The sequence below is a fragment of the Narcine bancroftii genome, chromosome 5 (assembly GCF_036971445.1).
Source record: "Narcine bancroftii isolate sNarBan1 chromosome 5, sNarBan1.hap1, whole genome shotgun sequence".
In the NCBI taxonomy this organism is placed as follows: domain Eukaryota; kingdom Metazoa; phylum Chordata; class Chondrichthyes; order Torpediniformes; family Narcinidae; genus Narcine; species Narcine bancroftii.
This window is the reverse complement of record NC_091473.1, coordinates 2,762,323-2,897,258: the sequence shown is the minus strand read 5'-3', so window position 1 is coordinate 2,897,258 and position 134,936 is coordinate 2,762,323. Positions and strand designations below refer to the sequence as shown.

The window sequence follows — 134,936 nt, the reverse complement described above, 5'->3', positions numbered from 1 at the left end:
CAAAAAGAAGAGAATTGGAGGACAAAAAAATAAAATACAAAACATTACAAATGTATAAGGTGGAGAAGAACATAATGAAAATAAAGCAAAACTATTACGAGCTAGGAGAAAAAAAAATGCACAAAATATTAACCTGGCAACTTACAACAGAACAAGCTAAAAGAACTGTATTGGCATCACGAAAAAGGACAAACAAATTGCATATAACCCAACAGAGATTAATGAAAACTTTAAGGACTTTTATGAACAATTATACCAAACTGAGAACGAGGGGAAAGAAGACAAAATAGATGAGTTTTTAGCTAAAATTGAACTGCTGAAATTGCAACAAGAGGAGCAAACAAGTTGATAAAACCATTTGAAATAGTGGAAATACAGGATATATTAAAAAAGCTGCCGAACAATAAAACACCTGGAGAGGATGGACTCCCAATAGAATTCTATAAAACATTTAAAGAGTTATTAATTCCTCCTTTCTTGGAAGTAATGAACCAAATAGAAGAAAGACAAAACTTGCCAGATTCATAAAACAGCAATAATTACAGTAATATCAAAGACGGGGAAGGATCCACTAACACCAGCATCAAATAGACCAATACCTCTACTTAATTCAGATTATAAGATAATAGCAAAACTATAAGCAAACGGATTGGCTGACTGTGTACCAAAAATAGTAAACAAGATCAAACTGGATTCAAAAGATGGATAATGTCTGTAAGTTCATTAATTTAATCCATGCAGTTCAAGGAAATAAGATACCAACAGTGGCTGTTGCTTTAGATGCAGAAGAAGCCTTTGACAGGGTAGAATGGAATTATTTATTCAAAGTAGGTTCAACCTACCAGAAAAATATATTAATTGGATTAAAGCATTATATAATGGACCATTGGCGAAGGTGACAGTAAATGGATATGATTCGAACCAATTTAAATTAAGTAGGTCAACTAGGAAGGGATGTCCACTATCTCCCTCACTGTTCACTTTAGCAATAGAACCATTGGCAGAACTGATAAGAACAGAAAATAAAATAAAAGGGATAAAAATAAAGGAGAAGGAGTATAAAATCAGTTTATTTGCAGATGACATCACAGTATACTTAACAGAACCAGAAATATCAATAAAAGAACTACATAAGAAATTGAAGGAATATGGAGAAATATTAGGAAACAAGATCAACACAAATAAAAGTGTAGCGATGCCAATGAATAATGCAGATCACACCGAATTTAAAAAAGAATCACCATTTAAATGGCAAACACCAGCAATCCGATACCTAGGTATTAGATTAGATAATAATTTAGGCCACCTATACAAATTAAATTATCAGCCATTAATGAAGAAATTACAGGATGACTTAGAACATTGAAAGAATTGCCACTAACATTGATAGGGAAGGTAAATTGCATTAAAATGAATGTCTTGCCAAGAATACAATACCTATTTCAATCGCTACCAATTCCCTTAACAGAGAAATTCTTCAATGAACTAAAGAGAATAATAAGGAAATTATTATGGAAAGGGGGGAAATTAGCAGAATGGTACAAACAAGGTGGTTTGCAGTTACCAAACTTTAAAAATTATTATAGAGCAGCACAATTAAGGTATTTATCAGATTTTTATCAGACAAGGGAAAAACCAGATTGGAGTAAGACAGAGCGAGATAAAATAGGGGAGAAGGTTCTGGAACATATACTTTATAAGTGGGATTAAAAACTGGTGCAATATAAAAGTTCACCAGAACTGGATCATTTACTCAACTTATGGAAGAAGATTCACGTAGAAAGGAAAAAAACAAATTACCAACTACCAAAATTATTATTGATGCAAAATCAACTAATCCCCTTCACTAATCCCTTTCCTTTAGAGAATGGGAGAGAAAAGGAATTTTAAAAATAGAAAATTGATTTTTGGGAAATAATTTATTAACATTTGAACAAATTAAGTACAAATATGGAATAACTCATGGTACAATGTTTGCATACCATCAACTGAAAACCTACTTAAAGGACAAATTGGGAAGCAGACTGAGATTACCAGAGGGAAGCAGCTTTGAATATGTGATTACAGAAACAACAATAATAAAAATATTTATAACAAACATGTACATCAAGCTGCAAGAGAAGGAAAAGGATGAAATAAACTATAAACCCAAACAAAAGTGGGAAAAAAGATTTAAACATGAGGATAAAAAATGAAATATGGGAAAAGTTATGTTCTGGAACTATGAAGAATACAATAAACACGAGGTTACGCAAGATACAATATAATTGGTTATACAGGCTATATATCACACCCGAAAAGTTAAATAAATGGGATCCATCGTTATCAGATAGATGTTTTCACTGTAAGAAGGAAATGGGAACAACAGTGCATGCAATTTGGGCAAGTGAGACAGTGAAAAAATTTTGGGAAGATCTAAATCAGGTATAAAATAAAATCACAAAAAGCAACATACCAAAAAATCCAGAGATCTTCCTTCTAAGTAATATAAGAAGTAAGGAATTTGACCTCAAACTGGACGAAGCGCAAAAAAGATTTATTATGATAGCCTAAGCTGTAGCAAAAAAAAGTATCATGTCATCTTGGAAATCAGAAGAGAGCCTGAGAGTACAGCAATGGTACATAGAAATGAATAAATGTATTCCATTGGAAAAAATAACATAATTTAAAAAATAAATTCACATTATTTGAACAAATTTGGGAACTGTACATGGAACACAACAGAGATGGCCTACTGCGAACCTCCACCCCTTAAAATGATAAAATGACAAAATGACTTGATCCAGTGTGCATACGTAGATGACACAATTTTCTTGTTTATTTTCATTGTGTGATGACATTGTTTAATGGTTTTATTGTATTGTATATGTTGAACGTTAAAAGGGGGGTGGTAAGGGGAGAAGGAAGGTGGGGGAAAGGGGAGAAAATGCCACTGTGTATATTTAAGAGGGAAATGTTTGTATGTATTTTGATTGATATGGTTCACAGTGAGAAAAATTTTAAAAAAAGATCCAAGCATTTCTCAGCATGCTGCTGGCTCAAGTCCAAGGGCATGTATGAGGGAGGAGACTAGGGCTCTCTGCCTTTATTAGGGGTCTTAAGGGTGGGGCTACCAGTTCAGGAAGTCATCCATGCCTTCACATTGGGAGTTATGGCAATGGTCGATCAAGGTCAAGATGAGCGGGCTTTAGTTAGTCAATCGTAAATGTCTCTGGATGCCCCTCAATGTCCAGTACACAACTTATATGATTATTTCATAGCATTCTGAAGGGGCCCACATACAGCCTCTGTAAAGGTGGCCCATGTGCACTCACAGTCCCTGAATTCCTTTGCAATGAAGGGTGTCATTGTTCAATGCCTTGACGTGGGAACTGGGGCCAATTTTCCAAGCTGTTCGCACAATCTACCCAAGACTTCAGTCTGTGGCACCTCCTGTCCATGTGCTGCGGGCATAAACTCCCCAAGTACAATGAGCTTGGCTCCATAAACCAACTCAGCTGATAAGGAGTTGAGATCCTCCTTAGGTGCCATTCTTATTCCCAGGAGCATCCAGGGCAGCTCATTTGCCAAATCAGGTCGCTGGAGGCAGGCCATCAGTGCAGCCTTCATGTGTCTATGGAACTGCTCCACCAGGCCATTCAACAGCGGGTGGTAGGCTGTCATGTGGTGGAGCTGCCTTCCAAGAAATAGAGGAAGTGACTGACTGCTAGGTACAGAGCCAGGAGTTCCCTATCAAATGTGCTGTATTTCCTTTCCGGAGGGCAGAGGTGTCTACTAAAAAACGCAAGAGGTTTCCATTGTCCATTGGTGTACTGTTCCAAGATCCCGCCTACTGCCATGTCGGACGTGTCTATCATCAAAGCAGTTGATCCATCCAGTTGTGAATGGACCAAGAATGTTGCCTTCTCTGGGGTGTCTTTTGTGTGCTGGAATTCTACCGTCGTCTCCTTTGGCATTGCTGATCATGAGGTCGTAGAGGGGTTTCATAATTTGAGCTGCAGAGGTTAGAAAGCAACAATAGAAATTGACCATTCTCATAAATTCCTGGAGTCCTTTGATGGTATCGCACCTTACTAATTTGAGGATAGCTTCCACCTTGCTAGACAATGGAATGACACCCCAGCTACTAATCTGACCTCCCAAGAACTCAAAAGAGTACTGCTGAATTTGCACTTAGGAGGATTCACAGTTAGCCCAAACTCCTGTCGGCAGTGGCAGAGTAAACGCAGATGCTGCAGGTGCTCTTTGCGGGAGTGGCTGGCGACAAGCATGTCATCCAAGTATACGAAAAGGAAGTCCATGCCACATCCCATTGCATCCATCAGTTGCTGGAATTTTTTGTAGTAATTTTGAGCCCAAAAGGCTTTCTCAAAAATTCGAAGAGGTCGAATGGTGTTATAATGGCAGTCTTGAGCACACCTTAGTTTACAGGTATTTGGTGGTACATTTGAACCAAGTCAATTTTAGAAAACATCCTGGCCCCATGAAAATTAGCTTTAAAGACCTGTATATGGGGCACAGGGTAATGATCTACAGTGGTAGTGTTGTTAAGACCCCTGTAATCCCTGCAAGGTCTCAAGCCTCCTGTGGCTTTGGGCACCATATATAGCGTGGAAACCCATGGGCTATCAGACCTGCATATGATTCCAAGTTCCTCCATTTTGTGGAACTCTTGTTCTGCAAGCTGCAACTTGTTGGGCAGCAGATGTTAGGCTTAGGTATGCAGAGGAGGTCCTTGGTGAGGATGTGGTGTGCAACGCCATGTTTGTGTGTGGCAGTGGAGAACTGGGGAGTGACAATGTCCAGAAACTCCGCAAGAAGTTTGACAAATTCGTTGTTCAAGTACTCCATGTCGTTGAGGTGCAGGCGGGTAGTTTGGCTTTTCCAAGGCGGAAAGTCTGGAAGGTTGTGGTGTTCACCAACCAGCATCCTATTAAGTCCACCATCAGTGAGTAGGCTCTGAGGAAGTCAGCATCCAGCAATGACCAGGACACAGCAGCAAGAATGAACTTCCACGTGAACTTAATGTCGCTGAATTTCATGGGTATGGTCGTATTCCATATGTAAGATTCGAGCTATTATTCACCACAGTGAGCGTTGGACCCGCGCTCCTGGTACAGGTGTCAAAGCCCGAAGGAGGAAGGATACTAACTTCTACACTCGTGTTAACTAGAAATTTGTGCTGGGAGAGTTTGTCCCAGATGTAGAGTAGGCTGTTACGGTGGCCATACGCCATAGCCATTGTCACAGAGTCATGTTTGTCCGGGGGAATGTGCACCCTCATCACTGGTACTCGTAGAGTCTGGACCTTTGGGTGTGACGCAGCACTAATTTCTGTGGGCCTTGCACCTTGCTGTTTCACGCACCAGAGAATGTCTGTACAGGTGGCCACTGATCAAGGGCTATCAAAATCCTCGTCAGCTAACATGAGGCAGATGTCTTCTGGCATAGGCTCTAAAAGCAAATACTTGAAGAGCAAGCGAGGGCTATGGCTGCATTGGGAAGGGTTATGGCTGTCATGTGACAGCACTGCCCCCTACCTAGTTGGAGGGCATACCAGCAGCCAATCAATGTTGTGTGCCCCACCCATAAGTGCACACCTCACTGTTGGTTCAATGTAAATTACCTGGACTGGACTCTCCAGCCTGTATTTGGCCTTGGGCCATTGCTGTTATAATTGGATTAACCCTCCTGGCACCGAGCCATTGGTCTCCTGTAAATGATCTGGGCTGGAACCTCCAGCACTATAAAAGTACCATGTGTTCTTTGTTCTCTCTCTTTGCCATCTTGGGACCACCCTGCTTCACTCTAGGCCTAGAAATGTGGAAGGGTGTTGGAGAAACTGTTGGTAAGATGTGCACTGTTAAAAGGGCTGGGAGCGTTTAATTAGTGTCTCTTGTAGCATAAAGCTGTGCCCGCACTGAGTCAAGGGGTGTACCAGTTGTGTGTGTGTGTGTGTGTGTGTGTGTGTGTGTGTGTGTGTGTGTGTGTGTGTGTGTGTGTGTGTGTGTGTGTGTGTGTGTGTGTGTGTTATATCAGCTACTATTTTCTGCACTTGCCTTCTGTAAATAAAATACTTCCCCATCAAAACTATGCTCAGAGTCCTTGCCTTTGAGACCAACCAAACCTACTTCCTCACTAACAACAATGGCCATTTGCCAGTCCCAACATGTTGTTCATTAACTCCAAAGAGGTGCAGCCCCCAGGCCATTGATATGGAGGAGACATGCAGCTCGCTCACGTCATGAGAGACTGTAAATCCAAAGAAGGAGGGCTTTTAGGACTTGATACTTGCCGAGAGCTAGTGGGTCCCAAAGGAAATCCACTACTCGACCAGCAGTGTCCTGGTCAAGGGCACTTACCACATGATAGTACATAGTGGCATCCACTTCTATCTTGTGAATGAGAACTGTGCCTCAGTCTGCCCGAACCAAACTTCAGGTTGAGTAGTTCAAAAGAAAGGCAGTTTGAGCTAAACCGCTGTGTTGTCCATGTTGGGTCCAAAATCTGTTTGGGTCTGTCGGGGTCACCAATGTAGCAACTATGTCGCATTGTGAAAAAAGAATGAGAAAATGATCAGATGTAGTTGAGTCGAAGTTCAGTAAAAGTCGTTTGCTCAAACAGTCACACGCAGCTTTTTAAAACCCCGCCCATTCCAAATGACGTTATCACCAACACAGCCTTTGGTCATCTGAGGAGAAAAATGAAGGAAGATCAAGAGCTCAACCCCAGGGCAAATCTCATGATGTACCAGGCAGCTTTGAATCTTTCACCCTGAATGCTTCTGAAATTTGGACTCTGGACACAGTGTCAAAATGGTATTACCAGGACTGTCTGAAAAATCCTCCAAATTTACTAGAAAGAGAAGCAAACTTCTCCCATGCCAATCTCTAGGCCCCATTTGCATTCAACTGGCATTTGTCAAATGCCAGACACCATAGAACATCAGAGTACAGAGCAGGCCATTCGGCCATCGATATTGTGGTGACCTATATATTTCTACCAAAAAATATACTAAATCCTTCCAACCTCGTAACCCTCTATTTTACTTTCATCCATGTCCCTACCTAAGAGTATCTTAAATACTGTTTCAGAATCAGAATTTATTGAAATGAACATATCAAAAAAAATCAACATTTATATAAGCTACCTTACAAAATAAATTTTAAAAGCACAAGAAGAAGTCAAAGTAAGGCAGTGACTTTGGTTCATTGTTCATTCAGGGATCTGATGGCAGTGGGAAGAAGCTGTCCTTGTACCACTGAGTGCTCATCTTCAGGCTCCTATACCTTTTCCCGATGGTAGCAAAGTGAAGAGGGCATGGCCTGGGTTGTGGTGGGTGGTCCTTGAAGATAGAGGCTGATTTCTTAAGACACCATCTCATGTGAATGTACTCGATGGGGTGAAGTAAGGTGCTCATGATGTCGCAGGCTGAGTTTTTTCCTGTCTTGAGCATTGGCACCTCCACACCAGACAGTGATGGACCCAGCCAGAATGCTCTCCACTGTACACTTGTAAACATTTACGAGAGTATTCGGTAACATACCAAATCTCCTCAGACACCTCAAAGTGAGCTTTCTTCGGAGTCACGTGATGGAGTAATGGACGGTCGGGAAAACCAGCCCTCTCCAGAAAAATAGGAAAAAAGTGAGGAAAAGACAAAGTACAACAAAAACAAAATTAAAGAAATAGAAAATAAAGTTACAGAGAAGAGAAAGAAGATGGCAACCAAGGAGGAGAAAGTAAAAACAACTGAAAAAGAGTTGAAAAGTTGCCGGAGAAGAAAGAAGAAGGCCTTGCCTGCATGAAGGAACAGGGAGCTGTGGTGGAGAGGTGCGCCCAATCCCCGAGGTTAGTACCTGCCCTGCGGAGTCGTGTCCTCACAATCGGTGGACTTCAAAAATGGCTCTCGGAGCCAAGCAAAAGTGCACAACTGTGCAATCAAAGGAAAAAGAGGTCTCCGATGGGAGGGGGGCTCAGCAGAGGACCGGGCAGCCACAGTACAAACAGCTGAGAGACGCCCGACACCAGGGCACTCAGCTGGAGGATGAGAAAGGCAGCAAAGGAGGGAGCGAGGAAATAGATGAGGGAGAAAGATGGAGGGGTGACCAACAAGATGATCAACGACAGGAGGCCCGACAGACGAGCAGCCCAGGAGGGGAAGACCAACAGCAAGAGGCCCAGGAAGAGGAGGCCCGACAAAGAGCTACAAGCAGCTTAACAGGAAAAACAGAAAAGACACAGATACAAAGAAGAAAACAAGACACAAACACAGATACAGACATAGAAGAAGAGGAATAAGAAGACCAAGATCTGCACAGAGAAATAGAAGGTAAAACTGATGGACAGAATATAGATAAAGCATTTTTTGAAGAACAAATGAGAGCATTAAAAGAATGGTTGTCATTAGAATTTAGTACAATTAAAAGGAAAATGAAAAGAGCAGAAGATAAAATGCAGTTTAGAGCTAGTCATTACAGAAATAGGGAAAGGAGTAGAGAATGTGGAAGAGTGGAAAACGGCTGTAGAAATGTAGAAAAATTGGAAGAAAGTGACAAAAAAATTAAAGAGACACAAGAGTTGTTATCACAGAAAATTGATATGTTGGAAAATTATAGTAGGCGAAACAACATAAAAATAGTGGGCCTGAAGGAGAGTGAAGAAGGCACAGCCATGAAGGAATTTATAAAAGAATGAATCCTGAAGGTCCTGGGAATGACAGAAATGCAGGAAGAAATGGAAATAGAAAGGGCACACAGAACACTAGCTCTGAAACCACAGACACATCAAAAACCAAGATCCATCTTGATAAAATTTTTGAGATGTACAACAAGAGAAAATATACTGGAGCGGGCAAGGAATAAAGTTTGAGAAGATAATAAGCCACTGGAATACAAGGGTCAAAAAATATTTTTTTTACCCAGACATTAATTTTGAACTCTTAAAGAGGAGGAAGAAGTTTAATACAGCAAAAACGATTTCATGGAAAAAGGTTATAAATTCATGTTAAGACATCCAGCCGTGCTTAAAATATTTATACCCAGGGAGCAAAACAGACTGTTCTTGGATCCAGAGGAAGCACAAGAATTCGTAGAACGTTTGCAGGACAGAAGAAGAGATAAAGAGATGTAACAAGAATGAAGAAAGGCAATAAAGTAAATATAAAGATGTAAAAAAATTGCATTTGTAAAGAACTAAAGAGGGAAAAGAGAAGGGAAGGAAGGAAGGGGGGGAAAAAAGAGAGCTTTGTTATATGAGTATAACCTGGGGAGGGCTGGAAAATCAGTTGACGCTTGCGAGCAAGATTGCAATCCAAAGCAAAGGGGAGTTGTGGTTGCCTGGCAAGGGATAAGTGGCAACTCAGAGAAGGGGGGGAGCATTTGGGGTTATGGTATTATTGGGTATGGGAACTGTTGGAGTATTTTATGTTTTAAATGTGTTGTAGTACATTGAGTTTAATAAGGGAAAACAAAAAGATGAAAATGGGAAAAAGGGGGTTGGAGGTGGCAAGGTGGAAAAGAGGTGTAAGCAAGATATAAGATGGCCACATTGAACTATATGACTATAAACATTAATGGAATACATCACCAAATTAAAAGGAAGAGGCTACTAAATTTATTGAAGAAGGAAAAAATAGATATAACATTAGCGCAGAAAACGCATCTAACTGAAGTGGAACATAACAAATTAAAGAGAGACTGGGTAGGACACATAACGGCAGCATCCTATAATTCAAAAGCCAGAGGTGTAGCCATATTAGTTGACAAAAATGTACCAATCAAAATAGAGCAGGAAATAATAGATCCAGCAGGGAGGTATGTATTGATAAAGTGTCAGATATACTCAGAATTTTGTAATTTGCTCAAAATATATGCGCCTAACAAGGAGGATCAAAAGTTTATGCAGGAAATTTTTTTGAAGATTGCAGACACACAAGGAAATATATTGATAGGAGGGGATTTTAACCTTAATTTGGATCCAATGTTGAATAAAACTGGACAAAAGACAAGCAAAAAGAATAAAGTGGCCAAATTTATGGTTAAATCAAAGCAGGAAATGAAACATATGGATATATAGAGGAGGCAACACCCAAGAGAGAAGGAATATTCATATTATTCAAGTAGGCACAAAACATACTCAAGGATTTATATGTTTATGTTGTCGGCCTATATTCAAGGGAGAGTTAGGAAAACTGAGTATAAAGCTAGATTATTATTAGATTATTGGCAATAGAACTGGAGGACATTCCACCAAGAACATATAGATGGAGGTTAAACTCCATGCTACTTAAAAAGCAGGAATTTAGAGAGTTTATTGAATGCCAAATTAAAACATATTTTGAAATAAACACAGAATCAGTGAAAGACAAATTTATATTATGGGATGCAATGAAAGCCTCATTAGGGGACAAATAATAAGCTATTTAGCTAAGATGTAAAAGGATTACAATCGGGAAATAGGGCAGTTGGAAAGGGAGATAGTAAGTACAGAAAAGGAACTAGTAAAAAGGGATGATATAACGAAAAGGAGAGAGATGGCAGACAAAAAAATAAAATACAAAACATTATAAACGTACAAGGTGGAGAAAAACATATTGAAAACAAGCAAAAGTATTACGAACTGGGAGAAACAACACATAAAATATTCACCTGGCAACTTAAAACAGAACAAGCTAAAAGAACTGTATTGGCATCAAGGAAAAAGGACAACCAAATTATATATAACCCAACAGAGATCAATGAAAACTTTAAGGAATTTTATGAACAATTGTATCAAACTGAGAATGAGGGGAAAGATGATAAAACAGAGGAATTTTTAGCTAAAATTGAACTGCCAAAATTGCAAGAAGAGGAACAAAACAAAATAATAAAACCATTTGAAATAATGGAAATACAGGATATATTAAAAAAGCTGCCGAACAATAAAACATCAGGAGAGGATGGATTCCAATAGAATTTTATAAAACATTTAAAGAGTTATTAATTCCTCCTTTCCTGGAAGTAATGAACCAGATAGAAGAAACACAAAACTTGCCAGATTTATGTAAGACAGCAATAATTACAGTAATACCAAAGACTTGGAAGGATCCATTAACATCAGCATCATATAGACCAATATCTCAACCTAATTCAGATTATAAGATAATAGCAAAATTATTAGCATACAGATTGGCCGATTGTGTACCAAAAATAGTAAAACAAGATCAAACTGGATTTATTAAGAAAAGACAAACAGCGGATAATGTCTGTAAACTTATTAATCTAATTCATGCAGTTCAAGGAAATAAGAAGCCAACAGTGGCTGTTGCTTTAGACACAGAAAAAGCCTTTGACAGAGTAGAGTGGAACTACTTATTTAAAGTATTACAGAAGTTCAATCTACCAGAAAAATATATAAATTGGATTAAAGCATTGTATAATGGACCATTGGTGAAGGTAGCAGTAAATGGATATGTATCGAACCAATTTAAATTAAGTAGGTCAACTAGACAGGGATGTCCATTATTCCCCTCATTGTTCGCATTAGCAATAGAACCTTTGGCAGAACTGATAAGAATAGAAAATAAAATAAAAGGGATAAAAATAAAGGAGAAGGTGTATAAAATCAGCTTATTTGCAGATGACATCAGAGTATACCTAACAGAACCAGAGATATCAATAAAAGAATTACGTAAGAAATTGGAGTATGGAGAAATATCGGGGTAAAAAACATAGGAACATAGGAAGTAGGAACAGGAGTAGGCCAAAAATGGCCCATGAGCCTGCTCCGCCATTCAATACGGTCATGGCTGATCTAATTTATGACCTAACTCCACCTACCTGCCTTCTCCCCATATCCCCTAATTCCTCTATCATGTAAAAATTTATCTAACTGAATTTTAAATATGTTTAATGAGGCAGCCTCAACCACTTCCCTGGTTAGAGAATTCCAAACATTCACTACTTTCTGGGAAAAAATATTTTTCCTCATCTCTGTCCTAAATCTACTTCCCCGAATCTTGAGACTGTGTCCTCTTGTTTTAGTTTCCCCGGCCAGCTCAAAAAACCTTCCTACATCTATCCTATCCATACCCTTCATAATCCTATATGTTTCTATAAGATCTCCTCTCATTCTTCTGAACTTGAGCGAATACAATCTTAGACGATTTAATCTTTCATCATAAGTCAACCCCTTCATCCCAGGGATCAACCTAGTAAACCTCCTCTGGACCATCTCCAAAGCCAGTATATCCTTCCTCAAATATGGAGACCAGAACTGGACACAGTACTCCAGGTGAGGTCTCACCAGTACCTTATACAGTTTGGTTTCTCTTTGATATTTTCACACTTGTGCTTTGCCATCATCATCAAAAGGCTACATCTTCATGGCCTATGGATTACTCCCATCTTTGTTTTCCTTCTCATACTATTTGATTATCCACAAACCAATTACACATCACAGGTAGATAGGTTGGAGATGAGAGATAGAAAAATAAAGTGGCTGGCAAATAGTACCTAATCTGTGTTTTGATTCTTCAGCAGAAAGATCATATCCAGAGTTCCAAATGCAATATACTCTATGATCTAATCTGCTGGCATGCCTAGTCTCATATTTTGCAATTCTTAAGTGACATAAGAACTGCCCCCATTCCAAGGCTTTCATTCATTTTTTTCTCTTGCTGTCTGTACTAACCTCTTAACCAGATGACCTCTCAATTTATCCCTAGTGTTATGTCTCGAGTTAATTGGGAGGCTTAGATATGCAAGATTTAAGTAACAGAAAAGACTTTACTTACTCATGCCTTCCACCATCTAAGGAAAAATTGTTCACATACACACATATACATACGCTGCCACACAGTGGTGCATTAGTTACTACAGTGAGAAGGGTGTATTCTTGCCCGGTTACAAAATAGTTCACATTATTCTGACTATATAACATACCTCCTTCTCAAGATAAAGAAAAATTTAGTGTTCTTTATCACTTTCTTGCCAGTGCAACTTAAGTAACTGAACTTGTACTCTAATTTATTTACAAAACTATTTTTAAATAGTTATCATCGATATTGCACTGGTGGCAGTATGTTGCTTTACCAATGTGCTATGTTGCTGGAATGTGTAGGTGATGTAGCTTGTTGTGCTTCACCTGACAACTGCTGTGTTGATGTTTCAGTATTAGTGGTTTTGGTCTCTTCACTTGCTATTGGTGTTGCAGGCTTTGCTGGTATTAAAGCTTTCTGTTTCATCACATCTTGTGTCGGCCAGACGTGAATTCTGTTCCTCCTCGGTTGATTGCCAGAGTCTGTCTTGACAATGTACGATCTTGGTGTCTCAGCTTCTCTGATGACCTTTGCTGGGGTCCACATTTTCAATATCAGCTCTTGAATATGCACATGCTGCCCTCTGAAGAGTTCTGACAATGTTTGTACATGTTTGTTATAATGCTGGCATTCTTGTTCTTGCGTGTCAGTCAGTCTTCTTCTGGTTTCCTCCTGGTCTTCTGGAGGGTGTATTTTGCTTGGCAGAGTTGTTTTATATCTCCTGCCATTTAGAAGTTCTGCCGGGGACTTCATGTCAGCTCTTAAAGGTATTGCTCGTAATGATAGAAGAGATAAGTGTGGGTCTTCTTTTGTTTCGTGGGACTTAACTAGAGTGCGTTTCACAGTTTGCACTTGTCTTTTAATGAACCCATGACCTTTGGGGTAATATGGGGATGATGTAGTGATAACAAATCCATACTCTGCAGCCAGCTTTCTGAATTCTTGTGGCATGAACTGTGTTCCATTGTCACATATTACTTCCTCAGGTTTTTCTTGTTCATTTCTGAGGTGATAGTTGATGCTCTCAGGTCTTCATCTTTTGACAAATAGAAACTTAGAGTAGTAACAGGGTACTGTTACAAACAGGGTACTGTTACAAACCCCAAAACCCAGCAGCAATAGATATTCACCAAGACAAATGTTATTTAAACAAAAGTTTTTAATTACCTTTAAACATGAAAACAGAATTACTCTTTAACTTATCACTACTGACTTAAATAACCTAATTTAACCCCCTTCTAATTCTAAGAGCACGTGTTTGTAATGTGTGTGTAAGTTCAGAAAAGTGCTTTGATTCACAGTCCAATCTCACTTCTCATTCCTCCAAGTTCACTGGTTGCAGGCAATTCTTATAATGTGCAAATAATTTAACATTTATGAAGTTCACCAGGCTTTGGTGCTTGAAAGGCAAATGGTTACTGCTCAGGAAAGTTCTTGTTAGTTTTCAGAGAGATTCGTGGTACGTTGACACCCAAAACTGATTCCTTCTTTAAATCAGCCACTTCAATGTCTTGCTGAAGAAACTTTCCCCCTCAGGGTTCTCCAGATGATAACCTCTTTCTTTCAGGTCACCACAGAGTTCCTTCTTTTGTCTCTAATTTCAAGTGAAACATTAGACAGCCAGTCCTCTCTTCTTGCATGAACCACAAGGGCTTTGACCAGGCTGAACCAAGCACTTACAACCAGTCTTCCAAACAGGGTTTTCCACAAGCTTGACAGCTTGTCCTGTTCCAGTCCCAGTTGCTGCTGACTGTAAAACTGTAGAACTGATCTGTGTGTGTGTGTGTCTCTCTCTCTCAGAGAGAAAGTCTGTTTTACTCTCTCTGTTTGCAAAACCACATGACTCTTACAACAGCATGTTCTCCTACAGACAATCTGCGGCTCCGACAAACTCTTTCATCTGTTGCCTTTTTGTAAACAACAATCTATTAGTGGTCTCTTGGGCTTTTGCAAAGCTTTTGCAAAGACTGTTGGCCCCAACATGTCTAACATGAGCAGAGCTCCAGTATTTTAAATAAGAACTGTTTTAAATAGTTTGTATGTGACTTTCACTAACAAACCTGCCCCACTTTAACTCCCAAAAACACATCTATTTTCTGTAACACTACTATTAAATACCACTCTTGATTCTCGGTGAACAAGTCTGCTCCCACTGTGTGCCATGCCCTGGGAGGTACTTCTGTGGAAATCATTTCCTTTTTGTTGCGTGTTTCTGTTGGTCCTTTTGGATATCTTCTTTGACTGGATCTCATAATTGATAGAGCTCAACTGCAACTCCTGACTGCTATCTAGACTTAGGTCTGTCTGCACCTACCATATCAAATGTACAGAGGATGTTCTTTCCTTTATGATAGCCATTGATCTTAGCTCTTCCTAGCTGCTTGATCACGAGTCCACCATAGGACGTTAATGTGATATTTGGTGTTCTCTGGGAACATCTGGTGGTAGAGTATGAGTGGAAAGATGTTGCTTTGTGATCCAGAATCCAGCTTCGCCTTTAGATTAAATATTGTAGGCTTGTTCTGGATTGTCCTCTGTATTTGGATCCTCGTTTGCAACTCTTTTCCTTCTTTCATCTCACCCGACATCTCGCGAAGGTGTATAGATTCTATGTCCGGTATCTGGGTGTTGAAATCTTCATTGTTGTTTCCTTTTATATGGGGATTCTCTTCTTGTCTTCTTTTTTCACTGGTATTACTATTTTCTTCATACCAGACTTGCACATGCTTTACCACAGGCTCTACATTCAGAACTGTATGCAGGGCATTTGATTCGATCATCGAAAGAGTGTTGTCTGTCACACCTCCTGCAGGTTTTGGGGGATCTACACTTTTCTGATTGTGTTCTTTATAGCATCAACCTTTCCTTCTCTTTTCTGTGGGTGGGTCTGCATAGATAAGGATTTCAATTACGTCCTCATGGCTTTCAAGGCTCTCGCTCTGTCCATAGCATCAGCCAGCTTCAAGCGATTGAAGACCCTTTAAGAGTCTTTTGCACTTTGGGATGGGCACTCCCCTATTAGTTGATCAACTAATCTTTCCTCTATATCCTTAAATCTGCATTTTGCAGCAACATCATTTAGTCGAGTGAGGAAGTTATCAACAATTCATTATCCTCTTGCATTAAGCCTTGAAATTCATAGCGTTTAATTCTATGATTAGACCTGGGTTCTTTGAGGTCAACAAAGGTGATGTAGAGTCCTTTGTTTTGTTCTCTGCACTTTTCTTGGAGCTGTCTGAGGGCAAAGACCATGTCAGTGGTTCCTCTGTTTGCGCGAAAGCCGCACTGTGATTCTGGGAGAATATTCTCGGCGACACTAGGTATTATTCTATTTAGTAGAATCCTAGCGAAGATTTTGCCTGCAATGGAGAGCAACGTGATTCCCCTGTAGTTTGAGCAGTCTGATTTCTCGCCTTTGTTTTTGTACAGGGTGATGATGGTGGCATCACGAAGATCCTGAGGCAGTTTACCTTGGTCCCAACAAAGCTTGAAAAACTCATGCAGTTTGGCATGCAGAGTTTTGCCGCCAGCCTTCCAGACTTCTGGGGGGATTCCATCCATACCTGCTGCTTTGCCACTTTTCAGTTGTTCGATTGCCTTATATGTCTCATCCAGGGTGGGAACCTCATCCAGCTCTAGCCTTAGGGGCTGTTGAGGGAGCTGGAGCAGGGCGGAATCTTGGACTGAGCGGTTGGTACTGAAAAGAGATTGGAAGTGTTCTGACCATCGGTTGAGGATGGAGATCTTGTCGCTGAGGAGGACTTTGCCGTCTGAGCTGCGCAGCGGGCTTTGGACTTGGGGTGAGGGGCCGTACACAGCCTTTAGAGCCTCGTAGAAACCCCTGAAGTCGCCAATGTCCGCGCTGAGCTGTGTTCGTTTGGCGAGGCTAGTCCACCACTCATTTTGGATCTCCCGGAGTTTGCGCTGAAGATGGCTGCATGCGCGACGGAAGACTTGTTTCTTCTCTGGACAGGACAGCTTTGTAAGGTGAGCCTGGTGGGCAGCTCGCTTCTTTGCCAGCAGCTCCTGGATTTCCTGGCTGTTTTCGTCAAACCAGTCCTTGTTTTTCCTGGAGGAGAAGCCCAGTACCTCTTCAGTGGATTGCAGTATGGTAGCCTTCAACTGATCCCAGAGGGTTTCAGGGGACGGGTCCGTGAGGCGGGTTGCAACGTCGAGCTTTGCTTTGAGGTTTGCCTGGAAGTTTCCTCTCGCTTCGTCTGACTGCAGTTTTCCAACATTGAACCTCTTTCTGGGGGCTTTATTGTTCCTGGGCTTTGGCTTGAAGTGAAGGTTGAGCTTGCAGCGAACCAGCCGGTGGTCAGTGTGGCATTCCGCGCTAGGCATGACCCTGGTGTGGAGCACATCTTGTTTGTCACTTTCTCGCACCAGGATGTAGTCCAGGAGGTGCCAGTGTTTGGATCGGGGATGCATCCAGGTGGTCTTAAGGCTGTCCCTCTGCTGAAAAAGGGTGTTTGTAATGACAAGCCGCTGTTCTGCGCAGAGCTCCAACAGGAGGCGCCCATTGTCGTTGCACTTGCCGACGCCATGCTTGCCCAGGATTCCTGGCCAGGTTTCTGAGTCTTTGCCGACACGAGCGTTGAAGTCGCCCAGGATGACAACCTTGTCGGCTGTAGGGGTACGTTGGATGAGGTTGCGCAGGTCGGTGTAGAACTTGTTCTTTTCTGCTGGTTCCGCCTGGAGGGTTGGAGCATAGACACTGATGAGGGTGATGTGACGCTTGTTTTGAAGTGGGAGTCGCATGGACATGATTCGGTCCGAGAGGCCTGTCGGAAGGTTTTCGAGTTTGGAGGCAATGAAGCTCTTGACCATGAAGCCTACACCAGATAGGCGTCGTTCATCCGAAGGCTTGCCAGACCAGTAGAGTGTGTAGCCCGCGCCGCGTTCTTGGAGGCTGCCTACATCTGCCAGGCGGACTTCACTGAGAGCGGCTATGTCGATGTCAAGTCTGAGGAGTTCATGTGCAATGAGGGCAGACCGACGTTCAGGTCGGTGGCTGTCAGTCTTGTCTAGCATGGTTCTGATGTTCCAGCATGCTAGCTTGAGTTTGTGAGCATCTTTTGAGGGGGAGGACGTGGAGGGGGAGGACGTGGAGGGGGAGGACGTGGAGGGGGAGGACGTGGAGGGGGAGGACGTGGACCTGTCCTCGGGCCTGCGCAAAGGAGCTTTTAGGTGGAGTGCAGTGCGCGCAGTACTGGCCCCACCCTTTACACCCATCACCTCTACATCACCTTTGTTGACCTCACCAAAGCCTTCGACACCGTGAGCAGGAAAGGGCTTTGGCAAATACTAGAGCGCATCGGATGTCCCCCAAAGTTCCTCAACATGATTATCCAACTGCACGAAAACCAACAAGGTCGGGTCAGATACAGCAATGAGCTCTCTGAACCCTTCTCCATTAACAATGGCGTGAAGCAAGGCTGTGTTCTCGCACCAACCCTCTTTTCAATCTTCTTCAGCATGATGCTGAACCAAGCCATGAAAGACCCCAACAATGAAGACGCTGTTTACATCCGGTACCGCACGGATGGCAGTCTCTTCAATCTGAGGCGCCTGCAAGCTCACACCAAGACACAAGAGAAACTTGTCCGTGAACTACTCTTTGCAGATGATGCCGCTTTAGTTGCCCATTCAGAGCCAGCTCTTCAGCGCTTGACGTCCTGCTTTGCGGAAACTGCCAAAATGTTTGGCCTGGAAGTCAGCCTGAAGAAAACTGAGGTCCTCCATCAGCCAGCTCCCCACCATGACTACCAGCCCCCCCACATCTCCATCGGGCACACAAAACTCAAAACGGTCAACCAGTTTACCTATCTCGGCTGCACCATTTCATCAGATGCAAGGATCGACAATGAGATAGACAACAGACTCGCCAAGGCAAATAGCGCCTTTGGAAGACTACACAAAAGAGTCTGGAAAAACAACCAACTGAAAAACCTCACAAAGATAAGCGTATACAGAGCCGTTGTCATACCCACACTCCTGTTCGGCTCCGAATCATGGGTCCTCTACCGGCACCACCTACGGCTCCTAGAACGCTTCCACCAGCGTTGTCTCCGCTCCATCCTCAACATCCATTGGAGCGCTCACACCCCTAACGTCGAGGTACTCGAGATGGCAGAGGTCGACAGCATCGAGTCCACGCTGCTGAAGATCCAGCTGCGCTGGATGGGTCACGTCTCCAGAATGGAGGACCATCGCCTTCCCAAGATCGTATTATATGGCGAGCTCTCCACTGGCCACCGTGACAGAGGTGCACCAAAGAAAAGGTACAAGGACTGCCTAAAGAAATCTCTTGGTGCCTGCCACATTGACCACCGCCAGTGGGCTGATAACGCCTCAAACCGTGCATCTTGGCGCCTCACAGTTTGGCGGGCAGCAGCCTCCTTTGAAGAAGACCGCAGAGCCCACCTCACTGACAAAAGGCAAAGGAGGAAAAACCCAACACCCAACCCCAACCAACCAATTTTCCCTTGCAACCGCTGCAATCGTGTCTGCCTGTCCCGCATCGGACTGGTCAGCCACAAACGAGCCTGCAGCTGACGTGGACTTTTTACCCCCTCCATAAATCTTCGTCCGCGAAGCCAAGCCAAAGAAGAAAAGAAGAGACCTGGGTTCAAGGTGAGAAGCAAATTTTGCTCTGGATCATTTTTCTCCACCTCTGTAAGCTCCCAGCTATTAAATAAATCAAGGTCTCACTCCCCCATCCATATATAACTGACTGCTGTTGTATTTTTAAAATAGCTTTTGAATGCTAAATTGGACTTCTGCTGAAACTTGTTAAACCATTCAACAATGTCTTCAGCCTCCCAGTCCATCACTGGGTGAACTGCTGTTGCAACAGACATTTTTTTTCAGTATTTTTTTCTCACTTCTTCTCCTTTATATTTCAGTGACTTACAATCAATTGCATGGCTTTATTCTTATTCTCTTAAACAACTGGCACCTTGATATATCTCTTGAGTTACTTGAAGGCTTCTTAAGTAACTTAGAGATGCGGTATTTAATTAACAGAAAATACTTTACTTACTCATGCCTTCCACCATCTAAGAAAAACTGTTCACACACATATATATATATATATATATTTCTTTGGCTTGGCTTCGCGGACGAAGATTTATGGAGGGGGTAAAAAGTCCACGTCAGCTGCAGGCTCGTTTGTGGCTGACCAGTCCGATGCGGGACAGGCAGACACGATTGCAGTGGTTGCAGGGGAAAATTGGTTGGTTGGGGTTGGGTGTTGGGTTTTTCCTCCTTTGCCTTTTGTCAGTGAGGTGGGCTCTGCGGTCTTCTTCAAAGGAGGTTGCTGCCCGCCAAACTGTGAGGTGCCAAGATGCACGGTTTGAGGCGTTATCAGCCCACTGGCGGTGGTCAATGTGGCAGGCACCAAGAGATTTCTTTAGGCAGTCCTTGTACCTTTTCTTTGGTGCACCTCTGTCACGGTGGCCAGTGGAGAACTCGCCATATAACACGATCTTGGGAAGGCGATGGTCCTCCATTCTGGAGACGTGACCCATCCAGCGCAGCTGGATCTTCAGCAGCGTGGACTCGATGCTGTCGACCTCTGCCATCTCGAGTACTTCGACGTTAGGGATGTAAGCGCTCCAATGGATGTTGAGGATGGAGCGGAGACAACGCTGGTGGAAGCGTTCTAGGAGCCGTAGAACGCATATATATATATATATATATATATATATTATATATACACACACACCACACAGTGGTGCACTAGTGAAAAGGGTGTATTCTTTCAGAGTACAAAATAGTTCACATTATCCTGACTATATAACTCCCAGGATAATCCCAACCCTTGAACATCAAATATACCTTTGTGAGGGATACTGGAATGTTAGGAGTCCAGAGATACTGGAAGCAAGTGCCAATTAAGAATAAAGTATTATGGGTTAACTTAAGGTGAAGGGATACCGGAATGTGAGGAGTCAAGCAAGTGCTCATTAGAGATGAAGTATTATGGGTTAAATCAGGGTGAAGGGATGCTGGAATGAGAGGAAGGGTTGTAAAAGTGTAATAATCTAAGGATCTGCAAAACAGGATAACAAGTAGATAGCTTTAGCAAGTCTTAGGGATTGATTAATGAGTGAAGAACAAAGACATGATACTTCTCTGGCTAACAAGTTTGCAGGAAGGCACATAAACTGATAAGAAGTTAGAATCCACGTGGGCAGAATTACCTAATGCTAAACCAATCCAGGAGGCAGAAGAATGTTGGGGGGGAAGGTATCTCTGTACTGAAATGAAATGTATAAAAGTTGGGTCAGCCCCAGTATCTGTGTGTATTCCCAGGGTAAGGGGAAGCACCCAATTTTGCATTGTTGTATAATAAATGTTCTTTGTTCTCAATTTTTGTCTTGAGCAATTTCTGTGAAGGTACTTCTGTTTCTCACACCTTGGAGTGCAGAAGAATGAGGGGAGATTTGATAGAGGTAGTTAAAATTATGAAGGGTATAGGGTTAATGGAAGTAAGCTTTTTCCACGGAGGAGGGAAAACATACAAACCAGAGGACATGTGTTGGGGTGAAATGGGAAAGATTTAGAGGGAACATTAGGGGGGGAACTTCTTCCCAGAGAGTAGGGGAGTGTGAAACAGGCTGCAAACTGAAGTAGTTAATGCAGGCTCAATTTTAACATTTAAGTAGGATGTGGAAAGATACATGGATGGGAGAGGTATGGAGGGCGAGGGATTAGGTGTAGGTCATTGGGACTAGGCAGGAAAAGGGATCAGCACCGACTAGAAGGGCCCCTTGTGTGCTGTAATGTTCTATGGCTCTAAATGCCTAGTTTGCAGAGTATTTTCAGTTCTTTTTGATTTTCCTTCCCTAACTTTACCACTGAAGCAAATGTATAGGAAGGGTAATGAAAAGTCCTTCTCTCTGAGTTCAATTACTCAATGCTCCACTGAAGCCAAGGTGAAGGAGGTTATGAAAGAACTTCCCGTTTCAGCTCCTCATCCTCCCCAAAATCTGTATTAAAGTGAAAAAATATAGACCTTTCCCAACATGACTTCCCTCTTCAACCACATCGAAACCATTGGGCAAGCCTTGCAGGGCTCAGCATGCCACGTGATCACCTTCCTCTGAAGTGGCCCCGTTCTGTCACGTGCCACGATCCTTCTGCCGGGTGGAAGCCAGCCTCCCCCTGACACGTGCCACTGTCGTCCAGCCGCGTTGAAGCCAGCGGGGCGGACCTCCACGCTCCCGGCCTGTCACGTGATGTTCACCTTCTGAAGCCAAACGGGCGGATCGTCTCTTTCCCGGCGTACAACGCGGCGGCTTCGGTTCGGGGAAAGACGACCGGCGCCATTTTGTTGGTGTTGGCTGCGACGGGAAGTCGAGCCGAAGCACGAAGAGTTCATCGGCGATATCGGATATATCCTGGCCGTTGGGATACCACATCGACGGCACGACGCCAAGGGGGTATTTTGGTGAAAAATGTAAGTTTTTGCGAGATGAATTTGGCGGCTGTGATGTTATCGGCCGCCGAAGGCAGAACGTCACAGGCTCCGGCAGAGCGGCCAGGCCCAGCCTTTAAATGCGCACCAGTTACTTCAAAGCCAAGAGGTTCCGGTGGTTAAATACAACGTCTACTTTAACGAAGGAATATATTATTTTCCTATTTAAGTTTTCTTTGCATGGTGGAAAAGTTCCAAGCAAATGTTATAGTGCTGCTATTCACATTTTGTTTCAAGTGTTACAAACAGTAAATAACTGTTCACGTTTCATGTTTAAAAATCAGTAGTAAATTGAGAATATTTGGACCGTGACGGAGCAACCGGCCCATTTGACCCCACGGGTTTGTAATCCTCCACGACCCTCCCTCCAGATCTCCACACATTTGACCGGTTGAATCTAGATCTCTTGCCACTTTAACCTGTCAGTAGAATCGGTCCTTCCCCCGCAAAATACTTTCCTCCTGTTATACATCTGTTTCTCTTTCCTGATTCACCCATTCTTTCCAAACCCCGACCAGCGCCTGTCACCTCGTTTCTTTCTCCTCAACCCCACCTCTCTGGTTTCATCTCCACCTATTGGGACCCATGTTGTATCTGCCCACCATCTTCCTTATGATGCCATTTGTATGTCATCATCTGCAGCCTTTGTCTCTACTTACAATAGAAATAGAATGTTGGCCCACGGTACGGGCCCATTGGCCCATGAAGTTGTGCACCTTCCAAAAAAACCTAAACCCTCTGGCCTGGTCAGTACTTGGAGGAGACTGCCCAGGAACACCAGGTTTCCGTGAGGGGCGCTGGACAAAGTGGCACCTCTGTCTGCCTTGTGGTAGACCAATGTTAAAGAATTTTATGTATGTTGTATTATCTCTCTCTTTGGCTTGGCTTCGCTTCGCGGACGAAGATTTATGGAGGGGGTAAATGTCCACGTCAGCTGCAGGCTCGTTTGTGGCTGACGAGTCCGATGCGGGACAGACAGACACGGTTGCAGGGGAAAATTGGTGGGTTGGGGTTGGGGGTTGGGTTTTTCCTCCTTTGCCTTTTGTCAGTGAGGTGGGCTCTGCGATCTTCTTCAAAGGACGTTGCTGCCCGCCGAACTGTGAGGCGCCAAGATGCACGGTTTGAGGCGAGATCAGCCCACTGGTGGGGGTCAATGCGGCAGGTACCAAGAGATTTCTTTAGGCAGTCCTTGTACCTTTTCTTTGGTGCACCTCTGTCACGGTGGCCAGTGGAGAGCTCGCCATATAACACGATCTTGGGAAGGCGATGGTCCTCCATTCTGGAGACGTGACCCACCCAGCGCAACTGGATCTTCAGCGGCGTGGTCTCGAGTACTTCGACGTTAGGGATGAAGGCGCTCCAATGAATGTTGAGGATGGAGCGGAGACAACGCTGGTGGAAGCGTTCTAGGAGCCGTAGGTGATGCCGGTAGAGGACCCGTGATTCGGAGTTGGACCGTTGCCTCCTAATTCTCTATTTTTCTTTCATGTGCCTAAGAGTTTCTTTAAAGCCCTTATTGTTCTAGCCTCTCCACCACACTTGGCGAGGAGGGAGGGAAGAAGAGGTGTCGATTTTTAGGATCAAAACTGTTCATCAAGTCCCGCTTACTGTGTTGTAAATAAAATACAAAAAAATTGCTTGCTCTGCAAAGGCTTGGACAGCTTGCTGTTCCTCCAACAATTTGGATTTTACTCCAGATTCCCAGATCACTGCTTCTTGTGTGTCAGCCTTGTTTTAATCTTCTGATTGTCTATTATCACCAAATCTATCATATTTTCAAGATTTAATTTTTATTTTCCAGAAAGAGATAGCAAACTGCTTTATTTCACTGATTTCATCCTGCAAATTAGAATTAAAATGTTTTTAATCAGAAATAGACATTTAGTGTCTACTTCCCATGCACTGTCAGTAGTTTAACCAAGGTTATCTGGAATTCAAGCAACTGGCAAAAAAAAGTGGAAATAAATAGGTTAAAAAATGTGAAAGTTTAAAATTGGTACACTTCGCTGATAGCTTGTCAATTACGTAGCATACCATTTCAAACAACCAGTAATTTCACTTGTGTGGAAGTTACCAATCCCCATAGGTGCCAGATACCAGGGGATTTACAGTATATTGACGAGTAAACATTGGTTACCCTTTGTTTCTAACAGATACTGCATGATCTGAGTTTCTCCAGCACTTTTATGCATTGCACTCCAAAGCAGCATCTGCAGGCTTTCATGTCTAACAAGATATCCAATATTGTCTTTCTGCCTTTTTCTTATGTCTCTAGAAATGCATTCTTAGTCTCTGCCTCAAATATTTTACTACTTTCATGGACAGTCTTTCCTATTCCTTCTATTGAAATGAGAAACCTCATTATTAAGTTTGTAATTTATTCATCAAGCCTTAAAGATTGTTTATCTTCATATTTTGCTATCTTACTAAAATCACTTAATTTGAGACAGCAGTTGTGTTCGTCTCATTGTTACTACTTGAGTGCTAAAACTTGAGATTTCCTAATAGTGAAGGAGTACGACACTTTCAAAAGTGCCATCTTTCAAACAAGATATTAAAACACTGCTATCCAGTGAAAAACATCTTTATTATTTAAATCACAGAAAAGAGTTGCCTCTGAATACTGATCTTGATAGATGTGTAGAACATCTGAAATGTAAATGTGTTGTTTTTGAAGAGATGAACCAACTTGGTTGCAAACTTATCAAAAAATATATTGAAAGTTCATTATTTCTTGAATAAAAATGCCTGCTTTATGCATTCTTGTACTCGCCAGTAATTTTGATTTTTATATTTTGTGACACCATTATACATCGAATGGGGGTCCAAGGTGCTGCAGAAAATTTCTGCAGAAAATACAAAACCAGTGGAGATTAATTAGTTTATTCATTTTTTAAAAATTGTTTAGGACTCTAATCAAATTAATCCACTGAAAATTTCAGCAAGATTTTATTGGATTAATCTACAGATGAGGAATTTGGATTGGAAATTGCATGTCCGTTTTGGCATATTTCATCCATGCCTGGACACTTATAGTTGAGGCATTAAGATTTTGTGTCTGGAGGTTTGGAAATTTTAAAATAACGAACCATAGCTCTTGACGATATTGTGAGTGGTTTGGAAGAAAATGGTTAGAGCTAAAACAAATTTCTTTCCCTATTTGTTAATGTCACCCCTCACATTCAGAATATTTTCCTTTTTCATTGCAGATTGTTGCTCCAAACAGTTTGGAAAAACTGACTACACAATAACCAATAAGAATGGGCTACGATAAATATGATAAACGGTAAAAATTTAATTTTTAGATATCCAAAATACAGCTGGAAATATGAAATAAAGGCAGAACATTCTGGAAGTACTCCAATGGTCAGGCAGCATCTGGAAAGAGAAGCAGAGTTAACATTTTAAGTGCATGACTCTTATTCAGAGCAGGCAAAATGTTGTGATTTATGGGCATTTAACTGGTACATTAGCTTTATTTCTTTCACTGTGGATAGTTCTCAAGTATTTCCAGCATTTTATGTTTGTTTAAACAAATAATTATTTCCTACTTCCATTATTGCACTGTCATCGTCTTATTACCTGATCTGTCGTAAAACGAGCTGTTTTGAGACTGGTTCATTGACTTGGAGAGAGCATAAGTTTGTCAAATGTGTCTGCAGTTTCTCTTAAAATACTATTTTGTAATCCTTAAAGCATCTTTTGAAAGAGGTCTTCAGTTAGCATTTATGGCAGTATCATTGATAATTTTCTTATTGTTTACTGAATAGTTTGACAAAAAAATTTCCTTTCTGACATTTTGTATAATTGTTCAGTTTTGCATTGATGTTTAATTAGCCTTTTCTAGTTGCTTTAGAATTTAATATTTTCTTGCCAATATTTAATGAGCATTCTCCAAATTAAAAATATCATGTTTGGCAATTTTGGTAGTTATAGTTTTGCAGCTTCCTTTTAGATTATATCTGTGAACCAATGTGTGCATTGAATATCAATTTTCTACATTAGCTAAAGTAACACATCGGGAAATTAATGTTTTTGTGAACCCATTGTTGTGATAGCTTGGCATTCTTTAAAGTATATAAAGTTTTCATACAACCTTTAAGATTATTAAGCTTTAAATGCAATTACATAGCTGATATGCTTGAATTTGAAGCAATTAAAGAACAAATTGTTGCCAAAAAACTGGTATCTGTGGATCTAGAACATTTTTATAGTGCTGGGAGACGTTGAGTTAATTTCTGTGATAGTGGTGATTAGCATAATGTAAAATGCACAATTTTATCATTTTAATTTTTTATCATTTTAGTGAAACCAGTCGAAGTGAGCGGAGTGGACGTTATGGTTCTGAATGGAACAGAGATGAGCATAGAGAGTCCCGAGGTAGACGAGACTATGACTATAAAGATGTTGATTACCGTGCTCCTCCAAATCACAGCAGAGACTATGACCGTGATCGACGCCGCAGTGATTATCGGAATAATGACCGCCATCAAGATTACAGGAACTATGATCATTCTGAGGTATGCGCCTCTTCATCACAATATTTGATGTCACTCCCATTCTCTTATGCATGGCCTATTTTGGGTTTTTGTTTAGTCGTGGAGAATGGTAATAATGCTCCTTCCATTCTTATCAATAGAAGATCAAGTTGATGGAAGAATTCAAGGTAAGATGCAAGTGCTGTTCTCTTATTCAGGATGGTCCTTATCTGACATTTGTATGTTTAGTTTATTTTCTATGTCTGTTATAGATTGCTATTAGAATTTTATTGTGGGTTTAGTTTTAAGGTGTTGGAAGTAAATACCCAGTAGTGGGTGCATGGAATGCACTGCTGGCAAATGTGGAGGAGGTAGCTGCAATAAGACCACATCCTGAGCAAACATCCCCGCCCCCTTACAAGGGGGCGTGGTAGTGGCAGTGCTGAGCAGGGTGGGGCAGCTAATGGCAGTGCTGAGAGGTGGGGGGGGAGTGTAGTGATGGCAGCAGAAAGGAGCAGGGAGGTAGTGACACCAATACAACGTGGCGGCTACCGAGACCAGCTCTTGCGAGAACGATTTATTGCCGTTTATTTTGCTCACTGCTGCCATCCTGAGTCTGGCCAGAAAATTACTGCACTGGCTTCTTCATTAAACTTTGCAGCAGAGTGAATAATCACAAGATCCCCTGCAACCGTGTCTGCCTGTCCCGCATCGGACTTGTCAGCCACAAACGAGCCTGCAGCTGACGTGGACTTTTTACCCCTTCCATAAATCTTCGTCCGCGAAGCCAAGCCAAAGAAGAAGAAGAAGAAGGTTTGACCGCCTCCTTGGATCTTTCCACTGCCCACGGGGGGGGGGCGGCAGTGCCCACTTTGGGAATTACTATTTTAGATCCTATTACATGGAACTGAGAAAAATGGAGGATTATGCAATCAGAAAATTCTAGGCAGCTGTTAGAGTAGGTTATTAGATTGGCACAACACTAGGGCGAAGGTGGCCTGTACTGTCCTGTAGATTTCTATGTTCTAAGCACAGAAATTGTCAAATGTATCTGAGAGGAAGATGGTTGGTTCAGATGTTTCATGGAGGAATTTTTGGAGCAATATTGAGATTAACTCCCAATCTATCTTTTTTTGGTCCCATAATCAGTCACTGGATGGTTTCCTATTTTATATTGTTGATATCACCTTTGCTCTGGTTAGGGTTAAAAACTCAAAATTTTGATGCCAGATCGATCAGCAGACATTCTGAACTATTAGACATTACCTCTATTAATATACCAGTATATTTAAGTTCATTTATTTTGTTACATTGTAGTACAGGTACACAATCCTTTATCTAGATATCTAAAATCCAGAAAGCTGCAAAAACTGGTATTTTTTTCCTGGTGGTGGTACAGCGGAGGGAGAGAGAAAGACAACAACATGTTTTGGGTGGGTGGGGGAGAGACGGCAGCGCGTCTCGGGCGGGGGGGGAGAGACGGCAGCGCGTCTCGGGCGGGGGGGGAGAGACGGCAGCGCGTCTCGGGCGGGGGGGGGAGAGAAGAGGTTGCAGCGCGACTCGGGGGAGAGAAGAGGTTGCAGCGCGACTCGGGCGAGGGGGGAGAGAAGAGGTTGCAGCGCGACTCGGGCGAGGGGGAGAGAAGAGGTTGCAGCGCGACTCGGGCGAGGGGGAGAGAAGAGGGGGCAGCGCGACTCGGGCGAGGGGGGAGAGAAGAGGTTGCAGCGCAACTCGGGCGAGGGGGAGAGAGGGCAGCGCGTCTCGGGCGGGGGGGAGAGAGGGCAGCGCGTCTCGGACGGGGGGGAGAGAGGGCAGCGCGTCTCGGGCGGGGGGGGAGAGAGGGCAGCGCGTCTCGGGCGGGGGGGAGAGAGGGCAGCGCGTCTCGGGCGGGGGGGAGAGAGGGCAGCGCGTCTCGGGCGGGGGGGGAGAGAGGGCAGCGCGACTCGGGCGGGGGGGGAGAGAGGGCAGCGCGACTCGGGCGGGGGGAGAGAAGAGGTTGCAGCGCGACTCGGGCGAGGGGGGAGAGAAGAGGTTGCAGCGCAACTCGGGCGAGGGGGGAGAGAGAGACGCTAGCGTGACTGGAAGGGGGTGGATACGGCAGCACAATTTGGGTGGGGTTAAATCTGGGGCAGCTGGATTTTGTTCTGAAATCCGGAAAAATCCGAAATTCGGAACACGCTGTCCCCCAAGGGTTCCGGATAAAGGATCTAACATTTCCAATTAACCATTAAGTAGTAAGTAGTGGTTAATATTTCTTTGCAATATCTGCCATGCATCATACTCTACTCCATCATGGCTGTGCTCAAGGTGCTGCCTTACAACCCAATCTTGATCTTGGTTAAAGGAAGCACCTGAAACCAATCCCAATCAGCTTAAAGCGAGTATAGGAAACATGCCCTTGTTGAATTTAAAAGGAACATTAGAATAGGGTCCTGCTGAGTTTAAAGGGAGTATTTGAAACGGAATCAGGTGCCAAACCATCTGGATTTCCAAGCAGTGTGATAGTAGGTCTTTTTTAAACTTCTTTGCAGTGCTTTGTGGAATATGCCATGCTGTCACCTCATTGTTGGGATTTAACTCAAGCATGCCTAGGTTCTGGACTGAATATTATTTTTGGAACTCTATTCGTGAGTGAATTTGCTTTGGTGTTTTAACGACACTTTCCACTTTTCCTGATGGCTGATTGGAAAGACATTGTCATGGAAGATGCTTTCTCTTGTACTGCTACTCTTTGGGCAGCAATGTGATTTTTATCTAGTACGCCACCATTGCAGGAGCTTAACCAATGTACTGCTTTAATGGTGCATTACTGAACCACAAGATTGCTGAGTGGGTTTAATGATGCGAGTTTGTAATTTACATAGCACTGAAATTCTTACTGCAGAAGAACAGGTAGTTCATGAAAATATAATAGAAAGTATCTAGATAAAATAGCAAATGACCTAATCTTGTTCAATTCTTCCATTATGGTTTAAATGCTATGATTCATTTTCCTTTAATTTTACACTTGACCCTTGGTTGATCTACATTTGTGATCAAACTGATGAAAGTACACCATGCTAAGTACCCAGTAGTTCTCAAGGAGATTTCTTTTTAAACAATCTATGCTGATTTTGTTCAAATTGTATAAAATTTGGTACCAGGTGATTATAACAGGGCAAAATTGGCTTCTTTCTGTGCCTGTCATGGCTTCACTATCCATACATCTGCCAAACAGAAATTGACAAATGCAATCAAACTCTCCCTGAAATGCCATATTTCGCTTATTACATAATGCCGGAACTTGAGGTTACGGTTTAGGCTTTAATCTAGTGGTCAACTGATCACATAATTGAACAACCAGAAAAGACTGATTATCAATACTTATTGGTTACATTTAAGGAAAGACTGGATCGTTACATGGATAGGAGGGGACTAGAGGGGTATGGACCAGGTGCTGGTCAGTGGGACTAGGAGGGTGGGGATTTGCTACGGCATGGACTAGTAGGGCCGAACTGGCCTGTTCTGTGCTGTAAGTGGTTATATGGTTATTTAGTTCTGACTTTAATTAACTAAAAACAAATCCAGAATATCTCTGCAATTCAGGTGTGTCTTTCTTTTTATCCTCTTGATTCATCTCAAATTGTAATGTCTACTTCACCCATCAACATTATGATGGCTCTTGGAACAATCCTATTCATCCCATTCCCTACTTACTCCTTGAAACTTTTTCACATGACCATTGTCTTCCCCTGCCACCTTGGTTCTCTTTGTATTCACTTAACCCATGAGTCAATTAAACTGCCAACCAGCACGCTCTGAGATGTGAGAGGAAAATGCACCTGGAGAAGCTCACATTGTCGAATTGAGAGGATACAAAGTCTGCACAAATGGCACCAGATGTCAGGATCAAACTTTGGTTACTTGGGTTGTGAGGCAGCACCATGACCACGGCCATAATGGATTGAGTATGATGCATTGAAAATATTGCAAGGAAGAAACATTTCTTGCTTTCCAGTATGCAAGAAAATTGATCTGTACAGCATTAAAGTTTCAACATTAAATATGCTGGAAATTGAATTAAGATTTTATAACATTAACAATATCTTTACTTTCAGAATTATGAAGATGATGGCAGATATGAAAGACCTGAGGGAAACCAATACTGCGATGGTGACTACAAAGACCACGATTATAGAAATGATGGTTCTGAAGAGAGGGAGAATAAAACAATTATGTTAAGAGGTCTTCTGCCATCAACAACCAGGGAGGATGTGCGTATATTACTAAAATTTGGGTTGATTGGGATTCTAAGAATATCAAAAGTAGGATATGGTTGACGATACAAAATAACTATGAAATCCTATGGAGAGAGAGAGAGATGAGGAATAAAATATTTCAAATTGCTGTATAACTACCTGGAACTTTGTTTAACAATGACTAGCTACGAGTTGAACGAATTCCTGGTGGGAAATAGTTATCTGGTAATTAATTTTGATTTTGGCTGGGCTGACGAAAGTTGATCTATAAGTTTTTTGGTCTTTAACCCTTCAGATATGATTAGCAGAAACAAACTTAGCAAAAAATTGGCATGTCCAGGGTAACTTGCAAAATACAGGAATTTGGGAGATGCAAGCTTGCCATAACACAGGACGTTACTAGGATTGGTGGTATTTGGCTATGATAAGTAAATAGATAACAGCTGGGAAGTTCAATCCTTTGAAACTACCCTAAAACAAAATTTCTTCCTGGTCAAGTTCCTCATTGTTGGATGACTTGATAATTGCAGAATTACTGAATAAGGAACCTTTATTTTGAATCGAGGAATGTTTAGTTTGTTTGTTGATGATTGACCACCATTGCTCAGTTTGGAATTTTATCAGAATTCGTCACATGGTTCCAAGAGCTCAGTTGCAGAGAAGAGCTTAAATAGTGTTTTAGATATCGAAGCAGAATTTAATCAAGGGCTTTTGGTAAACTTGAGGTCACAGATATCCGAGATTAAGCTCAATCAGGACTGGGGTTCGAGTCTCACGCTGTCTGTAAGGAGTTTGTGCACTCTCCCTGTGTCTGCGTGGGTTTTCTCCGGGTGCTCCCACCATTCAAAATGTATCCAACAATTGGTGTACTTGGGCGGCATGAGCTCATGAGCTGAAAGGCCTTGTTAATGTGCTATATGTCTCAATTAAAATTAAAAATAAGTCGAATTATGGTTGTTGCACGTCAGTCCCAAGCACACAACTATTCAAGATCCTTAGGCCAGCAAAAATGATTAACATTTTCAGCTGCTTCAATGATTTTCTTCGATCTCAGGATTGAAGCTTGTTGTGCAATATTCAATTTCATTTTCTATTTCTCAGCAAATGACTCTGCCCTTGACATTGTGAGGTGAGTCCCAAACAATTTTTAGATAAGGTTTGTTGAGTGACAACACCAATTCCAACAAAAAGTATTCATACAACTTAGAATAACATTTTAATTATTGAGTCCCTCAACTAGAAACCTTGACTAGAAACTCAAATCAACTACCGAAGTATTGTGGATACTCAAACACTTTTGGGTATCCTATAATAGATGATCAACCTGATCCTTTCCATGATCTACAAAGAAAAATAGCTCTCCACTTCCCTTAATGAGTGTAGCTCGAATAGCATTCATACTTCATACAATCTAAGACAAAACAGCTTGCCTGATTAGTCCTTTAATCAGTCCTCTACTTGTGACTCTGAACATCAATTTCTTCCATCCCCGGCACACAGTATAGTACAACTCTGATGATCCGAAATGGTCACTAAACCTTTTACCCTAAGTGCATGTGTCCTCTTGTATTTATTTATTTCCTAAGTGGAAAGTGCCTACTTGCATTTACTGTCTATACCACTCATAATTTTGTTACTATCAAATGTCCCCCTCATTTTCCTACGCTCCAACCTGTTGAATTTTTCCCTGCAACATGCCAGTAAATCTTCTCTGCACTCTTTCACTTTAATTGATATCCTTCCTGTAGTTTGGCGACCAAAACAATATTCCTTTGTTGGATAAACGTTTTTTTTCGGAGAACTAATCATTTTTAAAAACGGCCCAATAGCAACAGCAAATTACTTGTATCAATGTTTAAACAACAGCAAACAACAAGAGAAGGCAAAGCGTTAAAATAATGTTTAATTCTCACCAAAAAAATGCTGGCCACTGCAAATCCCTGACACTGACCAACCACGACTGCTGATTTCCCCAGGGAGGCTTTCAGAGTCGATGGAAAACTCAATGGCAAGTTGGCAGGCTCCTGCCTCCCCGGTCACCAGAGCTCCTGACTCTGAATCCTCCCCTTAGCCTACTGCTCATGCACGCTGGGGAGTCTGGTGTGCAGTACTAGGTCAAGGGGAAGGTTCAGTGTTGGGAGCTCTGTTGTGCTGAGGAGAGAGGGAGGTAGTGAAGAAGGGGATAGGAGCTTAGGAAAGGGAACATAAAATGAGCCTGACGTCCCGCTTCTGCGCAGGAAGCTGCTCTGCTTGATGCTGGGACAAGGGATTCTTCCAACTGTTTGCGGCTGGGAGACAGTGGCACGCAGTTTGAGAGGTAGAGTTGGAGAGAAAAAAAAGGAAGGGAGGGAGTTACCTGAAACGAGTACAATCATTCTAATTTCATGTCATGTGAATTTTTTTTTAGCCTGTGAGGTCAATTCAGCTCCGAAAATATTTCGGATTAATGAAGATTTCTGATTTGTTTTGGATATCCTCATTTATCTGAAATTTTAAAAATATATTGTCAACAAAATGTACTGCAGGTGTCATCACAAATCTGCATCTTCAGCCATTAAGAATGACTGGAGTTTTGAGCACTTGGGAATGCAGGTTCCACTCTGTTACCAACCATCCTGATATGAATGCATTTTGCTCATTGATGCTGGATCTGAACTGTGGGGGAGGCAGAACTTCTAAGTATCAAATATTACTTCTCAAGTATAAAGAGATAGTTCTCACTGACGGTAGCAATTCCATTTTTTAATGCACATATATTTGACTCTGATATTCCTGAATATAACTAATTTTGTGTTGTCAATTTGAACTTGTAAATAAGGTAGATTTAGATTGTAGATCAGCAGTTCTCAACCATTTTCTTTCCACTCACGTACCACTTTAAGTAATCCCTATGCCATCAATGCTTTAAGTAATCCCTATGCCATCAATGCTCTATGATTAGTAAGGGATTGCTTAAAGTGGTATGTGACTGGAAAGAAAAAGTTTGAAAACCACTGTCTTAATTGTACCTAATTGACTCGTTACGTGTATTGTTTCATAACTCCAAGCAAAATATTTCAGTAACAATTGGGCCTAGAGCAGTGATTCTCAATTTTCCCTTCCCACTCACATACCACCTGAAGCAATCCCTTACTAATCACAGAGCATTGATGGCACAGGGATTACTTAAAGTGGTATGTGAGTGGAAAGAAAAAGGTTGAGAACCATTGTTGTAGATGCAATGTCAGTTACAATCCAAAACATTTTCTCCACAATTGCTTTTATTGCCTTTCTCAAGGAGTTCATTCCACGGAAATTATTCTTTTGTGTATCAGAATCTGTATTGTTCCAGAGGAATCTGTAAGCAGTAGGTCTATTTTAATTTGGGGTATTTCAGCAAAATGAACCTTCCAATGAAAGAATGGAAATGATTTTTTTTTTGTTTATAATACATTATACTCTGGCACCCTTGGAGTGGAACAGCTGAAATGAGATTTCCACACATTAGAACCATAGAAAACAGGCCATTCGACCCTTCTAGTCTGTGCCGAACACTTCGTACCGCTAGTCCCACTGACTTGCACCCTTCTATCCAGTTAATTTTTAAAACTTGAGTGAATCCGCGTTTACCAAGTCAGATGGCAACTCATTCCACACTCCCACCATTCTCTGAGTGGAAAAAGTTCCCACTAAACCTTTTACCCTAATTACAGGTGTCCTCTTGTATTTATTTATTTTCTAAGTGGAAAGTGCCTACTTGCATTTACTGTCTATACCACTCATAATTTTGTAACTATCAAATCTCCCCTCATTCTTCTATGCTCCAACATGTTGAATTTTTCCCTGCAACATGCCAATAAATCTTCTCTGTACTCTTTCACTTTTATTGATATCCTTCCTGTAGTTTAGTGACCAAAACTCCACACAACATTCCAAATTTGACCTCACTAATGTATAACCTCACCCTAACATCCCAACTTCTGTATTCAGTACTTTGATTTATGAAGGCCAAGATTGCAAAAGCTTTCTTCACAACCCTTTCTACGTGTGATGCCACTTTCAGGGAATTGTGTATCTGAATTCCCAAATCCCTTTGTTCCTCTGCACTCCTCAGTGCCCTATCACTTACTATGTATGTCCTTCCTTGGTTTGTCCTTCCAAAATACAACATCTCATACTTCTACATTAAATTTCATCTGCCACCTTCTGGCCCATTTTCCCAGTTGGTTCATTTCCCTCTGTAAGCTTTGAAAACCTTCCTCACTGTCCACAACACCTCCAATCTTATTGTCATCAGCAAACTGGCTGATCCAATTTTCTACATTATCACATTGTATCAAAAGACGACATTTTAATAGATTGATTGAAGACAAATATAATGGTGTATGCTTTTAAATGTATGCTTTTAAATTTTTCAAGAAATGAAAGCAACAAATTTTACCATTTTCCTTTCAGATTCTTGAAATATTTCAAGATAGTGATGAATTTCAGCCCAAGGATGTCCGAGTGATGAAATGTAAAGTTTCAGGTGAGATTTTGGCTGGTCTTTCAGGTGTACGTGAAGAAAGAAATATTCTACTTTGTGTTTTTAATGTGGGGAAAGACCACAGATCGTTGCTATGTCTGAGGAATGTGTACTTTGAAATTGACTTAAAACTGAATGTTCTTTAACCTGTAATCAATAGTTAGGAGTAACTTGCATGAAATCTGCAAAAACTGTTATAATTGGAACAGAGAAGTCCATGATCTGTGAGCAAAAAAAAAAGATCAGTATTGAGGTTGTTCATGCTGGTGGCTCACTTTTATAAGTTCCATGCAAACTTAACTTCTGTTTACAGGATGTTTTTTTTTATTACTTAAGCCCTTTTGATTTGTTCCATAATATTTTAACCTTCTAAAAGTTGAGCCCTTTCTCTTTCAATTCTTAATGGCTTTCAAGGCAAATTAACATTGCTTTTAAAAGTTTTTTAAAAATTTAAATGATTAAATCTCTTAATGTTTTCTGCAATCCAACATCTGTAAATAAGTCATTTGTTTTTCTTGAATTCCCTTATCATAACTTATTTCTATTTCCCTGAACTTGTTTTGAGACATTTTCCTTACCTTTGAGGTCAACAAAGCATTTTGCACTTGGGTATTGAGAACTTTGAAGTAACATGAATTTCGAGTAAAGTTGACAACCCTTTCAATGCCGCATTACATCAGTCTCTTGTATGATCACAGCCTATTTGACATTCTGCTTTAAATTAGGAAGGAAATATTTTGTGGCTTTCGAAATAGAAAGAAAATAATACGGACAGTTTGAGAAATTTAGGGGTCAGAATGTCATGAGGTGCAGCAAGGTTTTTTGAATATTTTTGCCTTTTTAAAAAAAATCTTGTGTGGTTTAAATCTACATAAACTTTATTAAAAGCTTCTAATATTGTACTAATTTTTGCTGTTAATTGTGAGATTTGGCTACAGTTTATTGTCACATGTACCAAGATGCAGTGAGAAAGCTTGTTTTTGTGAGCCTTCCAGATAGACATCCCATGCATAATGTGGCAAGATCATGCAGAAGTGCAGACAGGGAGTTCAGTTGGAATAGAGCAAAAGTGATCTAATTCTCTCCTGTGATGCATTCTGGAGTCTGAAAACTGTAGGAAAAGTAACTCTTCTTGGCATTGGGGGTTGCAATTTTAAAATATTTGGTGGGGGGGGGGGGGGGTAATGAGAATGCTGTGCTGCATTTTTACTCTGGTGAGAAACCAATTTAATTTAAATTTTTAATTTTCTTGCATGTATGCAGAGGCAATAGAGGCTTTTTACCTGCAAAAATTAATTGATACTTTTTTTAGTGGAATATACCATTTGAAGCTTGCAGGACTGATTTTTAGGATACAAGCTAAGGGAAATGCTAAAATAGTATGGATATGGAGAAGTTTTCCTTGCAGAAGTAAAGAGTCTATTTCTGGTCGAGATGGCAAGGATGTGCATTTCTTGGCATATGAGCTGAATCAACTTTGGGTCAGAGCTCCAGTAAGAATATAGCTGTAGATTATAAGAATTTGCTGTGACTTCCTAACCCTAATCATGAGAAAGATATTAACACGAGGTTGTGAGTAGGCTTTGCAGTTTGTGATGCTGATGTCAGGGAAATTGGATATACCTATACTATCTTTGAGATATCTATTTCATTCAACAATCATGAGAGAAAAAAACAGAAATCCAGAATTTCACATTCTAAATGGTTCATTATCACAAGCAAAATTCTAAAGTAAGAACACTAACTCCTCATCCATATTGAAGAATTAATAAAATAAATACTTGAAAATCATCCCCAGCAAAATCTCAGGAACCATAAGAAGCTGCACAGAATTAACCAATTGGCATTGTATTTAATTGAGATTACAGTTAAAATATTAGCAGTTTTGAATTTTGCAGATGTATCACAAATTGCTAAATATTTATCTGAATGCTCATCACATAGGCAGAAACTACTAATGGTATTAATAGTTTATTCCTCAATACCACCCAGCAATGATGCGGGCAATTTTCCTGAATCTAGAATATTTGCTATTTAAGTGCTGAGATCCACAATCCATGACCCAGATTTGTTGTTTAAGATGTGTCTTATTGTGAAATTATGGTGAGATGTGCTTGCTGAAGTGCTTTTGCTTATGGAGTAGTATATTTGGAGGGAAATCTTGGGTCTCCTCGCCTAGTATGGTCCTAGAGTTTGTTGATTTAAGACATGGGAAGACTATTGACCCTTCAAGCACTGCATTTACATGAACGCTTGCACATGGCAAGAGTTTTCTGTCACATGTTAGTTGATGCTACCATTTTTTGGGAGTGGTGAGAATTGTACTTGGCAATGCCATCACTCCAATCTAAACATTTATAACTTGGCTTTTGCTCGCTACTGACTATAGTGTCGTTTATTGGTGTGCTCTATTTTAAAGTGTGGCTGCAAATATTACTTTTGTGCCATCACAGTGTTTTTCCATGATACAATTAAGGCAGGAGATTAAAGAAGGTTGTTTGATAAAACATCAAGTCCAGGTGACTAAAAAGCAAAGGATTGTAACAGTAAATTTGGTGATAAACTGTAGATATTACACATTTGAATTCATTGTTCAGCTTGGCAAAACGAATTTGATTGTTGGAGAATTGTGGAGAAATTGTTTGAGTCGAAGAAAAGTAATTCCTTTCATGTTCAATGAAACTGCAAAAATAAAAAAAATATTGTGATGATCAGGATTGTTCAGATTGTGCAAAGCTTTCATTATTTGTAGTTTCACACATAAAGTAGAATGAATTTTATAGTAGCTAATGAAATCTTCGTCTGTGGAAAGATTCTGGAGCTGTAATTCATGAGTTTGGGTCTTTAGGATGTGAATTTGCAGAAAAGCTCTTCACTATTGATGCAGATTTCCCAGAGGTGATTGCTCCAACCAAAAAATAGCCTATGAATGGGTACCCTAATTTTAATCTCGTGGGGAGAAACATTAATATATTGAAATCAACTGAATGTTGGAAACTAGCTTTATTAGCCTGAAGTATTTTATTGCAGGTAGGTTACACAGAGGAGTGTTTAATTTTTAAATTATTGCTGCGTCCCATTGAAAAATTGGAAGAGATTAGGCTGATTAAAAATACTACAAAGAATGTGTAAAATCTCAAGTGCACTCTTGAAAATGTTTTCAAATGTATTTGTTTTCTTTGATGACAAAACAAAAACCAATAAGCCTACTTGTGAAGCCACACAGGTATAGACATTTTTACATAACACGTGGCGACATGATGAATAGCTACTTTAAACACGCTGACTAACACAATCCCGTCTATATCTGAATGCTGTCTCTAGGTCAAAGCCGTGGTTTCGCCTTCGTGGAGTTTAATCACTTGCAGGACGCAACAAGATGGATGGAAGCCAACCAGGTTGCTTCATCACGTCTAGCTTTATTGGAGGGGGAAGGATCAAGTATTTATGCTGCAGAAAAGATCTAGAGGAACCCAATATTAATCCTTCCCTCAAAAGCCGTTACCCTTCATATACCTTTATGGAAGAAAAACATTATTTAATGGGTGGTTATATTTGTGGCCCTGGGCTTAATTGTGTGCAGTAAAAAGGATAAACAAATTGTGATTAGCTCATTTTAAAGGCCTTTATCGTGTGACACCTTCTCAAGTACATTTTAAAGATGCCTGTGTTATGCAACACTGCACCATTTTCTTTGTCATTTTACATGTGCAAACGTTGTACATCATAAATGCTTGCTTCTTGGGTCTTTCCCTCTTCCACCTGCAAAAGGACTCCAGTGATTCAGAGTCTCTGCAATGTTCTGTTTTAAATCCCAAAATCTGTAGTTCATGCTTGTTTTGTTGGTCTAATTTTCATAAATGTGACTTCTAGTTTCTGCCATTTGTCTTGGGAGGGAGAAAGAAATGAGATGATCATTTATAGTCCATTCAAATCTGATTTGATTTGTTAATGCAATGTATGTAGTAAGTTGCATAAATACTCAAATGTCTTTTCCGAGAGAACAGAAATGTTGAACATGATTTCTGTTTTTCATAAACTTAAGTTGTTTCAGAGAACCTCAGTTGCTTTAAAATTAGTGAGGACACCTGACCAGTTGAGTAAATGTTTCCAAGCTGCTACTCGTGGAGTGTTGATCATGTGCTATTCATGGAAATGGGTTGTAGTTGTGTTATGGCTCTAAAAATGGATAGCAATTGGTGACATATTTGAAGGTATTTTGTTGAAGGCAATATCCGATTTTCGTATTGAAACTCGAAGATGTGCATTTTGTGGCAATGTCCTATTTTTTGCTAATGAAAAAATCTTACACTTTTTATGTTGCTCGGAACAATGTCTATTTAAATTGAAGGAGAGTTGACAGATATTATAAAATAAAGCAGTAATCTAAGGATGAAGTTTATTTTTGCATGTTCAGTGAGGAATGACAATGTTCTTGTGTTAGGTATGGCAGTGAAGAATCAGCAATTTATCTTCAAACTAGGCTTAGATTTACATTTTGGGTGGGTGAGAAAATCATCTCTATTCCTCATTTTGCAAGAGTTGTGATCCACTTTCAGCCTTAAGTAAATCCATGATTGTCTCGGAGACCAAATCATCTGCTTCCAAGAGGCTTGTTTTATATCCGATTTCTTGAGAGCCCTCAACCGGTGTGATCTTTGTAGTCTGATTAATTATTCTGCATTATATAGATTTTTGACTTGCCCTTTGCTTTCAGCAGCGATATCTAACCATTCTTGGAAAGTCCGTCTCGATGCACTACAGCACAAAGCCTTTTGAAGACTGGGGCTGCAACAAGGTAGTAAAAATTGAGAAAATTTCATATTTTTGAAATGCTTTGGCAAAGCTTTTTAGAGACTAGCATTTTAAAAACTTACTTTTTATAACTGTCATCTTGGGTATTGAGCCAAAGATTAGTGGAGTGAGTGAGAGAGTAGCTTGAGGTCTAAGATAGTCTCTATAAACATTTTACAGAAGATTATCCCTTGCCCTTTTCTAATAAATCAGCATGCATCACTGGAAAAACTAAAAGACTAATTTTTCCTTTCCCTTCACTGTCGGCTTCAGAAGGTGCATGGTCTGTTTACAAAAGAATTCTCCCTTTGGGACAGAGAAATCATTTGTTGGAGCAATTTTATTGACATTTTCCTACTTTTGAGGGTAGAAAGATGATGGGTGTTTGGATTTAGGTTTTTAATTTTTAAAATATAAACAAACTTCCTCATCTTTCATTTGTAATGTATGCTGGATCGTCTAGAGAATTCAACGAAAACTTTAAGAAAAATGTAAAATATTGTTACCGCAAATCTTGTTTGCACTGAAAAGTGGTTCTGGATGCTGAGGCCAGAGGGGATTTCAAGGTTGAAGTATAGATTTATGGATGTGTTTACCAGGAATGTTTTTAATTTAATTTTGAATTTTTTTTTAGATTTAGATTTGCAGCATGGTAACAGGCCATTTCAGCCCAGAAGTCCATGGCACCCAATTTATGCCCAATTTACACCCAATTAACCTACACTCCCAGTATGTTTTTTGAACTGTGGGAGGAAATTGGAGCCCCTAAAGATAACCATGCAGACACTGGGAGAACGTACAAACTCCTTACGGACAGCGCGGGATTCAAACCCTGGTCACAAATTACTGGCATTGTAAAGGCAAACTGCTACTCAAACCCGTGTCACCTGATATGATCCTGGAGTAAATGGATTTGTGGTGGAGATCTATGATTTAAATAAATAGCAGGACACTGAGGGATTGTGTGATTTCCTCTTTTTATAAATCTGTTATTTCAGAAAGGGTGAAGAATTTATGAACCAGGTTTATTCCTTGTTTGGGTTCCTCTTTCATCCAGCTACTTTGCTGGGATTGTTTACAGTTACAGTTAATAGTGTAATGTTACATGTTTATGCCATCCCATGATCTCCCTTTGGGAATGTAGTTGAGAAATGTAAAACATTCCTACTGTTTACACCAAGTTGCTCAGTGTGTTAATTAAGGACGGTAGCATGAGACTCAATAATGCTTGATTCAAGGAAGACGTCCTTTTTAGAGTTCAGTAGATGACAATGAGCAGCTGTATAATCTATGTAATTTCACATTAGTTGCATTGAGGATTTTGATGGTGGGAATATAGCATTTTCCACATGGAGCATTTTGTTAGATTGCTCTCCACTCAGACTTCTTAATCGCTTCCAGAAAATATGTAGAGATTTTAAACTTTAACCACGCATGATTCAAATTAATACCTTGTGCGATATCAGTTTTTAAATTATAAATTTCTATTAAACAGTTTGCCAGGTTCAGATTTTCATTTGCAAATTATCCTGCTTCACTGTGAGGAGATGAAAAATGAATATCTCTTTGATAATATAAGCCTTTCCTTTTTTTTGCTAGTGTGGAGTAACCAACTTCAAGCGACGTGAAAGATGCTTTAAATGTGATGCTCAGAAGCCTGGTAAGCAATACAGAGGGTTTACAATGCTGCAAAGGTATTGTGGTTTTTTAAAAAAAAAAAGTTATTTCACACTGAAGGTATTTTTCTGTTTTTTTTTAATGCAACTCCCAGAAGAGAATTGGACATGTGATCATACTTTGATTTGCCCGTCAATATTGATCTGACCTGATGATAAACATTAAAGAATAGGCATTCAGGCCACATTTTTGGTTAGGAAAGATGTGGCACAATTTGATAAATGCCACAAAATGTTTAGAAGTGTGGCAGAAATGTGAATATAGTGGTCCCTCCTTATCTGTGGTTTTGCTTTCCGCAGTTTTAGTTAGCTCTGGTCCGAAAATGCAGTACAGATCATATTCAGTGCTTGTGTTCAAGTGACCTTTTTTTAATATTGTTATAATTGTTGTTTTATTATTTTTAAATGTCTTATTATGCCTAATTTATAAATTAAACTATCATAGGTATATTGGGGGGGGGGGTATATTTTAGGGTTCAGTACTGTCTGTAGTTTCAAGCATCTGCTGGGGATCTTGGAACTTATCCCCCCATGGATAAAGGAGACTAATGTTTTTAGTATTTTTAATAATAAAACCACAAGACGTATGAGCAGAAATAGGCTATTCAGCCCCACTGCCTGACCTCCTCATAACCTTTGATGCCTTGGCTAATCAGGAACCTGTCTTAAATACACTCAATAACTTAGCCTCCACACTGTCTAGCAACAAATTCCACAGATTTATTACTCTCTGGTTGAAGAAATTCCTACTCATCTCTGTTCTAAACAGATGCCCTTCAATACTCAAGTTGTGCACTCTTGTCCTGGCCTTTCCGACCCCGGGGATCGGCCTTTCCGACCCCGGGGATCGGCCTTTCCGACCCCGGGGATCGGCCTTTCCGACCCCGGGGATCGGCCTTTCCGACCCCGGGGATCGGCCTTTCCGACCCCGGGGATCGGCCTTTCCGACCCCGGGGATCGGCCTTTCCGACCCCGGGGATCGGCCTTTCCGACCCCGGGGATCGGCCTTTCCGACCCCGGGGATCGGCCTTTCCGACCCCGGGGATCGGCCTTTCCGACCCCGGGGATCGGCCTTTCCGACCCCGGGGATCGGCCTTTCCGACCCCGGGGATCGGCCTTTCCGACCCCGGGGATCGGCCTTTCCACATCTACTCTGTCTGCACCTTTCAACATGAGAAGTATTTCAATAAGATTCTCCCTCCCCTCCCCCTCATTCTCCTAATTTCCAACGAATACAGGCCAAAAGCTGTCAAACGCTCATCATATGATGACTTTTTCATTCCTGCAATCTTCCTAGTGAGCCTCCCTTGAACCCTCTCTAATGTCAGCACATCTTTTCTTAAATGAGGAGCCCAAAACTGCTCTTAATACTCTAAGGTTGTAAAACCTAACTTCACATCCCCGCTCTTCTATTCCTCTTGAAATGAATGCCAGCATTACATTTGCCTTCACCACCACTGTCTCAACATGCATGTTTACCTTCAGTTTATCCTAGAGCTCCCTTTGCATCTGGGTATTTTCAATTTTCTCCCCATTTAAAAAAAATAGTCTGCTTGTTGATTTTTTTTTTTGTCAAAGTGCATGACTTTCCAACATTCTTTCAATTGCTATTAATAACTGATTATTTTTTATTTGCAGTTTAATCTGAGTGAACAAATACAGTAAAACCCCTGGTATCCAGCACCTGTGGGGATTGGTACCAAAGTGTACTTTCTGGTTGCTTGAGATTTACTCTTATAATGTCTAATACACCTGCATTAAGAATAAACCGTTTAAAAGACAAACATATTAAACTGTCCTTGCACTGAAAACTTCAATTGCATGAATATATAAACCTCAAAGTATTTGACTTTATTTTCAGTGACATTCTTTGAAAACATTCAACTGTCGCTGCATCTGCAAGCTCCTTCCCCCTTCATGGAGCTACATGAAAGACAAACAATAATATTATAGATAATTACTTCCCCACCCTCCAAGTTTACAGATACAGTCTTTGACCAAAGTTATTCTTACTAAGCAGGGATAAGGAGGCACTTTAAGAGAGTCACCCCAACAGTGAGCGGCATCAACCAGCGCTTCATCCTGGGTGATGCCATTGCTGTTTCACACAACTTTATTCAAACAGCTGCCACGAGCAAAGCCTGACCGCAACACTCTACTGGCTGAATATTCGCTCCCATCTTCACCGAAGGTTCATGTGTTACTTCAGAGAATATTTACTTTCACAATTTTAAATGTGCCTTTTTTAATCAATTTTATTCTTATTTATTTTCCTCGGGTTTTTTTTCTGATTGTTTGAATTCTGGATACCAGGGGTTTAACTGTACAGGTTTAAACAGTTCCCCTTGCTTGGAACTTAAAACAGTTAGCAACTGCCTTGGTTCTCAAACTCTCTCCCTTCTCATTCACACCATTAACATTGTTTCAACAGTTTTTCTCATTTTTTTCAGAAATTGAAGAACAAGTTTGCGTGCAAGGAGAGCCATATATGTCTGACTATGCAAATGACAGTAAGTTTTTATAAAAGCAAATTTATTGCTTTGAATTGCAACTTTCTAGTTGGCTTATTTGGGCCTTCTCCTCAAGTGCATTTAATATGTCCTAATTCTTTCAGCAAAAGATCCAATCTCAGCATCGTAAACTAATAGTGGTTAAAACTTTTTTCTTTATAACCACTCACTAACCGAACATACATGACGAAGCGGCTTCAGTATGCATGATAATTATATATGGGTTTCAAACATTTTATTTTGTTTTGAGAATTTTTGCTGTGTAATTTGGAATTAACTTACAGATTCCTTGTATCTGCTATAATAAAATTAAAATAGTATGTGTCAAAAACATTAAAGTCACTTTGAACTTTGTTGCCAGTATTGTTTTATTGAAGAGACCTTGGGATGCCTTTCTATTTCAAAGGGGCTTGACAGGTGCATTAAATCAAATCAGGTGACCATTAAACCAAAACTTCATTATTCTGCAGGGGGGGAAATGTCATTTAACCTGTGAATTGTAGAGCACTTTTGAAGTTGGGTGTAAATTGATTCATTGACCAATCCTGGAATAACAGAGTGGAAGGAAAATAAATACCTTGCACATTTGGGTGTTTGAAGCCAAGCCAAGAAATGTGTGATGGTCATCTTCCATTTTAAATGGAAGGTTTACATTTATTTTTTACTAGTAGTGAAATACGTTGAGGACAGAATATAGTGTTGTTCACATTGTCATCATTTTTTGCATTTCAGTAATAGTTACTTTTGGACTGATTCGTGTGACCTGGCTGCAGTTCTGATTTTTTTTTAATTTCGCTCTCTGGCCCTAAACTGGTTTAATTTGATTGCCAATATTCCAATGAACAGTTTGCAACTTAAATTGCGTGTGGAGCAAAATTGAAATCTTAGTCATTTGACCTTCCATTTAAAAGTTGCTATTGTATTCTAATGTCATTTTAATTGTCAACAGCCATTATTTTAAGAAACATAGGCCCACACACACCAATGGAATCTATCCTGAGTGCATTGGCTCCATATGCTGTGCTTTCCACTGCAAATGTAAGGTTGATCAAGGACAAACAGACCCAATTAAACAGGGGGTTCGCCTTTGTTCAGCTGGATTCGTCTTTTGTAAGTTTTGTTTTCCCTCTTACATAATGACTAATATAAAATGATCATGTTGCCTCAGATTATTTTGACTAAGATACTGCAACAATTAATGCTCTGTGAAAGCATTGGAACGAACTCTTTGCTTTATGCAAGTTTAATTTAGAGCGACCAAGAAATTGGAAATTCAATTACATTTCTCTGAAGGAACTAATTCATTTGTGACTTTAAGAAGTTAGGCTGTCTTTTAGTGAGGTGAAGGAATTATGGAGAGCATTTGTCCTCTTTAAAGGGTTTAAGATGAGGTTCTTGAGAGATATGCTCGATAGAAGTGTGATTTTTGTTTAGATTAAAAGATGATTTTTGTTGTATAATAGACCTATTTTCTAAATACAAGTACATTGAAACCTATTCATTGATGTCATTGTTCACCTTTTGCACGAACAATGGAGTTTACAATTACAATTGTAATATGAGGTAGCTGTCCAGTTTGATATGCCATGAGGCACATTCCACAGCTTTATCAGCTTACTAAGTTTTTAGGTTGTTTTTTGGAAGCTGTACACTCTGCATACTACTGAGCCAGGCGATATTTTTAAAAAGACTACCATAGAATGCATTCTTAAAAAATGTCATTTTTTTTTTCCTTTCACAGGAAGCTTCTCATCTTATTCAGATACTGCTTGCACTGCAACCTCCATTAAATATTGATGGTCGGACTATTAATGTTGATTTTGCCAAATCTTTAAAAAAGTAGGTTGTCAAGTTTTTTTTAAAGCTTGCAATTCCAAAATGTGTAATTACACTTAATTGCTTGTGATAAACTACTCCACAGCATTCCATCACTGGCAGTTTGAACTGATGGGAGATGGGTTAAAATTACATTTTTAATTTTATTTTTCCTTTCCCATATTGTTTTTATCCTGAGATTGAAGAGTATCTTCTTCATCTACATTGGGCGGAGAATTTAAGTTTTGTTCATGGAAAGCTCTGGATGTCACCAGCTAGAACAGTGTGGCTAAAGTAGCTAACTGTAGCTGAAGAATACTTCTATAATTAAACAGTTACTCAGCAGTGTAGAGTTACTTCCTGTCATTGGTGGCAAGTTTTTGGTAAAAGTCACTGAATGGATAATTTGGTTCTGAGGTTGACACATGTCCAGAGTAATCAGGTGTTTTGGAATGCTAAATGGGCAAGCACAGCAGATGTGGCCTGGAAAATAAGGTGTACACTCTGACAAAACTGGTTGCTCCTTTTGATGTCCTCATCAATCCATAATTAACTATTTATCCTAGGGACCATGTCCTTTCTGATGGTAATAAGATCAGTTCATCAACTGTTGCGATTACAGCTATAGCTGCTGCCCAGTGGTCGTCGAGCCAGGTAATGGTCCATTTTATGTGATTTTGCTAAATTTGTACTGCTTATTTAGTAATTTAATATGACAGCAGTGCTTCATTTATTTTTAAAATGACGAACACCTTCACTTAATATGTTCCCTTTGTCTATAATTGTGTAGTTGCACGCAGCGAAAGTGAGTTGAACCAACTGACTTCAATAGAACTCTTGAGTGTGCTTAAATCCCTCAGAACCCGATGATTCCTGCAACTCCCGGGACCTTTACAACATCAGCCGCCAGGCTGTGGGCTTACCTGCACTTGGAGGAGGTCTTCATAGTCAGATCTGCCAACTCTGTGCCAGTTTGTCTGTTTTGTAGGCAAGCCACCACATGACCCCTTTCCTTCCCCCACCCTCCCAGAATCGGTGTTAGGAGGTGTGAAGTCCATGGTCAATATCCCTGTAGTCCATTTGGGTGGCCAACCTCATTGGTATGGGAGTGTCACAGTCTCAAGGTGTTCCAGGTCTAGGTGTGCTGGCTTGAGGCAGTCAATGGTGAAGGTCGAGGACGGACGAGGTTCCATTCTGACACATCACCTTATGCGGGCTGTCGTATGGCCACTGGAGTGGAGTCTGGTGCAGGCCCCTGTGGATGAAGACATTGCAATCCTGGAGGTCCTTGGGGACAAAGGAAGGTATTGGGCCGTGGCACGAGTTTGGGACAGAAGCTAGTGTTCCTACCTTCTTTCAAAGTCTTGTGAGAACTGCTGCTGTCTCCTCTGTTCCACGGACCGCTGGCACAAACTTGCGTGGAACAGTCAGTGAGGCACCATGGACCAACTCTTCATGAGGACGTTGCTGTCTTTGGGAGCTGTGCAGATGCCAAGAAGCACCCATGGGAGCTCGTCCACCCAATTCGGGCCGTGGAGGAGTGCCATCAGGGCCAACTTTGGGTGCTGGTGGAAATGCTCTACCAGGCTGTTGGACTGCGCATGGTAGGCTGTGGTGTATGCAGCTGGGTCCCAAGTAGCTGTGTTAGTGCTGACCATAGGCGGGATGTGAACTGCAACCACCCTCCCACCTGCCCCAATATGAGGTGATGTTGGCAGTCAGGCCGAAACAAGTGACCCGATTGCAATGAGGGCTCTGGCAAGGACTCCATGGCCATGTCAACCAGTGATATGGCTTCTGGCCACCTCCAAGAAATATCAAAAGTGCCGGAATGTAGAGGACTAGCAGCTCCCTGTCAAAGATGCTGTATTTCAGCTCCGGAGGTTGCCAGTGCTGGCTGAAGAACACTAGTGGTTTCCACTGACCCTCAATTAGTTGTTCTCACACACTGCTGAGTTGGAAATTTCAACCGTGAGGACTATGGGCATATCTACCTGCTTGTGTAGTAGGAGCATGGCGTTTGCAAGGATGTCCATGAGCTGAACATTTGCAGCGGAGAGGCCCACTGGCTGTCTGATTCTGGCCACTGACAGTAGGAATTGGTGGAAAAAGTTGATCATCCCCATGAACTCCTGTAGGCCCTTGACTTTACTGAGTCTGGCAAACTGGAGTATGGCCTTGACTTTCACTGACAAGGGAATGCTATATGCCAGTTGAAATGGTGCCCAAGGAAATCAATAGCTGACAGCCCAAACTGGCCATTGACAGGTTGATGGCCAGGCCGTATTCACTCAGGCGGCGGCAGAGTTGGTGCAAGTGTGTCTGATGCTTTTTGCGAGTGGCTGGCGATCAGGATATCATCTAAGTAGATGAAGACAAAATCCATGCCATGCCCCATTGAGTCCATGAGCCACTGGAATGTCTGTGTGCGTTCTTGAACTCAAATAGGGTGAAAAGGGTGATGCGCCCTGTCTTGGGGACTTCACTGGGATGGACAGGAATCTGGTGATACCCACGGACCAGATTGACCTTGGGGAAGATGCGTGTCCCGTGCAAATTGGCCATAACGTCCTGAATGTGGGGCACTAGATAGCAGTCAGCTGCAGTAGTGTAATTGAGCCTTCTGTAGTTGCCATTATGGCCTCTATTCTCCAGCCAACTTGGGCACCGTGTGCAGCGGAGAGGCCCACTTGCCGGCTGAGTGCCGGACGATCCCTATCTCCTCCATTTTCCTGACAACTTTTTGCCAGGTGGAGTTTGTCAGGCAGGAGCCTGTGTGCCTGAGTGTGTAGCGGTGGACTTTTGAGTGGGAATGTGGTGCTGTACACCATGCTAAGGGGTGTCTGTACAACTGCGACACAATGATGGTTAAGAACTCCACACGTACTCTATCAGATTCATTGCCTGACAATGTCACAGGATCCAGGTGTGGAGACGGTAACGACTTCGCAAAGTGAGATCTGAAAGGTTTTGACATTCACAATGCTGTCCCTTGAGGTCCACCAGGAGGCAGTGTGCCCAGGGGAAATCTGCACCCAATAAAGGCTGGAACCAAACTAGTGGGATGGTTCACATGCTGTATGTGCGAATACTGTTGTTGGCAGTGGTGAAGACCAGTCCTGACTTCCTGGTGTGGGTGTCATAGTTTGAAGAGGGCAAAATGCTAACCTCTACCCCTGTGCCTACAAGGAATTTTCATCTGGAGTGTCAGTCCCATAAGTAAAGGAGGCTATCCTGGTGGCCAGCTGCCGTAGCCATTAGTGACAGCCAGCCCTGGTGCTTCCAGGAAAAGAACAGGGTGGGCGGCAAAGGTAGGCTCCCAAACCCCACTTTGCTGGCAAGGTGGTAAGAACGCCAAAAGTCTGAACTAGTATTTCTCCCAGCTGTGGGTGTCTCTGGCTTTGTTGGTGGCATGGGGAAGGCCTGGGCCTTAGGGTGTACACAACAACTTGGACGATGGAGGCCCTGTCATGCTGCTTGGTGTGCCACAGGATATCTGCGTGGGCTGCTTTGTGTGGGTCCTTGAAATCATCGTCAACAAATGTGGCGGCAGATATCTGCATCTGCTCAAGAAAAACTTGTTCGAACAGTACATGTGGCTTATGACTGTCTGCTAGTGCCAGCTTCTCGTTCATGAAGGCCAATGGCGTGTGGTTGCCTAGGCTGCCCATGTGGAGCAACCGCACTGCAAAAAGTTCGGATTGGAGCATTTTGATTGTTCCATAACTGTCCACAACCAGTGGCTGGGGTAGGAAGTCGAATATTCGGCCTGCTGTTTCCTGGTGTACTTTGTGGCATCCAAGATGATTTTTCTTACCTGCGACTGCGAGGTCCAGAAAGTCGGTGGTTTCAGTGAAACTGCATTCTGCGTTCTTGGGTCAGTCATCGTTGGGTCCAAATGCCATTTGGACTGTTGGGATCACCAATGTAGTCGCACTAGGCACATAGCGAGCAAAAGAACTACGGAGAGTTGAAAGTGAGTTGAACCATCTGACCTTAATAGAACTCTTCGCATGCGCTTAAATTTCTTGGAACCCGATGACGCTTACGACTCTCAGGACCTTTATGATGTCAGCCATTAGGCTATGGGCTTGCCCTGCACCTAGAGCTCTCAGTCAGTGAACTGGTTCGCCTGTTGTGAACCGGTTTGCCACAATTGATAATATTCTGCATGATGCAAATGGAATTTACTTGAGTTTATCATAAATGTGGAGCAGTTAAAAACTAGGCTGCCAAGTTTGCTGCATTTTGTGTTTTCTCTATTCTCCTGAGTACCAATTAAGGTTCCAGTTCTAAATGCACAGGGCTCTTCTGCCATCTTGGTTCTCCACCTGTTGACGCAGCTGCTCCAAACTATTTTTGTGAACTTGATCCAGCTGTCATTCTGTTGAAGTGATGGTTAATGGTTGAAAGTGGTGTTACCTTTGTTCAATACTCTATGCTTTTACCTGATGTAGGTGCAGCAAGGATCAGAAGATGGAAACCTTGACTATAACTACTATCAGCCAGGACAAGATGCCTATAATCAATATGAGCAAGTATGTTATTTAAAGAAATCTTGCAGTGACTAACTATAGGCTTTATTGATGGCATTGATGATGGGGCACATATCTATAGTCCTCCTTTTGGTGAAAAAATACTGTTAATAATTTTTGTGTGCAAATGACAAGTGATTGGACTATTTTGCATATCTTGTTTCAAAAAGCAAAAGTAGAGGCATCACTTTATTTTCTGTCGGTCAGCAGTACATTAATTTTAGAATTGGTCTCTCACTTTGTTACTGCTGATGGTTGTTTGAGTCATTGGGGTGATTTCTGCAAATACGGGTCAAGTACCCCTTATCTGAAATGCATGGGACCAGAAGTGTTTCCGATTTTGGATTTTTTTTTTTGAATTTGGAATAATGTGAATATGTTTTGTACCTAACAAAATAAGCTTAGATCTCTGCTTACAAAAGAAGATAAATACAGGACCAAATACAAGAAATTCTTTATTTTTAAAATATTTAATTGAGTTAAATCCTACATACTTCTAAATAAATAACAGGTCATATATATATATCACAAATATTTACAAACATAAATAATATTTAAAAATAATTGTGGATAGAAAATAAGTAAAACTACTTGAGACAATTAAATACTAGAAATTCTGCTGGATGGCAAAAAACCCAGTGAGTCATGCACGAAGGTCTGGCCGTGATGATGGTTGGTAACAAACTGGCCCCCACTTGTGGCATCATGTCGGTGTTCGAAAACGTTTCTGATTTTGGAACTTTGGATAAGGGGTACTCGACTGGATATATTTATTTCAAGAGTATACTTCCCTATTTTCTACATTATCTTAAGTGTTTGTCACAAGGTACAAGTGGTTTTGAAGGCTCTTGAAACGACCTTCAATACTTGGCCTGCAACAGTTCAGGAAGGCAGCTTGCCATTACATTCTTCAAGACCAATGGGAACAAACAGGATAAATGATCTCAGCAATGTCCACCTTCCATCTGTCTTGTAAACAGTTTGTATGTAAAACAAAATCAAATCAATTTGAGGATCAACATCAGATTTCAGTAGATTCTCACTTGTTCTACTGCCTACATTTATTACTTCAAGTTAAGGTGCATGTTATTGCTGAATTGTGATGATGGAGATCACCATGACCCCCCCCCCCAGTCAAGCAAAATCTCAATGATTGTACTGTTGTATATGCTTTAGATGTCATATTCACAAGATTATGGTCACCAAAGTGGCTCTTTGGATTCCACGCAACAGGGTGTGACAACGTACCAGGCACCTGCTGTAATCACAGGTGGGATGTCTTGTTTTACTTTTCAGATAATATTTCATTAATACTTGTGTCTACTCAACTGTAGGTCTCTTATAACTACAGAGAATTGTTTATTTAAGGATCTATCTCTGCTTGAGAATTTGCTAGAGTAACACAGGAATCCTGCCAATTTTCATGCGACCTTCATAGTAAAATTACGGCTTTCAATTCACTGAAAAAATAGGCATCATTGAATATAAGTGGGAACCTGAATCTTCCCATTTGGTGGTTGGAACATTGTATCCCATGTAGATTCTGTCAACCGGGGGCTCAAGACCCAGTGTTTTTGTCTGCCAGTGAGTCCTTGGTTGCCTTTGGAAGTGTTTTAAAAGTGGATTGTTGCTTCTCATCTCACTGCAACCACACAGCCAGTATTTGAATACACACAAGTTTTGGAGAAACTCGGGTCCTGCAGCAGCTATTGGAGAAAAGGGTATTTGTTTGGGCAGGCACCTGAATAAAAAAGGTGGGGGGGGGGGGTCGACGGGTGAGAAAGGTGAAAGGAGCATGGGGAGGAGCACATGCTAACAAATAAGAGGTGGATATAGATGGGAGGGTAGAAGGAAAAAAAATGAGGGGGAGGGGGTAGCTCTCTAAATGAAGATGGATGGGTAGGGAGCTGGAGGAAAGGAGACAGGGATAGGGAAAATTAGAAATTTGGGTAGAGTTTTTTTAACATAAGTTGGAGAGGTAAATGTTAATGCTGTCAGATTGGAGTGCTGTGTGACTTGCTGAGTTTCTCCAGTACTTTTGTATATTCTACAATCTCAGTGTCTGCATATTTTACTGTTTAACTTCACATGGCCAGTATTGTAGATTCTAACCTAGTTTATTTAAAGACTCGAGGTCCCTGTGGCCTTGAGTTTCAATAAAGCAGACCCAATTTATCATCTATTTGATTCGAATGCAAACATTTCAGTATTACTCCTTTAATCATTCTGATCTAATTTTTGTCTGAATTTGTTTATTTCATGGTTTAAATTTTTTTCATGGAGAACTTTTCAAAACATCCTGGTTCATAATTCCGTGCTCAATCAATACTGAATGTTTGCTGCTTCAATTGGTAATGCACCTCCCTACATTTTCTGATATTGTGGATAACTTCATAGCCACCTTTTATGTAGTAACCTCCAAATTGGGAACACATAGTGACGTTATGGAAGCAGGAGACTATATCAGAAACTTGCCAATCAGCTGCCACTGCCTTCCCCATCTGCAGCAGTTATTTTGGGCATATTACCCACCTCCAAACCCTTGAAACCAGTCAGTACAAGTCATCCAAGATTCTATGGGGCTGTCTAAAAAGAGAACAATTCTGATGCATCAGTTTTTTCGCCATGTAGAATAGTTATCTTCGATATCAATGCAGTACTTGTGTTTGGGTTTTAATTATTTCTAAACTGTATTTTGGTTCTCTTTTTTTCCATATTCCAGTATAGTAGACTGATTTCCAATTGATGTAGACTTGCGCATGGACAGATTACTCATAATAAATTGATTGCATAGTAGCTTGTCAGTCAGTAAGAATATTAGAATAAAGCTCTCCTTATCCTGAAATGGTTAAGGGTGAAGATTTTGGTAGAGTACTTACAAAAATTATAATTTGTGATGTTGGTTCTATCGATTCTGGTTTAATACTTTAATTTTGTATTGATCTATGTCCGTGGTTCTCAACTTTTTTCCACTCCCCTACCATCTCAAGTCATCTCTTATTAACTACAGAACACCTATGGTGTGCGATTCCAGAGATGCTCTGTGGTTAGTAAGGGATTAATGAAGATGGTATGTGGAGAACCACTGATCGATGTAAATGTTGATTCTCATTTTCTTGTGTTTATATTTTCTCCTTGTTAGCCCCTCCAACTGTTGCTAAACCTGCAACAACTTCTCAAGATGGACAGAGCTACCAGATACAGAATCAATCCGAGGTATGTGGGGACCTTTCACTGCTCTTGTTTGTGTTTAAGAGCTTTGAAATTACTGAATTTTTCACCTCTTGAACTTGAGTTACAGAAATGTACTCAAGATCATTCTGGGAATCCAGAATTGTTTTCTGTTAATACTTTGAATTATTTGATGTATGATTAAACACATCTTGTGTAAAGCAAGCTTTTTTTTTTTTTTTTTAAAATTTTTTATTTTTCACACCATAAATCACAATAGCCATGATATACACTTTTTCTTTTCCACACATTTACAGTGACTTTTTCTCCCTCCCCCCTCCCTCCTCCCAAGCCACCCCCCCCACCCCCCCCCTCTCATCCATTTTAGGTATACAATCTAGGTTGCATTAATTCAGTTAGACAATGTTGTCATTCAACAGAAATACACCAGAAATTCTACTGAGTCCATTCTTTTCTTTTCTTCTCCTTCCATCAACTTAGGTAATGTTTGTTCCCGGTAGGTTTTCGCTATTGTATTTAATGTAAGGCTCCCATACTTGTTCGAATATTTCAATATTATTTCTTAAACTATATGTTATTTTTTCTAATGGAATACATTTATTCATTTCTATATACCATTGTTGTATTTTCAAATTATCTTCCAATTTCCAGGTTGACATAATACATTTTTTTGCTACGGCTAGGGCTATCTTGACAAATCTTTTTTGTGCATCTTCCAAGTCAATTCCAAATTCGTAAAGCAAGCTTGATGTGAAAGCATCCTTTCACCCAATTGTCCAAATTGAAACTGCCAGTAAAATGCAAGAACAAAAAAACCCCCAAAATTTGAAGATTAGCTTGACTTGTAGCTTGAACTACTATGTGCATACTCTAAAACAATGGGATCAACATTTTTAAGAGTCTCCATTTGTATGTTTGGTCCATCTGTGGTAGAAGATGGAGAAATGTGTGAATGTAGGTTGTTAAGGGAAAAAGTGGGACTATTTTCATCAGGAAATTGGAGAGCTTGTTGGTAAATATCTGAGGGGATCATATTCTAAATCTAATTATTGGGACCCCCCTCTGGAATAAGTGGATTGTGTTTTTGATGCTAGATGGAGGTCAAGGACCTTTTAGAGTTGCTTGTTTACCTACATTCAGGGAAACTAAACCTCAGAATCAAGATTTATTGTTTTGAACAATTCATGAAATTCAGTGTTTTGCAGTAGCATCACAGTGCAAACATTCATATTATAACTATCTTGCAACATTACTATTTAAAAAAAAAAATGTAAAAAGAATAGTGCACGAAAAGTAAGGCCGTGTCTGTGGTTCGTTGATTATTCAGGAATCTGATGGCAGTGGGGAAGAAGCTGTCCTTGTGCTGTTGAGTGCTTTAGGCGCCTGTACCTTTTACTTGATAGTAGATTGAAGAGGGCGTGGCCTGGATGATTAGGGTCTTTGAGGATAGATCTTTTTTAAGACAGCACCTCATGTAGATCTTCTCGATGGAGTGAAGTCTGGTGCCTGTGAGGTCGCAGGCCGAGTTAACAATCCTCTCGAGTTTATTGGTGCCTCTGTACCAGGCTTTGATACAGCCAGCCAGAATGCTCTCCACGATACATCAGTAGACATTTTCAAGAGTCTTTGATGACATTCCGAATCTCCTCAGACACTTCACAAAGTATCCATGACAGATCCTCGGAGATGTTGGCACCCAGTAATTTGAAGATCTTGACCCTCTCCACTACTGAGCCCTTGATGAGAACTGGGTCGTGCTCCCCTGACTTCCTCCTGAAGTCCACAATCATCTCCTTGGTTTTTCTTTTGTTGTTAAACCATTCAACGACCTGATCAATCTCCCTCTTGTACGCTAATCTATGGAGATTTATAACATTTGACATGAAACTAGTTGCAATGAACATTCTTGATTTTTAAAAAAATGTTTCCTTTTTCATGGTCTACTGTAATATTTCTAAATTTTGGAAGGTCAAGATGCCAAATCTTTGTACTTATCACAACTTTGAAACAAGATCTTGCAGTTTTTCTAACTATTCAGGAGATGGGAACTAATTTGGTGAATCTGCTTTAAAATATTTTCAATGTGTTTACAGGACATAGAACAATATGGAACAGGTCTTTTGGTCCACACTATCTGTACCAAGCATAATATCAAATTAAACAAAATCTCTTCTGCCTGCTTGTGATCCATATCTCATCCAAACACCAGCTTCTTTTTTGTTCTTTTTCCACATAACATTTTATATAAAAAAAGGCAAAGATCTCAAATGACTTGTGCCATAAAGTGAAGTGCAGAAAGAATTTTTTCTCATCTGTGTTGTCCAGTTATTACTTGATGATATGTGGGAAGAATGAGCTTTGAGATGACTTGCATATTAACATGACGAATAGCTAATGGTGATGATCGTAGATTATTAAAACAAGATAACCTTTTTTCCAGGCTCTGCAAACAGGCCAGTCCCAGCACACCGACAACTCCCCACCTAATTGTTCTTCCGACTCGAAGGATTCAAGTTATCGTGAGTGCTTTACCCAGATTTAACTCTGCTTTGTGTTTAAGTATAGTTTATTTACATGTTACTGAGAAAGCACTGTTTTGCTGTTTCAGCTGTACCAGATGTGTCCACTTACCAATACGATGAGTCATCAGGATATTACTATGATGCACAGACTGGATTCTACTATGACCCAAATTCGCAGGTACATACTTATCAAAGCTGTGTACATTTTGAAAGTGTGTGTACTGATTTGCTCCAAATGGGTATTTGGGTAACTTGAGTGCAAACACTTGAGTGCAGCAGAAATCGAATGAAATTTCAGATGATGGGCTTCTGAATCCAGAAATACATTAAATATGTTGCGTTTGTGCTTGAATGTTCCATTAAGATGCAGTTAAACTGGCCTACTAGCACTCCTACAAATTTCAGCAAAGTGGCCTGTTTTCAGTTGAAACTGGAACGTTAAATCCATGTGCAGCAAAACTCTGATAATACGGCCACCTTGGGTCTAGAAGGTGAACTGGCAGCTTTTCTGGACTACTGGAAATTACTCTGGTTAATAACACAACCGCCCCCCCCCCCCCCCCACCACTTGTATGGGCATTTAAAATTGATGAAGCTACACAAGCTTCATCTGCAGTGTGTTGGATGGATTAAAAAAATATGTAGCAGGTGTAAATAGTATGCCTACTTCAACTGATAGTGTCTAGAAGGGACTTCCATATTTTCCAGCAAAAAGAGAATTCTGGATTGTTGCTGTACTCTGGGCTAGCTCATTTTATCACTATATTGAGCAGAACTATTTTGAGGTCTTTTAAGAAGTTGGGTTGCCTTGGATTTAAAACAAATGATCAGAACCTTGATGAAAATTACCATGCACCACTTTGTACATTGATGGATACAATGGATGAAATCTGAAGCTGAAGGTTAAGACATGCTAAACAAGCTATAAAAAAAAATCAACTGATAAGACTTGGACAAGATGCATGTCAAGTTGGGTATGTGGAAAATTAAGGCAAATCAGTGAATGACATTGTGCTACGCCTTTTTAAAGGATGCTTCACTCTTGATTCATGCTTCAATGAAAGATTTAGGTATTCCTTGTTCTTGTAGGTCAGTGAACAAATGAAGAGGTTTCATGGTGAATCTTAATTCTTGGTTTATTGTGTATTAAAACCATTTTATATTTCCCAAATTTTGTTTCAGTACTATTACAATGCTCAGACTCAGCAGTATATGTATTGGGATGGAGAGAAACAAACTTATTTGCCTGCTCCAGAGCAAACTGCGCAGCCAAATATTAAGTCAACTACAGGATCAAAAAGTAAAGAAGGGAAGGAGAAGAAGGAGAAACCAAAGAGCAGGACTGCACAACAAGTGAGAATTTTTAGCATGGTTTTGGCCTCTGTTGTCTCAATAATAAACCCTTCCCGTTGAGACCTCCAGGTTGATTGCTTTTGGGCATATAAATATTATGGACCTACTGCAAGATGCATAAGAATGTCCTTCTCCTTTGCTTGTATTTCTTTTGATATTTTCTGTCCATTTCGTACTTGCCAATTCCTTGCACGTCCAGCATTTTTCTAAAAAATGAATTGATGATCAGTGATCTTGCTCTATATTGGTACATGAGAAATGAATGTTTTGTTTTTACTGTAGATTGCCAAGGACATGGAGCGATGGGCTAAAAGTCTAAATAAGCAGAAAGATAATGTCAAAAGTACTTTGCAGATGATTGCAGCTAAGGAAGAGGAGAGAAGGGAGTCCGCTGCTGCTGATGCAGGATTTGCTTTATTTGAGAAAAGGGTATGTTGATGCTAGTGGTATTTGGTGCAGTAAGTATAGAAGGGACCTGAATTACACACAGACCACCTGATAAAATTCCATATTGATTAAAGATTGCAAACAGAATCTCAAAGATTTAAGTGTGAGCATTTAGGGAAGATTCTTTTATTGTAGTACCTAAAATATCAACTTTTGCCTCCATATAGTCACACACAGAGTCACCAATAGCATTACCCAGCATCCAAAACAATAAGGACCATAGAAAACTACAGCACAATAAACAGTCCATTCAGCCCTTCTAATCTTTGCCAAAACATCATTCCTCTCGTCCCACTGACCTGCACCCATTCCAGATCTCTCCCATCCATCCAACTGTGGAAATAAATGTAAGAGTTCCTTCAGAGACCTCAAATGTCTGTAGATTCACCTCCAGTCTTCGCACAAAGTCTCCTGTTTAATTGGCAGACTGGAGCTCCCAGATCGGAATCTCGGATACAGTTATGGAGCCCTTCTTTTCCTCAACACCCTCTTGAATCCAAACCCTGATATCTGGTTCCCACAAGCAGCCTTCAGCAGCCCACAGCCTGGTTGGTCCTTGGCAGGTACTTCATAATTCATAACCTAGAGATGTAGTAGTTAAAACTATAAAATAAATAATGTCAAAAGTTTCTGGGTTTTTTTTTGAGCGTTACCTAACTGGCAGAATAGCTAAGTGTCCAAATTTTGCATATTCCTCTTGAATTTTTCCAGTGCTCAGCATCTGTCATCTCTCAAATAGTTTAGGTTGTTAAAATGTATGTAAATGGACATTCAATACATCTGTTACAGGGGATGATGGAGCGCCAGCCAATGGTACTGGAACCTTTCAGCGGTTTATCAGAACACCTTCGAGATGATGAAGAAAGTCCACTGAAGGTTTGCATGTTTTTCAAACTGTAATTTTGTAATTTTTTTTCATTTACCCCATGAGTTGAGGAATTTGGGTGTCAAATTTAGATCAGAGGAATTTCCACTGGTCTTGAATTCAACAATGGAATGTGAACCCTTGGTTAGAGCGGTTCCTTCATAAATGTGAGCTCATTGTACACCTAGCTTTGGAAATGACTTCTATGGATAAGTTTTCAACTTGTTAGATTTTTCCCCAACATTTGCTGCTGATTGTTCCCCATCCCTTTTTCTAGTGTTCATTGTTGACGATGCAAATTAATCTGTTATTTAGGTTTTCATTAAACTCTGTACTCTGATGCAGAGAAATTTAGACATACAGTATGCTATCAGGCCATTTCGGCCCATGAGACTGTGCAGCCCGATTACACCCAATTCACCTACAAACCCCAGTATTGTTTCAAAAGGTGGGAGGAAACCGGAGCCCCGAGAGAAAAACCACGCAGACCCTGGGGAGAATGTATAAACTCTTTACAGACAGTGCTGGTTTCAAGTACCGGTCTTGATCACTGGTGCTGTAATAGCATGGCACTAACTGTGCCACTGCTCAATAAAAATGAGTTTGTCATTCACATTGTACATATGTACCAAAATTCTTGCAGCGGACAGGTACTTCATTTATTTAAAAAAAACCCCTCCAATAATAAACTTCAAATTGAAAAGAGATAATTAAAACAAAAGATAAAAATAGTTACCATAGGGCAAGAAAAAAAAGTCATTACTATAGTGCAGGCAGAAGTCTTTTTGTGACTCTGAAGACACGATTTGTGTAACAAGGGGAGGTTCAAGAGCCTGGTAGCCATTGGAATGAAATTGTTCTTGATCCAAAAGTTGTCTGGGTTTTTGTACCTTCTACCCGAATATTGCATTGGGACAAGAGCAGTATACGCAAGTGGTAGAGAAACTCTGTGGGTCATGCAGCATCCATCGAAAAATTAAAAGTAATTTTCTGTTTCGGGCCTGAGACCTCCTTTGGCAGCATTGATTAGCGGTTGTGACCAAGTTGATAGGGGTCTTCTATGATTTTTTTGCTGCCTTCTTGAGGCAGTGCCTCAGAAATTTTCAATTGGAAGATCAGAGCCTTTGATGGACCTGGCTACATTTTCTGCCTTCTGCAACCATCTGGATACTGGGAACTCGAATTAGGCAGTGATGCAACCAGTTAGTATACTTTTGACTGATCTGATGCAATAAACACCAACTGAAATGTAGAGAAAGAAAGGAAATGGTATTGAGCAGCAGCTTTAAAGTCTTTATTGAATACTTTATTAAAAATTTTAAAACCATGATACATACAATATATAATATTAGTAAGTATACATGGTGTATAACAAAAAGCCCTCTTTACCACACCTTAATAAATTAGCCCTTCTCCTTTTCTTACCCATTACCTTAAACCACCCCTAAATTACCATCAATCTACCCCCCTCAAAAAAAGGAAGATATTTCTGGACTGAGGTTCTTGCACCACACCGAGGCAAAAGTGTTCAAAATTTTAAACCCATATAATCCAAATAAGAGCTCCAAACTTTCTGATTCTAAAAAAAGATAATTAGCTCATAAATTGTTATTTTTTCCAATGGTATATAAGATCTCAATTCTGTATGCCATCTATGTAAATTCAACTCGATATCATTTTTCCAAGTAATCGCAATACATTTTCTCGCTAATGCTAATCTCAAAAATGCTATTTGAAATTTATTTAATATTTAATTCCAAACAAATATTTTTAATATTACTTAGCAAAAATATTGATGGATCCATTGGAAGTTTAACATTAAGAATATTTTTTTTTAAAGTTCCTTAAACCCCATCCAAAAAGGTTTGACCTTTACACAAAGCCAGGTAGAATGTAAAACTTTCTTGTTTCTTTTTGACATCAAAAACATAAATCTATGGAAAGTAAATTATATCTCTTTAATTTTTCAGGAGTGGAATATAATTGATGTATACAATTATAATGAACTAATCTATATCTTGCATTCACAATTTTTGTCATACTACCTTTACTCAAATTTCTCTAATCCTCCTGATTAATTTCCGTTCCTAAATCTTTTTCCCATTTTAACCTAGATTTTTGTAAATCTGATTAAAACATTTTATTCTGCAATTATGCATACATTTCAGATGTAAAACTTTTTTTCCTACCCTCCATAATTAAAATTCCAAAATTAGTCTGGGCAACCTTGTAGTATTCCCAAATTGATCCAATAACAAAGCTGTAACTTAATAATAACAAAAATAGTATTTAATAGTATTTCATATTTTTCCTTAATTCTTTGAAAAGAAATAAAATAACCTGTTTCATAGCAATTTTGTACAAGTTTAATTCCTTTTTGATACCATATTTTCAAAAGTTGATTATTAACCATAAAGGGAAGAAGTTTGTTCTGATACAAAGGTGTCTTCATAGAAACTTTACCATATGTACCTATTTCTTCATTTATACTATTCCGTATTTCCATCAAATGTAACAAGATTTGTAAATTATACTTGCGTAACAACTTCAAATTCCATTTTTATATAAATTGATCCCTCTTATTCTCATTAATTCTATTTAATTCATTATCTGCCCATGCCAATCAACTTTTCAAATCAAACATTCTATTAACTTGTGCCGCATTATAATAATTTAGAAAATTCGGAAGTTGTAACCCTCTTAATTCTTATTTCCATGTTAATTTTTGTGAAGACACTCTTGTTATTTTGTCTTTCCAAAAAAACTTCCAAACTATAAAATTCATATCTTTTAAAAATTTCTGAGGAACTTTACAGGGAATAGACAGAAAAATATATTGTAATCTAGGGAAAATATTCATTTTAATACAATTAACTCCATTAATGTTATCTGTAAATATTTCCATTGATTTAAATCTTTCCTACTTTTATTTTTTTTAAAAAAGGTACATAATTTAATTGATATAAATGATTATAATTTTTTTCAACTTTAATACCTAAATATTTAATTTGATCTGACCATTTAAATTTAACAATATTCTTACAAGAAGTATTATCATCCTCAATCAATGGCATAATTTCACTTTTTTCCCAATTAATTTTATAACTAGATATTCTCCATATTGTTCCAATCTGTAATAAAAAATCTCAAGGATACTTTTGGTTCTGTTAAATAAATCAAACCATCATCCGCAAATAGATTAATTTTGAATTCATCAAATTTCACTTTAATATTACTATCTTGTCTTATTAATTGAACCAAGGGTTCAATATAGCCAATGCAAACAATGCCGGTGACAAAGGACAACCACGTCTAGTAGATCTCTTCCAATATAAACAGTGATGATATCTGCCCATTCATCACTAGCCATTGGATTTTTATATATTGCCATAATCTAACAAATATTGGTCCAAATTAAATTTTTTTCAATACTTTTACAAGACCTTTGGTAAGTTGGATTGTAATATTATCAGCAGAATAAATCCAGCTTGATCCATATAAATCAAAGAAGTTAAATACCTTGCCAATGTATTAGCTAAAGCCTTCGTTACAATTTTATAATTAACATTTAACAAAGATGTGAGTCTATAAGAACTTGCTTTAAAGGGGTCTCTATCTTTTTTAAGAATAACTAATAATAGCTTGAGAAAAAGAATCCAGTAAAGAATGAATTTCCGTAGCTTGTTTAAGAACGTCAATGATTAAATCTTGAAATTTCTTATAAAATTCAGCCATAACCCCATCTTCACCTGGAGATTTCCCATTGGGCAATGATTTAAGTGCTTCTATAATATCCTTATGAGTAAAAGGGATCTCCCAATTCTTTACTTATTAGTTAAAGAAGGCAATGGATGATCAGATTTTAAAAAAGGTATCCATCTTAACTTGATCTTTCATAGCCTCAGAAGTATATAATTTTTTAATAAAATTCCTTAAATATATAATTTATCTCGAAGTTTATATGTAATATCAGTCTTTTTTGATAGCATTTATCGTTCTTTTTATAATTTTTTTATTTTTCACACTATGAACCATATCAACTAAAATATGTACAAATGTTTCTCATTAAATTTACACAGTGGTCTTTTCGTTCTTGAGACTTGTCCTGATTTTAATTGCCAAGCTAAAAGTTTATGAACACTTTCCCCTAATTCGTAATACTCTGTTCAGTTCTTTGCAGTAATTTTTCAAATTTATGTGTAATTAATTATTCTGTAATTTTCTATTAATCAGTTGTATCTTCTTAACCTCTGAATTCTGTTGTAAATCTTTTTCTAAGAATTCTTTTTCCCTTTATAATTTATTTACTTCAGCTAAATATTTCTTAATTTTAGAGGTAGAATTAATAATTTGTCTTCTTAAATATGCTTACAAAGCATCCCATAATATAAACTTACTTTTGACAGAATTTGTATTTATTTTCAAAAACTGTTGAGTTTTGTAATTTTATGATCATTTACATTTTTTAATAATAAAGAATTAAATCTCCACTGATATCTAGTGTCCACGGCTTTAAAGTCTTGATTTTATTTCAATTTCTTCTCATACTGCCATTAAATTTCATTTTGATGAATGCAGAGACAATTTTGAACAATAGCTTCCATGAGCTATTAAACCTGAGTCTGCTTTCTCATCTTTCATCTGTTGGGCTGGGGGGTGATAGTCCAAACTTTAGGAAATAGTATTTTTAAATTATGTGCATTTGACTAAAAAACTAACACGGTAGCTAATTCACTTGTGAGTTTAGTATCAGAATTGTTAAGCGCCAGACATTGCAGATATTTTTATTAAATAATTTATTACTTTTGTGCCATTTTTGTTTTGTTTATATGACTAGAAATTAAATAGCTCTCTTTGTGGAATTGAGAATCTGTAGATGCTTGATTTTTTTTTTGACCGTTTTTACATCTGGGTGAATGATGAGGATTAAGTGAAAAGGTGAAGCTTTTTACCCCTGTATAGGTTGTTTAAATTAACCTCGATGTCTGTATTGCAGAGAAAGTCAAGTCCACTTCAGGGTCTGGTAGCATCCTATAGTGGAGAAAGTGATGAAGAAGAGCAAGAAACAACTCAAGACTTGGAGGAAAAAATGACAGATTGGAGCAAAATGGCCTGTCTGTTGTGCAGAAGGCAATTTCCTAATAAAGAAGCACTTACTCGCCATCAGCAACTGTCTGACCTGCACAGGGTAACTGCAGTAAAATTAAAATTTAGGATAAGTATGCTTATATACTAGAAAATCTGAAGATGCGCTTTTAGTTGTTCCCATCTTTTCATTTCTCAATGGGTCTTTGTTGTCCCTCAGGGACTGACAAAATGCCACTCTTATTGCTTGATTTGCTGCAACTGGATCCCTTTGCCTCATGAGAAGAAAATATTCACCATTGCAACATGAATGAAAAGATGCAATGAAATGAAACTGAAGTCATAGAATGAAAATAAAATTTGTGTTCTTCATTTGTTTTCTATATTTTTTTGGAGTGGGAGTGCTGATGGTGAGTTTTTATGGGGCTGTCAGTAAAATATTGACTGCAGGTTGAATTTTTAAAGTTTATTAGTAATTGACAAAGTCGGTGTACAACTTTAACCAATGACTAAATTTCTTGGTTTAGTGCATTACATTGTGATCATCAAATTGATCATTTGTATGTACTATACTAAGCTTTCAGTTCAAATCTAGTAAATTCTGTGACACAATTTACTACAAGTCATAATAAATCCCAGTTGAAATAGTTGGAAACATGCCTTCTGTTTCTTGTTGAGGATGCAATGTTGGGGCTTTGGACAAGGGATAATAATTGTATTTGTTTACAATTGCAGCAAAATTTAGAAATCCGTAGAAGATCAAGAATGTCTGACCGTGAACTTGAAGCATTAGAAAAAACAGAAATAGAGGTAAGCTAATTTGAGGTACAAATATAAACATGGTTGAGCTCTTTTCTCTCTAATCTTTTGGTCCATTATGACATCCAAAGCACATTTTAGAGATCTAATGTATTCCCAAGCCCTTCACTGTGTATGACTGTCAAACTGTGACATTGTTTCTGAGTGCACAGAAACTTTGCCCAGTTAAGTTGTAGTTATACATCCATTCCCTACAATCTAGTCAGTGTAAGGGGCTAATGCATTGCATCTTGTTTGGATATCCAATATAACAAACCTGAACTCCCAAACCCTTGTTAAAGTAACTGCAGTATGACCACTATTACAGCTATATTGATGGTTTGATTTCAAAGTTCTGTTGTCTAAATTTTCACCCTCCACAAAATTGCGTTTCAACTGCTCATTGAAAGCAGGCCTTAGTCTGCTTTTCGTAATCCATCACTTGGTGCCCTTGTATTCACCTGTTGTGGAACTCCCTCATTTATAATCTCTCCACATTTTTGCTCCCCCTTTAAAAAGTTCATTTTTGCCTACCACTTGGATCAAACTTTTATTTGCCTTTGTGGCTTGTTGAAAAACCATTTGAAAATGGTTGAATCTGTCTTATGATAAGACTGCACGCTAATGGATAAGAAATTGTAATATGTAGTTTTAGAATAAATTATTGATGTTTAAGGTTTTGCATGGTTTTGTACTTTAATTATAATTCCACCTCACAGATGAAGTACAGAGATAGAGCAGCAGAAAGAAGGGAAAAATATGGAATCCCAGAGCCTCCAGAACCCAAGAGAAAGAGATTTAATAATGCTGCTGTAATGTAAGTACATTCATAAAGCAAATGAGCTCTGTTACTCCCCTCAGACTATTTTATAATTTCAGTGATCTACCGTTGTCTTTTTCCATGAAAGTGAACAAGTGACCCAGATTTAGTTGAGGCTTTTAAGTCCATGGACAGTAATTCATTTATATTCCTGGAATGATGTGATCATTGAATCATACCAATGTTCTTTGTAGATTGGCAAAAATAGATATTGAAATCACCTTCATTGTTGAACTTGGGGGAAGATTTCCAGATCAAGTGGTTGGACATTTGGAAAAGACTAATTAATTCACTGAATATTTGAAAATCTAGAAAGACTTGGATGCTTCATTGTTAAAATCAATAGATTATTGGATACTAAGAAATATGAATGTGTCCTGGACAATTATGGTGAGGTAGTCACAATCTATTCACACTCACTTGGGCTAAGTGGTCAACTCTGTTTTATTTCTAATCTATGAATTGTAAAGGAAGAAGAAGTGCAGCAGCTTTTTCTAAAAGTCAATCTCAACAGGTCAAATTGTCTGTTTGATCAGATTGATAGGTAACTGGACTAATTAGGTCTGGAGAAAATTAACAATGGGATATTTGGTGCAAAGAGTCAATTAATTTATGGCTCTGTCTTGGCAGAAATGTGTTAAGAATGCCTATTGTGATTAGAGAATAAATCGTTATTTTCCTTATAATAGTGATTTTGAGCAACCAACAAAGAACGGCATTAACAGTGACAATATTGGGAGTCGCATGTTGCAGGCTATGGGCTGGAAAGAAGGATCAGGGTTGGGTAGAAATCGGCAAGGCATTACAGCACCTATACAGGTAAAGTGTTTAATGTTTTACTAATTGTCTTGATGCAATTCTCATTTAATTCAAGGGATCATTTGATTTGCAAGTTAATAACTTGATGTCAATAAAATATTAGTATCTTTAGAGAATGGATATACTACTTTAATTTTCTGGGATAATCCCTGGTTAAATATTGCTTCTGTTAATCTTAGGCAAGCTTTCATTTTGGCTGTTCTGCAATTACAGGAGACAGATTCAGGCTTCCTCCTTTTGCTTGTACAGTACTCCATTTACCATAGTCTTAAGTATTCTGACGAGAATAGCTATCATTTAACCTGTCCCCTCCTGTTACCTGTTGCCAGTCGATTATTAATTGTAAGAATGAGGGAAGAAGTTAAAGAAATCTAAAATTGTTTTATGAATTTGGCATTCAAGTACTATATTAAATTGCTATCTTTAAGAACATTCAATTTACTCCATTAATATAATTCTAGCTACAGTTTCATTTTGATTTGGTTTAACAATTGCTCACTGCTTTCTCTTGCATCCTCACGTGGCAATAAAAGAAAATATTGCACATTGAAAAGGTTGTATTTAGAGACCTTTTTGAAGAAATTAACTATATGCCAATAAATGGGGGAGAGAAAAATCCAATAGTAACCCATGGCATCAAGTAAAATGATCTAAACCAGTGGTTCTCAACCTTTTTCTTTCCACTCACATTCCACTTTAAGCATTTCCTATGCCATAGGTGCTCTGTGATTAGTAAGAGGTTGCTTAAGGTGGGATGTGGGTGGAAAGAAAAAGTTTGAAAATCACTGTTTTCATTGTACCTCTTTGACTCGTTATGTGCATGGTTTCATAACTCCAAAGGTAATGGGCCAATGACAATTATTCTCAAGCAAAATATTTCCGTAACAATTGGGTCTAGAGCAGTGATTCTCAACCTTCCCACTCACATCCCACCTTAAGCAATCCCTTACTAATCACAGAGCACTTATGGCATAGGGATTATTTAAAGTGGTATGTGAGTGAAAATAAAAAAAAGTTGAGAACCTCTGGTAGTTTGGGGAACTGCTTGTAAATTCTGGATAATTTCTGGCCCTGCGATACTGAAGGGGGGTGGTGGGGGGGGGGGGGGGGATAAAATGTGCAAAAGAGGATAATTTATTACTGAACATACCAAACTGACTTGTTCATTTCATATGCATTTATTTCTAAGCATGTAATTTTAGAAATCTGACAAAATCACTGTTTTATTGATGGCAACATGACCCAGGTTTTAATGCAACCTTGTTTTTTAATAGATGCTTTGTTTTTATGGCACTTCTGTGAAACTAAAATTCTGTTGAAATTATTTTCTGGTGGGAGTTCCAGTATTGAATGTGAATGCTTGGTTCACTGGCAGCAATATACCTGGCTCCATTGTTCTGTCTTTCCAATATTCCCATTGTACAGACAAACATTTTCTCAGTCATAGAAATTATTCAATAATTTAGTCTCCCCAGCTATTGATTTTTTTTTTTTTAAAGTTGCACAGTTAAAAAAAATTATTTCTAAATCAGGGAGCTGTACTGATTATTGATCCCCTTGGCACTTTAAAGCTGGAATCGTGCTGTATCTTTGAGATTTTAGGTGATAAAAATGTCCAAAGGACATTTGGGCTCTGTTGAACCAATATAAATATTGCGTGTTTGTGTTCTAACAAATAGTATTTCATTTCAGGCTCAAACGAGGATGAAAGGTGCTGGTTTGGGAGCACGAGGAAGTTCATATGGTGTCACTACTTCCGATTCCTACAAAGATGCTGTTAAGAAGGCAATGTTTACAAGGTTTAATGAATTGGAATAATTTAAGAATGGTTGTAAATATGTAAATATTTTTTCCTAATTTTTGCTACCAGATATATACTTGAGTAAACGGTGTAATTTGTCTGTAGGAAATGTAATTTTTTGCTGCTTTGGTTAAATCTTATTTATGTTAAATGTACAATGTACATTTTGTATTGTCTATCAAGTGTACAATAATGTATCTACTGTTTCCTTTTTCAGAATAAATTTTGAAAAGAATTAGTTTTTTTTCTTGGGGGCTCTGAAAGTTCTAATTACGTAATGAATCGAAAGATTTGGTACAGTCTTTTTGCTCTCATAACTGATTGATTAAAAAATTTAGATATTACAGAGAAGACTCGTTGAAAAGAAGTATTCTCCATGCAACCAGACTGTTGGACTCTGCAAGAATTTTTTGGCCCAAGAATGTAGGACTGCTCATCAATTCATTGGGATCCTTGTTAATCTGACATTCAAATCCAGCTTCTGGCCTTTTCCCTATAACTTTGATTGCATTAGAAAAAAATTTGTAGCCTTGAGTATACAGGTACTCAAGAACTCTGCTCCCACAACTCCAGCAAGGAATTCCAAAGACACTCAAGCTCAGAAAAATATTCCACCTTGTCCTAATTTTAAGTTGAGGATTTTGCTTTTGGATTCCTACTTTTTAGTCCTCTTAAAAACTTGTTTCAAAAAGTGACATAACTGAACACAACCCCAACTTGTTCAGCCAGTATTTTCATGACAACCCACCCATTCTGCTGAACTTATGAATTCTTTTGTAAAATATCTTTCCTTAATTAGGGAGACCATAATTGTGAGTCTTTGAGACTTTCCTTATCATTTTATACTTTCTCCCTTGGAATAAAGTCCAACATTCCATTAACTTGCTCTTACCAGCTGGTTCTTGGAATTTATCAATTTCCAGTCTCTCCGACCAGTATCACAGAAGACTGCAGATACTGGAATCTGGAGCAAAATTATTTAATATCATTCATTTAGTCCTGTTTAATTATGCACAGTAAAGAGTTTTTCTGCAATTTTTTTTATGCTAGTCATTTCCTGTTCACTACAATAGCTTTTTTAGTCTACTTCATAGCTTTTTTGTTGGAACTCAATGCTTAAACTTTCATGGAAGACTCTTGTCATATTATTGTCACAATTCCTAAAGCAAGAATTAACCTTTCATTGCACAATACTAAATCTAAAATGCCCTTCAAGTTGCTTCTTGCAGTGTGTAAAATGTACTCTGCACTGGTCAGCATTAAACCCAAACTGTAGGAGATGTGAGGTAGCAGGCTCTACTTACTTTCCAGTCATGGGAGTTAGAGGCCCATGTCAAATCCATCTTCAATTCTGTAATGCTCTTGTTACATACCTCATTTCCTGATTTCTATCCAGTCCAATATTGCAACTATTGATGACCTCACCAATGTTTATTTGCCATTGTGATATTGCATGGAACCAGGCCCTGATGAAGCATCAATTTACACTAATCCCATTTTTCCTCATAGTCCAGTTTACTCCCTTCTTTTAAAGTGGTCAACTAACTTTCCAATCTGAACTTAGTATGTGGGAAACCAATGTAGTCATGGAGAATGAACATACTCCACACAGCACCAGAGGTTACTGGAGCCGTGCCCCCCCCCCCACCTTGAGGTTCCAATTTTACGTGATCCACACATACAAATACAGTCCAACTCTGATTATCCAAAATGGTCGGGACTGGTGTTATTTCAGATAATTTTTTGCGGTGAACTGGTCATTTTTTAATAACAGCCCAGAAGCAACAGCAAATCACTTGTAACAGTGTTTAAACAACAACAAACAAATGAAGGCTTTTTAAGCATTAAAAATAATGTTTAATTCTCAACAAAATATTGCTGGCCACTGCCTATCACCGACACCTCACTACCAAAGCCCCGCTCGTGCCCGGGAGCCCGAGGTCCCCGGTCAGTTTGGTGCTGAAAAAATTTTGGATAAATGGGAATTTTGGATAATCAAAGTTGTACTGTATTCTCGTGGATGGTGATTTTTTTTTTGCATGTTTGTTACAGTTTTTGGTAACGTTGGTGGAACTGGAAATGAAAATGATCTTTGGCATCCATTGCAAACAATTTCACCTATGAGCCTGATAAGATGATTGGTAATCTGGAGAAGTGATAGGGGAAAATAAAATTTCTAAGTTCAAAATAGACAATCTCAACTTCTCAACCAAAGTTTTCCTGGCAAGCTCTTCATGAATCTCCTTAATAACATTGTTCCTGTAATTGAGTGAATAGAGCAGTAATTCAATCCTCAAGCTGCAGTACTGGTATACCCACTTTACAAAAGTTGAGCATTCCTATAAAACCTTTCACAAGCCGAAAAAGTGAAGACCCATTCACTACTATTGAAGGCTATTTTTGTAAAAGTGAAAACCCATTCAAATTTCTTATGGATAGCCAACACAGGTTTCTTCCTAAAAGTGAATTTGTGTAAAGCACATGTATGTAATGTGGGGTATACCTGTATACTGTCATGGTTTATAGTTTGGGCATGACACTTGTATTCTGTATCTCCCAATTAAATTCCAACCTATTCTACAATTTTTGTAGACATACTGATAAGATGATCTGTTCCTCCATTTATTCCATATTATTTAAAATATATTTGGACTATATTATTCATACTGCCCTTGTTACTTTCTTTTAAAAAAAATTCACACAAATTAGCATATCATCTTCCCTTACACATGCAAATTGCCTTGAATATGTGCCTTTCAAAATGCAGTTTATCCTGTCCATATAAACTGATTCCATTGATTTTATTTTTCACCATAAATCAAAGGTGCAACTGAAATACAGCATTTAAGTCAACACAGGATTTCCCTCAGTGTACTGTGCAAGTCCCATGTGTGCATTGAAGACCGGGAATCCACTGCACTTTCTCAGATCAGTGCAAAAGTGCACATCCCCTCATTTAGCAAGTTCTCAAAAACACTACAACTTCAATCTATAATCTTAAATTGTTTTCCTGAGAACCTTAAAGTGCTCATTGGATTAATGCAAAAGATTTGATATTTCAAACTTTCTCCTCATGTTCCTGCATTTCAGTTCTAGAATGCGTCACTGGACTGTTTGAGAATAAATATTTCAAATTTCCTGTCCAACATTCCTTTTGTTTGATCTAAAATAGTGGTTTTCAAACATTTTTTTCCCCCACTTACATACCTCCTTAAGTAATCCCTGTGATTGGTAAGGGATTACTTGAAGTTGTATGTGAATGGGGGGGGGGGGGGGGGAAAATTGAGAACCACTTGACCCAATTGTTACTGAAATATTTTGGTTTAGAAACATCAACTTTTACCAGGAAAATCAGTTACAAATGATTTATGACATCATCTTGCATTGTGATGTCTTCCTTATTGAAAGTCTTGACTCTTGCTAGACCAAGGGTGTGGTCATCTGGGATAGAAACTTGGGGTGAGACCTTGTTAAATGTGTTTTTAAATTCCATGGGATAGTGTTTGAGCTCTGAAATACAAAAATGTTTTTTGGGTTGCAAAGGTTTAGGCATGAAAGATTGACAAGACTGAATTTGTTTTCTTTGGAACAGAGGAGACAGGGAAAATAATTAAGATGGATAAAATAGATTTCGACAAAGAATTAAAATAAAGGAAATATTTTCCTGAGTAAAGTAGTTAATGACCAGGAAATGTGGGAATAAGGTAAGAATTGGAGAGAAATGAAGGAAAAACAGTGGTAGGAGTCTGGAACCGATTGTCAAAAAGGTAATTGTGTAAGTATTTCATCACACTGTATTAGAAATTATACTTTTGCAGGATGTAATTTTCTTTATGCCTAAACAGTGCCAGATCAGGACCAAATGTAATATATTTCAAGAGTTCTGACTACATGGTGGCAAGTTTAAGGATTAGTGCAAGAAAATTCAAGGGTTGATTAGCATTCCCTGTTGTCTTCTAGAAGGTAAGTGAAAACCCTCTTAAGAATGACTTGGAAATTTCCAAATGTATTTTTAAATTTACATAATTGTTTCCTTCTTTGTTACATTCGTTCAGGTCATTGAATCCATTTCTACTCCTTTTCGTGTAATTATTCTCAATCGACCTGCATACTAATCTCTCCTACCTCTTCAGTTCCATTTTAAAAGTTCTTCTAACACTCCTGCAAACACTGAACACCAGATCATAGTTGTCAGTTTAAAAAGGTATTTGCATTTTCACGTTTCTACTGGGCATCATTTTAAATTTGTCCATGTGACCCTCAAATAATTGAAACCGGTAATAATCTTGTTCGCATATCTGCCTCAAATCTTCTGACTTTTTTTGCAATAGAGGAAAAAGTTTGTTTTTATTGTTCTGTGCAATTTCATAACGCCAAAGGATAATTTCTAAGCCAAAATATTTCAGTAACAATTGGGTCAAGAGCAGTGGTTCTCAATTTTTTTCCCCCCCATTCACATACGACTTCAAGTAATCCCTTACCAATCACAGCACCTATGACACAGGGATTACTTAAGGAGGTATGTAAGTGGGGAAAAAAAAGTTTGAAAACCACTATTTTAGATCAAACAAAAGGAATGTTGGACAGGAAATTTGAAATATTTATTCTTAAACAGTCCAGTGACGCATTCTACAACTGAAATGCAGGAACATGAGGAGAAAGTTTGAAATATCAAATCTTTTGCATTAATCCAGCTCCTTTACATTTGAATGACAGAACCAATATAAATTCTGCACAACCAGCTTGGATTTTAGCTTCCTTTATCCAAATCTTTCAAAGCAAAGGTTAAAACTTACATTCTCCCATCTTGTGAATATTTTTTGGGGAGGGATAAATGGCGGTGCTGCTGGAGCCGCTGTAACAGCAGCAATGGTGCAGACGCACAAAGCAAAGAGCAGAGACAGTGCTCCCATGGAGTCAACTGCTATCAGCTTTGTACAGGTTTTGAATGGCCCATTAAAGGCTATCACCCCCCCCCCCCCCCCCCCCCCCCCCGTCTGAGGAGGAGAAGCAGAGGAGACAACCCATGGGATGGTGACCATGAGGGCAGACCATTGAGGGGCTCTGAGGTTGAAAGACCCATGCATGCAGCAAGCATGATGAGAAACCCATGGAGGCTCTGGGCTGTGTGGGGGACACTTGCAAGGCAGGAGACTGCTGGAGACTAGCTCAAAACTTGCTGAAGGGGTGCCAGGTATTGGAACTGGGATGTGAGGGAGTGCTGAAGATCTGGAGCTCAGGTTGTCAGTAGTTTGGACTGGACTCTGACTGCGGGAGCCCTGGAGGCGAATCCATGGACACTCAGTGACTCAGGGAAGGGGGTGGGGGGGAGACTTGTGCTTCTCTGACTGTAAGAGGCGCTTCAGCCAATTTTTGCCAATGGTGAATCTGTCTGCCTTACAGCAGGCAAAATCAAATCTGTGTTATTGTAGCCGACTGCTACAAAGAAACACACAGTGTGGCAGGTTAAGCTCACTCTTATTAGGGCTGGAAAGGCTGCTTTTATACTGTTCAAGTTCCCGCCGTTTTTGTTGATTGACTGAGTCATCCATGTGAATAACAATAGAGGGCGGGAACATCCGTGTATATGAATGCCCTTCCTCCCCAGCCTGTTTCTGCTGAGTTAGTTGGGCAGCTTAACCAATGCCATTTTAGGGCTGTGGGTCTGATTCTGGCCCAACTTCTACCCCCGCCGGTTTGTTGTCCTGGGAGTCGCTTTAGCGATCTCTGTCCGCGCGATGTGCCGGCCCGATCTCCGCAATGGAGGGCCACCACGTAATATGACACTTGTTTTATTACATGACAATAAATTGAATCTTGAAAAATATAATTCATTCACAACAAATTATTTGCAAAACAAAAAACATTTTTAACATTCATAGTGATATATTCTCATGAATGTACATTTTACATTGTTCTCTCAATACACTGTTACCACCATTGTGGCACCTTGTCGTTTCTACACATCTTTTCTTTGGCTTGGCTTCGCGGACGAAGATTTATGGAGGGGGTAAAAAGTCCACGTCAGCTGCAGGCTCGTTTGTGGCTGACCAGTCCGATGCGGGACAGGCAGACACGATTGCAGCGGTTGCAAGGGAAAATTGGTTGGTTGGGGTTGAGTGTTGGGTTTTTCCTCCTTTGCCTTTTGTCAGTGAGGTGGGCTCTGCGGTCTTCTTCAAAGGAGGCTGCTGCCCGCCAAACTGTGAGGCGCCAAGATGCACGGTTTGAGGCGTTATCAGCCCACTGGCGGTGGTCAATGTGGCAGGCACCAAGAGATTTCTTTAGGCAGTCCTTGTACCTTTTCTTTGGTGCACCTCTGTCACGGTGGCCAGTGGAGAGCTCGCCATATAATACGATCTTGGGAAGGCGATGGTCCTCCATTCTGGAGACGTGACCCATCCAGCGCAGCTGGATCTTCAGCAGCGTGGACTCGATGCTGTCGACCTCTGCCATCTCGAGTACCTCGACGTTAGGGGTGTGAGCGCTCCAATGGATGTTGAGGATGGAGCGGAGACAACGCTGGTGGAAGCGTTCTAGGAGCCGTAGGTGGTGCCGGTAGAGGACCCATGATTCGGAGCCGAACAGGAGTGTGGGTATGACAACGGCTCTGTATACGCTTATCTTTGTGAGGTTTTTCAGTTGGTTGTTTTTCCAGACTCTTTTAATGACACATAGTCATTAGACATACCTTGTCTAGAAAAAAATGTATTTACAAACAAAAGTGTGTCTTTGTACACTCAAAGTCAGTCATATCTAAACATTCTTGTCAATGTACGCTGTTACATTTGTTCTCTCAATACCCATTACCACCACTGTAGCATCTTGTAATTTCTTTCTTCCCCCCCCTCCCCCTCCCCCTCCTCCTCTGTTGGTTGAGGGGCTTCCCCTCAGTGCCTGGTAGTCAAACTAAGTTTATTGTTATCTGATTGTACAATTGCAACCTGGTGACACAGTTTCTTTGTCCTCAGTGCAAAACCATGCATATATATGCAGGTCAAGTATTTCATCAATACAAACAAGTACTATTTTGTACATATGAGAGTCTCGGATGCTTAGTGCAAATGTTTTCCTTTGGACGTTCATGTTATTGTATTCTAGATTTAGAATACACTGCACACAAAGAAGTGATGCTTCATTCATGTTTAAGATAAATCTAAAATAGTTACCCACAGTATATACGAGTGACGACATCATCGTGCCAGGCATGATTATTTCATACACACGCAGGTGCAAATACATAACACTCCCCCCCCCCCCACAAAATAAATGCTTTGTGAAAATAACAGATAAAATAACATACTAAACTATGATAACTGCATGGTGCCCCAAAATTACTATTTCCTTCTCTAATTTATCTACTTCCTTAAGATAAATTTTTCTTAATTTTAGTCAAATAACATTATTTGGCCTCTTAAATAAGCTTTTAATGCATCCCATAAAAGAAATTTATGATCAGCTGAATTAATATTTGTGTCTAAATACATCTGTATTTGACTTCTCATAAAAATCACAAAATTCTACAGTTTTAAATAATGATGAATTAAATCTCCATGTATAAACTGATTCAATTCTATCAGAATTTAAACATGATATCAATAATGGTGAATGGTCTGATACAATTCTGGGTTGATATTGTATATCGTCAATCCTTCCTTGTAAAGGAGCCAAAATTCAGAAAAAAATCTAATCTAGAATAAGAATCAAACCCATAAGAATAAAATGAATAATCTCTCTCTTGGATTTAATTTCCTCCAAATATCTACCAAATTTAACTCTTCTAATAATGTCAATATTCTTTTAGCTATTTTTGTTTTCATTAAAGATTTTGTAGATTTATCTAAAATTGGGTCCAAACAGCAATTCAAATCTCCACTAATTATTATATTTCCATTTACTTGTGCCAAATTAAGAAAAAGATCTTGAATAAATTTTTCATCATCTATATTAGGAGCATACACATTCATAAAAATCCAAGATTCTGAATAAATTGGACAATTTACCCACACAAATCTACCAACAGGATCAATAACTGTTGATTGCATTTTAAATGGAAAGCTTTTATTAATTGAAATAGCTGCTCCTCATGCTTTAGAATTAAAAGACAAAGCTATAACTTGACCAACTCATTCTCTCTTTAACTTTTGATGTTCTTTCTCCGTTAGATGAGTTTCCTGTAAAAAAGCAATATGTACCTTGAATTTCTTGATGTGGGCTAAAACTCTCTACCTTTTAATTTGATTATTGACCTCATTCACATTAAATGTTACATAATTCAAACCTTGTGTTACCATAATTTAATTTTAAAAATACTCAACACTCCTCACCACCCCAGGTCATCTCAGCTCCACACTTTCAAAACACACCATCTCCAAAGATAGAAAGTAAGAAACCCCCAAATGAATAAAGTAATAATAAAAAAACAAAAAGCGCCAATTAGGTCAGCGCTAACTCCCTTAATGGGCATTCAGAGCCAGATCTCCAGCGCATGACGTCCTGTTTTGCGGAAACTGCCAAAATGTTTGGCCTGGAAGTCAGCCTGAAGAAAACTGAGGTCCTCCATCTACCAGCACCCCCCACCCCCCCACATTTCCATCGGGCAAACAGAACTCAAAACGATCAACCAGTTTACCTACCTCGGCTGCACCATTTCATCTGACGCAAGGATCGACAAAGAGATAGACAACAGGCTCCCCAAGGCAAATAGTGCCTTTGGAAGACTACACAAAAGAGTCTGGAAAAACAACCACCTGAAGAAACACACAAAGATCAGCGTGTACAGAGCCGTTATCATACCCATGCTCCTGTTTGGCTCTGAATCATGGGTCCTCTACCAGCATCACCTACGGCTCCTAGAACGCTTCCATCAGCGCTGTGTCCACTCCATCCTCAACATTCATTGGAATGACTTCATCACCAAAATCGAAGTACTCAAGCTGGCAGAGTCCGCAAGCATCGAATCCATGCTGCTGAAGACCCAACTGCGCTGGGTGGGTCACGTCTCCAGAATGGAGGACCATCGCCTTCCCAAGATCATGTTCTATGGCGAGCTCTCCACTGGCCACCGAGACAGAGGTGCACCAAAGAAGAGGTACAAGGACTGCTTAAAGAAATCTCTTGGTGCCTGCCACATTGACCACCGCCAGTGGGCTGATAGCACCTCAAACTGTGCATCTTGGTGCCTCACAGTTCGGCGGGCAGCAACCTCCTTTGAAGAAGACCACAGAGCCCACCTCACTGACAAAAGACAAAGGAGGAAAAACCCAACCCCAACCAACCAATTTTCCCTTGCAACCGCTGCAACCGTGCCTGCCTGTCCAGCATTGGACTTGTCAGTCACCAACAAGCCTGCAGCAGACGTGGACATACCGTTCCATAAATCTAAGTCCGCAAAGCCAAGCCAAAGAAAGAAAGACAAAGAACTCCCTTAATTACAAGAAGTGGCTCTTGACACATGGCACGAGGCCTTAGAAGAGGAAAGTAGATATCACAATTTAATTTCAATCAGTCAAGGTCTCTATTGACTTGATCATCATCGATTTCAACTTGAACTTCAGTCGACTATCCTCCTGCTGGAATCCCTCCCTTCGATTTTTCTTGATCCCCTTCCATTTGTTGAGACGAATAAGATTGTCTTCTATTCTGCTTATTATTAGGCAATGAATTGGCAAATTCCAAAGCTGCAGACTCATTAGCAAAAATTTATGCTTGAAATTGTCCATAAAAAAAATTTAAGAACTCGTGGATATCGAAAAGAAAATTTATATCCCTTCTTCCACAAATCTGACTTTGCTGGGTTGAATTCTTTTCTTCTTTTGACAATTTCATTATCCAAATCTGCATAAAAGAATACTCTATTATTCTGGATCATTAAAGATCTGTTGTTCCCTGGCTTTTTGAACTGCCATTTTCAAAATAACTTCTCTATCTTGATAATGTAAACATTTAATCAAGATAGAGCATGGCGGTAGTCCCGGATATGATTTTTTTTTCCTTACAGCAAGTTCCAAACCATTTGGAAAATTCTCTGGACCCAAAATTTCAGACAGTCAATTTTGAAAAAATTGTACTGGATTAGTGTCCTCAAAGTCCTCAGGCTGACCAACAATTTTTACATTATATCTGATTTTCCAACATGTCAGCTTTTCGTAATAAATCTTTCTTCTGAATTTCCCAAGCCGTAAAATAATCTTCTATCTTATTAACTGTATCTTTGCATTCTTCTACCTCCATGTATTCCTGAAAGTCTTCTTCATATTTTTGAATTTTAATTGTCAGCAGTTTTTGCTGTATTATCTTTGCTGTATCTGTCTTCATTAGAGTCATTTATTTTTTCTCTAATAGCTCCCAATTGAGTAGTAAAATCATCTTTCACTTCAGCAAAATTTGCATCCATTTTTTCAGTAATTGAATCCATTTTTTTTCAAAAATCTGTGGATCATGCAGTTTTGGGCTAACATAACATGCATCCATTTTACCTTGAATATAATTGGTCTCCTCCTTCTTCTGATTCCTCTCCCTGTGATTGTGGCACAAGGCTTTCTTCTTCCACGCCAACCTCTTCTTCCTCCTCTGTGGAAGTTGCCAAGGGTTGAAATTGCAGGTAGGAGTTCTGCTTAGCCCTCATTTGACCTGCAACCACAGAAGAAGTCAGGTCCGCAGACTCTTACTTGATTGTTTCGGCAGTGTGCATGCGCGAAGTTCTGCGCATGCACGTTGTTTCCACAGTCAGTTCTGTTGTTTTCTTCTGTGCTCCAGTGCCATCTTCTCCAGCTCCTCGAGAGCCTGGAGAGGAACCAGGATCGGAGGCTGAGTCTTCAAGGTAGGCCCAGTTTTTTCCATCACAGTAACTTCAATCCTGATTTTTTTTTTTTGCAGTGATCTTTTAAGACCTTAGAAAAATTTTCAAGTTATTTAATACTTTAAAAATTTTAAAAGTTGGATGTTAATTAATTCTGCCAGGAGAGGCGTTTTCCACGTCTTCTCCCTATGCCATCACGCCACGTCCCCCCAGCAAGACAGTGTTGATCAAATCTTTCTACAGAATCATACCAGTCTTCCACTCTGCCATTTTGAGTTGATTTTCCCAACTCTTTTTCTTTGTTCTCTGTGTTTGAGCCTATGAGACTCACTGCTATGGTAGCCTTGCGTTTTCTTTTTAAATCTTCATTCCAACATTTGGAGCATAGAGGAGGTCCGTTTCGACACCTTTGCATTCTAGGTTTAGAACTACACTGGACACGGAGACGTGATGCTTCATTCATTGTTTAAAACAAATCTAATATGGTTCCCCACAGCACAGAGTATATACGAGTGACGTCATATGCCAGGCGTGATGATGTCATATGCACGGAGGCGTAGACGTTACATTTCAGCATTCTCACTGTGTAGAGCTCGTCGAAAGAACCAAAGACTTGTTGATCCAAACCAAGGCTTTTATTAGCAAAAGACAGGAGCTCTTCACAGGTGGCCGACCAGTCCGGAATGATCCGACCTGGCTAGGGACACAACCCTTTAAGGCCCAGACAGTAGGCGTGGCTTAGCTCTGAGCCAATCGCTGTAAGCAGTCTAGATACAGTAACTATATACACTATATACATTGGTGATAGATCTGTACTATCACACACTGCCTGTGGGAAGAAACTGTTCCTCAGCCTGGTGGTGCTGGCTCTGATCCTCCTGGATCTCTATCCCGATGGGAGCAGCTGAAAGATGCTGTGTGTGAGGTGGAAGGGGTCCTCCATGATTTTGCACTCCCTCCTCCGACTGATCCCAATAGATCACATGGGGGGGAAAGGCAGGGCACATTGATGGGTGGGGAAGGGAGGGAGACTCCAGTGATCCTCTCTGCCACGCTTATGGTCCTGTGGATTGACCTCTGCTCCATTCCTCTGCAGCCACGGACTCACACCGTGATGCAGTCAACCAGGACATTGTGACATTTGTTCTCTTCATACTCTGTCACCACCACTGTGGCACCTTGTTGTTCCACCTACCCCATTGGTTGAGGGGCTTCCCCTCAGTACCCGATAATGGGAGGACTCTCGACCGTGATCCTTCACTGCATCACCCTCTCGTTGTGTTTAATTTTAATGGTATTGCAAAAACAATGTCTATAGTAACCTTTGGAATGGCCACCCTAGCTCAGCAAGAGCTCAGCGTAGACCCAGTTGCTCCTGGCGCCATGTTGGTACCGAATCGAGCCGAGGAGGGAAACTGCAATTCCCAGAATGCAGCGGGCACAGCACCGTCAGCCAATCAGAGAAGAGCGGCGCTGTGTGGTTCATCCGGAGTTCGGCGCCATCTTGTGCCTGCGTGCCCGTAATGGCGGTCGCTGCCTGACAGCCGGAGCTGACGGAATTTCGGCTGGTTCAGTCGTGGCCAAAGAACGGTCGGTGCGACGTTGGGGTACGGCGAACCACGGGGTTGAAGGGGGGGCCGGGTCCGTGGTCGGCGCTCGGGAACTGGGCCGTGAGAGAGCGGCCGAGGCAGTTGGGGGCGGTGCGGCCTATTTCATACCGCCTCAGTCAGCCTGGGCGTAGTTTCATGTCTTCTTTGGCTTGGCTTCGCGGACGAAGATTTATGGAGGGGGTAAAAGTCCACGTCAGCTGCAGGCTCGTTTGTGGCTGACCAGTCCGATGCGGGACAGGCAGACACGATTGCAGCGGTTGCAAGGGAAAATTGGTTGGTTGGGGTTGGGTGTTGGGTTTTTCCTCCTTTGCCTTTTGTCAGTGAGGTGGGCTCTGTGGTCTTCTTCAAAGGAGGCTGCTGCCCGCCAAACTGTGAGGCGCCAAGATGCACGGTTTGAGGCGTTATCAGCCCACTGGCGGTGGTCAATGTGGCAGGCACCAAGAGATTTCTTTAGGCAGTCCTTGTACCTTTTCTTTGGTGCACCTCTGTCACGGTGGCCAGTGGAGAGCTCGCCATATAATACGATCTTGGGAAGGCGATGGTCCTCCATTCTGGAGACGTGACCCATCCAGCGCAGCTGGATCTTCAGCAGCGTGGACTCGATGCTGTCGACCTCTGCCATCTCGAGTACTTCGACGTTAGGGATGTAAGCGCTCCAATGGATGTTGAGGATGGAGCGGAGACAACGCTGGTGGAAGCGTTCTAGGAGCCGTAGGTGGTGCCGGTAGAGGACCCATGATTCGGAGCCGAACAGGAGTGTGGGTATGACAACGGCTCTGTATACGCTTATCTTTGTGAGGTTTTTCAGTTGGTTGTTTTTCCAGACTCTTTTGTGTAGTCTTCCAAAGGCGCTATTTGCCTTGGCGAGTCTGTTGTCTATCTCATTGTCGATCCTTGCATCTGATGAAATGGTGCAGCCGAGATAGGTAAACTGGTTGACCGTTTTGAGTTTTGTGTGCCCGATGGAGATGTGGGGGGGCTGGTAGTCATGGTGGGGAGCTGGCTGATGGAGGACCTCAGTTTTCTTCAGGCTGACTTCCAGGCCAAACATTTTGGCAGTTTCCGCAAAGCAGGACGTCAAGCGCTGAAGAGCTGGCTCTGAATGGGCAACTAAAGCGGCATCGTCTGCAAAGAGTAGTTCACGGACAAGTTTCTCTTGTGTCTTGGTGTGAGCTTGCAGGCGCCTCAGATTGAAGAGACTGCCATCCGTGCGGTACCGGATGTAAACAGCGTCTTCATTGTTGGGGTCTTTCATGGCTTGGTTCAGCATCATGCTGAAGAAGATTGAAAAGAGGGTTGGTGCGAGAACACAGCCTTGCTTCACGCCATTGTTAATGGAGAAGGGTTCAGAGAGCTCATTGCTGTATCTGACCCGACCTTGTTGGTTTTCGTGATTCATTTACTTGATTGGTGGTGTATCTTACGTGCCTGTATGGCTGCAAAGGCAAAGAGGAGGAATTTCTGCGCCTCTGTACCCTGTATATGACAATAGGCGCTTCTGCTTGGAGCAGGCCGCAGTCGATGGAGGCCTGGCCTCTTCAGCATAGCGGGAACATTCGGCGCCTTATTACAGCCATGTCTCCTTCTAATGCCTTTCAGTGAAACAAACCAGCCAGGCAGATGAATCATCTCCATAAAGGGTACCCACGAGAAAGAAAAATATGTATTGTCAGAGTACACTCAACAGTGAGATTCTTTTGCCTGCGGGGCCCAGCAGAATTAGTAGTGCAAATACAAACTACACGTGAACAACTGTACAATGTAGCGAGGAGAAATTAAAAAAAAAACGAGCAAGTCTCCCTGATTGAGTTTTTCTTAAATGAAGGGGAATCTGGTGGTGGAGGGGTATCAGCTGTTAGCTTGTGGCACTTCACACCCGTCTTACTGGTGGCAAAAGCGAGAACAGAGCGTGTGCTGGGTGGTGTGGCTCTTTCTATCCTATGAATGTTTATTGGTGTGTTGAGTCCTCTGGGCAGCATTGTCCAGGCAATTTAACTCACATCGCAAACAATGAGTAACCAGAGCAGTGGTTTTCAAACTGCCTCCTCTCCTTGCCCCCCCCCCCCCCCCCAACTCACATTCCACTTTAAGTAATCCCTATGCCATTAAGGTGGGATGTGAGTGGAAAGAAAAAGTCTGAAAACCACAGTTTTAATCGTCCCTAATTAATTCATTATGCGCAGGGTTTCATAACTCCAAAGGAAATGGGCCAATGACAATTTTTCTCAAGCAAAATATTTCAGTCACAATTGAGTCCAGAGCAGTGATTCTCAATTTTCCCTTCCCACTCACATGCCTCCTTAAGCAATCCCATACTAATCACAGAGCATAGGGATTCCTTAAGGTGGAAATTGAGTTTGGGGGACAGTTTGGAAACTGAGCTCAAGGGACTCTGGTCAAGCAGCATCCATGGGTAGAACTGGTGAGTCAACATTTATCTCCATGAATGCTTCTGAACTCACTGAGTCCCTCTAGCTTCTCATTTTTGTTTGCTCCAGATTGTAGCATCTGCAGTTTTTTTTCCTCTAATCCGATTGGACTAGCAGGTAGTGTAATAAAAACAAATAGATGAATAAATAAATATAGTATAGGTTGTAGTGTAACAATAGTTAAATAGTCTTAAGATAGGAGAAAGTACCAAAATCATCATGTAGGGAATAAATAAAAGTACCATTATAAAATATAGAGTACAAGGGTTTCATATTTTGCCAGTGTGAAATCCATTTAGGAGTCTGCTAAGATTAGGAAAGAAATGTAATACTCCACAGCACACCTTCCTCTGCTTTTGGAGCATCAGTCTGGATTTCTGTACTCAAGTACTTGACTGCAGTTTACTGATGTGGATGGGAGTCATGTTATTTTGGCAATGGTATTTGTGAGATATTTACATATGACTATGGACATAAATGTCAGATTTTTTTCAGGTTTATATTTGAATTCTTTTAACTTTTTAAAATTGCATCTAATTTTTTTCATGAGGTAAAATTGTATGTTCAAAAATCTTCTCTGTGACCTAATTATTTTCTTTTAAAACATTGCTGGACCAGATTGCATTCATTTACGTAGGAGGATTAATTTTCTGAATCAATGTGTTTCATGGCGTTTTGGGATGTGATAAAAGTTGCAATGATTTGGCTCTTCACAAGTGGAAATAGGGAATATACAGTGGGGGGAAAAAAGCACATTTGGAAGAGGGCAGTGACTCATAACCCAAAGATGTTTCGATCTGTGATATCAATTAATCTTTTTTTCATGAAGTTGCAGTTTCAGAACAAGGCAGAATTGGGGAAATTACTTCATTTATGCTATGGGATGGGATGGTAGCAATAATCAGGAGCTCTTGATTCGGTAATTGGTGCTTGAAACAACCTCATCAATATATTATGATAGTAAAAACAATACTGGAGAAACTCTGCATAGAAAGCAACATACTTTATATTGCAAAGATAAAGATACATTACCAATTTTTTGGGCCTGAACCCTTCAAGGTGTAATAAGCAAAATGTAGGCAGATGCCTGATAGTAGGTATTATGATGCTGTGAGTAGTGTAACTTTTTCATAAGTGATCCTTGGCTTGTAACCTTGTGCCAATATTCAGATGTACAGATGACTGTTTGTCAAATTAGTAACAGATTGTGTAGCTGGAAATTAATTTTTATTATGTTAACAAACCATATGGATAGGATAGATGTAGGAAGGTTTTTTGAGCTGGCCGGGGAAACTAAAACGAGAGGACAGTCTCAAGATTCGGGGGAGTAGATTTAGGACAGAGATGAGGAAAAATAGTTTTTCCCAGAGAGTAGTGAATATTTGGAATTCTTTAACCAGGGAAGTGGTTGAGGCTGCTTCATTAAACATATTTAAAATTCGGTTAGATAAATTTTTACATGATAGAGGAATTAGGGGATATGGGGAGAAGGCAGGTAGGTGGAGTTAGGTCATAAATTAGATCAGCCATGATCGTATTGAATGGCGGAGCAGGCTCGATGGGCCATTTTTGGCCTATGCCTGTTCCTACTTCCTATGTTCCTATTCCAGATTTTAGAGTACTTTTTGCAATCATTGCATAATATTGATGGATAAGAAGTACTACAATGGCCTCTGATCCACTGCTTAGAAAGAAGTCTGTTCATAATTTAGCATTTTATGGTGCTGACTTCTCATTCATTGTTCATTTTTAGGTGTGCGCCTTGTATACATTCCAATTTGGTTTTTGACTTTGCTTTATTCGTGTTAGATGTTTGTTATGTTTCCTGCTTAGTTTTAAAGATGTATTTAGGTAATCTGGAAAGACATTTCAGGGGAATGTTTGTCAGCATTGCAGTCTGCTAAATTAAGATCTTTGCCCATTTTTGTGAGTACCAAAAAGTATTTAGACAGACAGCAAAGTAACAGGCCCTCTCGGCCCACGAGCCTGTAGCATATTATAATAGACTCTTGGTGAAGGTTAATAAGAGTTCAACAGCTGCCCTGATCAATGTTTAGTTTTAGGAATTAATGTGATCATTTGTGTATATCTGGGGATAAGAAAACTTGATAAACTATTTTTTTGTGTACCTGTCAGAAATGAGGTTGTGAGTGTAGGTTATTTCCTCTTCATACTTCCTCTTTTGTCAACACATACCTGGGTTGAAGATTGTTTTTCCAGTACTCTTTGTACTTGTATTTCCATTTTCAGGCCTGTAAGTCTAGCTTCAGCCGGTTCAGTATTTTTCTGCAAGGTGGTGATGAAGTACCAGATCTTAATTTTTTGTTTAAAAAATAACATTGCACAGGCAAAATAATATGCAACTTTTTAATTTAAAAAATAACGTGGATAGTTTGACCTGTAAAATTGAAGAATCAAAATAAACTTTGGGATATTAAAAGAACCATTTTTCAAGTTTATTTGAGAAAGGAGGGTGATCGTCAACCATGTGGGCTGTGTGGTAAAGCAGAAGTCTTTTTTGTGTTCGAAAGCAGATTTTACAATAATGTAATATCAGGATTGATCTATTTTTAGCAGGTCCTTATAAACCCAGGTCATCATTTGGAAAAATATCTTCACAAGTGAGCTCTTTTGAAGAATGGGTTCTAATAAAAGGTGGGTCAATTTTCCTCATACTTTGTGGAAAACAACATTGTAGTGGTATGGTGAATTTTTAATGTTTGTTATGGACTTGATTGTTCATTTAGAGCATAAGAACTTGGGACTGCTTAATGTAGAGACTAGATGTGCAATGGCAATGTCCCAATTCCCAGACCATGGAATAAGTTGACTTCAAAATCAACTTTAAATAAAATAATCATTGAGGTTTTGATGACTTATTCATTATTGATTTTTGCTGCATTTTGACTTGTGAAGCTGTTTGAAAATGCTTGAAGATTATTTTATCATTCTGGAAAGCAGTCATGAATATAGTGGAAGTCAAATTTTATTTTAAGCGAAGTATTACCCCGTTGCCAGTTTTGTGACCAACAAATTTCTGTTAACAATTTATTTGTATTATTTCTCAATGTTTCAAGCTACCTGCCCTTAATAAATTCTAGTGTCCATATTAAGAATGGCTATTTCCAATGCTTCTTTGGAGCTCCTGTCATGGGTTGACACATACCCCTTAATTGAACTGCAATTGAGTCTGTTTCCCTGATTGCAGTGAGTTTAGTTTGTATTTGGTTTAGTTTTTCATTAATTTCAATCAAAGGGGGAGCTGCCAAAATTATCGAGTCATTTAAGAAATCAAATGAAAACAAAGCCTTGGCAATACACATTTGATCTGGAGAGTTGTTTATTTTGTGTGGGATAAAAATTTGCCTGTTGTGGATTATCATGATTTTCTGATTTTATGTTTGATTGCCTACATCTACCATTTGATTTGTTTGTAGACTTGATCAGATTGAGCATATAAGACCAGGATTATAGTGACTAATGTGTCTTCTGGTGATGTTCCCAATTGTGATCATTTACTGCACAGCATAAAACCTGGTATCCAAGCCATTTTATTTGAACAAGAATTAGTGGGGTCATCTTCAGGCATAGTTTTATAATGCTGGTAGCAATATTTAGGTTCCTGCAAATGGGATAAAAATTCTAATCGGTTTGTCACAAAGAAGCAAGGTTATTTGGGGGGGTGGCAGAGCAAATAGATGGCCATACATTTAATTTAGAGCTTGATTCCTTGTTTTTTTTTACTTGGCAGTTTTTAAATAATCTTTTAACCAGATTCCGGATAAGTATATTTTTATGCCTGCTTCAGATTTATTGTCAGAGTTCATACATGACATCACATACAACCCTGAGATTCTTTTTGGTTACAAAAAAAATGACACAACATAAATGTAAACAAATAAAAGAATGTAAACAAACTGCTATGCAGAGAGAAAAAAGATTAATAGAGTGCAAAAGTACGAGTTCTTAAATGAGTCCTGATTGAGTTTTTTGTTAAGGAGTCTGATGTTGGAAGGATAGCAGCTGTTTCTTAACCTGGTGGTGTGAGTCATGTGGCACTTAGTCCTCTTTCCTGATGGTAGCAGCTAGAACAGAGCATTTGCTGGGTGGTGTGGATTCTTGCTGATTGCTGTTGCTCTCCAATGGTAGCATTCCCTGAGTGTAGATGTTTTTTTTTTAATTTTAATTTTTTATTTTTCACACCATAAATCACAATAGCCATGATATACACTTTTTCTTTTCCACACATTTACAGTGACTTTTTCTCCCTCCCCCATCCCTCCTCCCAAGCCACCCCCCCACCCCCCCCCCCCCCCCCCTCTCATCCATTTTAGGTATACAATCTAGGTTGCATTAATTCAGTTAGACAATGTTGTCATTCAACAAAAATACACCAGAAATTCTACTGAGTCCATTCTTTTCTTTTCTTCTCCTTCCATCAACTTAGGTAATGTTTGTTCCCGGTAGGTTTTCGCTATTGTATTTAATGTAAGGCTCCCATACTTGTTCGAATATTTCAATATTATTTCTTAAACTATATGTTATTTTTTCTAATGGAATACATTTATTCATTTCTATATACCATTGTTGTATTTTCAAATTATCTTCCAATTTCCAGGTTGACATAATACATTTTTTTGCTACGGCTAGGGCTATCTTGACAAATCTTTTTTGTGCATCTTCCAAGTCAATTCCAAATTCTTTATTTTTTATGTTACTTAGGAGAAAGATCTCTGGATTCTTTGGTATATTGTTTTCTGTTATTTTATTTAATATCTGATTGAGATCATCCCAAAATTTTTCTACTCTCTCACATGTCCAGATTGCATGAATTGTTGTTCCCCTTTCTTTTTTACATCGAAAACATCTATCAGATACTGTTGGGTCCCATTTATTTAACTTTTGCGGTGTAATGTATAGTCTGTGTAACCAATTATATTGTATCATACGCAGCCTCGTATTTATTGTATTTCTCATCGTTCCAGAGCATAACTTCTCCCATGTTTCCTTTTTTATCTTTATATTTAAATCTTGTTCCCATTTTTGTTTAGTTTTACCATTTGTTTCCTCATTCTCCTTTTCTTGCAGTTTAATATACATATTTTTTATAAATCTTTTGATTAACATTGTATCTGTAATCACATATTCAAGGTTACTTCCCTCTGGTAAACTCAAGTTGCTTCCTAATTTATCTTTCAAGTAGGATCTCAGTTGGTAATATGCCAGCGCTGTATCTCCAGTTATATTGTACTTATCTCTCATTTGTTCAAAGGATAAGAATCTACTTCCTGAAAAACAATTTTCTATTCTTTTAATCCCTTTTTTTTCCCATTTTCTAAAGGCAAGGTTGTCTATTGTAAAAGGGAGTAGCTTATTTTGCGTCAATATTAGTTTTGGTATTTGGTAATTTATTTTATTTCTTTCTACATGAATCTTCTTCCATATATTGAGGAGATGGTGTAATACTGGAGAAGTTCTATGTTGTACCAATTTTTCGTCCCATTTATATAATATGTGTTCAAGTATCTTTTCCCCTAATTTATCTAATTCTAGTCTCGTCCAGTCTGGTTTTTCCCTTGTTTGATAAAAATCTGATAGGTACCTTAATTGTGCGGCTCTATAATAATTTTTGAAGTTTGGCAATTGTAAGCCTCCTTGTTTATACCATTCTGTTAATTTATCTAGTGCTATCCTCGGTTTCCCCCCTCTCCATAAAAATCTCCTTATTATTTTCTTTAACTCTTTGAAGAATTTTTCTGTCAGTTGTATTGGCAATGCCTGAAATAAGTATAGTATCCTTGGAAAAATGTTCATTTTAATACAGTTTATCCTTCCTATCAGTGTTAGTGGTAGCTCTTTCCAATGCTCTAAATCGTCCTGTAATTTTTTCATTAGTGGATTGTAATTGAGTTTATATAATTGGCCTAGATTTTTGTTTATTTGCACACCTAGGTATCTTATTGCCTGCGTTTGCCATCTGAATGGGGATTCCTCCTTAAATTTTGAGAAATCCGCGTTATTCATAGGCATTGCTTCACTTTTATTTACGTTTATCTTGTATCCCGACACTTCTCCATATTCCTTCAATTTCTTATATAGTTCTTTTATTGATAGTTCTGGTTCTGTTAAGTACACTATCACATCATCCGCAAACAGACTGATTTTATATTCCCTGTCTTTTATTTTTATTCCTTTTATATTATTATCTCTTCTTATCGATTCTGCTAGTGGTTCTATAGCTAGCGCAAACAATAATGGTGATAGTGGGCATCCCTGCCGCGTTGACCTGCTTAAGTTAAGTTGCTTTGATACATGTCCATTTACTGTCACTTTCGCTAACGGTCCCTTATATAATGCTTTAATCCAATTAATATACTTCTCCGGTAAACTGAATTTTTGCAATACTTTGAACAAGTAATTCCATTCTACTCTGTCGAAGGCCTTCTCTGCGTCTAAAGCAACTGCTACTGCCGGTGCTTTATTTCCTTCTACTGCATGAATTAAGTTAATAAATTTACAAATATTGTCTGTTGTGCGTCTTTTTTTGATAAATCCAGTTTGGTCTAAATTTACCATTTTCGGTACCTGTTCTGCTAATCTGTTCGCTAATAGTTTAGCTATTATCTTATAATCTGTGTTTAGCAGAGATATTAGTCTATATGACGCTGGTGAGAGTGGATCTTTCCCTTGTTTTAGTATCACTGTAATTATTGCTGTTTTACATGAATCTGGTAAGTTTTGTGTCTCATCAATCTGGTTGATTACATCCAGGAGGGGCGGTATTATTAGGTCTTTAAATGTTTTGTAGAATTCTATTGGGAGTCCATCCTCTCCTGGTGTCTTATTATTTGGTAAATTTTTTATTATCTCTTGTATTTCTACTGTTCCAAATGGTTCTGTTAATTTATTTTGTTCCTCTATTTGTAGTTTTGGTAGTTCAATTTTAGTCAAAAATTCATCTATTTTCCCTTCTTTCCCTTCGTTTTCGGTTCGGTATAATTGTTCATAGAATTCTCTGAAGTTTTCCTTAATTTCTTTTGGATTATATGTAATTTGTTTGTCTTTTTTCCTTGTTGCCAATACCATTTTCTTAGTTTGCTCTGTCTTAAGCTGCCATGCTAAGATTTTGTGTGTTTTTTCACCTAGTTCATAATATTTCTGTTTTGTCTTCATTATATTCTTCTCCACCTTATATGTTTGTAATGTTTCATATTTTATTTTTTTATCCGCCAATTCTCTTCTTTTGGTTGTATCTTCCTTTATTGCTAATTTTTTTTCTATGTTTATTATTTCCCTTTCCAACTGCTCTGTTTCCTGATTATAGTCCTTCTTCATCTTGGTTGCATAACTTATTATTTGCCCTCTAATGAATGCTTTCATTGCGTCCCATAGTATAAACTTATCTTCCACTGATTCCGTATTTACTTCAAAGTACATTTTTAATTGTTTTTCAATAAATTCTCTAAAATCCTGTCTTTTAAGTAGCATGGGGTTTAATCTCCATCTATACATTCTTGGAGGGATGTCCTCTAGCTCTATTGCCAATAACAGGGGTGAGTGGTCCGATAATAGTCTAGCTTTATATTCCGTTTTCCTAACTCTCCCTTGAATGTGGGCTGATAACAGGAATAGGTCTATCCTTGAGTATGTTTTATGTCTAGTCGAGTAGTATGAGTATTCCTTTTCTTTTGGGTTTTGTTTCCTCCATATGTCCACAAGTTTCATTTCTTGCATTGGTTTAATTATAAATTTGGTTACTTTGTTCTTCCTGTTAATTTTTTTCCCCGTTTTATCCATATTTGGATCAAAATTCAGATTGAAATCCCCTGCTATTAGTATGTTCCCTTGCGTATTAGCTACCTTCAAAAAGATATCTTGCATAAACTTTTGATCTTCTTCGTTAGGTGAATATATATTAAGTAGATTCCAAAGCTCTGAATATATCTGACATTTTATCATAACATATCTCCCTGCTGGATCTATTATTTCCTCTTCTATTTTAAATGGCACATTTTTGCTAATTAATATAGCCACTCCTCTTGCTTTTGAATTATACGATGCTGCTGTTACATGTCCTACCCAATCTCTCTTTAATTTCTTGTGCTCCAATTCAGTTAAGTGTGTTTCTTGGACAAATGCTATATCTATTTTTTCCTTTTTCAGTAAATTTAGTAGTTTCTTCCTTTTAATTTGGTTATGTATTCCATTAATATTTAGAGTCATATAGTTCAGCGTAGCCATTTTATATTTTGTTTATCTTCTCTTTCCGTTTTTCCATCATTACCTTTCCTCCTTTTCCATTTCTGTTTTCTTATTTTCAACTCTTTACCAGACAACATTCCTACAACATCCAACATTTTCCTTATTCTCCTATTTCTATCTTCTTTATCCCCAATCTCCCCTTCCCCTCCTGAGTTGCCCTTTATCCCTTGTCGGACAACCACATCTCCCCTCTCCATTTGGATTTGCGAATCCACTCGCAAGCGTCAACTGATTTTGCAGTGACCGCTCTTTTCCCCCACCCAGCCCCCCCCAGAAAAGATTTCGCTTTTTATATGTCACAAAGGTCACTCTTTTAATTCCCTCCTTATTCTCTCTATTCCATTACCTTCCCTTATTAATTCTTGTCTATACTCTCTATGTTTTCCTCTAATTACAGATACTTTCACATATGCCCATTGTCTCTATTCACTCTTATACCTCTTTACCCGCATACATATCAATCGTGGTCATTTTTACCCTCCTTACCCGTCTTCATCCCTCAGTCTATTTTTGTCTTTACCCACATACATATCAATCGTGATCATTTTTGCTCTCATTACCCGTCTTCATCCCTCAGTCTATTTTTGTAATTGTTCTGCAAATTTTCGTGCTTCTTCTGGATCCGAGAATAGTCTGTTTTGTTGTCCTGGAATAAATATTTTCAATACCGCAGGATGCTTCAGTGTAAATTTATATCCTTTCTTCCATAAAATCGCTTTTGCTGTATTGAACTCTTTTCTCTTCTTTAGGAGTTCAAAGCTTATATCTGGATAAATGAAGATTTTTTGCCCTTTATACTCCAGTGGTTTGTTGCCCTCTCTTACTTTTTCCATTGTCTTCTCCAGTACCTTTTCTCTTGTAGTATATCTTAGGAATTTTACTACAATAGATCTTGGTTTTTGTTGTGGTTGTGGTTTAGGGGCCAATGCTCTATGTGCCCTTTCTATTTCCATTTCTTGCTGTAGTTCTGGACATCCTAGGGCCTTAGGGATCCATTCTTTTATAAACTCCCTCATATTCTTGCCTTCTTCATCTTCCTTAAGGCCCACTATCTTTATGTTATTTCTTCTGTTATAATTTTCCATTATATCTATTTTTTGGGCTAGTAATTCTTGTGTCTCTTTAGTTTTTTTATTAGATTCCTCCAATTTCTTTTTTAAGTCTTCTACCTCCATTTCTGCTGCTATTGCCCGTTCTTCCATCTTGTCCATTTTTTTCCCCATTTCTGTTAAGGTCATATCCATTTTATTTATTTTCTTTTCTGTGTTGTTTATTCTTCTTCTTAAATCATTGAATTCCTGTGTTTGCCATTCTTTAAATGACTCCATGTATCCTCTAACAAGAGCAAGTATATCCTTTACCTTGCCTTTCCCTTTATCTATTTCACTGTATTCTTCCTCTTCTTCTTCCTCTAGGTTGGCCATCTGTTGTTTCTTTGCTGCCCTTTCCTCCTCTTCTTTCTTGTTTCCATTGTCTTCTGTGGTCTCTTCTTGCTGCAGGTGTTCTGCAGCTGTCGTTGCCGGCTGTGGAGATCGACTCCCCAGCTGGTCCCCCCTCCCGTCGGTGTGTTTTTTTGCATGCGCGGTTGCGCACTTTTACTCGGCTCTGTGAGCCATTGTTGTAGTTCTTTTTCTACCGACCTGAGGTAGTGGGGTCTTCTCTCCACAGCGGGCCTCTTCGGACAGGTAAGGCCTTCACCTTTTTCCTCCGTTGTCTTCTCTTCCTCTCTTCTTTCCGTTGATTTTGATTTTTCTCCTTTTGTCTCCATCTTCTTTCCACCTTTATACTCACTTTTCTTTAACTTGTATTTCTGTGCCTTTGTATTTTCTCTTGTTTTTCCCGACTTTTCTGGAGAGGGCTGGAGTTCACCGTCCGGCCACTACTCCATCACGTGACTCCTCCGAGTGTAGATGTTTTTGATGGTGGTCAGTGTTTTGCCTATGATGACCTGGACTGTTGTCCCCATTCCAGAGACTTACTCTTACAATGCCCAACTAATTCACCTGCATTAAGAATAAACAGTTTAGGAGGAGACACTTGATGGAGTAGTGGCTGGTAGGGTAAAGCCAGCCATCTCCAGAAAAGAAGAAAAAAAGTTAAGAAAAGACTAAGTTCAATAAATATAAAATATAAAAAATAAAAGATAAAGTTGCAGAGAAGCGATGGAAGATGGCACGTAAGAAGGAAAAAGTAAAAGCAACAGGAAAAAAAAGAAAAGACACTGGAAAAGAAAGGAGAAGGCCTTACCTACACGAAGAAACAGGGAGCCATGGTGGAGAAAAGAGCCCGAGTTCTGAGGTTGGTGTCAGCCCTGCGGAGTCGCGACCCCCCCTGATTGGTGGACTGCAAAAATGGCTCGCTGAGCCAAACAAAAGTGCGCAACTGTGCATGCGCGAGAACTCGAGCATGAGCAGTATGCAATCTAAGGTAAAGGAAAACACCGACAGGAGGGGGGCTCAGCCAAGGAGTGGGCAACCACGGTACGACCAGTTGAGGGATGCCCGACATCAGGGCTCTCAGCTGGAAGATGAGGAATGCGGCAGGAGAGGGAATGAAGTACCAGGTGAGAAAGAAAGTCGACGGGGTGAACGGCAAGAGGAGCAGCAGCAGGAGGCTCGACAGATGAGCAGCTCAGAAGGAGAGGACAAACAGCAAGAGGCCAAGCAAGAAGAGCCCTGACAAAGTGAGACAAGCAACTCATGAGAAAATTCAGAAGAGACACAGATACAAAGAAGAAAAAAAGAAGACACAAACACAGGTACAGACACAGAAGAAGAGGAAGAAGACCAAGATCTTCACAGAGAGATAGAAGGTAAAACAGATGGACAGAATATAGATAAAGCTTTTTTTTGAAGAACAAATGAGAGCATTAAAAGAATGGTTGACATTAGAATTTAGTGAAATTAAAAGAAAAATGAAAATAACAGAAGATAAAATGCAAAGATTAGAACTAGTCATTACAGAAATAGGGAAAAGAGTAGAAAATGTGAAAGAACGAGAAACAGCTGTAGAAATGGAAGTAAACGACGAGAGGAAAATTGAAAGAAAGTGATAAAATTAAAGAGACACAAGAGTTGTTAGCTCAGAAAATTGATATGTTGAAAAATTATAGGAGGCCAAACAACTTAAAATTGTGGGCCTAAAGGAAGATGAAGAAGGCACAGATAAGAAGGAATTTATAAAAGAATGGATCCCGAAGGGCCTGGGAATGACAGAAATGGAAATAGAAAGGGCACACAGAACATTAGCTCCGAAACCACAGATACATCAAAAACAAAGATCCATTTTGGTAAAATTTTTGAGATATATGACAAGAGAAAATAAACTGGAGCGGGCAAGGAATAAAATTAGAGAAGACAATAAACCATTGGAATACAAGGGTCAAAAAATATTATTTTACCCAGACATAAGTTTTGAACTCTTAAAGAGGAAGGAGTTTAATACAGCAAAATCGATCCTATGGAAAAAAAGGTTATAAATTCATGTTAAGACATCCAGCTGTGCTTAAAATATTTATCCCCGGGGAGCAAAACAGACTGTTCTCGGATCCAGAGAAAGCGCTAGAATTTGCAGAACGCTCGCAGGACAGATAAGAGATGAAGAGATGTAATAAGAATGAAGAATAGCGATAAAATATATATAAAGATGTAAATACAATGTATATGTAAAGAACTAAAGAAGGGAAAGAGAAGGGAAGGAAGGAAGTAAGGGGAAAAAAAAAGAGAACTTTGTAATATGTATGTTTAAAAAAAAAAAGTTTTCTGGGAGGGGTTGGGGGGGGGAGAGAATAACCGTCACTGCGAAATCAGTTGATGCTTGCGAGGAGGATCGCAATCCAAATGGAAAGGGGAGTTGTGGTTGCCCGGTAAGGGATAAGGGGCAACTCAGGGGGAGGGTATTTGGGGTTAAGGTAATATTGGATGTGGGAATTAAATGTTTTAAATGTGTTGTCATACATTGAGTTTAAAAAGGGAAAACTGAGAGATGTAAAGGGAGGGGGGTGATGGTGGTGGGGAAGCAGAAATGAGGTGCAAGCAGGATATGAGATGGCCACGTTGAACTATATGACTATAAACATTAATGGAATACATAACCAAATTAAAAGGAAGAGGCTATTAAATTTACTGAAAAAAAGAAAAAAAATAGATATAGCATTTGTGCAGGAAACTCATCTAACTGAAGAGGAACATAACAAATTAAAGAGAGACTGGGTAGGATACGTAGCGGCAGCATCATATAATTCAAAAGCTAATGGTGTAGCTATATTAATTAATAAAAATGTACCAATCAAAATAGAGGAGGAAATAATAGACCCAGCAGGGAGGTATGTAATGATAAAGTGCCAGATATATTCAGAATTTTGGAATTTGCTCAATATATATGCACCTAATGAGGAGGATCAAAAGTTTATGCAGGATATTTTTTTGAAGATTGCAGATGCACAAGGAAATATATTGATAGGAGGGGATTTTAACCTTAATTTGGACCCAAAGTTGGATAAAACGACAAAAGACTAGTAAAAAGAATAAAGTGGCCAAATTTATAGTTAAATCAATGCAGGAAATGAAACTTATGGATATATGGAGGAGGCAGCACCCAAGAGAGAAGGAATACTCATATTATTCAAGTAGGCATAAAACATACTCAAGAATTGATATGTTTTTGTTGTTGGCCCATATTCAAGGGAAAGTTAGGAAAACTGAGTATAAAGCTAGACTACTATCTGATCATTCACCCATGTTATTAGCAATAGAACTGGAGGACATCCCAACAAAAACATATAGATGGAGGTTAAACTCCCATGTTACTTAAAAGGCAGGAATTTAGAGAGTTTATTGAACGCCAAATTAAAAAATATTTAAATTTATATTATGGGATGCAATGAAAGCCTTCATTAGAGGGCAGATAATAAGTTATGTAACTAAGATGAAAAAGGAATATAATCGGGAAATAGAGCAGTTGGAAAGGGAGATAGTAAGTATAGAAAAGGAACTAGTAAAAAGGGATGATATAATGAAAAGGAGAGAAATGGCAGACAAAAAAACCCGAAACATTACAAACGTACAAGGTGGAGAAGAACATAATGAAAATAAAGCAAAAGTATTACGAACTGGGAGAAAAAACACGTAAAATATTAGCCTGGCAACTTAAAACAGAACAAGCTAAAAGAATTATATTGGCATCAAGGAAAAAGGACAAATTACATATAACCCAATAGAGATTAATGAAAACATTAAGGAATTTTATGAACAATTATTCCAAACTGAGAACAAAGGGAAAGATGATAAAATAGAAGAGTTTTTAGCTAAAATTGAACTGCCGAAATTGCAAGAAGAGGAGCAAAATAAATTGATAAAACCATTTGAAATAGAGGAAGTACAGGATATATTAAAAAAAGCTGCTGAACAATAAAATGCCTGGAGAGGATGGATTCCCAATAGAATTCTATAAAACATTCCTCCTCTCCTAGAAGTAATGAACCAGATAGAAGAAACACAAAATGCCAGATTCATGTAAGACAGAGAATATTATGTTATGTCAGAGAATATTTATTTTTGCAATTTTAAACTTGTGTATTTTTTTAAACCTATTTTACTCTTATTTATTTTAATTAAAATTTATTTTCCTTTTTTTCTTTTGCTGGTTGCTTGAGGCTACCTGTTGCTTGAAGTTTAGAGTTGCCTATTGTAAATATCTTTTTCAGTTGGGTCTGCATGTTCTGTACTCTTAAATTTATAATGGTAACCAAATACAGATTTCAAAGAACACCTTTCAATAATGCACCTGGTACTTTCCCCATGTGACCAATCTGTAACCATTATTCCTGGATTTGAAATGTTTTTGAAGTGAGCATAACCAGATAATGAACTACTGTGATGTTCGACTTTGGTTTCTATTTTCCCTAACTTCATCTTGACTGCTGTGGGCTATAAAGCTGATTTTAACATCCATGCTGGCAGTTTGGGATTAACTAATTCAAGAGAAAAGGAAATAAGGCTTTAATGTTCTTGGTTTGTGTAGCTTTGACACATTTTGCCATCAGTTTGGTTGTGCTATGTATATAGTTAATCTAGTTTCTTTCTAAGAAAAGACATTATGGTCTTATCTGATTTTTCCTATTTCTTCAGTTATCAGCTTGGATGATGTGTATGATTTATTGCTCCCTGTTTTTGCAGAGTAAGTAGAACTGAGCGAAATGGCAGATACGGATCTGATCAGATTAAAGACAGAGTTGATCTGAGAGATCGGAGAGAACGGAGAGACAGAGACTACGATCACCGAAGTTCTGGAGATGATCGGCGAAGGAGACATCAAGATTACTGGAATTCTGAGAGTTCTGACATTGGTGTAGGTGTAAGCTTGGTGGATTTGATTTTCATATTCAAAGAAGATGATGTTACTGCTATACTCCGTCAATTCAATGATCATCTCAGCATTCTAAGATTCATATCGCCACCACAGAAAAAATAATTCAGCCCATTCAATTCATGCCATTCGATATTAAGGAATAGTTCACAGTACATTATTGAATACAACAAAGTCAAATACATCCTAGATGCATTTCAAAAAAGCTTCGCCACTAAACTTACTGTACTTCAATCTAAGTTCAAGTACAATTACTACTTTCTCTTGGTCTTACTAGAAGCAAATGATCAATATTATTCAGGTGTGTCCTGTTCACAAAGTCCCAGACACATCTAATCTGACTAATTGCTACCCAATTATAGTCTTTCCTGAATCATTGGGCAAAATGATGGAAAGTTTTATTCACAGTTGTGCCAAATAGCATTCAACTTGCCAAAAACTTGCTCGTCAGTGTCCAGTTTCACCAGACCTTGTAGTTTTGGTATAAATTTGGAACCGAGGGCTGAGCTCCATGGTTGAGTGATACTGTCTCAGTGATCCTTGGTCTGCAGTAGTATCAAGAAGTCTTAGTAAAGTCGGTGGGCCACAATGACCTCGGCTCCAATTTCACTTGCAACTCCCACGGAAATGAAACAATCTACGCCTAACAGCAAACTCTGGATAGCATTTGTTCAGCCATGAGCTAGCAAGTGGCAAGTAATCTTTGTCTTAAAATGACCATCTTCAACGTTTGACATTCTGTGACATTACCATTAATTGACTTCAAGATCCATTTTTGGCAGCTTTTTCCTATCCATTTGCTACCCGTGCAAGTTCTGCTGCCACTAAATTCTAAAATCGTTTATCTGGCCTGGTGACCAATGCCCCATCTGCATTTGGGAAAGCCAAAGTTACCATTCCTAGCCATTAACACTAATTTGTCTTTACAAATTTATTGCCACATTTATTGCTCTTTGCATGTTCCAGTGCCAGAATTTCTTCCATCCGATGTTCAGAATCATGCAAGATTACCTTCCATTTTCTGTGCTTACATTTTTAGCATCAAATCTTGCAGAATTTTATCAAAGTAAACAATAGCCATAAAATTTCCATCAAACCATGACCCCTCAAAAGTTGCAATTACTTAACCATTTGAGGTGTCAATATGTATTTCATGACTCCTTTAAGCTGATGTGTTGTTAGTGGATAAGGTAAGCAAAATGTTCTACTTCCTAAGCATTACTACTTCCAAAGTAAAACACCATTGTTAGAAATGTAGAACCTACTGAAAGCACACAGTAATTCTGGTAAGCCAGCCAGAATGCATTCATATTTCTTGTGATTTGGTTGATCTGTGCTTTTTTGAATTATAAATTTATTAATTCCATACAATATTTTCTCATTGTCATAATTAAAGTTTAGCTGACCAACCTGTAATTGTTACATCTATAGTGGTACTGTGTTTGCAGTTTGCCTCGTTGAATATGATGGTTAAAACTTTTTCTGTTTCTTCACTTGCTACTTTTCCAGACCTTTTTGATGCTTTAACAGTTTCACTCGTTGTTTATTCATTATTTCTTTTGATTCTTCATAATTGTGTCTTTATTATCCTTTCTTGTCATTGGCTTATTTTTGTATTGAACTTGGCCACTCAGTTGGCATGGAATGTTAATTTGTAAACAAAATGAAAGAAGGATATGAGGCTTCATACTTTTAAAATGAAATTTTCACTCTAGTGATCATGTACTGTTAGAATATTTGGTGTCAGATGAGAAATTTCCTCATGAGTGTCCTTTATTGAGTGAGACGTGATAATCCATTTTATTTCTTAACTGAAAGTTACAAGATCTCTGCTTGTGGTTATTGATCAAAGCTGAAACCTGCATTTTTATTTTTGTTACAATGTCTTTCCAGTACATTTTGATCAGTGCTTTCAGAATCCCCAAAAACTTTAGTTCTGAGGTTTTTGGCTTTGGTGTGCTCATGTAATTGGTGTAAACTTTTCTTTTAGCGATATCAGGAGAGAAGAAGCAGTGACAGATCAGATGGTGGTTACCATTCTGATGGCGACTACAGGGATACAGACCGGAATGAACTAAATAATGAAAAAGAGAGTAAAACTATTATGTTACGAGGACTTCCCTTATCTTCGACAGAAGATGATGTAAGGCATTGTTAGTCTCTCCCTCAATGTTTGCATTTTGGTTATGATTCATAAAAACTGAAAAATATAAAAGGTAACTTGATAGGTGAATGAAAATATAGGATTTTCAACCTCTTAAAGAGGAAGTGTAATAAGTGGAGACTATCTTGTTTGTGCACAAATATTCATTGCAAGGAAATGTATTTTAGGATGTTCTATGGTCATTAACTGTGTTTGTACATACAGATTCATACTTTAAATCATACTTTAGCTGTTTGAAAATGGTAATGAGTTGCAGCACAAAAAAAACCCCTTCATATACCTTCTCAACGCGTGAGTATTAGAACATAGTCTTCTGAACTTAAATCTACTGAGACCAAAAAGATTTATAGTGGACTTGCTAATATTATCAGGGTTCATGTATTTGTTCATGTATTCTGGAAGAAATTTAGTGAGGAGGTACAAAATAATTAAGCTATTAGATAAGACCATAAATCCATAGGATGTCAGAGCAGAATCAGGCCATTTTGCTCTTCAAGTCTGCTCTGCCATTTAAATCATAGCTAATGTATTTTTTCCCCTCAACCCAGTTCTTGTGCTTTCTCCCCATAACTGTTGACATCCTTGCTAATCAAGAACCTGTCAACCTTTGATTTAAGTGTATTCAATCATTTGGCCTTCATGGCTGTCTATGACAATCAATTGCACAGTTTCACCACCCTCTGCCTGAAGGAATTTTTCATCTGTTCTAAAAGGACATCTTTTTACTCTCAGGCTGTTTCCGTTAATAGTAGACTTTCCCATGACTGGAAACATTTCCACATCCACTGTCTTGCCCCATCAATATTTGGTAGGTCCCTCCACCACCCCACTTATTTTTCTGTATTTCAATGAGTACAGATCTTCCATGCAAGATGGCAGTAATGTGATCACAACTGGAAAATAAATCATCTGATTAATAAGAGAGAAATAGGATATATTTAGCACAGTTTTGAAGTAGATGAGTAGTAGGTGTTGCTGTAGTCTGGATTTTTTTAACTGGTGCTGAGAATTATGAGGTAAAGTTTCAATGTTTAAAAAAATGTAAATTTTCCCTGTCAATTGCTTTACATTAACTTTATTTGTTGGTAAATTCCATTTGTAGGTGCACAATGCCTTTTCATGTTTCTGGCATGAGTATAAATTCAACATAGACAATGCAATTTTCTTTAGTATCTGGCACAGTACGTTGGAGAGCTGGCTTTTTGTCTTTACCTTCTGAGGAACTAATTCACACTAAATGTTTTGAAACCGTGCAGTTTGATGCAGATTAAATTGGGTGCTAACATTTGAGTTGGGATTATGATAATGTTTCTGTTTTATAGATTCTAACTGCTTTAGAAACTTATGATGGAGTTCAGCCAAGAGATGTGCGACTAATGAGGAGTAAAATGTCAGGTGAGATTTGTGTTCCTCCTCCAGGTTTCTTCCCTACTTTCCTGAACGAAAGAACACATTTGGTTTATCCAGTGGCCGAGTGATAAGAATTAGAGCACAATAATTTGCCATGGCTGAGGAATGTGAAAAGTAAAGTTAGTTTAATTGCAAGAAAAGTGTTACCCCCTCAACTTGGTAGTGACGGCAGCAGTTACTGTACTTTTTAAAAATCCTTTTAATTTGTCATTGACTAAAAGTAAAAGTGCAGGATCTAAGATTAAAATACAGCCCCATGACTTAATTGCTGGCGTGAGGAAACTTGCATGATCTTTCCCAAAATATGGTTTCCAAATTTGTTCATTTTAAAAATTTTATTTTTCTTCAACATTGTACACTATTTCCACTGCAATTTTTCATGTGTTAGTGAATAGTGGTGGTATGTGATTTAAACAAACTGGGTTACAGGTGGGTACTGCAGAATAAATCTCTTGTTTCCAATTTGTCATGATCTGTATGAAAGAAACCTTTTATTGCAACTTTTGTTCTTTCTGTCGAGGTATTGTTACACCTAGTCAGAAGCATTTTGCACAATTCCTTTCCTTGCCATGGCAAAGAAAAGGACAAAGTGAGATCACACAAAAACACTGCTTCACAAAACTGTAAATGGAGACGCTTTGAAGCAGGAGGGTGACATGAGAGATTCATCTGAGAATGGCTGCTTTAAAACCCATTGACTAACACAATCCCGTCTATATCTGAATGCTGTCTCTAGGTCAAAGCCGTGGTTTCGCCTTCGTGGAGTTTAATCACTTGCAGGACGCAACAAGATGGATGGAAGCCAATCAGGTTGCTTCATCACAAGTCTAGATTTCTTGGAGAGAAAAAAATAAAAAGGATCAGATTGTCTGTATTGAAAACTGATGTAACAAGACACAAGGGCTTCCCCCCCCCCCCCACAAAAAGTTTTTTTTCCATAGAATTCTGCATAAAGTATAACCTCAAAGGATTGATTCCAAGCCATATATAAATGGAAACAGCAAGTGTTTTAAGTGGAATGGGGCATCAAAGACAAAGGTTAAAGTGGGGAATAGAACAGCAATTAAATCTTTTATAGAGAGAAACTAATTTGTTCTCTTTGAAGAAATTTCATAGCTTTAACATCAAGTCCAATATTCAATGAGCAAAGAAAAGGGTCATTTTCTTGGGACAAAGATTTTTAGATTTTAAGAGAATCGGGCTATGGGATTAGTGCAGGAAAGTGCACTAAGCTAATAAGCTTATTCAGTGACTAGATGGCTTATTTGTGTTCATATTTTTTTAAAGGTAACAGTGTAAGAGAGTAGTGAAATTTGATGGTATATGATGAGTATCTTGAACTCAGTTAAAAAGAATGTGAGATTAGCAATGATTATGCAGTGCTTTAAATTTTACAATTTGTTTCCCTGTCAGTGGATCAGAAAATCAAATGACCTGATCCAAGGCACACAGTGTGCTTGAGCCATTTATAGGAAGGTGTGGCCTCAGGGGGCTATTTGATTTACCCTTGCACTCGCGCTATCCTGATGAACTGTTAGCATGGCTTATAATCCATCACACATTATATCCAAATTGGTGCTATATCTTTTCTCGTAATGGACAACAGAAGCTGAAATACAGTATCGTTTTTGCTTAAAGCCGAGTGTAATACACTAATTATCAAGTTCTAAATTACTACATTTTGTGCTTGTTATCAACTCTGTTTTTATGCTTTATGCAGAATAAGTGTGTCAAAGGTGTTTTTATTAAAATACAAGTTGCTTTTAAGATACATGCAAGATCATGAGCAACTTAAACCAGCAAAAGGATCAGGAAAATCACAGCTGAGTGTCAGGAACAAGCATTGTTAGCATTAAGTTGTAAACCTGAGATTATTTTGGACCTTTTATTCATCCATCTTTTTCTCACATGTACATTGTGTCACTGTTAGTGGCAACTGAGGGAATCACTCTGACCTCATTCACATCAGTCACTATGATGTATCCGAGGTCATTTTCAGAATAAATTAAAAAAAAATTGCTTCCTAATTCAGTAGGATACTTAAAGTATTCTGATAGGATTGGGTGGCTTTATTGTAGCACTATCCTTTCACAGTAGATCTTAGCATTAAATGTAGTATATTAAAACTGTCTCTTCTAACATCTTCAATAATCAAGTGCATTTTGTCTAGTGGAATCCAGCAAAAAAATTGTTGTGAATTTGCAACAGTAAATTTCTCAAATTAGGGGTGACTGATAAATCAAGGATATTTTTGGAATTTACTAATTGGTACTTGTGGTTTTGGGATTAAAGTATATTTTGATATTCAAGAAGCAACAATGTTAGTACTGCGAAAGTGCTGCAAATTTAAACGATGTTGCATTTAAAATAGTTTCAGTTCTTATGTATGAGCAGTGAAGTGTTGAACTGCATTGAGGAACTTGGGTTAAAGGTAGCCAGTTTGAGTAAGTGCAACTTCAGGTAGTGCTGAACGAGTGTCACGTGGTGTTGATAGCTGTTTAGTTTTTAAAAAATTATCAGACTTTTGATAACTGCCCAATTCATGATGGGTGGGGGGTGCTCATCAGCTTGTGTGATAATTGTGAGGTTATTGCTGGTGTACTAAAATGATGATGTCATTTGGGCAAAATATGTAAGATTTCAGAGTTTTGTTTATGAAATAAAAATGCAATTTTGGAATACATTGAGTTACAAGATTTTCCCTTCTTGCAGTAAGATTAATAAGGCATCCTGGGTCTGGTTTAAAAAGACTTTTGATGTTGTGGAGAAAACAGGATAGTGATCCTGTAAATAGACCGAATTGCAACAGTTTAGCTCTCCTTTTATCTCTGATTGAATTTACCACAAAAGTGATAGTTTCGTTCATTTATACAGCACGTGAGAGCAGTTGACACAAGGTGCTTTCCACTTTCTTGCATGTGTAATAATGGAGAATTAAATTGTCTAGCGTTGGCATCAAAAATGACATTTACCTTGGGGAGCTTCAATGAGGCATTGTAGTTATTAATTTCAGATTGAGATCTGCAAAGAGAGGGAATTTTTATCAAAGGAGCAAAGATAAATAATGAATATGAATTATCAGTTGTCTACACTTCAATTTGTACTTTATTGCTGTTGTCTTGACACTTGAACTGTTTCAGAACATGACTTGTATTTAGGTAACTTGTTTGGTCCTTGTTAATGTAAAGTTGAATATACACGAGCTTTGCAAGTACGAGCTTAGATTGAAATTGGATAGCACAGAATTTTTGTTGGAATGACATTTAGTCAGCTGAAATGTATTTTTGACTTTTGTGTTGCTTTATTGTGGCTTCAGGAAAAACATCTAATCTATAAAGTTGCTGGCATAAGATAGTAGCTCAGTTTTAGCAATTGATGAGACTGTTTGCTATTCCTGATTAGGACAGATCCTGAAAGTTCATAGTTCAAAACTTGTGTTTTAATATAAAATTTGTAAATCCTTTGCACATCTAATTTTTTACTTTAATGATTGTGGTGTTTCTCTTCAGTAACTTCGGCTTTCAGTAATGGCAACAAACTTTTACTAAATGTAGGGTTTGTTTTCCTTCCGGTTTACTGCAAGAATAAAACATGCAATATCAATTTTATTGTACTCCACGCATAAGCTTCAAAATACAAATGAATTTTCAAAACTGTGGGGGTGCATGTTGTTTTCTATAAAACAAATTTTCTAGTATATAGGAAGAAGGACCTGGACCAGAAAAAAAGGTTGCAGATTTATATGCAATTTTAGCACCTTCATATAACGCTTTCTGGTCTTCATTCAACTTCACAAGTCTGAAAATTCTCCATTCATAAGTGATACTAAATCTTGTAGCAGATTCCACCTAGTAGCAGATTTTAAAGTCAGCTCTTCTAAATATGGAAAAAGAGTATTTTCCTGTTGCTAAAGCATGACTTAAAATAAATAGCCTCCGATTTTGAAAGCATAATTTTTTTTTCTCTGCAAGCATTAACACATTAGGGTGTGTTAAACCAACTGCTTCTGATAATGCTCTTCTATTGGACCACTTGTGACTTGGCTGCTTCCATCTTACTGAAGACTAGGATGGACTAAGTGTAGGTTACATATCTATCCCTTGAGGTCCCTGTTCCCAATACTTCGTAAATGCAAATATTCACACACTAATTTGGGAGAAATTGCTCTCTTCCTACTTGTGTGCACTGCCATGGGAATAAATGATATTTTGTCTTGAAATAATACTTAATGATGATTTATTTTTTGCAGAATCAATTGACTATTCAGGGGAAGTATGTCACCATGCATTACAGTAATCCACGACCAAAGGCTTATGAAGATTGGCTTTGTGGCAAGGTATTTTGATTTCACACTAACTGGGTATACTAGAGTGAATGTGTTGGGGAACTTTGTGAATAAGATCTGAAAATGTTGATTTGAGTTTGTCTTTTTATTTAGAACCTATATCATATTAGATCTACAAATTGTATCATTTATTCAACTATGGTGTAGTACATTTTGTATCCACATAATATTTTCTCTTTGGTAACATTAAGCTCAGTAAATAGTTATGGTTCACTTTTCAAATGGAAAATGAAAGATTTGTACTTTGCCAACTAATAAAATCTCAATAAAATTTTGACATTTATAAATATCTAAAATAGCCTTCCAAATGTATAAATCAGTTTAATGTTTTGCTGACTTTACATTTTATAAAACTTACAGTGTGGCATTTACAACTTCAAGAGGAGAGAGAAATGTTTTAAGTGTGGAGCTTCAAAGTCTGGTAAGGTGATATTATAATTTGAACTCTTCACTGTTGCTAAGCTCTAGTTTTGTTTAAAGGAATTCAGTTTCTTGGAGTGGTCCACATGTCTGTGGCACAGGGCTACATCTTTTATTTAATACCAGCAGGGCCAACTTTGACTTGTGCTGATTTCAGATTGAGTTGAAATTTGTTGTGACTGATCAACAAAACCACAAAGCCTTCCTGGTTCTGGCTCCTAATGATTTTTCATTTTTGGTCCATTTCTTGAATTATGCACATTTCAAGTTTCTTCTGCTATTGGCATTTGGCCAATTGACATTTCTGTTCGCTTAAAATTAATGTCCTCATTAACTGCTTTCTCATCCCTTACATTTGTTAAATTTTGTCTTGAACAAATTCCTGCAAACACAAGTTTTATAGGTTTTCTCTGCCTCAATCCAAATGATTTTTAACTTTGTCTTCTAAGTAATTCCATGGCCGACTTTACGCTCTGAGCAAAGCTTGTCCACGAACCATTCACCCATTATTTAAAAGAATTAGTTAAATATGATGAGGCCTTCAGGCACATCTGTTCCAGAGCAAATTCTGATATTTTTCCAGATCATTCATAAAAATATGCCATGGAAATGTAGTCCATTTGATGTTGGTATAAATGTTATTTATTTAAAACATGGTAGAAGCTGATCTAGCCATTTAAACCCATACGGCCCAGTGGTTGTTCATGTTATTGTAATTTAGGCAAATGGTCCATTTGTATTCAAAGGTCGTTTCCATGCAGAACTTCTATTATTGTGTTAAAAATATTACAAACAGAAAGGTGGCATTTATCCTGCTAATATAATTGATACTGCTGAGAAATTTATGCACAAATGAAAAAAAAAATAGTTTTTCTACCTAAAATCTTCAGTTCTCAGATTTAGATTTCAGATTTATTGTCTTGGAGTACATAAATAACATCACATACAATCCTGAGATTCCTTTTTTGAGGGTGAGGCAGAATTAATCATTTACTGGCAATGCAAAAAAAAAACTGGCTCAAAGTATATGTGCAAACAAATAAAGAAATGTAAATAAACTGCAATATAGAGAGAAGAAAAATCAATAAAGTGCAAAACTAAGGGTTCTTAAATAAATCCCTGAGAAGTCTGATGGTGTAGCTGTTCCTGAATCTGGTGGTGTGAGTCGTGTGGCACCTATACTTCTTTCTTGATGGTAGCGGCGAGAACAGATCGTGTGCTTGGTGGTGTGGATCCTTAATAATTGCTGCTGCTTTCCGACGGCTGCATTCCCTGTAGATATTCTCGATGGTGGGGAGGGTTTTACCTGTGATGTCCTGGGCTGTGTCCAATAACTTCTCCAGGGCTCTATGCTAAGGGGTACTGGATGCAGCCGGTCAACACACTTTCCACCACACATCTGTAGAAATTTGCCAGGCTTTCCAATGCCATACTTCCGTAAACTCCTGAGGAAGGAGAGCTGCTGACGTGCTTTCTTCACAATGCCATTAGTCTAGGAAAGATCCACTGAGATAGTAACTCCAAAGAACTTAAATTTGCTCACCCACTCCACCTATGATCCCTTAATGACCACTGGATCATACACCTCTGGTTTTCCCTCCCTGAAGTCAACAATCAGCTCCTTGGTTTTGGTGACATTGAGTGCAAGGTGGTTGTTGGTGCACCATTCAGCCAAGTTTTCAATATCCCTCCTGTATGCTGACTCATCACTTTTTATATAACCCACTACCAAGATACCATAAGCGAATTTGTAAATAGGCTCTTTCAAACTGCTGTGTAAAATGGGATTAACTGGACAATTTGCACGGTTAGTGCCCCAGTTACATGGCAGTTTGAAAGGTCCAACTGGGTCAACCCCATCTGAACCCAGTTGAATCTCTTACCTACCTCGGAGGCAGTCATGGAACCCAGTAAAACTCACCTAAGTCTCATCCACGCCCAATTTATAAAGGAAAATGGCCGACCCACTTATTCCAGTGACATCACCGCTTGCGTGCATGTGTCAGCCACAGCAGCCAGGATCTGAACATCCTACTGTTTGCTATTTGGACCTCGATTCTTAACTTCTGTTAGGTTGGTAATTTAATGGGTAGATTTACCCCAGTAATCGCACCCAGGTCCCAGAAGGGCTACACAAATCCTGTATTTTGAAAAGGGCTAATGATTTTTTTCCATATTTGAATAATTTCTAATTTATTTTTAAAAATTCATCATTGGGTTTCCTCATTTAATAAAATAAATAATCTATTATTCTTTTTCTCAGAGTCGGAACAGGATCAACAACCTACATCAGTGGAAGTTCAGCAGTCTCCTGATTACTCCAGTGATAGTAAGTGAAAGTGGTTTTTAGTCTGTTAAAAATGTTTCTATAATGCACTGCAATATGTTTTGTGGTAAATGCTGAAATTCATTTTAATTTTTGCAGTTTGCTTTTGGGATAATTTTCCTATAACATTTGCAAAATGCATTGTTAGTGAGAAGCCATGTATAATTGCAGGCCTTTTGTGTTAATTTAATTTTAAATTTATTTAAGACGTACACTCTCTATGTTTTAGAGGGTGAGAAGAAACCTGAGCAACCATGGAAAACTCACACATGTGGGGAAAGCCTACAAACTCAGTGCCTGAAGCAGCGTTGTGCAAACTGAGCCGCCAATCTTGGGATCTTGTTGATTCAGCAACTCATTACATAAACTGCTTGATCTATTGAGAGGCATCAAAAAATATTTTAAATGGCAATGGGCTAAATTTAATTAGAGTTGTATTGCAAAGAAAATTGATCTGTTAGCCCACTTTGCTTGTATACTATGCCTTGATGTCTGTGTAACTTTCTTTAACATGATTATACCATCCCTTCAGATGGCAAGTTCCACTTTTTTAAAACATCAAAAATTCCCTTTTAAAATTCTGTCCTCGTAAAGCTATTTTTTAAATTTGTTTTTTGATACCTTTATTGTGGGAAATGGAGTCTGACTGTACCTTACCTATGCTTATAATTTAAATACCTCTCAGATCGTCCATCATTCACTATAGCTCCAGGGATGATAAGCCCAGCCTATCCATTTTCTAGAGTCTTTCATACTGCTGAACTTCAGAATATTTGGTACTTTAGGACATGTGTCGTCTCTGCTGTGTAAATGCCCATCAGATTTACATAAATCTTTGTTTCATTTTTACAGCTGTTATTTTAAGAAATATTAGCTCCCACACCTCAGTGGAGTCCATTTTAAGTGCCCTATCTCCATATGCTGTATTGGCTCTCTCCAATATCCGGCTGATTAAGGACAAACAGACCCAACTGAATAGGGGCTTTGCTTTTGTGCAGCTAGCTTCTATCGTGGTGAGTTTAATGAAGTAAATATTACATCTTTACAGAAGTGCACTTACTGTTCTGTGAAATTTTGTTTCTGATGTTTTGAACTAAGTCAGAGAAAGCAAAAAGTAAGTATGCTCTTTGGAGAGATTTGAATGTTGTAATTGATGGATGTTCGGATTGGGAAATGACTGTTTTTTTCAGATGCTTTAACAGCCCCACCTCCAGAATGCCACTCTTCACATGATTTTCCAGTTTGAATGCCTGTTGCAAGTAAATATTAATTAACAGTTTTAAGCCTGTTCACAACAGACACTGAACAAGGTTTACTTTGAATTTTCCAATGAACATGTCATTTCCATCTCATTGTACAACAATTGCTCTGTTAATAATAGTCCCTCTACTTGTAAAATACCTGGTATGAAAATACACTGGAATATGGACTGCCACTGTTATAGGTGGAATGATTTAATATATTTTCTTTGAGCAATTTATATTTTTCACCTTTTAAGTTTGCTTAAATTTGGACGATTTGATTCTGCAAAACCAGGTAATTTAAGCAAGCTCTTGAAGGTTTTCTAGACCAGCCATTTTCAATCTTTTTTTGGCTATGGCCCCCTTAGGACTGCTCAAATTTTATGGGCCCCCTTCCTTGTGAAGTTTAGTTAGTTTCTTCTGTCCTCCTCTCCTACCAGCAACATAAAAATATTTTATGATTTTACTCAATGGGTGCCCCCCTCCCCATTGAGAATGGCTGTTCTGAAGGAGACCGAATTTATATTTATTGAGACAATGTTTTCTGTAGTGCTGCTCAGTATCAAGGAACATTATTACTAATGAAATTAAAATGATCAATTGCAAAATTCTTAAAAAGGCTCCACTTAAATCCCCTGATGAGCACTAAGGACTTGATTGAAATTTAATATAATCGGTCACTCACACTCTTCCTCTCCTTTCAAAATTTGCAGGAGGCATCTCAACTTCTTCAGATCCTGCAGTCCTTACAGCCACCACTGAGTATTGATGGCAAAACCATTGGTGTTGATTTTGCAAAGAGTGCAAGGAAGTAAGTAACATAAGTAAAGTTAAATTAATTAGTTTTAAGATACAGCACAATTCTTTCAGCTAAAGACAATTTGAGTTGGGAAATATGTTCTCAGAATTCTACAAATGTTACTGTGGATCATTTCTAAGTTTGAGAATCCAGGTGAATGCAAAGGTTTGAACATTCATTGAATCCAATCCGATAAGTTTGCTCTCTGTGAAATCTCATCTTTGTGTTGCCAATTGAAATGATAAACTGAAAGTGGATGTTGCAGTTATTTGCTGAGTGTTGGATGTAGCATTTGGAGAAGGCCACAGTGAAATCTTTCCTTTCTCCTGATGGACTCTACTCCATGTTTTCATGTGAGTGCACATTTGAAATGCAAAATTAAACCGGGAAGTCTGCAAACGCAAGGAATTTACTGCGAAACACAAAACTAAGCAGGTCACACAGCATCTAGGAAGGATAACCAACGTTTTGGGCCCAGACCATGCTGCACAGTCTGCTGAGTTTCTTCAGCGCTGTTGTGTATCACACTTTGAAATGTGAAAACTTGACAAAATCCACATTCAGTTTCACATCCTGCCACTATGTTCAACATTCAACTTTTGATTTTTAAAGATGCGCTCTTGTTCCATCTGTCTGTTTAGAGGAGACATAACATCAAAAAATGAATTTGCTTGCCTTTTACTTTTTAATAAGACCATGACCATGTAGTTTAATTAGAATTGTTAATGGTCAAATTGATTTCCTTGTCAGAGATCTCTTTCTTAGTGATGGAAATCGGATCAATGCCATGACTGTTGCAAGTACAGCCATTGCTGCAGCCCAGTGGTCATCAAGTCAGGTAAAGCCATATGGTTTCAATTAGACATTCTGCTCTGAAAAGATCATTCCTTTTTTTGCTGTTTTACATGAATCTGGCAAGTTTTGTGTTTCTTCTATCTGGTTCATTACTTCCAGGAGAGGAGGAATTAGTAACTCTTTAAATGTTTTGTAAAATTCTATTGAGAGTCCGACCTCCCCAAGCGTTTTATTGTTCGGTAGCTTTTTTATTATATCTTGTATTTCCTCTATTTCAAATGGTTTTATCAATTTGTTTTGTTCCTCTTGCAATTTCGGTATTTCAATTTTAGCTAGAAACTCAGAAAAGATAATTCTTGAAGGATTTTCTCCCTTTGAATTACTAAACATTTCAGAAATAAAATTAGTATTGCAATGTGAAATAAAATTTTGGTAAACCATATGAAAGGAAATGGATAACTTTTATATTAATAATGGTAGAGGATCAAACTTCCTAAAGAAGACTACACTTTGAGGCCCCATGCAACACTTCCGAGGAAAGCAACACTTCACATAAATCTGTAAGGGCATCCTCTACTTCGGGCAGACTGTATGCAGACTGGGAGATGGTTTTGTTGAGCGCCATCGCTCTCGTCTTCTGCAACAGCAAGAATCTCCCAGTGGCTAACCACTTTAATTCCACACAACTTGCAAGTTGGAGGAACAACACCTTGTATCCTATCTCGGCAGTCTCCAACCAGGAGACATCAATATTGATCTCCAATTTATATTAACTCCCTCCCTGGTCTTTCTCTTTCCCTTGTATCTCTGTCTCCCTTCCTCCAACTTCCCACACCTTTTCCTTCTCCTATCTGAGCTTTCTTTCTTAGACCTCTGCCACTTTTCAGCTTCTACCCTTCCACCTCTATCCACTTCTGACCTGTTAGCCTGTGCTCCTTCCCTATATTTTTATTTGGACAGCTGGCTGATTTTCGAAGGGCTCAGGTCAAAACATTCCCTTTTACTGCTTGTAGATGATGCGTGACCTGATGAGTTTCTGCAGGACATAGGTTCACTGCACTCACACAACTCAAGTTCGTATCAAAAAGCTGAAATTAAAATGTTTTATTATTTTAAAGTCAGCAAAACATTTGCAAACATAAGTGAACTGTGATCTCTCCATCCTTTTGAAGAGAAAATGGGGCAGCAAATCATGCAAAGTGTTTCTGTTCTTTCTGATAAATTTGGAATATCTTATTATATCATTAGCCGATGACTGTTTTGTGATTGTACATGTATACAATCTCTAATTTGGTTCTCATTATTTTGTTTCTATGTGCTATGTATGTGAGAAAATAATTTGAGACATTCTGAGTATTCTTTCATCAATTCCTGGCTCAGAATAGTGAGTGCTGAAGAAATCCAGCTAAAGATTGTAGTTTGGACAGATGGCTTCACAAATCTTCTGGTCTTGAAATGATGTATTTTGATTTACTTTCTAGTACAGAACCTGGTTGCATAATATGACTGCATTTTTTATTTAAAAAGTATTTGAATTGTTTCTTTTTTCCTTTCATAAAGTCTCAACAAACTTCAGATCAAGTGAACCAGGATTACAGTTACCTCCCACAGTCTGGCACAGACAACTACAGCCAGCATTATGCACAGGTTGGTAGTTCAACGTCTACCAAGTATAGTATAAGTATACACTGACTAACTTTGTAGCAGTCTTGGCGGTAAAGAAAAGGTGGATATCAGTCACTCAAGCATAATGTCAGGTGTTAAGCAGACTCTGAAAAATCAAATGATAGAGAGGAAAATGTGTAACTGTTTCAGTGAGCATCTCTTAAAGCATCCCTTTGAAGAATTGAGGGTTTATGTACCAGAGATGAAGTTAGTCATTTTACATAATCTTTGGGTGATCTTGTTCTAAATCTGGCAGTTAACTCTACTGTTGAGAGGTCTTGGGGATAAAAACACCTTTTCAAATAATTTGTATACGGCAGCAGGTAATGTTGCTGTGAGAACATTTCTGATATAATTAATGGACTCATTATTTACTTTTTTTAAGTTTTAACGGGCACTTAAAGACAAAACAATAAGTTAGAGTCAGGAGAGGACTGGAAGGCACGTCTGTTCCTTATGCCATCTTGCCACGCCTCCCTCATTATTTACTTTGAGGTTATCATCTTACTTTACCATTAAAGGTGCAAACAGTTCCAAATAACTCAGAATTTTTTGCAAATATTTGGGGAAGAGAGAGTCAGTGAGGGAGAACAGTGAAGGGGTGATAGAGCATTTTAGAGTTTAGGCCCTCCTTTGGAAAATAGAGGAATCTTAAATAGAAGGAAAATATATATCAGCTTTATTGCCAGGTACAGAGCAATAACAATAAAATCCTGAAAACGGGTTGTTGTCTGATCATCTTGTCCAAAGATTGGTAGCTGGCAAAGGTAGAAGAGGAAATGGATAATAAACTGACAAATTTATACCTGTCCCACAACATTGAGTTTTACTTCACTGGGAAACGCAGGACCGTGCCTTGTATGTATTTTATGTACGGCTATTCTGAAATACAGTCTTAATTAGAGTTCTTCTGTGTGCACCACACTAACTATGAAATATGTGCAATCGGCACAGTACTCGCAGGAATACCAGTACTTTCAACAAGGCTCTGTGGATCCCAGTCAACAGCCTCCTGTCACATACCAGGCAGCAGCTTCTCTCACAGGTAGGGTGTCAGCGTTCTCTTTCAAAAAGAAAGTGAATTGAGAGGTTGGTGCAATGTTATTCCTTTACTGAACCATTGAATCAGGTTTAGGTGAAGAAGAAATTACATGTGTGGTTACTTTATATCCTGAGAAATGTTTTTAAAATTTGAACTTGAGGTTAAATTTTGTCAATCACTTCACCGCTGACAACTCGATCTTATCTAAATATCAGTTCACGCTTAGTGAAATTCAGTTTGGTTTTGCCATACAGATGACCCCAAGGTTGCATTCCTAGAAAATGGTCCATATCATGATTTTCTATAATCTCCTTTTTCTCATTAAACCCCAGGTTATATGGAGCAATGTGTTTTTTTTCTCTTGTAGTGAGCCTTTTTATCACTGTGATAAAATGACTCACTGTTATTTAAGATCTGAGACTAACATTAGATTCAGGAGATGGATGATATTTGTGCCAAAGAAACAAATTTTATCACTACTACTTAGTTGCTCAATACTGCATTAAGATATGGATATGATGACACAGCTTTGATTGGGTTGGCAGTCACAGTTGAGTCTCTTTCTTTGCCACGCCCTCACAATGTGATGACAAGTGAGCAAATGTTTCAGTGTATAGCACTTGCTGCATTTGTGTCCTGAAAGGCATTTTCTCTGATGTGTGACACTCTTGGACTAGGAAAGGATTTGGTGATAATCGGGGATGGGATTCGAGGATTGGGTTCAGAGAGAAAAATGGTCTAGAAGGATTTCAGGGGAAAATTAAAGCTTGATGACTTAGTGGAAGAGGAGCAAAGATCAAGGGATTACTTTAAGAAGTTAGTCATGGCTACTGCAGTTCTCTACAATACAGCACGTCAGAGAAAATGCATCATGGACGAAGAGCCTAATGGCACTGCACGATGCACTGGAGGGACTTGGCCGTGCCTGCCAACCTATTTGATGCAGAGATGCTACATGTGAACCTTATTGAATGACTAAAAAAATGATCAAAATTTATTTCTTTCCCATTTTTATAAATCCTACATAAATTCTGTAGGTGCAAATATTTGTGCATCATATTTTTGGGTAGAGCTTTGTGAATTCTGTAAAATTTCCATCCCTGTATTTTGGTGACGGAGCATTAGAATGTATTCCAGTGCACCATGTACTCTCCACATATGTCTATATATATCTTGCCTTCTAAAATACTTTTCGGTTGTAGATTCTTTGAAGGTCATCAGGATTTTGAGAAACCTTTTGGGTTGTGTCCGTAATTGTATTGTGTCCATAATTGGGTTGTGTCCGTAATTGGGTTGTGCCCGTAATTGGGTTGTGCCCGTAATTGTATTGTGTCTACTTGTTCTGGTGAAATGCTCAGTAGAATAAATGGAGGTTTTATCTTGACAGATAATTAAGAACTGATTTGCTCTAGAAGAGGTCACGTTCAGTTGTGCCATCTTTTGGCATATTTTACTGTAGAATTACTAGATTCATGGTTCAGTAACTTCAAACAGGAGGTTTGAAATCACGTAAATCAACTTTTGGATGAAATTAACTTTGATAAATGTTGTTTGCAAAGGACTGGCAGTGGCTTGCTTTTTCCAATTTTAAAAGTTGAGTACTTTGCATGATGATATTGCAGATTCCCCTGAGCATCAGAAAATTGCAAGGAAGGAAATGGTTGGGATTTGTTTTAACTTGTGTTGTAGATTGAATTTAGTGCAAGTTGTGATATATTTTCATAACTCAGAATTGCATACTTGGGTCATGTAGTTGTAATTGCATGGTGAAATAAGTTAGATTGAGTTAGGTTAGACATTCTAATTACTTCCCTTTGAGAAGATCTGTATTCATTTCCTAAATGTTTCAGAAATGGCAAATCAAAATTCATTTACAGTAAGAATGAAATCTTGGGGAGGAAGGGAGAGGGCAATGGGCATTTTATATATTTATTTATGGATGTGTACATCGAATTTGTCTGACCATGATCATCCCAAAGAAGATGTTCATGAGTTGTCAGCTTGAACCATTGCTGTCCCAATTCAAGGATTTGACACCAACAAGAAACAGTTTTCCTTCATTCTTGCTTTCAACGTTCATTAGGTGATCAGTAAATGGAATCCAAGTTGTAAAATGACATAATTCATATACAATCATGATTTTTTAAAATATTAGATTGTTTGATATGTGGAGCAGCATATTTTAATGTATTGGTGTATAAACATGCAGAGCATTTCATTTAAAAAAAAATGTTTCTTTGCAGGTCCTCCTGTCAGCAATTCAGCAAACACACCTGTAACACAGGTTCAGGTATATTCAAGTCATGCTCAACCCTATCAGCAAAATGCTCAGGTAAACTCATTTAAACTGGAACTTGTGTTTCTTTTAAAGTTGCTTTGTCCTTTCCTGTGATTCATCTTCAGATGGACGTGTGCAATAATATTAAGTGCCTGCACGGTATTGGTTGTTTCAGAGACTATCCTTTGTTTTTTCTCCCCGGTAATTGGAAAATTATATAATGCTACAGCACAGAAAACAGGCCATTCAGCCCATTTAGTCTGCGCTGACCATTATTCTGCTAGTCCCATTGATCTGGTCTCATTCCATAACCCTCCAGACCTCTCCCATCCATATATCTATCAATTTATTCTTAAAACTTAAGATCAAGCCCACATTCACCACATCAGATGACATTTCATTCCACACTCCCACCACTCTCTTAAGTGAAGAACTTTCCCCTAATGTTCCCCCTAAACCTTTTCCCTTTCAGCTTAAAATATTTATCTCCCCCAATCTAATGGAAAATGCCTACATGTCTATACCTCTAATAATCTTGTAAACCTCTATCAAATCGCCCCTCCTTCTTCTATGCTCCAAGGAATAAAGACCTAACCTGTTTAATCTTTCCTTGTAACTCAACACCCGAACACACAGTACATCCTAGTAAATCTTCTTTACATCCTTTCAATCTTATTGATATCCTTCCTGTAGTTAGGGGATCAAAATTCACGCAATATTCCAAATTTGGCCTCACCCATGTCTTAAACAACTTCATAACATCCCAACTCCTATACTCAATACTTTGATTTATAAAGGCTTAGATGCCAAAATCTTTCTTTACAATCTTGTCCACCTGCTATGCCTCCTTCAGGGAACAACGTTTCTGTTTTCCCAGATCTCTTTGCTCCTCCGCACTCCTTAGTGCCCCACCATTTATTCTGTATGTCCTACTTTGTTTTGCCCTTCCAAAATATAGCACCTTACCCTTGTCTGCATTAAACTCCATCTACCATTTTTTGGCCAATTCTCCCAGTTTTTCCAGATCCCTCTGCAAGGTTTGAAAATCTTCCTGACTGTCCACAACGTCTCCAATCTTCATGTCGTCAGCAAATTTTCTGATCCATTTTACCACATTATCATCCAGATCATTGATATAGACAACGAACAACAATGGTCCCAACACAGATCCCTGATCCACATCACTAGTCACAGGCCTCCAGTCTGAGAAGCACCCATCCTCTACCACTTTTTTTTTCCACACAGCCAACTTTGAATCCAATTTACAACCTCTCCGTTGGTACCTAGTGCCTTAACTTTATAAACTAACTTTCCATGTGGGACTTTATTAAAAGCTTTACTAAAGTCCATGTAGACAACATCCACAGCCTTTCCATTATCTTCTTGATAACCTCCTTGAAAATCTCAACAAGATTCGTTATACACAGCCTACCACACACAAAGCCATGTGTGTGCAAATATCATGCATTCTCTTGTTATTTCTGATTGGAAGTTATCTGCTCATAACACATGGGAATGAAATCGAGTGCTGTGCATGGATATTGTTCTTCCAATACTGTTGAAGATAACTCAAGAAAATTCCACTACTTCATCAACAAATTTTAATTCTAGCATATTCTACATTTAAGGCTTTAATTGTTCCTTTCTTTGATTTCTACAAAGAAATTGCAACAAACTGTATTTCATTTTGTGTAAGCAGTTTTATGAAACATGTAAGACTGCAAACACTGCGATTTTAGTTAAGAAACAAATACAGGTACACAATCCTTTATCCGGAACCCTTGGGGGACAGTGTGTTCCAAATTTCGGATTTTTCTGGATTTCAGAACAAAAGCCAGCTGACCCAGATTGAAGCCCACCCGAATTGTGCTGACTTATCCACCCCCTTCCAGTCACGCTGGCGTCTTTCTTCCCCCGCGCCCGCCCAGGTCACACTGCCATCTCTCTTCCCCGCGTCCGAGTTGTGCTGCTGCCTCTTTCTCCCCCACCCCGCCCGCCCAAGTCGCGCTGCCGTCTCTCTCGCCCCCCGCCCGCCCAAGTCGCGCTGCCGTCTCTCCCCGCCCCGCTCACCTAGTCGTGCTGCTCTCTCTCCCTTTCTCTCTCTCTCTCTCTCTCTTTCCCCCCCCCCCCCCGCTGTACCAACACCAGGAACAAAATGGCAGTTTGTGGAGCTTTCCGGATTTGAGATTTTCGGATAAAGGATTGTGTACCTGTACTGGAGGAACTCAGCAGTTCTCGCACTATCTAAAGGAGTAAATATATAACCTACATTTCAGACCAAGAGCATCTGCAAATTGGAGGAATAAGTGTTGAATTCTGCTTGGGCATCTTCCAATTGGATAGCATTAACATCGACCTCCTGTTTCTGTTAGCCATTCTTGACACCCCCTTCCCGTCCCCCCCCCCCCCCCCAAATCTTATGCTATGTTTCCTTTTCACTAGTGCTTTGCCTCTCTCTTTCTCCCCTCGCCCTTTCCCTGCCTCTCCTCCCTCCCTCCCCTCTCGTGGCCTCTAGCCATGCCCTGCCCCTCCCTCTCCCTGCCCCACCCCTTTCCCTCTGCTTCTCTTTCTGTCTCTGTATTCCTCCCCTTGCCTATTCTTCCTTTCTCCCCATGCACCTGACTGCATTTTATTTCATACCCTGATGAAGGACTCGGGTCTGAAACGCTGGTTACATATTTTTATCTGCGGTGGATGCTGTGAGACCTCCTGAGTTGCTCCAGCATTTCTGTATTTTTACTCGGAAGGCACTTTTACCCTTTTCCACAGGTTAGACCGTTTGTACAATATCATTTACTGGCTTTAAAGGTCACAGTACATTTTTGGATGTTCATGCTTCAAGATTTTTTTGATTATTAATTGTTAATTTTTTGAACATGTTATAATTTCTGATGTGATGTGACTTTCTTTGTATGCTATAGGTAGATGCAGGACAGCAAGTATCGAGTAGTCCACAGAATGCAGGTTCATCTGCTGTATCTACAGATTCTAAATTCTGTAAGTGGAGAAAGTACTGACATTTTAAGTGTCCAGCAAGCTATTTGTTTTCCATAAGATAATGAGAATGATGAGTCCCTGAATATATTTATGCATTTCTTTTTTTTTTAAAACAGCTGTACCTGATGTTTCCAATTACCAATACGATGATTCTTCTGGTTTTTACTATGATCAGCAATCTGGATTTTATTATGATCCTAACTCTCAGGTAAAAGCACACAACTGAAGTTCTTAGTTCTGCAAATATGTTGTATTGTAAGAAAGGACAAACAAATTTGAATTTATCTGGCTTCAGCTGAAAGACCATTTTCCCTTGGGTCTATACTGAAATGGCAGCAATACTATGCCCATGCTTCCAGAGTTGTGGTTAAAAGACTATTTTGCCACCTTCTTGATGGTTTACTGCCATTTTTTCTGTAACATGCAATAATTGGTTTAAAATCAAAAGTATATTAAAGATTGACCTTTTAAATGTATTTCAGTACTACTACAACACACAGACTCAACAGTATTTGTACTGGGATGGAGAGAAGCAAAAGTACTTGCCTGTGTCAGAATTTACTGCACAGCAGAATGTTACTGCTGGTTCAGCTAACAAAGACGGCAAAGAGAAGAAAGAGAAACCAAAGAGCAAAACAGCACAACAGGTTTAAAAAAAAATGCATATCCATATTGTACAAAGTATTGTTAAAATAGATTCATATTCAAAAATATGTATTTTTACTTGTGTTAATTGGGGCATGTTATTTGCCAGTGGGAAGAGATAGTGGGCATCTAACAAACTATTTGCAAATCTGATTACTAATATTGAACCCTTGTTATGAAGTGGCCACTGAGTTCTAGTACACCCATTTTTCCAGTCTTCAAAATGGAATATTCACAAGTTGCTTTAACATTAGTTAGGTGTAGCATTAGTCGCATTTCAGCTGTTTTTGATTTTGTGAAATAGAAACAAATAGTATTTCACCATCTCTGCTGAACAGATCAACTTGGGCTCACATTTGGTGAGCTTTGCTTTTATAATTTGCCTTGGACTTCGCTGCCTTCTTAGGTTGATTTATTCAGTTGCTTGAATTCTCATACAAAGCCAATGGAAGGAAGCTTAACTTATTTAAACAAACATAATTACCTTTCAGATTGAAGACATGTTGACAGCTACCTGCTAATTCCCTCTGCCTGATCAGCTACAATATTTCCTTTCCTGAAAATCTTTTTTAAGTTCCTACATACAAGTTCCTATCCAAAATTGAGTAGAATCAAAGAATCTCAATCGGTCAGAGATCGCAAAATATCGCGCCTGTACCTGCGCTGATCTCGTGTCTCTGCTCTCACTAAGAGCACCAAGACCAAACCCCCCCCCAACAACTCTTCGCTGCCTTTGTTCATGGTTGATCTGCCCCAGGCCCCAAAGTCCTCAATTTGCTGGACTTTCAAACATTTGAGATCCAGCCTCCACAAAACTCTTGGGTAGAGAATTCTCATGCCCCATGTTTAGTTGGCTACCCACTTATTTTTAAACTTTTACCCCATATTTGAGCTGCTCCCTTTAATAGAAGCATCTCAACATCTACCCTGTCATGTCCTGTCAGGATTTTGTTTTAATGAGATTCTCCATCAGCCCTCTAAATGCCAAAAAATGTTGTGCAAATTTGATGCTTGTGATATGGCATCCCTTTCTGTTGGCAGAAGAAAAAATAAAATCCTGTTTAATGCTTCTCATACTTTTAAGTTCATTACACAAGTGAACTCTATCTATTTTCCATTCTTTCTGGTTAATGTTAGTTTTAAATTGTGAATCATGTCATCTGAATAAAAGGTAATTTGATAATGTCTTTTTTAGATTGCTAAAGATATGGAGCGATGGGCCAAGAGTCTGAACAAGCAGAAAGAAAATGTCAAAACTAACTTTCAACTCACTGGACAAAGAGAGGATGAGAAGAAGGAGTCTGCAGCAGATGCAGGCTTTGCTTTGTTTGAGAAAAAGGTGCAAACCTTCAGTGACTTTGAAAGTGTGAGTGTGTTGTTCAGAAGATCTTGCCCAGGAACACGTATCACTTGGTTTAATCATTTATTTTTTGTCGGCCATCTTACATCAGGGTATGTCAGCAGATAAATCGCCAACAAGAGTTGAGTTCTTGAAGAGATCTGCTCCAGATGACGAGGACTACATGCTGAAGGTTAGAATGTGTAAATTCACACATAGATGCTGTAGGTACTGGAAATCTGAACGAACAACAAAAATGCTTGAATTAATCAGCATCTGTGTACCTGTGAAGGATTCCAGATGTTACATGACGTTCTAGTTTTTTTCCTGTTTTTATGCATAAACTTGTTTTGTTTTAGTGATTTGTGAATGCCAGGACCAGAACAGGGCTTTTGGCAACTGTTCTTTCAAGCATTTGTCTTCGTGTGCAATTTGAAGCAGCGCTCATTATGAATGTTTTGAGTCAAATCAATGAATACGCATGAAAAGTTCTATTTGAGTTAGTTGATAGCATTTGCACCTCTGCTCTCCCTACGTGGATGCAAATTATTTCAGGGCATTTTGGGTGTGCGATAACCTGTATGAGACTTTGAAATTCTTTGCGAAGAACAATTCATTTTGTTCAATTGCAGTGTGTTGCACATTCTCACTCTGTGTGAGATATTGGAATAAAATTATTCTAGCATAGATTAATGTAATAAATTAAAATAGATTCATGACTCTTCAGAATATGGATACTTGAATGATTTCCTTTGGTTCCTTTAAGCCAGATGATAATGTCAGATGTAGAGCATCTACAGTTTTTATACAGCTGGATACAGAGTACAGCTGGCATTCACTTCAAGAGGAATAAAATACAAGAGAAGGGATGTGATGTTGAAGCTTTATACAACACTGGTGAGACCTACTTGAGTATTGTGAGCATTGGCCTCCTCACTTAAGAAAAGATGTGCTGACATTGGAGAGGGTTCAAAGGAGGTTCACTCGGACGATGCCGGGAATCACATGAGGTGTGTTTGACAGATCTTGGCCTGTATTTGTTTGAATTTAAGAGAATGAGAGAATGACAGGGGGGATCTCATTGAAACATTTCAAATGTTGAAAGGCATGGACAGAGTAGTTGTAGAAAGGTTATTTCCCATGGTGGGAGAGTCTTGGAGAGGAGGGCACAACTTCAGGATTGAAGGTCAACCACTTAGAACAGAAATGCATTGGAATTTCTTCAGACAGAGGGTGACATATTTGTGTAATTTGTTGCCACAGGTGGCTGTGAAGACCTGGTCATTGGTTATATTTAAGACAGAGGTTATTTTTTAGCCAGGGAATCAAAGGTTGTAGGAAGGTCAGGCACTGGGGCTGCATGAGAAAATGATTAAATGACAGGGCACTTGATGGGCTGAATGGCCGTATGTCTTATAGTGTTGTAGGTAAAAACGATTAAGTGGTTTATCAATAATGTCCAATATGATCATGGTTGGTCAAGGTTATTACAGAATGATTGTCCACTGTAAAAGAAACAACAGATGGACAACTGCTAAGAGTTATCTACTGATTTACCAGTTTATAAAGTAACTACATTTGTAATGATGAACCTGAATAGACTTTTGTTCTTGAATTCAGAGAAAAGCAAGTCCTCAGCAAGGACTTGTGGCAGCTTACAGTGGAGAAAGTGATACTGAAGAAGAGCAGGAGAAGGCTGATGATGGGGAGGAGAAGCTGACAGATTGGAAGAAAATGGCCTGCCTTTTGTGTAGACGGCAGTTCCCTAGTAAAGAGACACTAATCCGGCACCAGCAGCTTTCTGAACTACACAAGGTATATAGATCTTGCAATAGAAAATAGTTAGGTTGGAAGAATTTTAAAAGAATCTTTAAGTTGTGCTATTACATGTTTTCCCATTTTACCATAAAGCAAAACTTGGAGATTCACAGAAGAGCAAAAATGACTGATCTAGAACTTGAAGCTCTCGAGAAGACGGAAAGAGAGGTATGATCACCTACTCTGTAATTTAGAGCACAAGGCTAGAATTCTCTTATTTTGAAGTAATTTAGGATTGCTGAATCTTATTTCTTTCTGCAGATGAAGTACCGAGACAGGGCAGCAGAAAGGAGAGAGAAATATGGGATCCCAGAGCCTCCAGAACCCAAGAGGAAGAAGTTCTTTACTCCACAAGTTGTGTGAGTAATGTTTTTCCTCTATGTGCAAGCCATTCAGTTCCTTTTAATACATTATTCCTTGGTGAATAACAAACTGTTAATTTGTGGAGCATTTGGTTAGTTTATACTGTTCTATAATCCTTTCGATTCCTCCACCTATCCACAATAATGAAATCTATCAATTCTTTGGAGAAACACAAAATCTGTTGAAATCTTAAGTTCACACAGGGAAAGTGGAGGCACTGAGTCTTTATGAAGTGTCCTGACCTAAAATGTTGACAGGCCATTTCTATCCATGGATGTTGCCTGATCCACTGGGCCCTTGCAGCTTCTCTTGTAATATCAATTCATTGTATATTCAATATACCATCAGAGATCGATATGATCCCATGCACCTTCTCTTTGGTGTCTTACCTTCTGTATGTTTGATGGCTGCAGGGACAAAACTCTTTCAACCTGTTAGTGCAGGCTTTCACACTCTTGACCCTTCTCCCCAATGGGAAAAGGGAAAAGAGAATGTTCAGGCTTTTAGTATGTTGGCTGCCTTTTCTGGACAGCAGGGGATGTAGATGAAGTCTGGAGAGATGGGAAGTTGCATTCACTTCCTTCTATAACTTGTGATCTTGAGCAGAGCAGGACCTACACCATGCTGTGCGTCCAGTAAGTATGCTTTCTATGGTGCACCTACAGAAGTTCTTAGTGATCTAAGAAAGTTGAGGTGTTGGTGTGCTTTTTTAACTATTCCATTAGCAGTTCTATTGAGTTTAAAATGTCTTCTTTTGCTTGTTGCTCAGTGATTTTGAACAGCCAACCAAAGATGGCATCGGTAGTGATAACATTGGAAGCCGAATGTTACAAGCCATGGGCTGGAAAGAAGGTTCAGGACTTGGTCGAAATCAACAAGGCATCACTGCACCAATTGAGGTTTGTCCCACTATTAGTGAATGTAGCTTGTAGTGGAAGCTTAAACTTTACTGAGGTACAGGAAGAGGGTTTGTCAGGGATCTACACTTTCATTATCTGAATTCAAAATGGCAGCACAATGCATTAGTTTGAAAATGTTTGGATGGCTGGTATCTTGAATGTGAATGGAGAGAAGGGGGAAACATGTGAGACACAGTCTTTACAAGGTCGTTTCTAACCGTTACTCTTTCAAGCTTATTTAACATAATGAAGTTAGATGAACGTAGGAAAAGCCAGTGACTCTACTGATGACAGGGAAAGTATGAAAAAAATGGCAGCATTTTAAAAATATAACTAGTGTAATTTTTAAGCTGCCTAAGAATATAATTTAGCTTCTTTGAGCTGCATGGTGCTAAGACTAATTTTGAATCTTCTTGGAACAGGCGCAGTTGCGAATGAAAGGAGCTGGACTTGGGACACGTGGAAGCTCTTATGGTGTCAATACTGCAGATACCTATAAAGATGCAGTTCGAAAAGCCATGTTTGCCAGATTCTCAGAAATGGAATAATTTTCCTTTCTGTTGTAAATATTGTAAATATTGTAACTGTTTTGTTGTGCCAAGGAAGAATGTTTTTGGGTAAACTTTTTCATTTCCTGCTTTGGTTATACTTCTATAAGTTCCAACAAAAAAAAACTTCAATTTAGTCTTTTAAATTATAACCTTGTAAAACTGGAGGTTATGAAATGCTGGTTGGCGAGAAATACAAGGGGAAGATTTGATGCGTGTGGATTTTGATACAAAAGCAGCAAAGTGTACATTCTGTATTATAATTGACAACCTTTGTACAGATTCTGAGATAGGAGCTGTAAACCTGATTATTTTGAATAATTGTTTCTTTCTACTTCCTTTCTTTTTTCCCTAAATAAAGTCTTCGGTGCTAATAAACTACTGGATTAGTTTTGAACCAAGAAAGCAACAAAGTGCCCAGGTAATTTCATTTGTCTGGCCTGGATAAAGGGACAGCAAAGGAGTAAAGTGGAAGTTAAAAAAAAAATTTGAATGTCACAAGCCAGGTAATTCAGATTTATCTTCGATCTGGCAATGAATTAGAGATTGAGATCATTTTAAGCTCAAATTCACTGGAGGATAACTGGGGGTATGTGGATGTTGTAAAAGAAAGAATGCAATGGTCGTGGTTTTGTCCAGGCAGAAGAATGGGAAATTAAAGTGATCTGTGCTCACTACTGCGAGGCCATGCTTGCAGAAAAAGTGCCACAGCAATACTTTATTTAGATGGTGCACTTGCCTCGCAGCTTATAACCATATAACCACTTACGGAGCGGAAACAGGCCATGTCAGCCTTTCGAGTCCGCACCGGTTCACTAGAACAACTCCACTAGCTCAAACCACCCGCTTGACCTAGCCTTGATTCTGCTTTGGTGGTGTCTTTGTAAAGTTTGCCCATTTTCCCTGTGACTCTATTGGTCTCCCCTAGTCCGTACATTTCCACCCAACATCACAGAAGTGCATGGGTTGGTTGCTGATCTGACCACTGTGAATCGACTCTAGCGTAAGTGGATCAGGATGAGGTGGGTTGTTACAAGCATGTGTGAATATTTTTCAGAGAAATGGGTGAGGGAGTCTAATTGATTGGATAAGTCTGAGTAAAAACAATGCTTGAGAAACTCAGCAGGTCAAAGTGTCCTTTATGTAGCAAAGATAAAAATACATAACCTCATCATCCCTTCCCATCAATTACACCCTCCTCCCAACACCTTTCCCTCTTGCCACAGGGGATTCCATGTCTGGCCTTGCACTATTCAACAACACCTGATTTTCCATCTGGACACTCCAGCTGGATGGCATTAATATAGACTTTTCCGGTTTCTGCTAACCTCTTCTTTCCTCCATTCCCTTCCCCCTGTCAGCTTCACTCTGTTCCTTTTCTATTCACCTAGCCACCCCTCTTTCCCTTACTTACTGCTGTGTGCCCTCCCTCCCTCCTGCCTTTGTGACGACACCTTCCCCCATACCCTTTTATTTGGGCGCCTACCAACATTTTTCCACACCTTGACGAAGGGCTCAAGCCCGAAACATTGGTTGTGTCTCTTTATCTTTCAAACTTGCTGATCCAATCACCACATTGTTGTCCGGATTGTGGATCTAGATGACAAGCTACGCTGGTCCCAGCACCGATCCCTACAGCACACCACTAGTCCAAGGCCTCCAGTCTGAGAAGCTATTGTCCACGGCCACTCACTGGCTTCTCCCACACACCCAATGTTTTTGAATATTTTAATATGATATTTCACATCCAAAGTACAGAGTACCTATGGATAGATGTTAAAATTCTCAGATACACTACACTTAAAATCACCAATGCCTGAAGAGTTTCTTCAGCATTGTGTTTTTACTTCAACCATACTGTCTGCAGACTTTCATGTTTTACTTTTGGATAGGTCTGTGTTGTGTTGAGAAGAGTAATGGGTTTGGTGGGTTCACAGAGAGATGAGTGGACACCAGGGTTTGTAATCACACCTGACTTTTATTAATACACATGCACAATTTACAGAAGAATGGGAGAAACGGGAGAATGTTAAATGGTACACAATTACTAATTCATTGTAAATGATACAGATATTCACACTATAAGCAGGTGTTCTACACATGCTCCCAGACCCTTGATCAGTGAGAGCACGGCTATACTGTTAAGTATTGTGACTATCACAATAGCACGGCTCAACTTCAGCGCCGTGCACTCCTTACCCACAACCATTGTTCCCTCAGCAGGGAGCGTGCACACATTCTGCAACCAGCGCACAAAGGAAATTAATGTGCTCACAAAAGGTTAGTTACCTAAAATAATGTAGAATAAAATCACAATTAAGTATGTTACTTTGTAGAATGCAATCATACTTGCATTAAAACATGCTAATACAGAGATCAGCTGTGCCAAAAGGATCTTGAAACAAATTCAAGTTTACATTTGCACAAGCATTGAGTGTGCATGTGCTTTTGTTAAAGGAAAAATATTTGCACAACATAAGATTTTTTTTTGCATACACTGACTACTAAAAATTAGACTTTAGATACCAGATTTGATATTGAGGCCACAATTTCTTCATTGAGGGGTTGCCCAATGCCCCTTGATACTGCAAATTTTGCTGCGATTGATGGAACCTTTGGGAGGTTGGATTCCTCCCGAGAACTATTACCCTTTCAAGTGATGTCCACAGTAGCAAATTGGCATAGAGTGGTATCTGGGGCTTGGACCACAAGGCAGAGAGAGCAAATGTGCTGTGAGCTCCTGTTTAATACAGGGCTAATCTGTGTTTAGCCAATAAGGACGCTAGGTGATTTGAAATGACCAACAGAAAGATGTGTACTAATTAGTGACTGGAGCTCAGCCTCGACTGGCAAATAAGTTTCAGATGGGGAGAACATGTGACCACTCGCAATACAGGCAGGGAGACCACACCTCCACACAGAACATTCCACCCCTCAAAAGCCACATCACTGGAATCAGAATGATGGCAGTCAATGACTACATATTATAACTAGAAAACAAAATACATATTTGAAACAATGATATCAGTAAATAACCAGTGCTTTCTGAATGAAGGACAAGGTACAAAATCAAATTCAATGACAATGCCTTACCAGCAACCCACCCCTGACCAAACAGGATCACGTTGTTAACCAATGGAGCAGGGTTCTGGGGGAGCTGCTCTCAAGTGTCAGAGGGGAGGGTAGAAAAGGCAATTTATTTGGCCACTGACTCCTATGCCTGGTTTCTCCAGCTTGGCTGGCAAATGTGAGCACCCTTCCCACCAGTGTCTGAGCAGGCAGTTCAAGAGCCCTCTCTTGGCTCCTGCACCTTGGCCTCACACTTGGGTGCTTCCCAAGCACAGAGCCCAGATGGCCATCGCTGTGCTATCGCATGGTGAGATAGGGTAGGCAGCGACAAATGTGCCCCAGTATGTATGTCAGCCAGCTCATGGTTTAACCTGCTGGCATGTAGGGCAATTATCTATGGCCATCTGCACCTGTGACAGGGCCACTCCTAAGCACTCTGCCCACTGTTGCGTCCTGTCGGATCCCAAGTGATCACTCCCGTGAGCCCATATTGCTAGGGCACTGAAGTCTGCGGGTGGAGGTTGTGCAGATTTGAGCTGCACGATCCACAGTGCCTTTGTGAATGGGCTCCACTGTAGCCCTGTTGGTGTGGGCATCCACGTGGTGGACCATGAGTGTCCTCTGTCCAGCCTGTTGCTGTTGATCCCATAGAGGTGATTGTGGATTTCCCACCCTGTCAAGTGCCAGTGAGGCATCCATACCGCCATCCCATTCAGTATAAATACACACTGGTCCTTTTGCATGCTGGCTGGATCCCCTACCCCCTCTTAAGTACACCCATATCTGGGTGTAGTGTTGCTGCTTGCCATTTCTGCTTTCTGTTCTTCCACCAACTGGAGCTGTCCATAAGCCAGGTTTGTTGCTGTTCTTCATTGGTGAAGGAATCAAACAGCTGACCCCAGGATATGGGAGAGGAGCTGACAGCGAGGAATTCAGTCGGGATTGTGACTCTCAGGGAAGGGCATGACTTGCTCATCAGCCTGCTGATTCCTTCTGGCCCTGCCCTGTCAGCAATAGAGCAACGCCACTTCACAATGGAGGAATGCTGCATACGTCCCTCTTTGCGAGTGACATCGGAGGACATGATTCATCACATGATGGGGAGGTGAGGCAGGAGGATGATGGTCTCATTGGCCATCTAGTGCTGGTGTCTTCTTTGTCTTTGGCTTGGCTTCGCGGACGAATATTTATGGAGGGGGTAAAAAAGTCCACGTCAGCTGCAGGCTCGTTTGTGGCTGACCAGTCCGATGCGGGACAGGCAGACACGATTGCAGTGGTTGCAAGGGAAAATTGGTTGGTTGGGGTTGGGTGTTGGGTTTTTCCTCCTTTGCCTTTTGTCAGTGCTGGTGTAGCAGAGGTAAAAATGCACTTTAATAATTTTTATTCTTAATTCTGTATTTGTGAATTTTATCCAAATGAGGTATTTGTATTTACTTTTATTTTAATAATGTTTCTGGTGGAAATGAGTTTTGTGGTGCACACCTTTTCTGTATCTCTTAAGCTCCTCCCTTCCTGTTTCTCACACTACTTGTTACTTGCTAAGGGTAATTGTGGGGAAACTTAGCTGCGGGGTTACTTTAAAAATGTATTTTTTATGTTATCAGTCTTATAACCATATAACCTTATACAGCACTGAACAGGCCAGTTTGGCTCTACTAGTCCATGCCGGAACAAATCCCCACCCTCCTAGTCCCACTGCCCAGCACCTGGTCCATAACCCTCCAATCTTCTCCCCTCCATGTAATTATCCAGTCTTTCCTTAAATGTAAATAACGTCTTTGCTTCAACCACCTCTGCTGGAAGCTTATTCCACATCCCAACCACCCTAGGCATGAAGAAATTTCCCCTCATGTTCCCCTTATAATTTTCTCCCTGCAATCTCAAACCATGGCCTCTGGTTTGAATATCCCCCACTCTTAATTGAAAAAGCCTATCCATGTTGACTCTCTCTGTCCCTTTTAAAATCTTGAACACCTCCATCAAATTCCCCCCCCCCCCCCTCAATCTTCTACACTCCAGAGAAAAAAGCCCCAGGCTACTCAACCTTTCTCTGTAACTCAAATCCTGATATCCTGTCAACATTCTCGTGAATCTTCTCTGCACCTTCCTATAATTCAGTGACCAAAACTGCACACAGTATTCCAAACTTGGCCTCACCATTGCTTTGTACAATTTCATCATAACATCCCAACTCTTGAATTCAATACTCTGATTTATGAAGGCCAACATTCCAAATGCCTTCTTCACCACTCTATCTACCTGAGTATCAACTTTGAGTGTACTATTTACCATAACTCCTAAATCCCTTTGTTGCTCTTGCACTCCTCAATTGTCTACCATTCAATGTATATGTCCTATTTAGATTTGCCTTTCCAAAATGCAACACTTCACACTTACCTGTATTAAATTCCATCAGCCATTTCTCAGCCCACTCCTCTAGCTTTCTTATATCTCTTTTTAAGCTACGGTAATCTTCCTCACTGTCCTCAATATTAATGTATATTAAGGTATAATCTTAATGTATATTGCTCATTACTAATATTATTATGTTTTACAGTTGGTTTTGTATTGTTTTAACTATTAATGTAAGTTTTATGGATGTTTTTCTGTCACTTGTGTTTTGGCTCCATTGCCATTGCTGGTCATGTGATCAGCATAGCTTTGCTGAGATTTCACAGTGTAAACTGTTACTTTGCATGCTTAGGAGAAAAAGGGGCAGAAAAAGAAGAAAAAAAAACAAGAAAACAATTGATGCGTTACGTTGTTTTCCGCAGGTACTTGGGCATTTAAATGAGGTGGAAACAGATCGATCTCTGGCAGCCCCAAATTTTATACTATCTGAGTAAACAGGTGAAGGACCTGAATGAGCAGCAGAAGGCAGTGGCTGGAGTGGTTTGAGGCTCGAGAGTACAGGCAAGAGCAACTGCTATGTTTCATCCCTATCGCAAGTATGCAGGGGACTTTAAGAGAGGATATCCCTCTGAGGCGGCACCACCATGCAGGTACTTTTCAGGGAAATGCCCTACATTCCCCCCAACATCCATTCCATTCTATCATTGAACTTTCTAGACATCAAATCCGCCTGATAGTTCAGATGCTCTGGTGTATACCCTTTTTCTCTGCACAGAACGACTTCAATGCCAACTGAGCTGCCAACATTTCTAGGAAGTTAATGCCAGATGCTGATGCCAGTCTAATCTCTTGAAGAGTCCATCTGCCACCGGCAGAGGTAGTGAAGTCTGTGACGCCCCATCCTTCACTAGCATCTGATCGGATTTCCATATCAAATTTTTTATTCTCTATCATGGCATTAAAGCCTCTGAAACATTTGTCATCCACCTTGCAAGTTCTGCTCTAGCCTCTTGCAATAAGTGACTTTCAAGGCTTATACTTTATCTCTTTCCAGGAATCTATATTTTAGCAGACCATACTGAACGGCTGGGAAACCAGTCACCAATTTCCCAATTACTTTTGCTACTTTCTGTATAGAGGGACATGATTTGGAAGTCAAAGCACTACAAGCCTGAAGAATTTCCACCTTTTTTTTAAAATCTTCTATAAGGTTTATTCCCATAGATTCCGTATTTAAGAGGAACCCAAGGAATTAATTTCTCTGGTTGGGCTGAGGACTGATTTTTCTGGGTGTATAATAAATCCCAGATCCTGCAGCAGCGCCGTAGTGGCGTTCACTGCTCTCTGTGTTTCACCCATGGACCTGCCAATCACGATGGTGTCATCCAAGTAACCCATCACCGTATGTCCCTCCTTTCTGAGCTGGGAGAAAACTAGTTTCAGCGATTTTGTAAATATTCTGGGCGTCGAAGTAAGTCCATTAGGTAGTGCCTTATATTGCCACAATTCACCTTTCCAAATAAACTTCAGATACTTTCCAGAGAGCGGGTGAATAGATAATGAATAATAAGCATCTTGTAAATCGATGAATGCCATAAAATAGCCCTTACTTAATAATGGCGTAATGGAGCAAATCGTGTCCATTTTAAAATGGTGGTATAAGACATACTCATTTAGGTCAGAAAAATCAAAGATCACTCGCTTCTCTTGGGTCTAGTGAATATGTTTGATATGAACTCATTCTCTTCCTGGCAGCATTGTTCTATTACATTTTTGTGTTCTAAAGCCATAATCTCTTTCTGTGTAGCTTCCATGAGCTGTGGGCTGTGTATATAATTGTAGAAGCCCTTTCTCATGACCGGAAGGAATTTCTGTAGGTCAAACCCAATTTGATACCCAGACACTGTATGCCGTACATTAGCATCGGTAGTAAGATTACACCATCAGCATTGTTAATTGACACCCACAATCTTATCATCATAATTAGAAAATGCACTCAGCTGTCTAGAGGTGGTGCTCATTTTTTCGGCGCGCTTGGCCGGCGTGGCTGTGCAATCTGGCTCGACTTCTGCGAAGACCTTTGGGCAGGAAAACTCTGCTGCTGCTGTCTCCACAGAGGGCATTTCCCTAAAAAGTACCTGCATGGTGGTGCCGCCTCAGAGGGATATCCTCTCTTAAAGTCCCCTGCATACTTGCGATAGGGATGAAACATAGCAGTTGCTCTTGCCTGTACTCTCGAGCCTCAAACCACTCCAGCCATTGCTTTCTGCTGCTCATTCAGGTCCTTCACCTGTTTACTCAGATCATCACCAGAGAAATTTAGTGACTGGATTACTGGGTTTACATAAATGAACATACTGAACATTTAGATCAGGCTTTATCAGTTCCTTCTGGAAGGCATTGTTCATAATTAGCATGTTCATCGTCATTTGATGCCTTGACCACGTCTGTGATGCTGTTGGGAAATTTGAAGATGGGGTTGGAATGGTATTCAGCTGTCCATTCAGAGGTCCATACAGTGGGAGGACTGCGTACATGTGCCTGAGTTGAGTGTGATTGCTGAGAAGATGTTATTACACATCTTCACCGATTGTGCTCTATTAGACAGGAAGTCAAGGGTCCAGTGGTGGGGGTGGGTGCCAAGGCATGGATCCTGGTTTGGGAATGTCATGTGATGTGATGTACAGGAGGGAGTTTTCTGTACCATTACTAGTATGGACTCGTGGTGATTTCCAATCAGCCACTTGACCTCGAAACACAGAACCATTTTTGTGTCATTGGAAGTGGAACTAACTTGAGACGAATATGATGTAAACATCAGGAAGATGGTTATATAAAAGGAGAGCAAAGGTTTTATATTTTGGAGTGTGTCGAAGATGAATGCATCATTAACAAAGGTAAATTATTATCCTTCTCAAAGCCTAAAGGAGGGCACGGTTGGTGTAGCGGTTAGCGAAGTGTATTTACAGCACCAGCGATTGGGTACCAGGGTTCAAATCCTGCGTTGTCTGTGAGGAGTTTGTACGTTCTCCCCATGTCTGCGTGAGTTTTTTCCAGGGGCTCCAGTTTCCTCCCATCGTTCAAAATGTACTGGGGTGGGAGGGTGTAGGTTAATTGGGTGTAAATTGGGCAGTACAAACCCGTAGGTCAAAATGGCCTGTTACCGTGCTGTGTATCTAAATTTAAAACATTTTAATTGAAATAAAATTTTAATATCAATTTAAAAATAAATTAAATTGATAAGGTCATCATCATTTTCCCATGGCAGGGAGTCTAAAACTGAAGGGCGTAGGTTTACACGAGAAGGGAAAGATGTAAAGGTCCTGAGGGCCAGACTTCTCAGAGAGGGTATATGAAATGAGCTGCCAGAGGTGGGTACAATTGTAACATTTACAAAAAACATTTAGACCTGTGTATGGGTAGGGAAGGTTTGGAGGGATATGGGGAAAACACAGGCGAATGGGACCAGCTTGGGTCGGCAACTTGACTATCATGGATGAGTTGGACTGAAGGTCAGTTTCCATGCTGTAAAGCTCCATGGCTCTAAGATTTAATTTTAGATTTCATCTTTTTGTGATGGCAAATTGAAGCAATGAGCATCAGACCCATGAGTAGAACTGGGTCATCGTATCATCCAGGGTGAGCGACGTCTGGTGCATTAAGCCCGATAATCAAGATGCTACATCACGGTGGATGACAGTGATGCTGTGTCACTGTCGTTGCTGGGGGGGTGGGGTGTGGACCTCATCGGGTGACTCCATCAGAGGAGCTGACTGTCTATAAAATTTTTGTGCAGTGTTTCAGCAGAAATTTATTATTATAAAAATATCCCTGTGGTTAGATAGAACAACAAAAACATTTTCCGTAAGCCCAGCTTACATGTATCAATATACCTACAAGGCTAAACCTCCATGCTCATTTACTTTTTGAACCTTCTAAACCAGTGGTTTTCAACCTTTTTCTTTCCACTCGCATTTCACCTTTAGTAATCCTTATGCCATTGGTGCTGTATGATTAGTAAGGGATTGCTTAAGTTAGAAATAAAGTTTGAAAATCACTGTTTTAATCATCCCTCATTGACTCGTCATGTGCATGGTTTCAAAACTCCAAAGGAAATGGGCCAATGACAATTTTTCTCAAGCAAAATATTTCAATAACAATTGGGTCTAGAGCAGTGATTCTCAACCTTCCCTTCCCACGCACATCCCACCTTAAGCAATCCCTTACTAATCACAGAGCACCGATGGCTTACGGATTACTTAAGTGGAGTGTGAGTGGAAAGGAAAAGGTTGAGAACCACTGATCTAATGGGCTCCGGTCAGAGCTGTCATTATTACCCAATGACAATGACGCTTCAAATCACGTGATTTTGTCTGGACGCGCTACAAGCAGGCACTGTTGCTTTTGTTGCTGTGGGAGGA

At 39.4% G+C, this 134,936-nt stretch overlaps 2 protein-coding genes across 10 annotated transcripts; both read left to right on the top strand.

The window, feature by feature from the left end:
• Window positions 1–22,094: 22,094 nt before the first annotated feature.
• On the top strand, window positions 22,095–68,770 carry LOC138763035 (RNA-binding protein 5-like). Of its 2 annotated transcripts, none has more exons than XM_069936564.1 (25): window positions 22,095–22,265; window positions 25,493–25,569; window positions 26,590–26,803; window positions 30,859–31,014; window positions 35,434–35,506; window positions 38,828–38,901; window positions 40,224–40,301; window positions 41,897–41,957; window positions 44,424–44,483; window positions 45,433–45,593; window positions 46,225–46,322; window positions 46,865–46,952; window positions 50,756–50,836; window positions 52,010–52,103; window positions 53,976–54,049; window positions 56,466–56,544; window positions 56,634–56,725; window positions 57,730–57,900; window positions 58,183–58,329; window positions 59,137–59,223; window positions 64,209–64,400; window positions 65,033–65,107; window positions 65,815–65,912; window positions 66,605–66,734; window positions 68,427–68,770. In XM_069936564.1, exons 2-25 carry the CDS (start codon window positions 25,544–25,546, stop codon window positions 68,550–68,552), a joined length of 2,535 nt encoding a protein of 844 aa, XP_069792665.1. In that variant the 5' UTR covers window positions 22,095–22,265; window positions 25,493–25,543; the 3' UTR covers window positions 68,553–68,770. The 2 variants fall into 2 exon arrangements, with proteins under 2 accessions (XP_069792665.1, XP_069792664.1); XM_069936563.1 differs by having other exon boundaries at window positions 40,221–40,301.
• A 3,242-nt stretch (window positions 68,771–72,012) lies between these two features.
• LOC138763034 (RNA-binding protein 5-like) lies at window positions 72,013–125,472 on the top strand. Of its 8 annotated transcripts, XM_069936556.1 has the most exons (26): window positions 72,013–72,302; window positions 72,381–72,498; window positions 85,947–86,027; window positions 97,811–97,988; window positions 99,991–100,143; window positions 101,487–101,559; window positions 102,311–102,384; window positions 105,824–105,910; window positions 106,280–106,340; window positions 108,603–108,668; window positions 109,518–109,678; window positions 110,620–110,717; window positions 111,456–111,543; window positions 113,061–113,147; window positions 114,120–114,210; window positions 116,451–116,539; window positions 119,407–119,482; window positions 119,599–119,690; window positions 119,965–120,129; window positions 121,323–121,466; window positions 121,579–121,659; window positions 123,087–123,281; window positions 123,378–123,452; window positions 123,546–123,643; window positions 124,417–124,546; window positions 124,969–125,472. In XM_069936556.1, exons 3-26 carry the CDS (start codon window positions 86,011–86,013, stop codon window positions 125,092–125,094), a joined length of 2,505 nt encoding a protein of 834 aa, XP_069792657.1. In that variant the 5' UTR covers window positions 72,013–72,302; window positions 72,381–72,498; window positions 85,947–86,010; the 3' UTR covers window positions 125,095–125,472. The 8 variants fall into 8 exon arrangements, with proteins under 8 accessions (XP_069792657.1, XP_069792658.1, XP_069792659.1 ...); XM_069936557.1 differs by lacking the exon at window positions 72,381–72,498; XM_069936558.1 differs by lacking the exon at window positions 72,381–72,498 and having other exon boundaries at window positions 72,013–72,310.
• Window positions 125,473–134,936: the final 9,464 nt, after the last annotated feature.

What these genes read in the sequence shown, in the direction of transcription:
- LOC138763035 (XM_069936563.1), top strand. Translation starts at nt 25,544, where the DNA reads ATGGGCTACGATAAATATGATAAACG. An exon ending in GGCACCTGCTGTAATCACAG is followed by an intron (nt 52,104 to 53,975) that starts GTGGGATGTCTT and finishes TCTCCTTGTTAG; the next exon opens with CCCCTCCAACTGTTGCTAAA. An exon ending in TTTAATAATGCTGCTGTAAT is followed by an intron (nt 65,913 to 66,604) that starts GTAAGTACATTC and finishes TCCTTATAATAG; the next exon opens with TGATTTTGAGCAACCAACAA.
- LOC138763034 (XM_069936557.1), top strand. An exon ending in GGCAGCAGCTTCTCTCACAG is followed by an intron (nt 114,211 to 116,450) that starts GTAGGGTGTCAG and finishes GTTTCTTTGCAG; the next exon opens with GTCCTCCTGTCAGCAATTCA. An exon ending in ACGAGGACTACATGCTGAAG is followed by an intron (nt 121,660 to 123,086) that starts GTTAGAATGTGT and finishes TCTTGAATTCAG; the next exon opens with AGAAAAGCAAGTCCTCAGCA.